Here is a 141,105-nt window from a genome sequence, read left to right on the forward strand (position 1 = left end):
GTTTCCAGCCGGGCGCAGCGCGTGGCCCTGGCGCAGCGCGTGGCCCTGGTGCAGCGCGTGGCCCGGGGAGCTGCGTTTCCCCCCGGGCGGAGGGGAAAGACGGTGGATGCACCTGCTTGGAGGAAACGGGCACTTTCCTAGGGTCCGCCGGCCGGTTTGGGGCAGACTCTTCCGCAGGAGCAGCGACATCGGAGGGGTGATTGGAGCAAGTGTTCGCCTGGGAGGTCATCCCCCCGGCACTCAGAGATCTGCTATTTGCATGCGTGGATCGTGGCATTTGAAAGTCATTCATCAGAGCTGACATTTTGCGGAGGATTCCAGACTCGCGGGGCCCCCGTGGCCCGATCTGCAGCCGGCTCTTTTTTCATGATGCAAAAATGGTGTTGATTTCGTTTCCCTCCGCCTGTCCCTTTGTGGGTTTTTTTTCCCTTTTCTTTTCTGAAGGACCTTTCTGGGTTTTGTTTCCAATTTTTCAGTTGGGACTTTCTGGCTTACTGTCTTCTGGTGGGAATTTCTGTTTTATACACACGTCAGGGCCCCTCGCAGGGCGGAGGCCTTGCCCATGCGCCCGGTGGAGTGAGCCCCCTGGGCACGAGCACTGGTCAGTGGAGGCAGGTGACCCGGCAGCTCGGACAGCGAGGGGGTGGGGTAGGGGGAGGAGACGTCCCGCCAGGTTCTGGTGTGCTGTCCACGGTGCTGGCCCTGCAGCTCCCTCCACACGCAGAGCACCCCTCTGCGGTCCCTCATGCCACCCCGGTCCCGGACGGGGTGGGTCAGATGTCTCCCTTCGTGTCCCATGCTGGGTCACCTGCCCATCCGTGGCCAAATCGCCAAGGTTTACTCTCAAGGGAGAGAGGAGAAATAGCTGTGTGTGTGGGGGGGGCAACGGACAAACGTCCTCATCCAAAGAGAGACTCTTGACAGCCCTGCGCTGGGTCTCTGCCCTGCCTTTGGAATCCGGAAGGGTCCATCTGCATCTGCGCGCTGCTTTTGGGGAGAAGTCCCGTTTCCTTTCATGATTTGTCTTGAGCTCAACCGTCTCTATTTCAGTATTTTATGTTCTGCTGAAAAAGCTGCCCGCCCTCCTCATTGACCTGTTTTCAATAAAGACGGTATGAGCTCAAAATGGAGCACGCGCTGACATCCCGTCGTCATGGCAACCCAGGTGGTAAACATCAGCTCAGCCCGGGTGGAGGGGGCGGCAGGAATGGGGAGCCGGGGGCTGAGCGGAGCTGGCGATGTGGTGCCCGAGCTCAGTTCTGCTGTAGCCTCTGGGCAGGGTCTGCCCAGGCCACGCTCTGTGTTCGGCAGGGTCTGCCCAGGCCACGCTTCGTGTTGGGCAGGGAGCGTGGCAGGGCGTGGGTGGCACCTGGCCGCAGAGAGTTCGGACCAGCGCCTGGGGGAGAGCCTCTGACTCCTGTCCTGATTCTCCCTTGAGCCACGCTTCTCGAAAATGGTGTCTGTCCTCAGTGTTTCTGTCCTCCGTGTCCTGCTCACCCTCACCACCATCGCGGTACTCTGGCCGACACTCTCCACAGACACCGTCCACGGAGGCCGTCGGGGCTGCTGTCCGAGCTGGGCTGTATCTCAGGGCGGGGCTCCTCCTCAGGGAGGGCTCCCTCCTTCTCCGAAGTCTCCCCAGCACTGCACTGTCTTCCCCTGTCCCTGGATGCCCTTGGACCTTCTCCGCGGGCTCCTTGTCATCTGCCAGCCCCCCACGCTTCTGTTTGAGCCACTTATTCCAGTGACTTCAGTCATCGCCTCCCTCTCGACAGAGCCTTCTCTCCTGAGCCTCAACTTCTCACCCATGAGCTCAGGGCACGTCCACCTGGGGGTCCCCACATGTCTCATAGTCAATGTGGCCCAGCAGGACTCACCCCAAAGGCTCCCTTCCCGCCTCGGTGACTGTCCCAGCCTTTGGCCCAAGCCCGCACCCAACAAAACTCTTCATTCTTTTCTCTCTCAACACCTTTCCCCTGCTGCCGTATCAGGTTAATTTCCAAGTCCCCTCGGCACCTCTTGGTGTCGTCTCTCCATCCCGGTGACCCTTTTCGTATACAGATGGTGGTGCGTTTGAGGATATCAGAGCGGATCAAACAAAAAGACATGGCCACCAGGTGGTGGTGACCATGGGCTTCATGTGGGCAGCACTTTGCTGTGTGTGTGGGAAGTCCCTCACAGTAGGGGACTGTCCAGAAACGGGCCCCACCCAGATGGGAAGAGAGGAAGAGAACCCCCAAGGGAGAGGGACAGGACAGGGGCTCACGTGCCCAGGGGACGGCGCTCAGGACATGAAGGGAGTCTGTAGGTCAGGGAGCGCCAAGGGCAGCAACGGCTCAGGGGCTTCTGCAGCTCAGGGTGTCTGACCCACGGTAGCAGATGCCGGGTGTGACTTCACGAGGTCTGCAAAGCGACGGGCTCTAAATGGCTAAAGATTGGCTTGCTTGGGCTGTTGGTCAAGCGGCTGGATGGGTGCAAAACGGACGTTGGTGCCGTGGCCTTTGAGCTAATGGTCCTAGACTGGTCCGGAGAGTAACACGAGGCCAGCAGCCAGGGGCTGTCACTGGCCTGCTTATATAACAGCCTCTGTCCCGGCCATATCTGCTTCCAGTCTGATCTCCACTGTCCAGCCAAGGTTGCCCGTGGGCCCAGGCTCCCCCGGCCGTCTTCGGGGACTTTGAGGATGCAGGGCGCCTGGGCAGGGCTGACGTGCCCCTTGGCTGGTTGGAAAGAGGTGATGGGCTGGTTGCTTCCATGGGGACGGTTTCTAAGAGACATCTCCGAGCTGGTGGCTCCCTCCCCAAGGCTCTTTATCACCACACAGGCCGGATTTGTGCCCATGAGAGCTGGCTTTTTCCGGCCCTCTGGCCCCCTGTCCCCTGTCTGAGGGGAAGAAGGGACAAGTTTCCGCCAGAGACGGGAGAGATTCTCCTACAGTGAGCGCCACTGAGAAAAGCCCTTTTGTACAGCCGCCAGAATTCCCCTGGGAGCAATGTGAGCGATTCAGGTGAACAACATCCCTCCTCGCCCTGGAGATGGCTCAGGGTTAGGGTTAGTGGGCCCAGGGAGGGGGGCGGGGGTTTCCGGCCTCTGAGGGTCGCGGGTGGGCAGCCTGGAGCTCCCCCTCGGGACTGGATGGGTACACCCTGCGGCCAGCCATTTCGTGGAAGCCCGGCTGTCTCTCTGCTGCCTGTGCTTCTCTGCCCCGGCTGCTCTGGGGGGAGGTGACACCCCTTCCCACTTAAGGCCACCCAGGTTGGGGTTTCTGTTACTTGCCAACAAAGAATCTGGTCATATGAAGTCCTTACGCCTGGTCTAATGGTCTTCTGTAGTTAAAATCCCCAAACCTCCATAAATTGCCCCGCAAAACAAACCACCCGCTTCTCATACAGTGATAATGACCTCAGCCACTAGGTGGCAGTGTTGCCGAGCCCGAGGCCACTGTTCACACAGAGGCAACAACAGGAGAGGGGGCCCAGGTCAGAGGGCAGCAGGGGTGAACCCAGTGTTTGAACCAGGTGTCCCAGGCTGGGTCCAGGCTCTCACACCGCAAGGTCCCCAGGGACCTGCCTCCACCTCCCAGAACGCTGTCCCCTGTGTCCCTTCGTCCCCAGGCTGACTCTACCCTACACAGAATAAGTTCTGAATTAACTGAGAAAAAAGGGGCAGATTTGCCCTCAGCTGCTGTTGAGAAGAGAGGTTACCTGTGATGGGTTCCTGGCATAGCCTGGGGCTAGCGTGTCGCTCCTCGTCTTCTTGATGGGTTTTATTCTGCCCACGTCTGGGTCAGAGGCTCAGCCCAGGGCGGGTCTGGGCTCCTTCTTTGCTTTGGGTGAGAGGAGGTGTCCGAGTCTGGGGGGCACCAGCCGGGGGACCAGACAGAGGACAATCAGCAGAAGTGTTACAGGTGTCAGGAGCCAGTGGAGAACGGAGGTCAGAGTTGGACTCCGGAGCCCCATCCTGCCTCCATCCCTGGTGTGCTGTGTGACCTTAGGTGTGTGTCTTGACATCTCTGTGCCTTTGACTTTTAATCTATAAAATGGATACTAATATTACGTATGTAATGGTAAACTATGTATGTAGTTATGTAATGATAGTAATAACGTGACTCCATGAGAATAGTATCCGGTCTCACGGGGTCGTGTCAGGAATGGATGTGTAAAGAGCTGATACCCCTGAAGCAATCAGAACAGTGATTGGCACCATAGCAGGCAGGGGACAATCGCTAGTCGTTACTCTTATTACCACCAATATTTCCCTCAGGATAAACTTGTGACAATTCCCAACCAACATTGATCTCTCCTTTCTCTGCAACTTGGCAACGTGTCACTCACAGCCGGCGAGTTGACCGTCTTATCTTCCTCGCTTTTACTCTGCTTGCCCTTTGCTTGTCTCTTTTGTCACTGCCCGGAACTTCCTGCACCCCTGGGCCGTCTTACTTACCTGATTGTCCCGAGAAATTAATTCAGACGGAAAGTATGCTCACATTTTTTTTCTTTTTCTTTTTTTTTTGGTACGTGCCTCTAGCGGGAACCGAACCCGAGATTCTCTGGTCCGCAGGCCGACGCTCTAACTGCTGAGCCAAAGTGCCAGGGCATCAGATTTTTTTAATTTTTATTTCTCTATTTGGCAATAGGCAAAAGGAGGTTTCTAAGCAATAAAAGAGCCGACAGGGTTGTGGAGGGATCTTTAAGGCATCTGAAATCGTGTTCTTTAAACTCCCAACCCTTCAGAAACATGATGCTTCCCTAGAACACTCACCCATCTGTTCTGCACCCCCAATCTGGGTGTCCTAGAATGTCATGGAACCATTCGAGATGCCTTCTTTCCTCCAGCAGGATGTAGTGAGATTGACCACGCGTTGTGTGTAGCCATCATTTATTGGGTGGATGTACTGCTGTGGGCTTGTCTGTTCACCAGCTGAAGGACATTCGTGCAGAGGCATGTGGATGGCGCTGTGGAAATGCTGGATCCAGCCGGACCTGAAGCTGGCCTGCGTCTAGGCTCTCCAGCTAGGACTGCCATTGAATTTCAACACTGTTTAGATGTGCATGGCGGGGTCTCCTGTGACTCGAAAGAATCAACTTTGATCTCACAAGGACCGAGGAAGGGAAGGCTCGTCTGAGTTAGTGGAGGACCAAGGGGAAGGCTTTCCACAGGGTATTGTGGGTTCCCTCGGGAAGGATGTGTCCCTGATGGGGGTCAGTGGCGACCCTGCTTGACACACACCCTGAGCCCATACGCGGAGCCGATGGCAGACTTGGGGTGCAGCCCGGGGGTCTTCTCAGCTGCCTTGCAATCAGACGGAGGCAAAGCCGTCAGGGTTACTTAGTGAATTTCCATCTCTGACTTAAACCACCTCTGAGGGGTCCAATTAGAGTGAATATACATGAAAATTAGAGCAAGGTCATCAAGGTTTCCTCCTGTTTAACAGCTGACGGTACCTATAGGGGTCAGTTTCACCGCCACAAGATCTATATAATCCATTTGACAAGGCCCGGAGGGGGCGTGTGGTGCTCCCACAGACGCTCGGCTGCCAGCAGCCCCTCCCTCTGTCTCCCCGAGTTTCTTTCTTTTTTTTTTTCAGGTAGAGTGGGAGGGAGAGAGAGGAACAGAGAGAGAGAGAGAGAAACATCGATGTGAAAGGGACACATCGAGTGGCTGCCACCCGCACAACCAACCAGGGCCGGGGACAAACTGCAACCGAGGTCCGTGCCCTTAGCGGGAACTGAACCCGGGTCTCTCAGGACCACAGGCCTATGCTCTAACCGCTGAGCCAAACCGGCCAGGGCTCTCCCCGAGTTTCTTAATCTCCACCTCGCTAGCGGGAGCCCCATTTTCGTCAAAGGGGGCAGTGCGGTTTGTTCAGACCTTTGTTTGGGGAGAATCCCGGCTGTCCCCGCAGTGCTGTGTTCCCTAGGTGACCCCAGCGGTGTCGTGAGTAACCCAGCGTGACTAAGGCTCCGATGGGGGACTTCTCGCTCACGTCCAGCGGGAGTCCTCATGTTTGGCAGGAACCTCTCCTCCACGTGGGCACTCAGGCTCAGGTTCCTTGCAGCGAAGGCTCTGCCATGTCCTGGGGGCCCTCAGAGTCCCCGGCTTCTCCCTGGTGGGAGGCAGAAGATATCGGTTCTGGCTTCCAAGTGACAGGTGACGCTTATGCCTAGAGAGCGTTGGCCAGACCTCATCCACGGCCACCCCTGGGGCAGGGGAGGCCGGGACAGTCCCACTAACCCTGAGCGGCAGTCCTGGGGCGGGGAGGTCTTTGCTGTAGCTCTTTGACCGGTAGCCATTGTTCCTGCAGACACGATGCCTTCTTGTCCAGATTAAGGCTGCTGTCCCCAACACTGGTCAGCGCTGTCCCCCTGGCTGGGCTAGTTTTGCCTTTGGGCAGAACAAGCGGGCTCCTCCTCACAGTCATGCACGCGTGTGGAGATGACACGGGACGCCACGGCGGTCACAGAAAGGCGATCACCTTCCGCCCCAGCGGCAGCCACGTCCAGCCGTGTCTTTTTCCTTTGTTTCAAAAAAATTCTTTTCTTTATTGATTTTAGAGAGAGAGGAAGGGAGAGGGACAGAGAGAGAGAAACATTGATGAGAGAGAACATTGACTGGCCGCCTCCTGCACGCCTCCCACTGGGGATCGGACCCACAACCTGGGCACGTGCCCTGACCAGGAATTGAACCGGTGACCTCCTGGTGCAGGGTCGATGCTCAACCACTGAGCCACACTGGCCGGGCTGCTTTTTTCTTTCTTTCTTTCTTTTTTTTTTTTACAAATCTTTTATGCTAGTTTATTCTTAGTGCTCAACGAATCAGTGTTTGTGGGCGCTGTGTCTGCTTTTGGTCCTGGTGCTTATTTCTGTGATTCTTATTCCTCGCCGTCTCCATCTGCAGCCGCAGAGTGAGCACATGTCGGCAGCAGCGCGGGGTCTGCGCGGGGAGGGCCGAGCTCGGGGGCCTCCGACGGCCCGTCTCGCCGGACAGTGCCGGCTGCAAGCGCCCGGAGGCAGCGCCGGGCCGCGGGGCTGAGGCACTGGCTTCCCGCGTGCCTCTCCCCGTGCGCGCCCTGGGTCCCGGATTCCACAGTGGCTGCTGCTCGTCTGTCCCCTCTCTCGGCGGTGACTACCCACAACCCACCTGCACATCTGGCCTTTCTCCCAAGGGTCAGTTCCAGTTTCTTAGAGAAGAGTTGAGTTTGGACGGGGCACAAATACCAAGACTTCTGCCTTTTACTCAGAGCGGGGACGTAGGGAGGAGGTCTGCCTGGAGGTGGTGTCCCACCTACAGAATTTATTCCCTCCTCTGGCTTCCGGCCCTACTTTCCACCCTGTCCTCACCACATGTGCCAACATTGAGCCGAGCCCGCCCGGGGTCCCCGTGGGCAGACCTCTCTGTCTGGCACGCAGAACGTTCTAGATCCAGGTTCCCTCTGCTGTCTCGCCACCTGTTTTCTCCCATAAACGTGTTGAGCTACGGTGTCCTCAGATGGCCGCCCTCCGTTCCCCTGGGTAATAGCCGTGTTCCCTTTGTACGCTCGGCTTTTATTGTGCGTTTCTGCGGGGATGCGAGGAAGTGAATGTACTCTGCCTGCCACTTAGATCGCGTTCTGCATCTTCCCACGGGGGACGTGTCACTTTCTCTCAGGTTGAATAAGCGAGACGTGTGTAGCCTGGGGAAGTTGAGGACACGGAGAAAAGGGGAGCAGACCGTTGGAGGCCCCCGTGAACCCCCACGTGCAGGCCGCGGTCTTCGGGGGGGCAGTCGGGTTCTGCAGGGTGGGCGAGCTCACGGCCGGTTCCGACGTCTGCGCAGGACGAGGAGGGCGGGACCAGACGCGTGGGGTTGTGATAGCGGGTGGTGACCCTTCCATGGCGGTTTGCTAGGGCTGCCCTGGCAGAAGCTCCGCAGGTGGGTGACTGAGCAGCAGGGTTTATTTCTCACAGTTCTGCAGGCTGGAAGTCCAAGGTCACGGTGTCATCGGGTCAGTGTCTCCTGAGGTCCCCTCCCTGGCTTCCTTCTGTAGCTTCATGCGGTCGCCCCTGTGCCCGAATCTCTCCTTACAAGGACACCAGTCACATTGGATTAGGGTCCGTCTCAACAACCTCCTTTTCACCTAATTACCTCTTCAAAGGCTCTGTCCCCAAATACAGTCCCTTTTTTTTTTTCCAACAAAAAATTCCCTAAACTGTGAAGTCGAATACTTTCCTTGGCTGACTCAGTGTACCACACCATACACCCCAAAGAAACGTCAGAGGGATTCAGAAATTAAGTGTAATGACTTGAAATTTGCTCAGAGGGTCTATCTTAAGTATTCTCAACATGGAAAAAAAAAATCAAGCTAACTTACATCGCGTCAGCTTGATTGTGGTGGTTATTTCACAACGTATATGCGTATCAATTCATCTACTTGCATACCTTAAATATATATCATCTCTAATTGTCCTAGGTACCTAAATAAAAAGAAAGAATGCATGTGTTTGATCCTGGGGGGTTGGCGGAGGACCTTCTCGGCGCAGAGCAGGGGTTTATGTCATAAAAGGAAAGACCGATACTCTTTGCCATGTTTTCGGTCTTGCGCCTTGGCCTTGACCGTCTGTGGAGAACACCGGACCCCTGGATCTTCCAGAGAATGTGATCTCAAGCGCTCTGCCACCCACCTCTTGCTAAGACCGCGGCTGGTCCAGTAAGACCTGGGTGTCCAGGGAGAGGGTGTGAGAGGTGGGTTCTTTGGGATCATCACTGGATTTTATTTTTCTACCAGCCCAGACCCTCTGGGAGCTGCCGGCCGTCTCGGCCTCCACTCTTCTGTCCTCAGCAGAATGGCCTGTGCTTATGTTTTGTTATGTCCCTCCTTGCCGGGGGGCGGGCATCATTGGAAGCACCCTATGAACGTACGCTGTACACCGGGAGGAGGCTGTTGTCCCCCCAGAGGCCCTTCAGGAGCACCCCCTGGGGGAATAGCTCTCACAGCCAGGAAGAGGTTTGGCTGCTTGCTTTCCTCTGTGGATGGTGTCCAGCGGGTGACCTCATCTTGTGCTTTGAGAGCGAGGCTGTCCAGAGGCACCTTTGCTGCCCCCTTTGGTCATTGCCCGAGCTCTGACCATGGAGACTTTGCTGGCTGAGTTTCCTCCGGCAGCAGATCATCGTGGCCTGGAGCTGAGCTGCTTGGCTTGGACTCCTCCCCGGCCACTTACAAGCTGTGGGATCTTGGACCATTACTAGACCTCCCTGTGCCTCAGTTTACCTATCGATGAGTGATGATAATAATCATACCCTCGTAATCAAGAATATTGTGAAGATCAAGAGAGCGAATACCTGTAAAATGCTTAAAATAGTGCTTGGTGTGTCATAGGATTATATAAATGATGATGATGATGATGGTGATGGAAAGGGTGATGGTGGTGGTGATGATGGTGATGATGGTGATGGAAATGGTTATGGTGATGATAGTGATGGTGGTGATGATCATGGTGGTGATGATGGTGGTAGTGATGGTGATGGTGATGGTGATGGTGGTGGTGATGGTGATGATGGTGGTGATGATCATGGTGGTGATGATAGTGATGGTGGTGATGATGGTGGTGATGATGGTGGTAGTGATGGTGATGGTGATAATGATGATGGTGGTGATGGTGATGGTGACAATGGTGATGGTGATGGTGATGATGGTGATGATGGTGGTGATGATCATGGTGGTGATGATAGTGATGGTGGTGATGATGATGGTGGTGATGATGGTGGTAGTGATGGTGATGGTGATACTGATGATGGTGATGATGGTGATGGTGACAATGGTGATGGTGGTGGTGGTGGTGGTAGTGATGGTGATGGTGATAATGATGATGGTGGTGGTGATGATACTGATGATAATGATGACAATGATTATCCTATTCTTTTCATTATTTATCATTACCTTAAAGGTAAGGATTGTAGCTGTTTTGGCAGAAGCTGGGTTGAGATGCCTTGAGTCAGCAGTACCTATGTTCTTGTTCTCCTTGGGAATCCAGGCTGTACCTGAGGAGGATGACGATGGAAACCTCACTAGGTACACAGGGACTGTGTCTGTGACCCTGGCCCTGTGAGCACGGAGCTAATTCCTTGGCCTCCGTGTAGAACCGCCAGGCCAGCTGGCCTTCAGGCCGTGCAGAGAAGGGGAAAGTCTCTACAATTGGACAGAGCTGGTTTGAATGCCAACTTCGACCATGTTCATATTGCTCAATTTCTCTGTGCCTCAGTTTCATTCTTTTTCCAAAGGGACTAAGATGAGCCATCTCACAACTGCTGTAATAATCCACCCATGTAGCAGGTAAATGTGCCAGGTGTGTTGACGTATAGCAGGTGCTCTGTAGGTGCTGTGTTTCCCCTTTAAGTGACATTTTCTCCCTTCATGTGAGAAATGCAGCTCTTGGCTTGGCAAACCCAGCAACCAGCTAGTGACCACAGCGATGAGATATTTGAGAAGAAGTGAATGGAGTGGTAAGATGATGGGCGAATGATTTGTTAATATTAATAGTATTTATTAACAACCCTGGGAAGAAGCCAACAAGACTGCGAAGGAACACAGAGAGAGAGACTTATTCTTTCAAGCATTAAACCCAGGCAATCTTTGTTTATTTAGTTTTTGTTAATCCTCACCCAAGGATACTTTTTCCATTGATTTTTATTAAAAATTTATTTTTCTTTATAGATTTTTAGAGAGAGAGGAAGGGAGAGGGACAGAGAGATAGAAACATTGATAAGGGAGAACATTGATTGGCTGCCTCCTGCATGCCCCCCACTGGGGATCGGGCCCACAACCTGGGCATGTGCCCTGACTGGGAATTGAACTGGTGACCTCTTGGTGCAGGGTCGATGCTCAACCACTGAGCCACACCGGCCAGGCTTTCCATTGTTTTTTAGAGAGAGTGGAAGGGAGGGTGGGTAGGATGAAGAGAGAGAGAGAGAGAAACATAGATGTGAGACACATCGATTGCTTGCCTCCTGCACACACCTGACCAGGGTCGGGGATGGAACCTATAGGCCAGGTACGTGCCCTTACCTGGGAATCGAATCTGTGACCCTTTGCTGTGCTGGCCAACACTCTGACCACGGAGCCACTCCAGCCAAGTCCCAACCAAGGTGATCTTAATGGATGGACATCCACCCAGCAAATATTTGTTTAGTTTCTTCTCCAGGGTACTGGAGACTCAGCACTAAACCGACATCAGACTCTCTGCTCTCAGGGATGTGAATGTCAGGAACGCAAGTGGATGGTCAATAAGTAAACAAGCAAACATACAAAGGCTCATTTCTATGGCGATGGTGGCTTTGAGGAAGTGTGACAGCGAGGAAGTGATTCGTGCCTGGATGGGTTATAGGCTTTAGCCGATAAAACAGAAGTCACTGTAGCTATTTCAGCCTAGGAGGTTTGATAAAGAAGAAAGTGACCGAGGGGATGGGAGACTGGGCATGGCGAAACGCCATCCAGGGACGGAAACGTGTTCCAGAAATTAATGAGAGCGGGAAGCTCTTCCCACTTGGGTCTGGGGGGACAAAGGAGGGAGGTTGGACTGTTAGGACCCAGAAGCTAGAACTACCTGCCTACAGGGAGCTGTGTCCCTGATGGGGGCCCAGTAGGAGGCTGGGATCACAGAAGAAGAGGCGTCTCTACCCTGGTTTCTCCCCTCTTCCTACCCTCCAGCTTCCACCAGAGCCTCCCATTGGCTGACCCCACCCAGAACTCGGGGAGCTTGGGAAATGTAGTTCCCTGTAATGCAGCGGTCAGGGAAGCCCCCCACCCCGAGACATCCTGATAAGAAGGAGAACTCTGCTCATGGGTGGGTGGTGAGCTTCCCCGGCGAGCGCAGAGTTCCAGGAGAAGGACCCGGTGATCGATGCACCGGGTAACGTTGTGGATAGATGGGAAAACTGGGTGCAGAGAGCATGAAGATCTCCTAGTCTGTTCCTCCGACGCAGACCACACCCGCTGCCCCGTCCCGAGCAGATCTGGAAGCCAACAAGGGCGCCTCCTGGCTCCTGGCCACCGTGACTATGACGTCAGCGGGGGTACCCAGACAGCCGTGAATGGTCAGCCGTGTGTCAGGGTCACACCTGGACAGGGTCAGCAAGGACTTTCAGAGCCCTGCCACCTGACCCAGAGGAAAGAGAGCCTCTACCCCCGCTGTCCAGGCCTCTTATCTTATGTGAATTCGGAAACAAGACTCACCAGCAGAAACATCACCAGCCTCCACCCTTGGCCACAAGACTGGGAGTGGGCTTCCGGGCAGGGCTGGTGGTATCACAGAAGAGGTTTCCGACCCGTAGATTGCAGTGAGTCCGTGTTGTACCGCCTTGGGTCCCGGGGCTGCAAGTCCCGCAGCCCTGACCCCCGCACATGCCCGGGAATGGTTTTCGTGTGCCAAGCACAGCAGTGACGTCCGTCCGTGCAGCTCGGCTCAGGGTTCCCGCTGGCATGCCAGCGCCCTCTGCGATGCTTCATCCTGGGGGGTGTCAGTTTCCACCTGACGCTCTCTCTGGGGGCTCCTGGGAGCCACCTGCTGCTGTTGGCGCTGTGAGTCCGAGCATCCTCCAGCCGGGACATCTGTCTGGCGCAGGGGGCTCCCAGTGAGCCTGAGCCTAGTTTCCTCCTGGCTCCCACGGGGGGCAGTGACGAGCTGGGTTTCGCTGAGTCTCATGATGACCTCATTTCCTGTCTCAGGACGCACCTCGTTCAGTCTGGGGGCGAAAAGCCCTTCAGGAAATCAGCAGACGAAGTAGGGTCTCATTTCACATTCAGAGCTCCGGGCACCTGGTCTACCTGCCTAGTCGGGGTGAGGACAGAGGAGGGTGCCCCCGTGTGAGCTTTGGGGATTAAAGGGAGGGGTGGGTACAGCTCTCAGGACACGGTCTCATGGCGTCGTAAAGTGCTCCTGGAGCGGATGCCATGGGCCTCGAGGACAGACGAGGCTGCCGAGACGAGACGAGCGGCTTCCCACATCCGCTTTCGGACAGAACTTGTGTCGCGTGCGCCTGGCGGTGCCGGGCCAGGGTCGCAAACCCGCCCTGTCGTTCTGCTCAAAGGGAGGCCCCGGTTACAATCAAGAGAGAAGGCGCAGCTTTAAACTTCTTGTACGTCAGTTTTCCAGAGGTATGAAACGCCAACACGAAAGATGAAGAAAAGAGAGAAGCCGATCCGCCGTGAAGACAGAGCACGCGTGACGTGTTTCAGTTAATTTCCTTCTCCACATCTGTAAATAACGCAGAATTCCACCGCGCCGTGGGCCTCCCGTGAGTGTTGTGAGAAGGTAAAATGTGAACGTCTCGCTTCCAGTGTGGCTGGCCGTGTGCCCACCTGGCCGGCCGTGTGCCCACCTGGCCGGCCGGAGGAGGTGCCCGCGCTGTTCACTGCCGCTGATTCCCACGTTGCCGCTTACTTCGTGGGCGCACACCTGCAGCTGAACATCCCGGCCGGGGGAAGGGGACATAAACCACCCAAAAAGCTAATTTAAACTTGCTCCGGAGCGGGGCTGCTGCGTGGCTTGACACGGTCAAAATACGGCCGGCCCCTGGGCGGCGGCCACGGCTTACCCTTTCCTTCGGCGGAGCTGACCCTTCGCGTCGTCCTCCCCCGCGGAGTCCATTCCCCCGACCCGTGGGGTCCAGGTGGAAGGAGCCAGGCTGTCTCAGCAGTGAGCATGTGGCTGGTATGTGTACGCACATGTGTGTCACGTGCACGCCCACGTGTCTTTTAAACAGACTCGCGGTCCCTTGAAGTTCTGCCGTCTGCTTTTCCAGGTAACGCGTGTTTCCTCACGACCCTGCCTATCAAAGTCATGGTTTCGATGACTAATATCTCACACACGGGGTAGATTGAATGATTTATTTCACGGTTTACGAAACCGTTTATTGATTTAATGACTTAGTTAATCATTCCCCTCCTGATGGGGTTTTAGCTTGCTCTCAGTGTGTCGCTGTCATCCGTCACGCCTGTGACGGGCGGACGTGCCCATCGGTCTCCTTCCCGGTCCCGCGGTGATTATTTCCTTAGCGGGCTTCCTGGGGGGGGGGCGTCCCCGGGCTGCACAGCCACCGGTGAGGGTCCGACCGCTCAGCCTCCTGAGCGCCCGGTGTCGATGGCCCCCTCCTCAGTGTGCGCCGCTCCGGGCGGGGCAGGAAGAGCACCTGTACTGTCCCCGGGATGCCGCACCTGCCGCAGGCTACAAGCTGATGCGTGAGCAGTCCGTCCAGTTGGATGAACAGTCAGAGGACTGGACAGGAATTACTCTCCCCTCCAGTGACGAACCCAACATGGGTCTGGCGATGCCGACGATGCCTTGGAACTTGCTTTCTTTTATTCTTCTACAGCTTTGAGGAGATGTTATGGACACAGCAGAAGTGCATATACTTCAGGTGTACAGTGGGATGTTTTGATATATACACATAAGGAAGTGATCGCCACAATCAAGCTAATGAACGTGTTTATCACCTCTGAATAGATACCATTGCGTGTGCGTGTGCGTGTGCGTGTGCATGTGTATGCATGTGTATGTGTGTGTGTGTGTGTGTGTGTGTGTGGTGAAGATTTAATTTAAAATCTATCTTCCTTGTCTGGCTGGTGTGGCTCAGTGGTTGAGTGTCGACCCTGCACCAAGAGGTCACCGGTTCGATTCCCGGTCAGGGCACATGCCCAGGTTGTGGGTCCGATCCCCAGTGGGGGGCATGCAGGAGGCGGCCAATCAGTGTTCTCTCTCATCGATGTTTCTCTCTGTCTCTCCCTCTCCCTTCCTTCCTCTCTAAAATCAATAAAGGAAAAACAATTAAAAAATTGATCTTTCTAGCAAACGACAGGACACAACACAGGATTGTTGGCTACGCCACGTCGCAGTATATTACAGCTCCAGAAGTTACGGGTCTTCCGTGAGCAAACCTTTGAGAGCTTGTTGAAGGTTCTAGCAGGGGCGCACAGCTACTCATATACCGTTGACCGAAGACCGGTCCTCTCCTCTGGGGGGAAGGTCGTCCTCTTTGACCGAGCGTGCAGCTTCGGGAGGGACGCACATGGATTGGTTGAGGGAGGAGGGGGACACCCGCCTAGCCAGCCAGATCAGCCAAATCAACCCTGGCGATCAATGGGGTGACAGATGTTGCACCCAGATTGCCCTCACATCCTCGTGACCAAAACTTTGTATCCTTTTTTTTTAATCCTCACCCGAGGACATTTCTGCATAGAGTGAGAGGAAGAGAGAGAAACATCAATGTGAGAGAGAAACATCAATGTGAGAGGGACACATTGAGTGGCTGCCACCCGCACGACCCCAACCGGGACCAGAGACAAACTGCAATCGAGGTACATGCCCTTAGCGGGAATCGAACCTGGGACTCTCTGGTCTGTGGGCCGACGCTCTAACCGCTGAGCCAAACTGGCTGAGGCAAAACTTTGTATCCTTTGACCAGCATCACCTCATCCTCCCTGCTCAGCCCCCAGCAGGCACCGCCGCACCCTCTGCTTCTGTGAATTTCGCATTTTCGATTCTGCTAGTAAGTGGGACCGTGCAGTCTTACCAGGGGAACCAACCTTCCGCACACCCTTGGGGAGAAAGGATCCATCCATCTCTGTGTGCTGTCTCTTCTTCACAATCTTCTGGTTACAATTGTGTCATCCTCTAGGGAAAGAAAATTCACCAAGGACAACGCTGAAAAGGCCCTAAATATTTAAATCCACAGAAAACGGTATTTTTGCAGAATTTGTAAGAGCCGCAGGAAATATGTTATTCTACCGACTAGCTCCTTAATCCGAACAAAACCCCAGCGAGGTGACTTGTTCAGAGTTACTCGGTTCTCTGGCCACAGCAAATCTACTTAAATTAAAAAAATTTTTTCAATTACAGTTGACATCTAATATTAGATTAGTTTCAGGTGCACAGCATCGTGGTTAGACATTTATGGAACTTACAAAGTGAGCCCCTGGCTTACACCCACCTGAGGCCATACACAGTCACTGCCATGTTGTTGGCTGTGTTTCCTAAGCTGACCTTTACATTCCCCCCGATCGTCCTGTAATGACCCGCCTGTGCCTTTGAATCCCTTCACCCCTCTCATCCTGCCCACCACCCACCTGGCAACCATCAGTTTGTTCGGTGTCCAGGAGTTTGCTCTGTTTTGTTTGCTCGTTTATTGTGTGTGTGTGTGTGTGTTTAGATTCCGCACATAAGCAAAAGCATATGGTATTTTTTTTCCAATCTTCTCCCGAGGACATTTCTGCATTTATCCTCACATAGCGCAGGAGGGAGAGAGGGAGGAAGAGAGAGAGAGAAACATTGACATGAGGGAGACACATTGAGGGGTTGCCGCCCACACAGTACCAATCAGGGCCGGGGACAAACTGCAACTGAGGTACATGCCCTTAGTGGGAATTCAACCTGGGACTCTGTGGTCCATGGGCCGATGCTCTAACCGCTGAGCCAATAACCAGGGCAGCATATGGTACTTGTCCTTCTGTCTTTTCACTTAGTATGATACCCTCTAGGGTCTAGGTTCATCCATGCTGTCGCAAACGGTAAAAGTTCATTCTTTTTCATGGCCGACTAATATTCCATTGTATATATATGCTTGCCCCTTCTTCATCCACTCGTCTTTTGATTGGAGGATTTAATCCATTTACAGGTAAAGTAATTACTGATAAGTACGTAGTTGTTGCCATTTTATTCACTGTTTGTTGCATTCTCTGTTCCTTTCGTCTTGTGTGTTGATGACTGTGTAGTGTTGTCGACTGTGTAGTGTTGTCTGGTTCCTTTCTCTTTATTTCTTGTATCTCTCTCGCAGATTGGTGGTTTGTGGCTCCTGTATGTTCCCTACACACCGAGCGAGGTCATAGTGTCTATCTGAAGTTGATAGTTGCTTACGTTCAAACACGTTCTAAAATCACGACCATTTTCACTCACCCCTCCGCGTCTATGGTCTTGTCGCTGGTCTTGACCTCTTTTTGGTGCAGTCGTCTGCTGTTAAGTTGGGTTGCATTAGAAACTGCGGCAGTGAACATCCTTGAAGATAAACCCTCGTGCATTTGCGCTCGTGTTTGGGAAGGAGGAATTTATGGACGTGGGACTGTGGAGAGGTCCCAGTGTCCAAGCAGACGTGACCTACAGGAGGGATGAAGTTCGGACATGACACGTACCGTGGGGCGATGCCTGGTCGTCTGGTGGGCGGGGTGGGGTGCCAGCTACTCTCTGGAGTGATCACTGTAGAGATGCCCATGATCCTCTGGGTCCTAGGCTTTGCAAGAACGGGAGGAGGTGATGTTGTCCTTCCAGGGGGCGCCACTGTTCCCCTGTGGTCCAGCCACAGGACCACTGGATCAGTGGTAAATGGGGCTCCTCCCGTTCTGCCCTGGGTGCTCTGGAAGATCCCCGAGACACCCTTCCTGTCCTTTGAGGACTTGTGCTGTGCTGGGACCTGGGGTGGTGGGGGATTCTTTCTTCCCCCACCGGGACACAGCTTTTATTCTCCCTCTCCTGTCCCTTGTCGCGCAGGGACGGCGAGTCGCGGAATCCCGGACAGCCTGCAGCGGTTTTCCTCGCTGCCCGCGTACCTCCCCGCCAGCTTCCACATCGCGGGTGCGGACCAGTCCTTCTTCCTGAAGGAGGCCAACCAGGACGTCACGAGGAACTCCAGCCTGCAGGCCCGCGTGGAGCCCTTCTTCGTGTACCGGGCCCGCTCGGCCCCGGCCGTCAACGCCAGCTACGGCCCGTTCTCGGCCGCGGAGACCGTCCCGCGGGAGCTGCTGCTGCCCTCGGCCGCCTTCGCCGGCGCGGGCGGGTTTCCCTTCAACTGGAAGCTGAAGTCCCACATCCTCAACAGCGCCATCTACTCCAACAGGCCCAAGGTGCAGACGCTGTTCTACGTCTCCGGCATGGACTGGCAGGACCGCGGCCCCGCCGAGGACCTGCCCTGCGTCAAGATGTTCGCCTTCCCGGAGGCCCGGGAGGTGGCGGCCAGCTGTCGCCTGCGAGGGGACCCGGGGCTGTGCGTGGCCGAGCTGGAGCTGCTGCCCGAGTGGTTCAGCTCGGGGCTGGACCTGGAGCCGGAGGAGGAGATCCCGGCCCTGCTGGGGGGCACCGCCATGGAGCTGTTCTTCACGCTGTACCCGGCGGGCCCGGCCGGCCAGTGTCCCCTGGAGGAGGACAGCAAGTGGGCCAACAACATCCACTCGGGCCCGGAGGGGCCCCTGCCGGCGGCCCCCGCCCGCGAGCGCATAGGCAGCGTGGTGGTCTACCCGACGCAGGACGACCTCCGGTGGTCCCTGCTGAGCCTGGACAAGAACGTCGTCATCTCCGTGCCGCTGAACCTCATCCGCGAAGGGCGCACGGCCACCTTCGTGGTGTCCCTGGCCAGCGGCTCCGTGGCCGACCACTTCGCCCTCAGGTGAGCGGCTTGCGGGCTGGGTGGGGCGCAGGCCACCTGGGCCGTCGCGGCCCGTTCGTCACTGAGCGGTGCCCGATCGTATGCTGAGTGCGCAGCACGGCGCGGACACGCAGACTCCGTGACATGCGCGTGGGGAGCCAGACGGCGCTGAGCAGCATGTTTGGGGATGGGCATCTGTGTTCTACATACATGAGCGAGCCTTGGCCAGTGTGGCTCAGCGGTTAGAGCGTCGGCCCGCGGGCCAGAGAGTCCCGGGCTCAGTTCCCGCTGAGGGCACGGACCTCGGTTGCAGTTTGTCCCCGGCCCTGGTTGGGGTCGTGTGTGTGGCAACCACTCGATGTGTCCCTTTCACGTCGATGTTTCTCTTTCTCTCTCCCTCCTGCTCTATCTGAAGATAAATGCAAAAATGTCCTCGGGTGAGGATAAATAATAAAGAAATGAATAAATACACGAGCGAGTGTTGGGGGCCGGGCCTCGGGCCTCTGGGTGTTCCCGGGAAGGAAAAGCCCAGGCTACAGCGGCCCAGCGGTCTCTCTGGTGAGTCTCAGCTGAGGGTTGCAGCGTGGGGAACCTCTCGGGTGGGGGACAGGCCTGTCCTGAGATCACAGAGCTTCCTCACGAGCAGGAGGAGGTGGCCATGGCTGCCCCACACCCCAGCTGTGTGCCCTGGGGCAAGTCGCCTAACCCCTCTGGGCCTCAGTCTCCTCGCCGGGGGGATGGGGATCACGTCGGGCTCTGTCTCCGGGGCCGCGTGAGGATTACAGGAACGGGTCAGGGGAGCGCTCACAAACGCTGGCCTCCGTGTTTCCCTGGCGCTCGGGCCAAGGTCAGCTGCTGTGCTGGGTGCAGGTGAGAAGTGGGAGCTGGTCGTGCGCCCGGGGTGGCCCCTCTGATTGTGACCGAGGCCGCTGTCCCAGGTCACCCTCGTTGGGAGGTCTGCGTCTTCAGAGCCCGCCAGCAGGATCCCACGCTCTGGCGGATCCCACGCTCTGGCGGATCCCACGCTCTGGCGGATCTCACGCGGGCTTTGAGGCCTGTAGCAAGTGGGTAGCTGGGGCTCTGTGTGATTGGGGACCTGGTGTGGTCCCAGCCTGCACTTGTCCCTCCAGGGTGGGGTGGGGTTGTTGAAAACCTTGCTCTACAGAGATGCCTTTTTTAAAAAAATGTTTTTTCCCTTTATTGATTTGAGAGAGAGAGGAAGGGAGAAGGAGAGAAAGAGAGAGAGAGAGAAACATCAATGAGAGAGAACATCGACCGGCCACCTCCTGCATGCCCCCCACTGGGGATCGGGCCCACAACCTGAGCATGTGCCCTCACCGGGAATTGAACCGGTGACCTCTTGGTGCAGGGTTGACTCTTAACCAGTGAACTACACTGGCCGGGCCAGACATGCCTTTAACACAAGGCGGTGGACGTATGGAAGGTCTCCCACGGGTGACACGAGGCGGTGGACGTGTGGAAGGTCTCCCACGGGTGACACGAGGCAGTGGACGCATGGAAGGTCTCCCACGGGTGTCTCTGGGGTCTCAGCCAAGGCTTTCTAATGCATCCTCCATTGCAGAGACCCCTGTGTCCCTCACTGCCCAGATTTCTCTTTCCTTCTGGTGGCCGTGGTCTCTCCTCTGGTGGCCAGGCCCTCCTGTGTGTCGGTCCGCCTGTCCATCGTGGTGTCTGCTGGCTAACTGCAGTCGTGCGCCGGCAGAGAAAATGGAGAGACGGAAGGGGCCATTGCGGTCCGAGTGAGATGTAAGAAGGAACGGCTATTTTCAACCCCGCGTGCGGAAAGAAACTCAATTTGGGGAGGTTCATGTTGCGGAAAAACGTCGAGAGTTAAATTTCATTCTGCAGCGGGGCCGGATGGCACAGCCACAGCCCATAGATCAGATGTAACGTTCCCGTCCCCGAGCAGGCTAACAAAGCCCCTAACAGGAGTCGCTGACCATCGGAACCGCAGACCCAGTGGCAGAAAGACTTTATTGATTCGCCATCTGTATGTAAATCCTGCTATTATGGAAATCGTGTCAGAGTGCGAGGCAGCTGGAGAACGCACAGCGCGCGGTAATAGTTGAGCCGGGTACCGGAGAAAAGCCACTTCTGTGGGCGTGTGCGCGTATAAATAATCCAGCTCATTGCAGCTCCCTGCAGGAACGGCATCTCAGCTCGGGATCGAACCTGCGGTCGCCGCGCACGGGCTCATTTCGATATGCAGCAGTCACTCAGAGACGGGCGCCCGCGCTGGGCTCTCCCGGGCAGAGGCGTGCCCATGGCCGCCTTGTCATTAGCTGAGTCCGGTGCCATTCCATCCTTTAGTGACTGCTCGGGTGGCCATCAAGGGACCGTTTCATGGCTAAAGGACGAACATTTTTGGAGTTAATTATAGCTCGTCACGGACGAGAGGAAGGCCTCTTGGTTCCTGGTCCTGAAAGAGACCCCCACGGATGCGGAGGATCTGAACGTGGACCTGGGGATGGGACGTGGCGATGAGCGCGTCCCGGGGCAGGGGAGCGGGCCTGGCGGGGGCCGGCCAGCGGCGAGGAGCAGCCTCCGCCTCATGCGCCCGTGGGGACGCGATGGGGCCAGAGATCCTGGGCGCTTCGGTGACACCTGGCGCACAGATGACATCACCTTCTCTGCCCCCGGGAGCTGGCTCTGGAGGGACTTTTGCCTTGAAACTCACCTTAGATGCCGCCTGAACTCAGCCTGCACCTTACGCTCTGGGAGCCGAGGGGCAGGGCGTGGATTTCTGCTACATTTACAGAGCTGGGCTCCTGCTACGTTCCCGGTCACGTCTGCCTGTGAGCCAGCCCCTTGGTTGGGTCACATGGTTCCTTTGGGGACAAGCGCCGCGTCCTCCTGGACATGCATACCAGTTCCTGAGGCCGAGGACGCAGGCAGCTCTGCGGAACCACCTGGCCGCGAGTGGGTGGCTCCCACGGAGGTCCGGGTGCGGAGTCCGCTGAGCCCCCGTGCTGAGCAGACCTCACTGGCCCTGCTGGCCGTCTGCGGGCGAGACGACAGGGTCCCAACCGTTGTTGGGCCCATGGTCACAGCAGCTTTCCTGCTCTCTCCGTCCATCCCCGAAGCATTTGGCACCAGAGGGTGGTTCTCGGCGTCACCAGCATGGCGAACACTGCACGGTGCTTACGGTGCGCCAGGCTCTGTGCCGGGCACTGTGCGGGCTGCCTCCGCCTGCTCCTGCCATGGCACGGGGAGGCAGGCCCCGTATCACAGCCCCGCCTCCAGGCAAAGGCGCAGAGAGGTTCAGCGACTTTCCAAGGTCGTATAGCTGGAGTCTGGCTTTTCAGCCAGAAATGTCGCTTCCAAGTCTGTGGTCATTTCACTCGTCTGTCTGTCTGTCTGTCTCCTAGGACCGCCCATTTCTCCTGCCTATAACGGGTGGTTCACACCTGACCTGTGACGACCGGTGAAGGGGCTGAAATCAGAGGAAGCCTCCTCAGTCACGTTTTGAATCCATAACATTATAGCATAAAGTTGACAGCCTGAAACATCACCCCGGTCGTTTCTCGCAGCTTCTCTGGGTCAGGGGTCCAGGCACCGCTCGCCGGGTCCTCTGCTCGGGGTCTCGCCGGCTGAGATCCAGGCGCCAGCGGGACTGTGCTCTCGTCCGAGACCCGGCTGGGGAAGGGTCTGGCTCCAAGCTCACGCGTGTGGTTGGCACCGCGCGTCCCCTCGGTGGTACAGGCTCAGGGCCCTGGGGTTTTCCTGGCTGCTGGTTGGAGGCTGCCCTGAGCTCCTGGAGGCCACCCTCGGCTCCCTGCCACACGGGTCTCCCCACATGGCCGTTGACCCCCTCGAAGATGCCAGGAGGGACACTCTCTAGAGGGCCTCTGCTCACCAGGTGGAGTCTTACCTGATGCCCTGGATCCCTGGAGTAACTTTCCATCACTGTTACCATTTCTGCTGCCAGACGCCAGTCACGGGTCTGCCCACGCTCCGTGGGAAGGGTCAGCAAAGCTGTGGGCGCCAGGAGTCGGGGGTCACAGTGGACCACCCTGGCGGACTGCCAAATAAGCGGCGATAGGACACGCTCTGGGCTTCCCCTCCGGTGCCGGCCGCTTCAGGGACACGGGCCTTGCCCCTCCCCTCTCGCCGTTGTTCTCCGTTTTTGTTTGATTTTTGTCTTTGTCCCCGTAGAAAAGGTGTCCTGTTCCCCTCCCCAGCTCACGTCCACCCGGAGCGTAGACTGTGGCCGCGTTTGGAAGGAGGATCATTGCAGGGCTGATTCGTTGTCATGAGGTCCCACTGGAGCAGGGCCGGCCCCAAACCCGGGGACCTGCGCCCTGGAGGGGAGAGGAGCCGCACAGGAGGACACGAGGCGAAGGCAGAGGCCGGTTACTGGGGCGCTGCGTCTGCACGCCGAGGGCTCCCACCAGAAGCGGGGAGCGAGGCATGGACAGACTGCCCCCCAAGCGTCCACAGCAGCCAGCGACACCCGGGCGGCAGACGCGGCCTCCAGAGCTGAGAGGGAACCAGTCCTGCTGTTGGCAGACTCCCGGTTTGGGGCAGCCTGTTCCAGCAGCCCCAGGGCACGAAGCCGACGTGGGGGAGCGGGCCCAACGGGTTTGGGGGGTACACTCTTGTAGAAGGCGTGGTGGTTGAAGCTGACCTGGTGCCCTCGAGCCCGGAGTCGGGAAGACATGGTTGCACGCGGGCGCCACCGTTTGGTTGGGGACTTCGTGATGACAATGTCCCCGGAAGCCTGGAGAGCAGGCTGAGGACCAGCCCGGCTTCACGGGCGGAATGAGCGTCCTGCGGAGGGGCCGCCGGCACGGCCGCGCAGAGCTGCCTTGGCCCGAGCGGGGGAGATTTCTAGGCTGCAGAAGCTGTCTCGCCGCTCATTCTCGTCCACGGTCCTCTCTGGCTCTGCGATCCACCCGGCTGACAGCTAGCGGTGTCCCCGGAGGTCCAGACAGACACCGAACGACCGACTCAAGACGCCTGGCGTGGAAACGGGAACAGTGGAGCCATTGTTTTGCCCGTGAAAACGGTACATTCCTGATTGGCCAGAGCCATCCACACGGTTTGCTGGTACCTGACTCCCGGAAGAGGAGATTGAACCCCGAGACGAGAGAGGGGGGTCTCCCCACGGCACTCCACACGCCTCGCTTCCAGAACGTTCTCCCTGTGCAGGGAAAGTCCTCCGGGCACGTCTCTGTCCTCGGAGCTGAAAGTCCAGCACGGGTGGTCTGTCCCGACGGCTCCTGCTCTTTCGGATTCAGAGACCAGAGTATCTGTCCTCCGTGTCCAGGTCGTCAGGGGCCCCGCCTGTGGCCATCTGCGCAGGCCCAGGGTGGTGGGCTCCTCCCCGGCTGCCCCCGGCCCCGGCCTCTCTTCCCGTTCACACCGTGGTCTGAAGGCAGCTCTCCGCAGAGCCGGGCCGCACCAGCCCCCAGGTGCCCCTGGAGGTGCCCACTCCGCTCCCCCTGGTGAACATGGCAGAGGTGGTTCTGCAGGAGAACGCGCCTTTGAAGGATCTGGACACGTCCCGGATCACACCCAGGGCTGGGCCTGTCTCAGGAAGTGTGTCCGACCCCAGGCGTCCCCTGGCACTGTGGTCCTTGACAGAAGGTGGTCATCTGACACAGGTCACCATCACTCATCGGAACGGCGGCTCGCTCGGAAAGTCTCGGCCCGACCGAGTGGCTCACAGCCTCCGAAGGCCGGTCCAGGTGGTGAGCCAGCCGCACAGGTGGTTCTCAGGCGTGTGTAAGAGGACCCGCTGGTCCACGGGCTCGAACCCTGCCACCTGCCGCTCTCGCGTCCCCCCGGGCGTCCCCCACCCTCGGGGTCAGACATCGAGGGAGCACTCAGAGCCCGCGTCCAACACCAGAGCCTCTCGTTCGCCAGAACCGCAGGTGAAGCGGGAAGCACACGAACCCCGCTTCCCCGGCGCTGAGCCCCGGCGGGGCAGCCGGGCAGGGAAGCCAGGTGTGCGGGTGCCAGTGCTCTGGCTCCGACCGGGTGGCCCTACCTGGAGGAGGGGAGGGAGGGGGCCCGTGGGTGTCGGGGCAGGGGGGGCCTTCCAGGCAGAGGGAACAGCGTGGCCAAAGGTTCAGGGGCAGGAATCCTGTGCTGTTTTCAGAACCGCGAGGAAGCCAGTCCCCACGACAGACAACCCTCGCGTGTTTTCACACACGTCGAATAAGCCTCTTCGTGAGCGCGGCCGCCGAAACCCCCGGAGGGCCGCGGGGAGCTGGTCTCTCACCTGAGGGCGTTGGAAGACGAGGGTGGCAGAGCTCATAGGCGGCAGGGCGCCCCGGGGAGCTTGGGGGGCCTTCTGCCTGGGACGCAAAGGCAGGTGGCGGCAGCTGTTTTGTTCTCCCGTTAGACGCGGCCTCGGCTGGGCGGAGCACGCGTCGCCCGTCGGCACACGGTGGTGGCCGCCGATTTTCTGCCACTGAGCAAATGTCGTGTTTTTCATTTCATGTCGACATTTCCAGCGGGAGCCCCCAAAGGACCAACTTAGCAGAAGGAGCGAGGGCCTCCCCAGTTCCCCAAGGGCCTCGCCAGCCATCGCTACTCAGGCCCTCCTTGGAGCACCTCCGTTCGCTTAGTAACTGGCGATAAGGAGCTCTTGGGGCGGCGGGGACCCCGCCGCGTCCTCCTCCTCAGCAGCTGCCGGCATCTGGCCTCCTCCAGAGCGCAAGACTCGGCTCTGTGAGGCGGCTCTGCGTTCACGGTGTCTCTGAGGCTCAGTCGGTGCCGCTGTCCCAGGGCCAAGTGTGGACGGGCACACATTTGTAACGGCCAAGTTCTTATCTGTCCAGGTTCTCTGCCAATGGACCCTGCTCTCTGAAACCCCGTGGCGAAGAATTCAGGTGACAAGTATTTGTGTGACCCAGACCCTGTGGGAATAGAACTGTAAGGCATGTGTGTATCAGAAAGTAGTTGTTACATGAGTGAGCCAATGAAGGTGCTTGGATGCGGGCCCCTGTGTTTGCATTTAATAAGATGGCCTTAGGACAGGCAGTGAAGTCAGGGCTTGGGGACAACCTGAGTCTGGGACTCAGAACTCTCTGTCCTGGGCCGGGAGGTGGTGTCTTTATAGGTCTCCTTCTTGGGTTTTTTTAATCCTCCCCTGAGGATAATTTTTTCCTATTTATCATCAGATAGAGTGGGAGGGAAGGAGAGGGACAGAGAGAGAGAGGTAGAGAGAGAACCATCGACGTGAGAGGGACACATCAACTGGTTGCCTCCCGCATGACCCCAACCAGGGCCGGGGACGAACCACAACTGAGGTACGTACCCTCGACTGGAAATGAACCCGTGACTCATTGGTCCCCAGGCCGATGCTCTAACCATTGAGCCAAACTGACCAGGGTCTTCTTTGGGTCTTAAAGATGTTTTTACTTTGGCCCACACCAGTTTGGCTCAGTTGTCAGAGCGTTGGCCCAAGGACGGAAGAATTGTGGGTTCAATTCCCAGTCGAGGGCACGTACCTCTGTTGCAGGTTCGGTCCCCGGCCCTGGTTGAGATCATGCAGGAGGCAACCAATCGATCTGTCTTTCTTACTGATGTTTCTCTCTGTCTTTCCCTTCCTCTCTCCCACTCTAAGAAGCAATGGAAAAAATATCCTTAGGTGAGGATTTAAAAATTTTTTAAAAACGTTTGAGAAATCCTTTTTTTTTTTTTTTAAAGTTTCAACCACTCCAGGGAAGGGCCACTCACCTGTCCCATTTCCAAGTGAATAACTCAGCGGCATTTAGCACATTCACGATGTTATGCAAACGCCACCAAAACATTCTTGTCACCCCAGGGGGAAAGCCCGTACCTGCTACTTGGGCCGTCTCTCTCTGTTCTCCTCCACCCTCACCTCCCAGCAGCACCAATGTGCTGTCTCCCTGGTTCACCTTCTGGATGTTTTATATCAAGCGATTCACACACTCTGTGGCCTCTGTGTCTGGCTTCCCTCACTCAGTATCGTGTTGTCGAGGTTCATCCACTTTGTAGCACGTGTTAGCTTCATCCCTGTTCATGGCTGAGTAATATTCCACTGGATGGACGGACCGTGTTTTCTTTATCCATTGATCAAATGCTGAGCACCTGGGTTGTTTCCCCCTTGTGGCTACTATAAACAGTGCTGCTATGAGCACGCTCAGATCTCTGAGTACCTGCTCTTCCTGCTTCAGGGTTTAAATCTCGAGAAGGAATTGCTGAGTCTTGGTACCTACGTTTCACATCTGAGTGACTGCCAGACTTTTCCCAGGCAGCTGCCCATGTTGCATTCCCACTAGCCCTGTACGGGGGTCCTTGCATTCTTCCTTGGGGAACCGAGCTCTGCAAACCGGGCACCAGGCAGTCCCTGGCCTCCTTGTTCTGCCGGAAGGCTGTGTTTCTTCTCCGGAGGCCTGTGTGTTCCTTCTCCTGGCACGGTCACTACAGCCTCCTCCTCGGTCCCCTGGGTGGGGCAGCCTGCTAGGCTTCCACGGCCCCCACGGAAGCCTGCCTGCCGGGGACCTTTCCCACCTCCAGGTGCAGAGCAGGCCCGCGGATGCTGCCCCTCCTGCCTGGTACACCTGTCACTCCCATCACAGGTGGTCCTGAAGCAGAAAGCGACCCACTTCCCAGTGCACCCGCCCACGAACAGAAGCGAGTGTGTGCGGGGACCCCGTGAAGATCACAGGACACTTAGCTGTCAGGGGGAAGACACTTACTGCCAGTGTTCCCTGTGTCTTCCAGAGGAGAGGGCGCCTCTGCCCCAGTGACCCACTTTTGCTACCTGTTTCCAACTAACGCGGACGTGTGTCTTTTCCCACCCGCAGAATCAAGGCAGCCGCCGGGGTGAAAATCGTGGCGGTGAGGGTCAGCAGCGGAGAGCAGTGGGCCGTGCAGGAGGACGTGGACAACGGCGGCGTGCAGACCACCGCCACCCTCACCTGTGTGGGCCGCCACCTGGACACGCAGGGCAGGTGAGCGCCGGGGCGGGCGGCCGCAGGGGGGCAGCGGTGCCTCCTTTGAGGACGGACGTCCCCCCTGAGCTCAGCAGCTCAGCCCCGGGGGCCCCGCCCGGGATCTGCGCCCGGTGAGGTTTGGTTCTTTACGCGTTTGACGCTCCAGCGACCCGACGCGCGGCAGACTCAGGAACGACCTGAGCTCCCACTTGTCACAGTGCCGGGCTGGATGACCACAGTTCGAGAAGTTGTTGTTGTTGTTGTTGGTGGCCGTGTGGAGTTGAAGAACGACGCGGGGGAAATAAACGCTTTGAGAGGCGAGGGGCGGGTCCCTTTATGAGCACGCTGGGGGGCGGGTCCCTTTTATGAGCACGCTGGGGGGCGGGTCCCTTTTATGAGCACGCTGGGGGCGGGTCTCTTTATGAGCACGCTGGGGGCGGGTCCCTTTATGAGCACGCTGGGGGGCGGGTCCCTTTTATGAGCACGCTGGGGGGCGGGTCCCTTTTATGAGCACGCTGGGGGGCGGGTCCCTTTAAGAGCACGCTGGGGGCGGGTCTCTTTTTATGAGCACGCTGGGGGCGGGTCCCTTTATGAGCACGCTGGGGGCGGGTCCCTTTTTATGAGCACGCTGGGGGCGGGTCCCTTTTTATGAGCACGCTGGGGCGGGTCCTTTTATGAGCACGCTGGGGGCGGGTCCCTTTCTGAGCACGCTGGGCGGGTCCCTTTCTGAGCACGCTGGGGGCGGGTCCCTTTCTGAGCACGCTGGGGGCGGGTCCTTTCTGGGCACGCTGGGGCGGGTCCCTTTCTGAGCACGCTGGGGGCGGGTCCCTTTCTGAGCACGCTGGGGGCGGGTCCCTTCTGAGCACGCTGGGGGCGGGTCCTTTCTGAGCACGCTGGGGCGGGTCCCTTTCTGAGCAGGCTGGGGGCGGGTCCCTTTATGAGCACGCTGGGGGCGGGTCCCTTTTATGAGCACGCTGGGGGCGGGTCCCTTTATGAGCACGCTGGGGGCGGGTCCCTTTTATGAGCACGCTGGGGGCGGGTCCTTTTATGAGCACGCTGGGGGCGGGTCCCTTTCTGAGCACGCTGGGGGCGGGTCCTTTCTGAGCACGCTGGGGGAGGGTCCTTTCTGAGCACGCTGGGGGCGGGTCCCCTTTCTGAGCACGCTGGGGGCGGGTCCCTTTCTGAGCACGCTGGGGGCGGGTCCCTTTCTGAGCACGCTGGGGGCGGGTCCTTTCTGAGCACGCTGGGGGCGGGTCCCTTTCTGAGCACGCTGGGGGCGGGTCCCTTTCTGAGCACGCTGGGGGCGGGTCCCTTTCTGAGCACGCTGGGGGCGGGTCCCTTTCTGAGCACGCTGGGGGTGGCTGCAGCTGCTGAGTCACAGCACTGGTGCTTCGATGCAGTGGTTTTACGCTGGGGACGGGTCCCTTTCTGAGCACGCTGGGGGCGGGTCCCTTTCTGAGCACGCTGGGGGCGGGTCCCTTTCTGAGCACGCTGGGGGCAGGTCCCTTTCTGAGCACGCTGGGGGTGGCTGCAGCTGCTGAGTCACAGCACTGGTGCTTCGATGCAGTGGTTTTGCTGACGGCACACCTGGGTGCTGGCACCTGGCTTCAGAGGGTTGCTGGGTGAACTCGCATGGGCAGCCTGCCCGTCTCTTCTCCAGGCTTGGGTTTTATGGGCTGAGCGGGCCTGGGGGAGGGGGCAGAGGGCGCATGTTGCTAGTCCCCGTGCACCAGGACACCCAGCAGGCAGAAACAGCTCTCACCCCCTCGCCCCAGAAATCTCTCTCACCCCTGCAGTCTTCTTGCCCCTTTTACTGCTCTGTTACCAACCACCTCTTGTCATAATCGGTCTTTTCTTCCTTCTCGAGTATTTACACCCTTTGAGGCCCACCTTTCAGGCACAGAGGGGGAATGAATGAACAGATGAATGCATGAGGGACAGGTGGAGGGGGGAGCATGAGAAAGGGGACCTTGGGTTGAGCTTTCCTTTACAGTGGAGTCGTGTGCTGGGTGCTGTCCCTGCCTGGGTGACCCCAGCCCACCTCACCGGGAACTCTGTGCCGCCCACTTTTGACCATCTCTTTCCAAGGGAGGGAAGTGACTCACTCAGGTTGGGTGGCCCAGAGCCTACGGTGGGGAATATCGATCAAGTGATGTGGGCGTCTTTCACTCCAAACCCAACATTCTGCTCAGCGTCCTTGATGTCCCTTGACACAGGTTTTTGTCTGCCCCATCATGTGACCGTGGTTGCCCTGGAAACCTGTATCTGCCTGCCGAGCGCTCACGCCCACACCCTGAGCTGTCCAGGATGCAGAGCGCCTGGTGTATTTGTATGTGCTCAGATGCTTTCAGCTGTGAGGGACAGAACACCGTCCAGGATCTGCAGCAACAGGGTTTTACGTCTCACCTGACAAGAAATTTAGAGGTGGATGGTTGTGGGGTTGGTTAATCGATTGTGTTGCCCAGGTGTGTTCTGTCTTTCTACTCTATTGTGCCCAGTTCACTGGCTGCCATCCTCCAGCTTTTTTTCCTCATGGTGGCGAGAGGGCTGCAGCTGCTCCGGCCATCACAGACTCATGCAGTTGTATACAAAGACCGAAAGGGGGGCTTCTCCTCAACGATCCCTTTTCACCAGGGAAGAAGACCTTTCCAACTGTGGCCCTGGGAGTCTCCCTTTCGATCTCCTCAGTAAGCAGGGAGTTCCAGGCCTTTGCCATCGAGGCCGGGCAGATGGGGACGGTGAACACCTGGCATTCCTGCCAGGCTTTGTGGTGGGAGACCGGCTGCTGTCAGGGAAGAAAGGGGGAGGACAGTGCGCTGCCGGCAGCGATGCCGCACTCCTCAGAGGTGGGATCTCACGGTGGAGGCTGGATCTCTGTTCTGCACAAGGACCTGGGTGTTAGTGTCTGCGCTGGAAGACTTTCCTGGGGCTGGGTGCTTACCAAGTGGGCTTTGTCCAGTTGGTGCCGTCGGGCCGCACTGATGAAGTCCAAGCACAAAGGGACGCGGTTGCCGTGGGGGAGTTCAGGGTGGACCGGGACCGGGTGTCTGGGTCCAGGTGCTCAAGGAGCGTCCTTAGCTCCTGTCTGTTGTCTTTCCTCTGGGCCTGCGTCGCCTCCTGCAGGCTCTTCCTCCTGGTGGCAGGTCAGCCTCCGGGGCCCCAGGGCCCCTACTTCAGGGAGAAAGCCGCTCCTCCCCACCAAGCACAAGGCCTGGGTGCTGTCCCTGGCTCTGTTTGGCGCAACTTGGACCACGGACCCACCAGAACCAATCTCTGTAGCCAGCCCTGGACGGGGGGCTGCAGGGTCCCATCTGTGTGACATGGGCTTAGAGTGTGGGAGAGGGTTCTCGGGGATGGGTGCTGGGAGGCAGGACGGGGTGGCTGGGCAGTGCCCCCAGCTTTCTGCTGTGCCACAGGATGCTCTGACTTATGCCCTCAGAAATCACGGTCAGGGTCCACAATGGTGGTACAGGAAAGGGATTTTGTTGAAAAAATTGGGCTGACCAAGTGGTAATATTTGAAATTCAAGGGAAAACACCAGCCATGGTTATCACTCCTGGTTTTGTGAGAGTCCGTCTGCATTCTCTTTAGAAGAGATGAGAAGGTTACAGGAGAAGGTTTGTGGTTACGCAAGCGGTTACATAAGTCCCAGCCAGCTCCAGCCGGGCTGTGTCTGCCCCGTCGCTGCCCCCCTCGGCTGTGAGGGGGCGCACGGCTTTGCGCGCAGCCTCTGCCCCAAGAAAACCCGCTTCCTGATTTAAATAAATACTGGCTTTTTATACTTCTTCGTTGAATTGTGATATCAAATGAGGTGTGAAATACAGGCTCATGGACCGTGTTTGCCGGCTCACAAAGTGAATATGTGAATATATCCCTAACAAAACGTCCCACGGAAGCTGTAATCTCCGGATTGTGACAACCTTGGGTGGAATAGGGTTTTTAATAGAATATAATGTACACACTGCCTGAAAGTCTGTGATAAGAATTAAAAACGTGTTGTACGGGAAGGCCCGACGCGCTCCGCCAGCGAGGCTGTGAAGGTCTTAATTTAAAATATTTTAATGAACACTCATTGTGAGGAATAGAGATGAAAACCACCAGATAAAGACTGATGTTGCCTAAAAAGGAGGGAAGAGATTAGAAAAATAAGCAGATGTGAGTAGTCCTGACAGATAACAGGGGACCACAGGGGATGGGAGCGAGGTGACGGGCTGTTGCACGGAGACCCCGTTGGCGGAGTGCGTGGGGCGAGGCTGTGCCCGGAGGGTTTCTGCCAGCTGGGAGCTTGCTCCACCTGGAACAGAGGTGGACGGATGCTCAGAGGTACTCAGGGAGGGAGGAGTTTGTGTTTCTCAGTCGATGGGAAGGCTAAACCCGAAAACAGATTTCTTTGCAGACACAGAACAGTTGGCATTCTTGCAACCCAACTCCAGGTGAAATCAAGGCGTCTCGGAGGAGGTGACATTGGGTCTGGTCCTGAATGGCTGAGTAGGTGTTCAAAAGTGCTTAAAAAAATAAACATCTCTGGGGACGGTGTATATAACCTACAATCAATATTTATGTGATATTGACTTGGAATTGCATTAGTCTTCCAGAATGCTCCTCAGTGCAAAAATTGGGCCGTGGTTGGAGAGTCTTAGCGTAGAAAGCACCAGCGGAGGGTAGACCTGGATGGGACCACCCAGAGTCTAGGAGAGGTGCCAGTGTGGGAGGGGTTGTTTTATTGGGAGCAGACCCTACTAAGTGCAACAATGACTGAGCACCTACCCTACTGTGTGCCGGGTCCTGTGCTCTATATTATCCTTCTTTACTTTAAAAACTGTTTTTTTCCTTTATTGATTTTTAGAGAGAGAGAAACATCGATGAGAGAGAACATCGACTGGCCGCCTCCTGCATGCCCCCCACTGGGGATCGGGCTCCCCAACCTGGGCATGTGACCTGGCCTGGAATCAAACCGGCGACCTCTTGGTGCAGGGTCGACACTCAACCACTGAGCCACACTGGCCGGGCTATATTATCCTTCTTAATCATGGCAGCATCCCTGTGAGGTGTTGCTCTGTTAGGCCCGCTTACCGATGGGGACAGTGAGGTCGCATAGTGGTGACTGGGGGCCCGGGAGCTGAGCCCAGACTCTCAGATTGGAGCGGTGCCTGGCACGTGGTCGGCCCTCTGCGAATACCTGCCAGCCCCCTAAGCCCGAGCCTCCTTCCTCGGCACCGGCGTTACCTGAAAGGAGAGGAGAACGTGCCTGAGAGAAGCTGCCCAAGGTCAGCACGTGGGCAGGACTCTGGTGGCCGTCCCAAGGCCTCATTGAAGTTTATTATCTTGCTCGGCTCCGGGAAGCCTCATCCTGCGGCCGGGCCCTTCGGAGACAGAGGGAGCATCAGGTTCCTCGCAGAAAGCCTGGCCGTGAGATCCCGACCTGCCGCCCTCACCGAGCGCGGTTTCGTGTCCGCCGCGGGGTTCACGTCTGTAGGTCCCCGAAGCGGGCAGAGGCGGACGCTGAGAAATCCGAGGCTTTCTCTCCCGGGGACTGTCGTGTCGGCGTGGCGACTTAAATCGGAGCCTGTATGGCGAATTTCTGGCGGGTGGCTGATGAAACCCACCGAGGGTCACGCGCAGAGTGGACGCCGATGGCGATGGCTCGATGTTTGGCTTTGGTGTCAGGATTTGTCTGTCAGTCCCCAGACGCTCCTATGGCCTTTTGTTTCCCTGCCATCATTTTGATGTGCTCATTTATTCCGGGGGACGTATATACTGTTACGACTTTATGTCATTGACCATGTTGGCATTGAAACCACAAACAGTTTCTCCCGTCGAGTTCCAGGTCAGCCGACCCTCCGGGGGGCCGCCTGCCTCCGGCCCCAGCTCCATGCCCCACAGCGTAGGAGGGATCTCTGGGTTCAAAGCCCTCACCCCCTGCACGCCCTCACTGGGGATTTGGCCCACAACCCGGGCATGTGCCCCGACCGGGAATCGAACCGGAACCTCTCAGTCCATGGGACACACTCAGTCCACTGAGCCGCACTGGCCAGGCTGTGTCTTCGGCTTTGTCACCATTGTCAAATGACTCTCCACGCTGCCTGCGCCAGTCGGGAGCCTGTGTTTGAGGGGAGGGTTGTAACCCTGCTGAGTTTTCTGGGAGCGAGCCCCTGTGTACCTGGTTTTGGGGTGATGCTGTGCTGGGCCGGTGTGGATGGCCTTCCCTCCTCCGGGTCGGGCGAGCCCTCCTGTCCAGCGCCCGCGGTTCACCTCTGCCGTCCCGAGGCGGACTGGCCCTTCTCCTCCTCACAGCCTCGGAGGGTGCGCTGGCCGGGGGCTGTCATCCGACACCAGCAGGTGGGCTGATGGATGTTGCTAGAAAAAAAGAGAAGGATATTTAGTCATTTTCAAAACATAAAAGCACCGGCGACGAACCGGAGGCACGCGACAGGCAGCGGTTCATCAGGCGCTCTGATCCCCGGCAGCGGGACCCTGCCTGCCCCTCTGCTGGGCCGGAGCGAAGGTTTCGTCTGCGGAGCCGTGGGGCTCGGGGCTGTGGGCGGCAGCATGGTGGCCACCTGGCGGCGGGGCAGGTGAGTCCCCCCATCCAGGGGCCGGCTGGCGGTCCAGGAGCCGGTTCGAATGGACGTGTCCAGTGTTCCCCCCCTTCAGTTTGGGCCGACATTGAACATCAGGAGATGTGACTTAAATGCACATTTCGGGCACCTCTGGAGGAGCTGGGAGGTCTGGTGATGTGGGATCGGGCTGCTCTGCGTGGCCACCGCTGGGCCGCCTGGGAGCTCATCTCGTTTACCGAAGTCCCCTCCGCTCCCCACGGGCCCCCAAAGCTGGGTAAACATTCCGACCCCGGTTCCAGTGTGTTCGTGCGTGGGTGTCCGCACCACCAACAAGCAAGGCTCTGACACCAGGGGGGCGTCCTCCAATTCCACTCAGTCCTGACACCGTCTGCCTGGAGAGGCGTCAGATCCCACATGAAGAAGAGCCGGGGGTCAGAGTTGCTCCCTGGTCTCCAGCTGCCAACCTTCAGACACTGGCTGACCCCTCTGAGGTGTGAGAAAGTGGACCAAGTGGTGGGTGTGGCTGTCCAGGTCTCCTTGTCCGCGGATACATCCAGGTGGTCGCGCATCAGTGCGGTTCTTGCCACGCGGGTCGGCGCCTCAGATCGCGGGGACCTTCTGTGCTGAGAGGTCGGGGTGAGGACCAGGAGTCTCTGAGCATCTTTTTCCTCCCGGGGCAAAGTGCGTTCTCCTTGAGCCTGTCCACAGCTGTGCTGTGGAGGATGGTGGTGTGTGGTTCAAGAGAAGCCACCCTTGTCCAGTGTGGGGGTTAGGGGGGCTGCTGAGAGATGTCTGTGAGGCTCCGTGGCTGAGCCGTTGTTTCATGCGGCGTGGGAGGGTCGGTGACCTCTTTCTCTGTGACCTTCGTGAGGATGGGGTAGGCTGATTGGATCTCCTCTGTGGTTGCCTGTAGGTCCCTAAAAGACTCTTAAGTTCTGGGACCCCTGCTGGGAAGAATGCAGTGGATCCCTGCTTTAAGGGAGTGGAGGACAGTCCTCTCTCTCGGGAGTGGGGGACAGTCCTTGATCTGGGGAGTGGGGACAGTCCTTTGGGGAGCGTGGGACAGTTCTTTCTCTGGGGAGTGGGGGACAGTCCTCTCTCTGGGCTACTGCTTCTTCCTTGAGATAGAAAGTGAATTTACCTTAAATCGTAAAGGAAACATGATAATTAAGCATTTTCTTTTTTTTTTTTATCCTCACCCAAGGACATTTTTCCATTTTTGTTCTGGTAGAGTGGGAGGGAGAGGAAGAGAGAGAGAGAGGGAAACATCGATGTGAAAGGGACACATCGAATGGCTGCCACCCACACAACCCCAACCAGGGCCGGGGACAAACTGCAACCGAGGTACGTGCCCTTAGCGGGAACCGAACCCGAGTCTCTCTGGACCGCAGGCCGACGCTCTAACTGCTGAACGGAACCGGCCAGGGCGATAATCAAGCATTTTCAACCAAAGCAGATGCCACTGAAGCTAAAGAACCCATTGAAACAGTAAGAAAAATGTTTCTTTCCTGTTTTGAAACATCTGTTCACCATCGTAGTCTTTATCCTGTCTGTCTTCTCTGGTGCGTCAGTGACAGTGAGCGCTGCTTTGGGGAGGGCCGGGCCGGAGGGGTCGCTCTGCCCCAGGGGTGACTCATTCAGGTGGTCTTCTCCAGGGTCCCCAAATGTCGCACCTGTTCCGGGCGCCTGCTCGGTCGAGGGGCGTGTGATTTTCCTATCCATCTCCTCCTTTCTCTTAAAGTTCAGAATAGGTCTTTGCCCTCCTTTGTGGAAAGACTTGGGGTCTGTCTTTCCTGGACAGAGCGCTCCCAGTTATCAGAATGACATCGCATTTTTATGCACGCTTCCTCGTTTGCAAGGGACATGTCCCTTCATCGCGCTCTGAGCTTTGAAAAGGAACGCAAGGTCATCGTTACAAACAAGGGCTATTCACCGTTGCCGGTCTCACTTTCGGTCCCTGTTCTCTGCCTTGAGCACATCCCCTGAGACAGTTCCTCTCCTGCTTCCTGGGGCCGCACCTTTCATCACAGGCGCTTACAGAGACCGTCGCTAACGGTCCGCGTGCCGCTCGTCAGCTCCTCACTGTGTCCTCAGGGCGACTTTACCTCCTTGACTTAACTGCCCTGATGGGGCCGGTTTCGTGGCTTATACATGTTTTGCTGTTCTAAGGATGCTTGAAGGTTCGTCGTGTAGGTTATTTTCTTAGGAACATTTCCAGAAGAGATGGTGCTGGTGATTGATATTCCTAAAGGCTTAGTGCAGGCTCGGGAAACTGCTTCTCCCAAGTATCAGCCGGGGCTCGCGGCGGTCACGGAGCGTGTTCACTTGGTGGGGCGCAGTCCTTGGTTGCTCAGTGTGCACTGTCTCGGGATTGCTGCGAGGGTTGCTGCAGACGTGATTACTATTCGGAACCAGTCGACGGTAAGGCAAGGGCATTCGCTTCGCTAACCTGGGGGGCCTGGCCTAATCAGTTGAAGGGCCTGAGGACTAGAACGAGAGTTTCCCGGGGAGGAAGACGTTCTGTCTGTGGACAGGAGCTTCGGCTCCTACCTGAGAGCTTCCGGCCTGCCTTCTGGAAGACCTGCCCTGTTGGTTTCGAACTCGTCTAGCCATGCCCTGCCGTGGCGTCAGCCAGTGTCTTGTAATAAACCTTTGACTCTACATCTCCTCTTTGGTGTGTGTGTACACTGGGCTCATTTTCCCAGGTCTCCTCGATTCTGGCCCAGTAATTCTTCACTTTGTTTTTTTTCCTTTCGAATACCTTCAGTAAATCATCCTTATATTTTGATCAGCTTTTCTTGGGACCTGGTTGAAATGGTCCAGACAACCATGCCAAAAAGCAAAGGTCTCTCAACTTGACTAAAAAGAACTAAGAGCCATTTGACCTATAACCATATATTAGTTTCAAGTAGACAACGAATGATTCAATATTTTTATCTGTTGTACAATGATCACCACCATAAGTCTCGTGAACATCAATCATCACACAAAAAGTTTCTTTTCTTGTAGTGAGAACTTGTGAGATCTACTTTTGTAGCAACTTTTAAACTTATTTTTTTTTCTTTATCGATTTTAGAGAGAGAGGAAGGGAAAGGGAGAGAGAGATAGAAACATCGATGAGAGAGAACATCAATTGGCTGCCTCCTGCATGCCCCCCACTGGGGATCGGGCCCACAACCTGGGCATGTGCCCTGACCGGGAATCGAACCAGTGACCTCTTGATGCATGGATCAACGCTCAACCACTGAGCCACACCGGCTGGGCAGCAACTTTTAGATATGCAACACACTATCAACTATAGCCACATGCTGTACCTTACATCCCCACGACTTACTTATTTTATAACTGGAAGTTTGTACCTTTTGATCTCCTTCACCCATTTTGCCAACCCCCCACCTTCTGCCTCTGGCACCCACCAATCTGTTCTCTGCTTCTATAAGATTGGCTTCTTTGTTTTTTCAGATGCCACATGTCAGTGAGATTATACTGCACTTATCTTTCTCTGTCCCACTTATTTTACTTAGCACAGTGCCCTCAAGGTCCATCCATGTTGTCACAAATAGCAAGATTTCCTTCCTTTTCACGACTGAATAAAATTCCACTGCGGTGGTTTATATGTACCACAGTGCATTCATCCATTCATCTGTTGATGGACACTTAGGTTGCTTCCATGTCTCAGCTATTGTAAATTAACACTGCAGTGAACATGGGGGAGCAGATATCTTGAGCTTGATTCTTTTAAGTGCTATAAAAGAGTCAGTAGTAGGGATATGTCATGGCTTATGTGACCATTTCTGCATTAGTGGTCATTTAGTTTGTTTACACATGTTTACTGTTTCCCATGTGGTGGGTTGATTCTGTTTACACACCTCCTTGTGAGCATGCATCTGGTTATTTTTTGTTATGTACTAGACGTGTTTTTTTTTTTTTTAACCCTCACCTGAGGACATTTTCCCATTTTTTTGTTCAGGTAGAGCGGGAGGGAGAGAGAGGAACAGAGAGAGAGAGAAACATCGACGTGAAAGGGACACATCGAGTGGCTGCCACCCGCACGACCAACCAGGGCCGGGGACAAACTGCAACTGAGGTACGTGCCCTTAGCAGGAACCGAACCCGGGTCTCTCAGGACCGCAGGTCGACGCTCTAACCGCTGAGCCAAACCGGCCAGGGCGTACTAGACGTGTTTTAAAAAATGTTGGCCCTGGCTGGTTTGGCTCAGCGGTTGGAGCGTCGGCCTGCGGTACAGAGAGACCTGGGTTCGGTTCCCGCTAAGGGCACGTACCTCGGTTGCAGTTTGTCCCCGGCCCTGGTTGGTCGTGCGGGTGGCAGCCACTCGATGTGTCCCTTCACGTCGATGTTTCTCTCTCTCTCTCTCCCTTCCTCTCTTTCCCTCCCACTCTATCTGTATAAAAAATGAAAAAATATCCTCGGGTGGGGATAAAAAAAAAAAAAAGAAGAAAAAAAAATGGTGTGGAATCGAGTTCTTCGATGATGTCACCTTTCTTCAAGAGGGTTTATATTGGCTTTGCAAGTGCTTTTCTAGAAAAGTTTCCAGGAGGTGGAAATGCTAGGTCCCAGGGCTTCATGCTTTGGACATTTTGAAGCAGACAGTTTTCCCAAGTGGCTTTGCTGATCGAACCCTCCCAGCTACGGACAAGAGTTCTCATTCCTCTGTGTCCTCCCCAGTGCTTGGTGTCGTCCGATGTTTTCAATGTAGTTCGTTTCATGAGTCACAATAATATCTCCTTACTGTTCCGATTTTCATTTCAGCGACTGTTAGCAACTTCGAACATCTGTTCCTACATTTATTGGCCACTTGTGTTTCCTTCTCTGTGAAAACCCTTTTCGTATCATCTGGCTACAAGTTGGTATCTCTTTAGAGATGCTCATTGTGTGTTTTGGCTATGAATATTTTCTCTCTGTATTAAGTATTCTTTAGTTGGTCGCTTTCCATGGAGTCTTTTGTCTTATGTGTGTTTAAAATTGTATGGTATTCCAGCCCTGGCCAGTTTGGCTCAGCGGTAGAGCGTCGGCCCGCGGACCAGAGAGACCCGGGTTCGGTTCCTGCTAAGGGCACGTACCTCAGTTGCAGTCTGTCCCCGGCCCTGGTTGGGGTTGTGTGGGTGGCAGCCAGTCGGTGTGTCTCTCTCACATCGATGTTTCTCTCTCTCTCTTCCCCCCTCTCTCCCTCCTGCTCTATCTGAAGATAAATACAAAAATGTCCTCAGGTGAGGATAAAACTGCATGGTACTCCAGTGATCAGTCGTAATCTCCGGCTCCGTGTTTTATCTTCTACACGAAAATCTTTCTTAGACCCCGTCTGCTCTCATTTTCCTAATAACCCTGTTTATTTTTTATTTTTTTGCATTTCAATGACTTGCATATGTAGACAATCCGACATTAGCGTTCTTTCGGGTTCACTCACATTTTGTGAGCACTTGCATTTTACTTTCAAATTTGGGGGGATGAATTTTAAATGAGCCTATTTGATGACCTTTCCGTGGCTGCAAAGGAGTCGCGACTCCCGCCGCGTCTCTCTTCCTTTCTGGCGTTGCCCCTCACGGCGACAGGAGGAAGCCACAGCGTGAAATGGTGACAGAACCCGGGGCCCCGCCTCGGGACGACGGTGGGCGCCCTGGCGGCCCCCCGCTCGCTGCGTGTCTCTCCGCACAAACCCTTATCTCCTCGGGGTACAATTTCCTCAGCCTGGAAACAAGAGCTTTCGTTTGCGGTCTCCACGTTTACCCCGAGCTCTCACATTTTTATAATACTATCATGATGAAATTTAATCTTCTCAAAGGTTCATATCCGTGTTGCTGAAGAACTTCGGCCTGAAAGTAAATTATACGTCCAAGACCAGGGGCAAAAACCATTATTGGAAACCTGCTCCAGTGTGGTTATTTCCCAGAGGTTTGTCAGCGGAGTCTGCTCGGAGACTTCCCACGCACCGGCACAAAGGCTAGGTGACCCAGAATGTTCGGGAAGGGCTAGATGTTGTGTCCTCTGTCCATAGTCTGCTCTTGGACGGTCCAAGTGCACATTTGCGTCTTAAACTCTGCCAGTCTGTGGGGCAGGTGACCGTCACCCAGCCCCGAGAGAGCAGCCAGCCGCACCTGTCTCTGTGCCACGGCCAGTCACACTGCCCTTGGGGGTGGCCCTGTCTTGTTAGTGACTGTTTGGGCAGCTTGTGCGGATCCCCTGCCCCAGGAACGGGGCCAGGCCCAGCAGAAGGCTGCTCTTGTCCTCACTGCGTTGACTGGGGGGGGCTCTGCACACGGCTCTGGAGCTGAATGGAGCTGTCAAGCAGGGCTCGTCTGAACACCGAGCTTGGGGCCCTGGCCCGACCCGCCTCTGCCGCCAGGCCCTGCTACGAATTTCCGTTTCCAGAGACAGGCAGCCAAGTGGTCATGATGCTGATGGCACAGCCAGAAAGCACTACAGCCAGCCGTGATCTGGCATCTGAAATGAAATAAGAAGTGTAACACGGGGCGCCAACGTGGGGTCCATGGCCTCTCGTCCTGGGCTCAGCGTGCCACCGCGTGTCTGTTCATGGCACAGTGCGCAGAAAGGTGGTGAGGGGACGCCTGCGTAAACCAGGTGTGAGATTGCATGCATGTGCAAATGTGCACACATGTGCATAGTGCACACACGTGCACATGTGAGCGTGCACGTGCACGTGTGACCTGTGTAAACCAGGTGTGAGATTGCATGCATGTGCAAATGCGCACACATGTGCATAGTGCACACATGTGCACATATGAGCGTGCACGTGCACGTGTGAGTGTGTGCACATGCGCACAAAAGTGTGCAGCGCATGCGTGTGCACATGTGAGTATGTGTACACACATGTGTGCACGCCTGTGACTGCACATATGCACCTGAGTGCATGCACACATGCAACTCTGTGCACGTGTGCACATGTGTGCACACATGTACTCATGTGCACACATGTCCATGTGAGTACTGTGCGTGTGCGTGTGCGTGTGCATGTGTGTGTGATGTTCTGGTCATTCCCAGCAGCCCACTGGATGGGAAGGTGACAGCGGAGCGCGTCTGGTTGAAACCGTGTGCCTGCAGCGGGCCCGGCCTCTCCAGGTGTCTCCTCAGGCATCTGCAAAGACAGAGCCCGGAGAGCCCCCTTCTTGCTCACAGCAGAACAGAAACATTCGGTCCTCCAGAAATCTGCTCATCGTGTCCCTTAGGGAAGCATTTATAAATAGAGCTTTAGGGAGGCAGAAAGCGTTGCATCCTGGGTGATCGTGTTTGCCTTCTCTGTTTGCCTTCGCGCCCCTTCCCGACTCCTCTGCCGGTTTCCTCTTTACCGAGCGGGCGTGGCGTCTCCTTGATGTTTTCTTCCGTTGCGACAGGAACCGAGAACTAGCTCGGGGTTAGGACGCGGCGTTTTAAACGCTGTGCACCGGTACGCTTCACCCTCTGCGAAGCAAGCGAGAGACTTCGCAGGGTGGAACTTAAAAGGAGTCCGCCGAACTGGGCTCATTACAAACTTGAAACACACCTCGCCGTCCCAGGCCCTGCGGCCGGACGAACAGAAGACGCTCTATGTCTTAAAGAAGAAATAAGCCGTTTGAGCGCCACAGACTGCAACAAACGGCCATTGATGGTCCAGGATTCTGGAGGGTTTCCTAATTGGGGTGGGGGATGCAGAGGCCACACACATTTCAGGAGTGGGAACCGGGGCACGGGGGCGGGGGGGACATGGAAGGGGTGGAGGGGGAGAGAATAAAGCCCGGGTGAGGGGGAGACACACAGGAGGGGAACAAAATTAAGAACCAGAAAACACAAGTGGCAAGTGCCCTCTTTGGAACCGGGCTCAGCTCAGAGCCGGGCGCAGCGTGCTGACGGGGTGGGGGTGGGGTGGAGGAGAGCTGTCCCCAAGGGATGTTTGTGGAGATCACAGCTTGTATGTGCCACTGAAATAAGTCAGGTTTGAAATAAGCCAGGATGGCACAGAGAACTCTCCTGAAGGGGCTGAGAGAAAGGTACAGGGGCGTGTCAGTGCCTGGAGGTGTGAGCGAGCAAACGTCCTAATCAAAGAAAGGAAGTGTGCGTGTGTGTGCATGCACGTGTGTGCACATGTGCATGCACACGTGCATGTGTGTGCACACATGCGTGTGTGCATGCACGTGTGCGTGCACACATATGTGTATGTGATTTTTTTGTTTTTGGAGGGGTGTCGTTATTCTTCCTGGACTATTTTCTGAGTTTCCTAAAAAGGCTCTTGGACCCCATTGCTTCCACATGTGGTTCCCCAGGGATGGGCTCTTTTCAAGGGTTTGTGGAATTCTTCTTTTTAATCCTCACCAGAGGATATTTTCCCATCGACTTTTAGATAGAGGGGGAGGGGGAGGGGGAGAGAGAAACATTGACGTGAGAGAGACATATCGATTGGTTGCCTCCTGCACGACCCCGACCATGCTGGGGATCGAACCTGCAACCGAGGTAGGTGCCCCTTGACCGGGAATCGAACCCAAGACTCTTCAGTCTGCAGGCCGACGCCCTAACCACTGAGCAACTCCGGCCAGGGCTCCTTTGGAAAGTTTGTAAAAAGCTTGTTAAAATCCTGCTCCTCTCGGGAGTTCTTTTTGTGTCGGTGTTTCCCCCATGTCTCCCGTGGATTTTCATCAGCGAGTCCACAGGAAGGGGCGTGGGTCTCTCTCCAGCGGAAAGGTCTGAATTACGAGACCGTTTATTGCAAAGGGCTTTCTTAATCATTTGCATACGAAGGTGAGGAGGAAGGTGACCTTCGTGGGAAATGACACCCACGCCAGGCCGGAACACAGCAGAGGAGGTGCTGGCATCACCCCAGAAGCGGGGGTCCTCGGACCTTCTTTCCCTGTGGGTCCTCTTCGAACGTGAAGGCGGACACGGGGCCCGTGGACCTGGCCGTCCTGGGAGCCCTCCTACGGGGCTCACCCCCCGCGCTCCTACGGCCCGGCTGACGGCATGGGGGACGGAGTGGGCCGTGGGGAGCGCTGGGCGGGGGGTCAGCGGGAGGGCGAGCCTGTGGCCGTCACCTCCTGTTGGCGTCGAGCGGACAGGTGTCTGGGTGTTCGGAGGCTGGTGCTTCCAGACGGCAGAGGGCAGCCCGGGTGCGTGTCAGCCTGAAACGCTGCCCTTTGACCTCGTCGTGCGTGGCCCTCCCAGTGGCGTTCGCCTTTCCGGAACCTCACGTCTCACCCTGACCCTCACACGCCGGGCATTTCCTTGTGGGCCGTGCGTGCCCGCCTCCCTCCACTTCTGTCCCCTCTGGTCTCCTCGCCCCCTGCCCGTCCGTGTGTCTGGACCCCACGGGTCTCTCTGCGCTGGCCACGGGCTCCGGCGGGCTCCCCGGTCCTCTGAACCTCCCCTGGCCTTCGACACCCAGCCCAGTCCCGCCCGCCTCCGCGGAGGACCCTCTTCGACGGGGTTCGAATTCATTCTGCTCTCCTCGCGGGAACCAGGTGGCTTGATGGAAGATGCGCTCGTCCCGTGGCCTCACTGCCCTGGGTGTCACCTCAGGCTGGGGACCCGGCGGTCATGGAGGGGTGCTGCCTAACGCCCCGAGACAGTGCCCAACCCTTCCAGGTTCAACTTTGTTGTTGTTGTTATGTTTTTATTGACTTTTTTAGAGAGAACGGAAGGGAGAGGGATAGAAACATTGATGGTAGAGAAACATCGATCGGCTGCCTCCTGCACGCCACCCCCTGGGGATCGAGCCCGCAACCCGGGCACATGCCCTGACCGGGAGTCAAACCGGGACTTCTCCGTCCATGGGACGATGCTCAGTCCACTGAGCCACACCGGCCGGCTCCACATTTGACTTGTGAAAATAATAGCAGACAAGTAATCCTCGGGCTCGGATGCCGGGGCAGGGCAGGTACTTCGGTTGCAGTTTGTCCCTGGCTCCAGTTGGGGTCGTGTGGGTGGCAGCCCCTCAATGTGTCTCTCTCACGTCGATGTTTCTCTCTCTCTTCCCCCCTCTCTCCCTCCTGCTCTATCTGAAGATAAATGCAAAAATGTCCTTGGGTGAGGATAAAAAAAAAATCTTACCAGAATTTTAAAAAATGTGTCGGAGAAAAGGGAGCCACGCAGACAGCCAAGCTCTGCGAGTCCCTGTGGCTTAGGGCCCAGTCGCGTCCCCTTCTGAGCCGGTTCTGGAGCGCCTTCCAGCGGAGGTGGCTCCCCCTCCGTCACCTGGGTTTTCTTTCCCAGGAAAGCCCCTTATTTTTCCCCAGGAACCTACATTTCCCAGCCCGAGGCAAAGTGGTTATGTTTTGGGCATTGCGACTCTGTTGTTCTGGCTTTAGTGAAAATGGATCGATGAGGGAGGTCTTAGGGGGTGAAATGGTAACATTTGTAGCCGGGCAGTTTTGATTTTTAATTGGCTTCCCAAAGTGTGAGTAAAAGCATCTTGGTCTTGCTAATTGGTTGAGTAGTGTTTTGTTTCTGTTTTTGCAAAGAGAAAACACGGTGTTTTGGAATCTGTCGTCTTGTGAGCTGAGGTCTGGGTGCGTTGTCTGCCTTGGACTAGGCAGGGGCTGTGGCTTCTTTGTGACCTCCGAGTGCTGGGACCGGGAACGAGTTCTCTTTTTCCCGGTTATGCCCACCCCAGCACTTGGCATTTAGTGGCGCCCACTAGATCTTTATCCACTCCGACGGTGTGACCCTTCTCCAGAAAGCGTCCCCGAGAGCCCCCTTGAGAGCTCTCTGACGTGACCGGAGTTGCACCTGCTGAGGGAGGTGAGAGCCCGGTCGCTTCTCTTCTCGGGGGCGGTTTTGCCGTCTGCGTTTTAGCGGTTTGGTGAGATGAGGGAGGTCGCGCTGGAGGTGAAGGCCCAGAGCTGCCCGGGGCCTCTGGACTCAGTTGCTGTCTTCACGGGGCAGGTCTCCCCGCTTCTGCTCCCCGTCGTCGATCTGGAGAGCCTTCTCCATGCGGATGTTGCTGTTTCCCTACCAGCTTTCAACGGGAGGGTCTGCAGGACCCTCGGGTGGGCGAGTATCTGTAAGAATATGAGAACTGCCTGGGACTAGGGAAACAATGTGTGTGTGCCCGTGTGCGTGTGTGTGCATGTGCGTGTGCGTGCATGTGTGTGCGTGTGCATGTGTGTGTGTGCGCGCACGGTTATGGCCAGAGTCGTGGTGGTCCAGGGAATTTTGAAATGACCACTGGAAAACTGTCATTTCTGGCTGGCTTATGCTTCATTTCTCTAAGTTGTGAGACCTGTCTAATTACAGAAATAAACATCTGAGCAAGAAGAAGCAGGTGAAGAGACACTAGAATGAGGCCTCTGTGCGGGGCCTGGCTATAAATTTAGGTGTGATACCTCTTGTTTTTTAAATTTAAAAATTGATTTTAGAGGAGAGGAAGGGGTGGGGGGGAGAGAGAGAGAAAGAGAGAGAGAGAGAGGTGAGAGGGATCTCAATCAGCTGCATCCCATACTCCCCTGACCAGGCATGTGTCCTGACTGGGAATCAAACCCACCACCTTCTGGTGTCAGGACAACATTCCAGCCAACCGAGCCACACCGGCCAGGGCTGGTTCCTCTGTTTTTATAGTGTATTATTACATTGTTGACAGCGAGTGTGCTGTAGCATCGCTGCGTTGTTACACAGTGTGACGGCCAGTGTGCCGTAGCATCGCTGTATTGTTACACAGTGTGACGGCCAGTGTGCCGTAGCATCGCTGCGTTGTTACACAGTGTGACGGCCAGTGTGCCGGAGCATCGCTGTATTGTTACACAGTGTGACGGCCAGTGTGCCGTAGCATCGCTGTATTGTTACACAGTGTGACGGCCAGTGTGCCGGAGCATCGCTGTATTGTTACACAGTGTGACGGCCAGTGTGCCGTAGCATCGCTGTATTATTACACAGTGTGACGGCCAGTGTGCCGTAGCATCGCTGCATCGTTACACAGTGTGACGGCCAGTGTGCCGTAGCATCGCTGCGTTGTTACACAGTGTGACGGCCAGTGTGCCGTAGCATCGCTGCATCATTACACAGTATGACGGCCAGTGTGCCGTAGCATCGCTGCATCGTTACACAGTGTGACGGCCAGTGTGCCGGAGCATCGCTGCGTCGTTACACAGTGTGACGGCCAGTGTGCCGTAGCATCGCTGTATTGTTACACAGTGTGACGGCCAGTGTGCCGTAGCATCGCTGCATCGTTACACAGTGTGACGGCCAGTGTGCCGTAGCATCGCTGCGTTGTTACACAGTGTGACGGCCAGTGTGCCGTAGCATCGCTGTATTGTTACACAGTGTGACGGCCAGTGTGCCGTAGCATCGCTGCATCGTTACACAGTGTGACGGCCAGTGTGCCGTAGCATCGCTGCGTTGTTACACAGTGTGACGGCCAGTGTGCCGTAGCATCGCTGCATTGTTACACAGTGTGACGGCCAGTGTGCCGTAGCATCGCTGCATCGTTACACAGTGTGACGGCCAGTGTGCCGTAGCATCGCTGCGTTGTTACACAGTGTGACGGCCAGTGTGCCGTAGCATCGCTGCATCGTTACACAGTGTGACGGCCAGTGTGCCGGAGCATCGCTGTATCGTTACACAGTGTGACGGCCAGTGTGCCGGAGCATCGCTGTATTGTTACACAGTGTGACGGCCAGTGTGCCGTAGCATCGCTGTATTGTTACACAGTGTGACGGCCAGTGTGCCGTAGCATCGCTGCGTTGTTACACAGTGTGACGGCCAGTGTGCCGTAGCATCGCTGTATCGTTACACAGTGTGACGGCCAGTGTGCCGTAGCATCGCTGCGTTGTTACACAGTGTGACGGCCAGTGTGCCGGAGCATCGCTGTATTGTTACACAGTGTGACGGCCAGTGTGCCGGAGCATCGCTGTATTGTTACACAGTGTGACGGCCAGTGTGCCGTAGCATCGCTGTATTGTTACACAGTGTGACGGCCAGTGTGCCGTAGCATCGCTGCGTTGTTACACAGTGTGACGGCCAGTGTGCCGGAGCATCGCTGTATTGTTACACAGTGTGACGGCCAGTGTGCCGGAGCACCGCTGCGTTGTTACACAGTGTGACGGCCAGTGTGCCGTAGCATCGCTGCATCGTTACACAGTGTGACGGCCAGTGTGCCGGAGCATCGCTGTATCGTTACACAGTGTGACGGCCAGTGTGCCGTAGCATCGCTGTATTGTTACACAGTGTGACGGCCAGTGTGCCGTAGCATCGCTGCGTTGTTACACAGTGTGACGGCCAGTGTGCCGTAGCATCGCTGCATCGTTACACAGTGTGACGGCCAGTGTGCCGGAGCATCGCTGTATCGTTACACAGTGTGACGGCCAGTGTGCCGTAGCATCGCTGTATTGTTACACAGTGTGACGGCCAGTGTGCCGTAGCATCGCTGCGTTGTTACACAGTGTGACGGCCAGTGTGCCGGAGCATCGCTGTATCGTTACACAGTGTGACGGCCAGTGTGCCGTAGCATCGCTGTATTGTTACACAGTGTGACGGCCAGTGTGCCGTAGCATCGCTGCGTTGTTACACAGTGTGACGGCCAGTGTGCCGTAGCATCGCTGCATCGTTACACAGTGTGACGGCCAGTGTGCCGGAGCATCGCTGTATCGTTACACAGTGTGACGGCCAGTGTGCCGTAGCATCGCTGTATTGTTACACAGTGTGACGGCCAGTGTGCCGGAGCACCGCTGCATCGTTACACAGTGTGACGGCCAGTGTGCCGTAGCATCGCTGTATTGTTACACAGTGTGACGGCCAGTGTGCCGGAGCACCGCTGCATCGTTACACAGTGTGACGGCCAGTGTGCCGGAGCATCGCTGTATTGTTACACAGTGTGACGGCCAGTGTGCCGGAGCATCGCTGTATTGTTACACAGTGTGACGGCCAGTGTGCCGTAGCATCGCTGTATTGTTACACAGTGTGACGGCCAGTGTGCCGGAGCACCGCTGCATCGTTACACAGTGTGACTGCCAGTGTGCCGGAGCATCGCTGTATTGTTACACAGTGTGACGGCCAGTGTGCCGTAGCATCGCTGTATTGTTACACAGTGTGACGGCCAGTGTGCCGGAGCACCGCTGCATCGTTACACAGTGTGACGGCCAGTGTGCCGGAGCATCGCTGTATTGTTACACAGTGTGACGGCCAGTGTGCCGGAGCATCGCTGTATTGTTACACAGTGTGACGGCCAGTGTGCCGTAGCATCGCTGTATTGTTACACAGTGTGACGGCCAGTGTGCCGGAGCACCGCTGCATCGTTACACAGTGTGACGGCCAGTGTGCCGGAGCATCGCTGTATTGTTACACAGTGTGACGGCCAGTGTGCCGTAGCATCGCTGTATTGTTACACAGTGTGACGGCCAGTGTGCCGGAGCACCGCTGCATCGTTACACAGTGTGACGGCCAGTGTGCCGTAGCATCGCTGTATGTTACACAGTGTGACGGCCAGTGTGCCGTAGCATCGCTGCATCGTTACACAGTGTGACGGCCAGTGTGCCGTAGCATCGCTGCATTGTTACACAGTGTGACGGCCAGTGTGCCGGAGCACCGCTGCATCGTTACACAGTGTGACGGCCAGTGTGCCGTAGCATCGCTGTATTGTTACACAGTGTGACGGCCAGTGTGCCGGAGCATCGCTGCATCGTTACACAGTGTGACGGCCAGTGTGCCGTAGCATCGCTGTATTGTTACACAGTGTGACGGCCAGTGTGCCGTAGCATCGCTGCATCGTTACACAGTGTGACGGCCAGTGTGCCGTAGCACCGCTGCATCGTTACACAGTGTGACGGCCAGTGTGCCGTAGCATCGCTGTATTGTTACACAGTGTGACGGCCAGTGTGCCGTAGCATCGCTGCATCGTTACACAGTGTGACGGCCAGTGTGCCGTAGCATCGCTGTATTGTTACACAGTGTGACGGCCAGTGTGCCGGAGCACCGCTGCATCGTTACACAGTGTGACGGCCAGTGTGCCGTAGCATCGCTGCGTTGTTACACAGTGTGACGGCCAGTGTGCCGTAGCATCGCTGCGTTGTTACACAGTGTGACGGCCAGTGTGCCGTAGCATCGCTGCGTTGTTACACAGTGTGACGGCCAGTGTGCCGTAGCACCGCTGCATCGTTACACAGTGTGACGGCCAGTGTGCCGTAGCATCGCTGTATTGTTACACAGTGTGACGGCCAGTGTGCCGTAGCATCGCTGTATTGTTACACAGTGTGACGGCCAGTGTGCCGTAGCATCGCTGTATTGTTACACAGTGTGACGGCCAGTGTGCCGTAGCATCGCTGCATCGTTACACAGTGTGACGGCCAGTGTGCCGTAGCATCGCTGCATTGTTACAGTGTGACAGGCTAATGTGTGGTCACATTGCTGTATTATAATGTTGTGTTACAGTGTGTTGGTTGCGAGAGGGAGTGGCTAGTGTCAAACTGCTCAGGATGGAACTTGACCCCGTTGTTTGCTGGCTGTGTTCCTTTGGGTAAGTCAGGAGGGTTTGGCCAAGATATGTATTTTGGAGGATTTGTGAGAACTGGGTCGTCCGTCTTTTATCCGTGTGCTGTGAAGAGGAACAGTGTGGGCCTGGACGCGCCTGGCCCTGAGCGTGCCGTTTCTTTCTATAGGCTTTGAGGATCGATTTCAGAGGCCTGGCAGCCGTCACCGTTACTCCTGCCGCCCGCACCTGCCGCCACGTGATTCTGCGGCGGAGTAGTCTTGTCTGCTGGTGCGAAGCTCGGGGCTGTAACCACCTTCCGAGGGAGCCACTGTTCGTTTCTGTTTCCTGGTGTCAAATGTGCGCCGTTGCTGACTGTGCTATCTATTGCGCCGACTTAATACCTTCATTGGAGTTGATGGCTGTCCGTCTGAGTGATGGGCTCAGTGTCGATGGATGATCCTTGGTCTGTTCTCCTGGATGAAGTTACGTGTTGAGTGGGACCTGAACAGCCTAAGACCCCCCAGGAAGGGGCGCGGCCCGGTGAGCCCTGTCCTCCTCCTCCTCCTCGCATCGTTGCTGCTGTTTCAGAATCTGTGTTGAACCCTAGGAAGCCTGAGTTCTGCTCCCCAGGCTGCCGACCTGCTCGGCCCGGGCACACAGAGCCTCTCCTTACCTTGGACTTTGAAATGCTACTTAGCCTGCGTTTGACCACCCGTCCTGCATCGGCCTTCACGGGAGTCGTTCAGACTGGCAGGTGCGCCGCTGTCCCCCGGGAGCGCCGTGGCCGACCCGGAAAGTCGGAGCCGCGGCGTGTGTGTCCGGCACAGAGGACGTCACTGTGACGCTCCAGTTGTTGGATCCTTTGAGCTCTGCCCATGACAACCCTTTGTATTAATTACCATCGTCCATGTCAGCCGCTGCGACAGGTCCCCTTACTCTGGGCGGCCTCGCACGGCCCAGCGAGGCCTGGACGGAGTCTGAGCAGTGGTCCAGGTCCAAGCAGTGATCAGGGACGCTGGCTGCTTTTGCCCTGCGCTCCTGCCATCTGGACGCTAGGCTTGTGGCCATGCCAGCTTCAAGTTGTCATGGAAACCCTGGGAGCTCTCAGAGGACGTTTTCAAAGCCAAGCCTGGGGGTGGTTCCATGGCCCCTCCCCACGCTTTATTGGCCCGGATGCGGAGACACGGCCCCAGGGGCTTGGCAGATGCGCCCTCCTGTGTGCCCAGGAGGGAGAACGGCGAGGTGTACACGCGGAGGTGTACACGCGGAGGTGTACACGCGGAGCTGCCTCAGTGTCCTCGCCATGTCCGCTTTCCGCCCTCGTGCGACGGCCTTGCTCTTGCGCCGCTCTCTCCGAAATGCTCCTCTCCCGTCCTCACGCTTTAAAAAGCCAAACTCATTCTCCTCTGAACTTCTCTTGAACTGGAGCCTGCCCGTCCTCTGGTGACCGCTGGCCCGTGTGCGGCCCTGTGTCATTCCCCGTGACTCTCTGTCTTCCACTGCCCGCTGGTCGGCACGTGCCCACGGTGGGCTCCCAGCGGGGACCCCCTGGCGCAGGAAGGGCCGCTCGGCGCGGCCCGGAGGAGCCGTCTCTGTCCTGGCAAAACGTCTTGGCGAAGGGGGAACGGAACTCTCCTGTGGGTACTCGACAGGAGAGCAGAGTTCGGGGAGAAGATGAGGCCGCACTTGAGCTCATTACTCGGACCTCGTGGTGAACGTCTCGCCAAGACCACGGCTGTGGGAAAGAAACAAGTATCGAGAGTGTATCGGTTGTGGGTCCAAAACAAGCGAGCTGGAAGGAAGCCCCCGGACGGCTCCATGTACCGAGCGTGCAGTTCTCCGCGTCCGCGCCGGCGCTGTCCCCGCGCCGTGGCCCGCTGCTGGGAGCCGGTGTTGGCCCCGCACGTGTGGGGTCTTGATTTCCCAGGGACACCTGTCTGCTGCGGCGAGGGGACGGAGAAACGTCTCACGACTTAGAGACGACAGTCTGGTGTTAGGAACGAGACGTAGGAAATGGGTCTGATCACACGTGTCTTTGGCCGGATGTTGGTCCCGAGAGCCTTTGTCCTGAATGACAGTTGCCCTTTGCAAGTGCTGCCACTATTGTCCTCGACTCTGGCTTTGTCGGCACGAACTGGCTCGTGACCCAGCCCCAGGCGGCACCCGCGGGAGTGTTCTGAGGACTCGGGGATGGTGTGAGCCGGGCAGAACCGAGGGGCAGGACCTCGTCCGCTCCCGCCTGCGGCGCCAGGCTGAGAACAGCGCTAGGCCCACAGTTTATCTTACTGGACGCGTGACGGACGAGCCGCAACCCGCAGCTCACGACCCAGCCCGGGAGCAGGGGTCTGCGAACCGGCAGAATAAGAGACTGGCCCGGGCAGCAGGTGCTCGGGACAGTCCTAACCTCCGGACCAGTTCCCATCAGGAGCTCACCCGTCTGCATCGACACGTCTCGTTCTGTGTCCACCAAGAGTGGTTCCTGCCCCAGCCTCTTCTGGGGGTGACCCGACCCCGTCAGAGAGAACAGACAAGTCACTCCCTAAGGCTTGTAGACTGACCGTGAAGGGGTTTCTCTTGGCTCGGGTGTCAGGCCCGAGACCAAAACCTGCCCACCCCTCCCCGCCCCCCAAGCTGTGCTGTGTCCCAGTGAGCTCATGCCCCTCCCCAGGGTGGGAGGTGTTCGGGGACATGGTCACGATAGCAAAGGGCAGCCGGCCGATCGCCCACCCCTCGGCCGCGGGGCTCCCCAGTGCTGCACCGGGCTCGGCTTCCGGCACGAACGTCCGTGGCCTTTCATTCGGGCCAATTCGTGGTCTTTTTCCTGAGGTCTGGCCTGGTGCCGACCCACGTCGGACCTCTTCATCATCCGTCATTTCCTTCCCGAGGACACGCACAGCTGGACCTGCTGGTGAGCCGAGCACTGGACATGATCACGGTGCTGGTGCACGGATCCCGTGGGAACTCTGCGTCCTTGTCCCTGGGACCCGTACACGGAGGAGAACACGGTGCCGGTGCACAGATCCCTGGGAACTCCACGTCCGTGTCCCTGGGACCTGTACACGGAGGAGAACACAGTGCTGGTGCACGGATCCCGTGGGAACTCCACATCCGTGTCCCTGGGACCCGTACACGGAGGAGAACACGGTGCTGGTGCACAGATCCCGTGGGAACTCCACATCCGTGTCCCTGGGACCCGTACACGGAGGAGAACACGGTGCTGGTGCACAGATCCTGTGGGATTTCCACGTCCGTGTCCCTGGGACCCGTACACGGAGGAGAACACGGTGCTGGTGCACGGATCCTGTGGGAACTCCACATCCGTGTCCCTGGGACCCGTACACGGAGGAGAACACGGTGCCGGTGCACGGATCCCGTGGGAACTCCACATCCGTGTCCCTGGGACCCATACACGGAGGAGATCACGGTGCTGGTGCACGGATCCTGTGGGATTTCCACGTCCATGGCCCTGGGACCTGTACATGAAGGAGATCACAGTGCCAGTGCATGGATCCCGTGGGAACTCCACGTCCGTGGCCCTGGGACCCGTACACGGAGGAGAACACGGTGCCGGTGCACGGATCCCGTGGGAACTCCACATCCGTGTCCCTGGGACCCATACACGGAGGAGATCACGGTGCTGGTGCACGGATCCTGTGGGATTTCCACGTCCATGGCCCTGGGACCTGTACATGAAGGAGATCACAGTGCCAGTGCATGGATCCCGTGGGAACTCCACGTCCGTGGCCCTGGGACCCGTACATGGAGGAGAACACGGTGCCAGTGCACTGATCCCGTGGGATTTCCACGTCCGTGTCCCTGGGACCCGTGCACGGAGGACCTGGGCCCTCTCGCTTCTGCATGCTGTATTCGGGTATGTGAGCAGCCCGTGAGACAAAATATCCGGGTTTCAACCACCGTTTCCTGTTATTTCACGCACAATTCTAGTTTGTACCTGCTGCCTGCACCAAAGTCGTCTCTTACTCAAGTACGGCTGGCCCTGGCCGGTGTGGCTCAGCGGTTAGAGCGTCGGTCCGCGGACCCGAGAGTCCCGGGTTCGGTTCCCGCTAAGGGCACGTGCCTCGGTTGCAGTTTGTCCTTGGCCCCGTCTCTCTCTTCTCCCCTTCTGCCTCCTGCTGTATCTGAAGATGAATGTAAAAATATCCTTGGGTGAGGATAAAAAAAAAAAAAAAGGCTCGACGCCATGTGAACTTTAGGAGCGAGATCCTGTTACAGCTGCTAAACAGACATCACTGACCGAGGAGAGCGAGGGCCACAGGCACAGCCTCTCGCTGTTGCGGTGCCCTTCAGACAAGTGCCGTGGCGTCGCTGGCCGAGGGGAGATCGCGAGGCTGTCACATGAGTGCGATGGCCCAGGACGGGGTGTGATGGAATCTGGGGTCCTGATTCACCGGCGAGAGGAGAGTTTCCTATTTTCTGAAGGGGGGGGCCTTGATCAGGGGGTTACGCATCCTGGGGTGACAGGGGCCTGCAAATCCTGTCCATTGTGTTTCTGCCCGGCTAACATTTGTCGACAAACCGCCGGGTAAATGGAAGGTTACAGGATTCGGAGCTGATTTTTGACCCAAGTGGCATTCGGAAGGTCAGTCTATTTGCGGGCTCATCTGAATTCCACTCAATTCCAAGGTTAATGAGGTCAGAGGCTCTGGCTGGGTAACCCAGAGTGTCTGCTCCTGTCTGGTTCTTTCATGTGCTCCTGCGGGATTGAAATGGTTGCTGTGATCTGGGGGCGCTTGGGAGGGGTCGGGTCAAGGTGGTGATTCGCCTTAGAGCAAGCTGATAGGCCCGCGTCCGTGCCTCGGAAAGGCGGTGTCGCCGAGCCCGGTGGAGCAGGGCCTGCCGTCCGAGTGGGCGCTGGCTGACCATGGGCGGGTGGGAGGGCTCTGTGGCCAACACGCTGCATTGTACACTTAACATTTGTGAAGAGGGTGGATCTCACGGTAAACGTTCCTACCACACTTTAACAGTTAGCGTTGGTGCCCTGGCCGGTTTGGCTCAGCGGTTAGAGCATCGGCCTGCAGTCCAGAGAGACCCGGGTTCGGTTCTCGCTAAGGGCATGTACCTCGGTTGCAGTTTGTCCCCGGCCCTGGTTGGGTCGTGTGGGTGGCAACCACTCGACGTGTCCCTTTCACGTCGGTGTTTCTCTCTCTCTCTCTCTCTCTCTCTCTCTCTCTCTCTCTCTCTCTCTCCCTCCCACTCTATCTGAACAAAAAATAGAAAAAATGTCCTCGGGTGAGGATAAAAAAAAAAAAAAAAGTTAGCGTTGGTGCCCAGCTGGTGTGGCTCAGTGGCTGAGCATCGGCCCTGCACTAAGAGATCACCAGGTTGATTCCCGGTCAGGGCACATGCCCAGGTTGTGGGCCCGGTCCCCAGTGGGGGGCATGCAGGAGGCGGCCAGTCGACGTTCCCTCTCATCGATGTTCCCTCTCATCGATGTTTCTCTCTCTCTCTCCCTCTCTCTCTAAAAATAATAATAAAAAAAGACCTTTAAAGAGAAAAGAGTGAGCATGAGTGACGGCCAGGCTGGCAGTGCTGAGGAGCTGGTGTCGCACAAATACCCTCGGGGCTGACGGCCATCTGCGCTGGGGGAAACCCCGGGACAGTGACCCGAGGACGTGGAGATGGCCGGAGGCCGCGGACTCGGGAGCAGGGCCAGCGTTGCGTGACTGTCCCGCCTTATGACTCGGGAGGGCCAGGCAGGGAGGCGAACCCCCGAGAGTCCAGTGTCCCCCCTTGCTGTTGGGGGTTCTGAACCTCTACGCGGGAGAGGGGATGGGGATGAGTACGTGTGGGTGGTCCTCGCCAGGGACGGACGGCGGCCTCAGACGCAGGGTCCGAGTGGCGCACTCTGAGCTGTGGCGTCCAGGGGGCCTCCGAGGCTCCCAGCTCGCCCACTCGTGACGTTTCTAGAGCGCCCCCTACGGGCCGGGCACCTTTCTAGGTGTGGAAAGTGTCACGGGGAACGTGAAGAGAAAGCAGGAGGTTCGAGGGGCTCAGAGCTGCTGAGACGAAGCGGGGGGCAGTGCGGGCGCGGCCAGCGTAGGGCACAGGTCTCGCCAGGGGCTTCCAGATGACCTCGCTCCGAAGGCAGCATCTTAGGTGAGTCCCGGAGGTGAGCTCTGGGCGGCTCGGGCATCGTGGGGAAGGTGGTCCAGGCGGAGGAGCAGCAGAGCGAGGACCCGAGGCCGAGGCGAGCTGGTCCTGGGGGGACAGTGAGGGGCCCGAGCAGAGTGACCGGGGACAGAGCCAGCCAAGGGAAGTAATGGGCACTAGGGTGAGGGGGCTGGTCGCGTGGGGCCTGACTGATCTTTGTAGGGACTGACTTTTCCGTGACTGAGACGAGAACGCTCAGGGTTCTGAGCAGGACAGTGGGGGTGTCTGACTTCTGGTCTGGGGGGAGAGGAGAGAACAGAGGGAGAGGACAGAGCAGGGAGCCGCGGGGAGGGAGGAGCCAGGTGAGGGAGGGAGGAGGAGCCGTGGGGAGGGAGGGAGGAGCCGGGGGAGGGAGGAGCCGCAGGGAGGGAGGGAGGAGCCAGGGGAGGGAGGAGCCGCAGGGAGGGAGGAGCCAGGGGAGGGAGGAGCCGCAGGGAGGGAGGGAGGGAGGAGCCAGGGGAGGGAGGAGCCAGGGGAGGGAGGAGCCGCGGGGAGGGAGGGAGGAGCTGCGGGGAGGGAGGGAGGAGCTGCGGGGAGGGAGGAGCCGCAGGGAGGGAGGAGCCGCGGGGAGGGGGGAGGAGCCGCGGGGAGGGAGGAGGAGCGATCACTTGGGAGGTGATCATAACAGCCCCAGCAAGACGGGGTGCCAAGACGGGGCGCCAGCAGACACGGGGCGGGTGGAGGCACTTGGAAAACGCGTATTTCCCAGCCAGAGCCAACGGGTTCTGGACAGTCGGGCAGGGCTGTTAAGGAAAGAGGGGTGTTCGTGATGATTGAGTGAGGATGGACCGAATGAGGATGGATGGAGTTGCCTCTGTGGTGAAGGGGAGGGGCGCATGTTGGGGGGTCGTGGGGAGCAGAAGTTCAGTGTCACGTTGGAGAGGCCGTTTGACCTCTACCCGGGCTGTTGGATGAGCAGGTGGACACGTCTGGAATTTGGGAGAAAATTCCAGGCTGTCGGTTGGTAGGTCATCAGTCTCCCCCGCTTCTGGCTCTGAGCTCCGCGTCCTCACCCTCGGCTCTGCGGGCTCTGCACACTCTGGGTGGGCCTGGCGTTCTGATCCGTGTTCTGCAGGCCGCTCGCTGGGGCCTGATCTCTGCTGGGTGGGCCCAGGCTCCGCGTCACGTGCCCCTTGGTGAGGACTGAGCTCCTGTGTCTCAGCATAGAAACCCTGGGAAGGACCCGGGACCGACGAGCTGAAGGCAGGCATCAGCTGGGCCCCGGTGACCAGGGCGGCTGCAGGGAGCTGGATGGCCCGTGCCCTCTGTGGCCACCTGGAGGGACCCAGCCGGCCAGCGTGCACAGGGCACGACCCCGGGACCCCGGGACCCCGGGACCCTGGCTTCATTAGCAGCTGCTCTCACTGTGGGGAGCCAAGCAGCCCGCCAGGCAGTGGCGGGGTCCCCACCTAATGAGGCCTTCGCGGCACTGGGGCGGGGAAACCCTGCACCACATGGCGGGAGGAGTTAGACGTAGACGCTGAGAAGTAGCTGGAGTTTGCTGTGCGGGACTCTGCCCTCTGTGTGTGTCCCTGGGCCCCTCAGAGCTGGGGACACAGCCCCTCTCAACACACGTGCGGCACGAATGAGTGAGTGTGACCTTCAGCCTCGCCAGCATCGCGGCCGCGTGGCCAGCCTCTGCCTGGGCTTTCTGTGCCCTGTGGTCCGTGGCTCACCTCCTCCCTGCTGGGCCCCGTGTCAGATGGGCCCTGTGGCCGGTCCTGTCCTCACTTCCCGGCCATCCTGTTGCAGGCCGGACGGTGAGCAGACCCGTCCCTCCCCTGTGGCTCAGACATCACACGTTCCGTGGGCAGAACAGAGTGTCCGAGGTGCACCGTGTGTGCAGAAACGAGGCGAAGCATCTCACGTGGTCCCACTCGAAGATGCGCACGCTCCGTGGAGGGGCCACGAGAAGACGAGGAGTCACGGGGTTGGCTGCGGGCAGGGGCGTCGGGGGCCTGGGGCCAGCGGGAGGGAGCCGGTCTGCCGTTTGTTTACCTTCTGTACTTCTTCAGTGTTGAATCCTGGGAACGTATGATGTATCCAGAAAGGAACATTATAATGTTAACATTGTAAATCAAAATACAGTCGCCCGGCTTCTGTCCCGGGTGCCCCCGTGGAGGTCACCGCGTGAACCCCGAGCAGAGCTCAGGGGACCCCGGCCCAGAGCCCGAGGTGGCCCTCCTGCCCGTCAGCGGGGATGTCTCTCCTCACTAGGGACACTGAGACAGCAGTGGATCCCACGGTCAGCTGTAGAATAAGAATCCTCAGGGTTGGCCGTCGGAAGAAACAGAGAGGGACCCCGGGAATTACACTGAAGTGGGGGTCCAGGAGGGTTCCTGGGCCGTCCCCTGGAAGGGTCTTCAGGATGTTGTCATAAAGACAGAGGCAGACGAGAGAACGTTAATTCTGGCAATTGTCCGGCTGTCTCCGGCCTGGTCACAGTGACCCTGAGGAGGGGGGAGAGCTGGAAGGGAGGGCGGCTGTCAGCGTGGGCGGGGTCCGGGTGGCACAGGCGTGGACGTGCCCGGGCGCTCGCTCGTTCCCCAGGAGTCTTGTTCGCGGCCCGTGGGAGATGTCGGTGAGCGAAAACAAGGCCAAACAAGGCCGCTCGCGCCGTCTGCGGTCCTGCGAAATGTCGAAAAGCGGAAGACGGTGACGACCGTGTCCTTGTCCTGCGGTGGGGACGCGGGGTGGGGGGTCGCCGCTCACGGTGCACCTGTCTCCGTCGGGTGGAGGGTCCTTGGAGTCTTTAGAGCAGAAAAGGGCACTTGAGATTCAAGCAGAAGGAGGGTAAACCGAACGAGAGAGAGTGGACACCAAAGGCTTTCTATTTACTTTCTCATCCTCACCTGAGGGTATGTTTTTATTGATCTTTAGAAAGAGAGAGGAAGAGAGAGGGACGATCAGCATAGTTGCTCACTCAGCGTGTGGAGCAGAAAAGCTTGGGACAACTGAGCAGGGTCCCGGATGGAGCTGGGGGTGGGGGGTGGGGGGTGCCGGGGGTGTCTGGGTGGGCGGCCGGGACGCTTCACGAGCGGGTGCCCCTGGACAAAGACTTGATGGATGGTCCTTTCTGTTTCGCACCCTGTGTTCCTGCTGATGGTCTGGGATACATTTTCCCATGATTTAAAAAAATTTAATCTTAAAATAGGTAGACTCATGCAGTCAGCAGACATTGCGAGGACCCGTTGGGCTTCTGCTCCTCCACCAGATCCGTGGGGACGGCCCGGATACCCTCCCCGCCGCTCCTGGTGGAATTTAGGTCCTATTTAAAAAATTATATATGGATTCTTTAATGTTAAAAAATGGAAAACTTTTTTTTTTTCCTAGCTTTTCTAAAAGAAATGTCATTCTTCTGTTTTTCTTGTAAGATAATGTTGATCGTGACCAGGATTATTTTATCTACTGATAAATGCTCAGTGCCCACAGGGTCTCTTTCAAAGCTCTTTCCTCACCGGCTGAGAATTGGGGGTCAGAGCTACAGACCTAACCGGACCCCAAAAGGCAGGGCAGAGGCTCCAGGCCCGTTTTGGTCCAGGCGGCCCCTCGGCAGGAAGGGCACAGGTTGGTTGGTGTGACTCAGGCCCCGGGGGGCCGCGACTTGGTCATTCTGCTGTCACGGTCCTTGAACCTGGGTAAAGGCAGATTCAGGGCGAGGGGAGCAGGGTGACTTCCCGAGGCTCACACTTGGGAGTCCAAGTCCTTGCTGGATGGCTGTTTGTCTGACCTGTCTGTCCTGGAACTTCTCCGGTCCCCGCAGTGGCCTGAGGTTTCCAAGTCTGTGTCAGTGATGACCGGCTTCTCTGTCAAAGCATTGAGACTGCCGGCCGGCGCGGCTCAGTGGACGGAGCCTTGTCCCAGGGGCTGAGGTCCCCGTTCGATTCCCCGTCAGGGCACAGGCCCAGGTTGTGAGCTCGATCCCCAGTAGGGGGCGTGCAGGAGGCGGCCGATTGATGTTTCTCTTACATGGATGTCTCTGTCTCTCTCTCCCCCTTCCTCTCTCTCTAAAAAATCAATAAAAACATATTTTAAAAAATTACTGAGCCCTGGTCAGTTTGACTCAGTGCTTAGAGCGTCGGCCTGTGGACCAATGACTCATGGGTTCCACTCCGGTCAAGGGCATGTACCTTGGTTGCGGTTCGTCCCCGGCCCTGGTCGGGGTCATGCGGGAGGCAACCAGTCGATGTGTCTCTCTCACGTCAAATGTTTCTCTCCCTCTTCCTCTCTCCCACTGTATCTGAAGGTAAGTAGAATAAATAGAAAAGATGTCCTCGGGTGAGGATTAAAAAACGACATTGAGCCCTGGCCGGTTTGGCTCAGCGGTTAGAGCATCGGCCTGCGGTCCGGAGAGACCCGGATTCGGTTCCCTCTAAGGGCACATACCTCGGTTGCAGTTTGTCCCTGGCCCTGGTTGGTCGTGTGGGTGGCAGCCACTCGATGTGTCCCTTCACGTCGATGTTTCTCTCCCTCTCCCTCTGTCCCACTGTATCTGAAGGTAAGTAGAATAAGTAGAAAAGATGTCCTCGGGTGAGGATTAAACACGACACTGAGACTAGCACTCGTCTTTCCCACCCGTGTGCCTCGCCCACCACATCCCTCCGGACACGTGGACACAGCCGTCGCTACCTGGATCAACACGGGGAGGTTTGCTCACATCACAGCTCGTCCCATTTCAGGCTGACGCAAGGGGGAGTCAACTGTCAACACTGGGTTGTGTCACTCACAGTGGAAGTCCTTTGCCATTCTTGTCTTGGGGTGCCCATGAGGTCACTGCTATTCTTCCCCAACCCTAAAGCTCAGCGTCTGAGCCACGCCATGGACACAGCCCAGGTGGAAGCAGAAATAGCGCCCGGGGTGTGGCTCGTGGTTGGAGTGATGGTGAAACCACATGGAGGCTTAGGGACACTTGTGAGTGATGCTTGGATGGTGGCGTGTCCTCGCGTGGGGCTGGGGACAGCTCGGCCCGGTGTATGACAGGAGAGGTGGGGTCCGACCTGGTTATCAGGGAAGACCTGCCGCTTCCTGCAGAGCCCTGGCGATGGGTTGTCACCTGTTCTGAGGGGCAGGCCGTCGATGGGCAGCCTGGGAAGGGGGCTCTGTCCACACTGCGCGGGACTCTTTGAGCTTGGCGGCCACTCTTCATGTTGATGAAGAGGACCGGGGCAGTTTATTGCATCCTTGACCTTCTGCTGAGTTTCAGGTTTCAAATGACCCTCTGACCTGTGTCTCTGTTTCCAGACTGAATGGCTCCTTCTCCGAGATCTTGCAAGTGGACTTCGGAGTGGACAACAGCAGCGACGTGGCCGGGGCCCAGCCAATCACGTGGCAAGTGGAGTACCCGGCGGAGGACTCCATGAGCGAGCTGGTGGTCTCCGAGATCTTCGTCAGCCAGACCAGCTTCGTGGGCATCGTGCCTCTGGCGATGGTGAGCGGTTCCGGCTTCAGGAGCAGTGTCTCGGAGAAGTTTTCTTTGAGTGCTTTTAATATTCCACACACGGGCAGCATTTTAGAATCTGTGGCTTCCCAGGCGCCTGGTGCGTGGTGTTTAAACAAGGGAGATACACTTAAACGGCCTTGGGTCACCTGCCTTCCGAGCGTCTCCTTGGAAACTGCTTTGGGTCCACTGTGCACCTCCCTGTTTCTTTGTGGCCGTGGCTGGACTGGTTCCGGGGAGGTCCTGTTCTGCTGTCTCACTCTGTGTCCCTCTCAGGGCTGAGCATGGCACTGAGTGAAGATGGTTTCACCGAAAGGCATCGGGGTAGGTGGTGGGGACAGAGCCTCTCTGCTGAGTGACTGGCCCTGGTCAACTAGCTGTGCCCTGAGGGTTCCCAGGTAGCTTGGGGATCGGCAAACTTTAAAGTGCAGATGGACCGAAAGAATCTTGTGGGGAACTGACCATCTGGACCCGGATGGGGTCCCAGAGTCCATAAAACCATCTTGTGTTTTTGTTCCGCTGGTCTGGAGGGGGCGAGATTTGTCGTCTGAGCGAGGGGCTGAAGCTCCGTTCGTGAGGAGGCTCAGGGGCCACATCTGAGAACAGGGTCGTGGCCAATATTCTGGAACTTAGAAGGGACGGTGCTCGTGGGTCCCAGGGGTGATACACCTGGGACTGGCATACTCCTAATACCCTCTTCCACACGGGAAATGTCCAAATACATGATTCTGCACTGTGCTGACTTTCCTGCCTGGGACCCACCCAGGTGCTCCAGGGCGACCTGTGGGTGCTTTGATCGTGCATACTCGAGCTGGATACCAGGGTTGCAGTACTGGCAAAAGAAACCCTCTGCTCTACAATTAATTGTGTGTCTGAGCGTCTGGCCTCTCTGGGAGGCAGTTAGGTGTGTTGTGCACACTGAACACCTCTGACTATTCCCCCTGGCTGGCTGGTCTTTATGCAGGGTGGGTTTCTGCATTTGGCTTTGATTCCCATTGGCTGGAAAAGTGCTGGGGTTGGGTGGTTGAGTAAGGTCATGTGCTACAATGTAACTCCTGGATCGGTTGAGTGAGGTCATGTGCTACAATGTAACTCCTGGATCGGTTGGGTGGAGTCATGTGCTACAATGTAACTCCTGGATCGGTTGAGTGGAGTCATGTGCTGCAATGTAACTCCTGGATCCGTTGAGTGGGGTCATGTGCTACAATGTAACTCCTGGATCACTGTGAAAAGTGGTTCTGAAATGGCTCCATGGGACCTGAGCTGTTAGTCAGGTTTTCAGTGGAACCAAAGTTGGTTGTGTGTCTTTAGTTGGCTGTTTTAACTGCCTTCCAAACCCGTCGCTGCTGAAGGGGAACTTTAGGGGGAATGTGCCTAGAGTGTAAGCGCCTGTTACAGTCCCCCCCCCTCCTTCTCCCTGCTCAGTGGCAACTAACCCCGGGCCACTTCTGCATGCGGTGAGGGTGCTGGTTCCCTTGTCTACAGAATGCACCAACACAAAAATGGGTCCTGTTATCTTGGGATTCATCCCAGGCCAGTTGTGTGACCCTGGGCTGGGTTGAATGCTGCTGATACCTCTTGGGTAGCAAACCAACCTCTACTTTGTGAAGGTCAACATGCAGCTTTGGTGGGATGCCTGGTAGGACTGGGAGGGACCCCAGGCATGGAAGCTGATGCCGTAGTCCAGTCGGGGGGACTTGCAAAGGGACGTGGCCATCCATCCATCCATGTGTCCATCCATCCGTGTGTCCATCTGTCCATCCATCCATCTCTCTATCCATCCATGTGTCCGTCCATTCGTCCATCCATCCATCCATCCATTCATGTGTCCATCCATCCGTGTGTCCATCTGTCCATCCATCCATCTCTCTATCCATCCATGTGTCCATCCATTCGTCCATCCACCCATCCATCCATCCATCCATCCATCCATCCATCCATCCATCCATCCATCCATTCATGTGTCCATCCATCCGTGTGTCAGTCTGTCCATCCATCCATCTCTCTATCCATCCATGTGTCCGTCCGTTCATCCATCCATCCATGTGTTCATCCATCTGTGTGTCCATCTGTCCATCCATCCATCCATCCATCCATCCATCCATCCGGTCAGTTGCCGCACAAAGACATTTATTTAGCACACATGCTGTGCTAGGTTCGTGATTGTCTGGTGATTAGAAAGGGAGGAAGTGGAATTGGTGGAAATTCTGGAGTTGACATCACCGGGCCTTGGGAGCCATTCGTCGTATGTCTCCTCTTCCGGCAGAGCAGCCCAGATGGTCAGAACTTCAAAACCCCCCTCTTAAAGAGGGCAGTCTGAGCAGAGGGTGTCACGCCCAGGGTAGGGGTGCTGCGTTCTGCATCGTCTTTAAAAGCTGCAGTTGAAACGGGGTCTCCGTGCTGCCCCACCTCCGCTGGGAACGCAGCCTGCGCCTGCTCTCCCTCCTCTCATCCCTCCTCTGATCCCCTCCTCTGCATGTCTTCTCTCCTTGCTTCTTCCTCCTGCTTTCCCGTGCGGTTTCCAAGCGCCAAGCCTAGCGATGCATTTCCGTGCGTGGCTTGTTTGGGGCTGCGGCCTCACCATTCAATGCAGTTCTGAAAACTAAAAAGCCCGTGCAAATTAAAAACACATTATCTTTCAACAAGGCAGGAACGAACAAATGGACCCACTTGGTGTGTTTCTAGGCAACTGGCCACACGGGCTCGGCTCGGGGAAAGGAAGAGATAATCAGGCTCCTTTGTGGCCGCACTAACCTGAAGCTGGACAGCAGGCCGGGCGCAGGGACGTCCTGAAACAGGATCCGTGGGCCTGCTCCGGGTTCCGGTGACTCAGAGCTTCAGCTGTCGCGGTGCTAACACTGTGGGAGAGGACAGTGCCGAGCCCTGGAGGCAGACCTGGTTGGTCACTTGAGACGGTGATGCGTCTGTGGAGAAACTGACACGGGGTCACACAGACAGGACGGGCGTGGGCAGTGTTAGGGGATCGGGAAGGCGTCTTTCCAAGGACCTGGCCTTTGTTCTGAGGAGCTGCCGTAGAAATGACCACAACCGGGCGGCTTAGAGCAACAGGAATCGACTCTCTCAGCCCTGGAGGCCCGAGTCCAAAATCGGAGTGTCAGCCGGGCCGAGCTCCCTCAGGGCTCTGGGGTTCCAGGTCGTTCCTGCCTCTTCCAGCTCCTGGTGGTGCCCGGCATTTCTTCGCTCGTGGGCACATCTGCCCTGCCTCTGACATCACAGGGTTGTGTGTGCCCGTCGCTGTGTCTTCTCTTTACGAGGACACCCGTCATTGTGCTTAGAACCCAGGTTCATCCAGTGTGACCTCACGTTAACTGACTTCCTGCTCAAAGACCCTGTTTCCAAATAAGGTCTCACTTGCAGGTTCCGGTGGGCGTGGATTGGGGTGGGGGCGCACCACTGAACCCCGGACAGATGCAGGAAGCAGGAGCTGGCTCCACAGAGCCCGTGCACTTGCCCGCTCTGACCCAGAGAAGGCCGGGCAGCCCAGCCCCTCACCCTCAACATCCCCAGTGAGACTGACATTCTGCACGAGGACCCCCAGGGCGACGAGCTCCTGCGTCAACAGCCACAAACACTCGCGTTCGCAGTGCTGACGGATGCTGCCCGGACACACGGGGGCCAGGCTCCCCGATGGTCCTGCGGTTGGAGTCTGACTGGGCAGGTGCGTCCAGGAGGCCCGGGGTCCTCTCCTTGCATCCAGACAGGTGTGTCAGCACGGTCACTGTTGGGGACCGCCGAGCACCTGGCAGCAGGTGTCCAGAGCCACCCTCGGGCGGTTCTGTCTTTTCGGTTCTTCAGGACGAGAAGGAGCGTGGTGGTCCGCACTCCGCTGTTTCCTTGGTTACACGCACGGTTCCCCTGAGTGATCTGACCCGCTGGCTCACCGCCGAAAGGAGCAATTTGAAGTTGTCAAGGAGAATGTGTGTCCAGCGGGTACACTTTACAAGTGGCCAGAAAGAGCCGTGTTTGTCGGAGGAGATGAAAGTCGCAGCCTGTGGCAGCCGCGGGGCGGAACTTCTAACGTGCGGCTGGGGTTGGCCAGCGTTGTCCCAGCACCTGGCTCCCGAGGGCACAGTCACTGCACCTGTCACCACCGTGGGCCCAGGACTGGACTTAGATCATTTCCCAACTAACATGGAAAAAGTAACGATATAAAAGGGTTGCTCTTGGACAGGGGACTGAGGCAGGTAAGTGGGAAGAGGGAGGGAGAAGCCCATGGAGATGTTTGGTTCCGCTGCGTCTCCTGGGGGACCTCCGCGGACGTATCACGTCCGACGATGGGAGGAAAGAACAGACCGGGCCGAGCACGTTCGGGAGAGACCCGGGCTGGCGGCGGAGGGCGGAGAGCCGGTCCCGGTGTTCCCAGGGTGCAGGAGGCGCAGGGCAGTGGGCCAGGCCCCGCAATACCATGACTATCTGCCCCGTCTCCGGAAAACATCACCGTGGGCCCGGCAGACTCCTGCCCAGAACCGTCTCTTCCTGGGGTGACCAGCCCGAGTGGCACAGTGGACAGCGACTGCGCGGAGCGGTCGCGGCCCGGGAGCCCGCGTCCTGAGAGACCACGATTCCTGCAGAAACAGTCTTCCCGCGACGGTGACGGGGCGCGGGGAGCGTGTCCGTGAGCGAGGACACTCCTGCGGGGAGCCCCAGCCGAGGCCCCAGTGTCCAGCTTTGCCCTCCGCCCGCCCGGTAGGGCGTAGCCCCGCCCACAGCTGGGCAGATGCGGGGGGGGGGGGGGAGCCAGGCGCGTAAGCCACGCCGAGCGGCCCCGCGCACAGCACAGGACCCGCGTGCGGCAGCCTCTGCCTGTTGTCGCCTTCGGGCTCGGCCTGCGGGCTGCGAGGGGCAGTGTGGTTCCCACGGCGACCTTGCCAGGGTCCCGGGCGGGGAGGAGCCCACGCGCGCTCCGAGCTGGTCACTTAGCACGAGTGTGACAGGTGTTGACGGCTCCTCTCCCGGGCCGGGCTTCCAAGGGGACCCCGAGGGCAGGGGTGAATCCCAGATGTTCCCCCACAGGGCCCCTGGCCGGTCCGAGCAGGTGCACTGGGGAAGCTTTGTGGGCCCCTCCCGGCCCGGGCACGCCGGCCCCGCGGGGACACGGGGGAAGGGTCGTGAGCACCTCCCCACGCAGAGCGCAGAGCAGAGCGCAGCGGCTCCGCCCACAGCTGGTTCCCAAAGGCCTGGGGTCTGGCCTGAGCCTCCTCCTGGGAGAGGGACTCGTGGGCGACTGTGCCCGGGGCGCCCACTAGATGGCGCCGAAGGACCAGCCTGTGGCCGTACTTGCCCTGGGCTCCCCTCCCCCAGAGGGCTCCCTGGACACCTGCCCCTGGCCAGTCCTGTCCCCAGGTCACAGGCTGCTCAGCAAACTGCGCCAAGCCCCTTATTCACCTGGGATTCCCGATTTCCGAGTGTGAGACATGGAGGCTCCCTCCTGCAGCCCCCCAGCGCCACAGGGCCCTGGCCCCCACTCCCAGGCCCCTGGCCCCTGGCCCCCTGCACCCAGCCCCCTGCACCCTCACCCGGCCCCCAGCAGTTTCAGTTTTGCCGGATGACTGGCGTCTAACAGACAGCGTGGTGTCTGCAGTGAGCAGTACCGTGTTATCTACTTGACAGTTGTGAACAGGCTAGACGGTCAGTGTTTTCACACCCACCCACACATGCAAATGCGGTAACCACGTGAGGTGATGGATTTGCTAACTTGCTAAACCGGGGTCATCATTTCACAGTGTGTGTGTCTATCAAAACATCACACCACGCGCCCGAAGTATAGACCATCTCTATTGTCCATTACACCCCAATAACGCTGAAAAGTATTTTAAAAAATTGTTGTTTATCTTCACCTGAGGGTATTTTTCCATTGATTTTTTAGAACGAGTGGAAGGGAGGGAGGGAGAGACAGAGAGAAATATCGACGTGAGAGAGACGCATTGATTGGTTGCCTCTCGAACACGCCCCGATGGGGGCCGGGGTTTGAAACGGCAACTGAGGTATGTGCCCTTGACTGGGACTTGAACCCGTGACTCCTTGGTCTGCAGGCCGACTGGCCTCACAGCTAGATGCTCTTTTACTCTGGCTGGTTGATCATGAAATGGCTGTTCTGCGTAACTTCACGCACAAGCCGGCAGCAGCCCCGTTTCTGCTCACCCTGCTGCCCTGTGGCTGGAGGGAATACCCCGCAGGCAGGCGAGGGGTGGGTGGGCACAGAACCCGCCGTCAGCGGCAGGTGGCATTTCCTTTGGTGCCACACCGCGGCTTTCCCGGCCTCGGAGGAGCCTGTCCCTTCTACCAGCTGGTAATGAGGAGATGGACCCAGGCAAACGTTTCATTCCCAGCCATCCGTTCTCCGTGCAGAACACCCGTTACACACAGACGCAGACGCAGACGCAAACAAAACAGTCCTTCCTTCAGGTCCTCTTCTCTGCATCCTGTGTTCACCCACGTGATGGTCACATTCTCCTTCTTCACATCTTCTTGTTTCGTTTCCTAGCGAATTGGTTTGCTCCTGCGGCGGAATTCAGCGTCCTCCAACAACAGTCATTTATCACTCCTGCGGTGGCGGGGCCGCCGGTCCGGGCTGTTCCTTGGGACCACCTGTGTCTCCTGCTTCTCCCGGGACCAGGAGTCCCGCCTGGCAGGTTCTTTCCGGGGCCACAGCGGAAGGAGGAGACCAGCAGAGATGCTGGAACAGCAACAATGTTTCTCCCTCCTACTTGCAGAAGCACGTGGTTTCTTTGGCTGTCCCCCCCCCCCCAGCCTCCTGCACGTAAAGAGGAAATAACCTCTAATTTCTCCCCAGTTCCTCTCAGCAATAGCTCCTGTCACTGTGCATTATGTATGAACACTCAGACTCATTGGAAACTCATCTGATAAAATAACCTGCATAATTCTGTCCGCAGACGACGACGCGAAACATGATGATTACATGATTAGATCATGGCACGAGAGTTGATACCAGCTATAAGCTCCTGATGAAAATGTGGCATGTTCACGGCCCACAGGGATGGAGGTGGGGGTGAGACCCTGCTCGGGCCGACACAGGCCCCCGGGTCCCTGCAGGCGGGGTGCTCTCCTGGGCGACTGGGTGGCTGGACGTGTTCTCAGCAGAGGCGGAGAGAGGGGACCTCAGGGCTGGGGTTGCCCGTGGCCCTGCCCCCTTTTAACTACTGTCTTAGAGCTGGGATCCAGACAAGACGTGTCACCGGGCCCGAGAGCCCTGGTGTGGTCACCCCACTGATGGAAAACCTGAGGCCACACATTCGACAAGTAGCCAGCTCATCTGTCCCTGGCCCGAGAGGCCCACCAGGTGGGACACCCCCCCCCCCCCTCAGCTCCCTTTTCTTCGAATGTCACTTTCATTTCTCCGCATGAGTCACCGTGTCTGCTTGGGAGATGGTGGTTTCACCTGGTGGCGTGAACAGACTTCTAGCCCAGTGGCCTCATTGCCTTGTTTTGTTTTATTTATTATATTAGCTTTAGTTTATTTAAAAACATCATTTGAAATCTCTTCCTGTGGACTCAGGGCCTCACACGCACCAGCAGGTGAAGCCACTCGGACGCTGTGTGGGGTGACAGCTCAGTCTTGCCGGCGAGGCCAGAAGAGGGCGTGTGGCCCGCCGGGCGCTGCAGCCCAGGGCTTGGTTCTGTCCCGCCAGGGAGCCACCCGCCGAGCTCGCCCGAGCACCCTCAGGGCGGGGACTGCACGCGGCCCGGCGATGCCGCTCACACTGCACACTGCAGGGCTGGGGACCGGGCAGGACACCTGTGCAGCAGATGGCGGGAAAGCACCTCTTCTCACGGAATTCGTTCGCTGTGACGACTCCTGAGCGATGGCAGAGGCCCCTTTTCGAATTTGCAAGGCTCTCTGTGGACCAGCGGTAGCTTTTCTGCATGAGTATTTTGGGGGGCACGGTTACTCCCTGCACTATTCCAGAGTAGCAACTCATTCGACAATATGCACAAATGTGTCGTGAGCACCAGTGGGGCGCCGGTCACGGCTCTGCCTGTGGGACACGGAAAAGGGTCAGGGAGCACGGTCCCTACCTTCTAACAGGGACCTCAGGTGTGGAACAGCAAGGACTGTGGTGACAGTTGTGGCAAGTGCCCTAACAGGCAAGTCTGGGTGTCATGAGAGCTGAGGAGGGGGACATGAGTGGGTCCGTGGGGGCCCACGGGAGCCTCTGGAGGGTGCGGTTGGGTGATGTGGGGAGCTGGTCTGTAGGAGGACCCCGTGAACGCTCAGGTGGTCCTGGGTGGAGGAGACGCATCCCAGTCGGTGTGACGAGTTTACCTAGCGTGGGAACACTGTTCCATAAAACTGAATTACGTAGAAAGAAAATGATTTCCTTTGATTTCCCTTTCAGTCTTTCTGATTAGGTCAAGAACGGAGTCTCACTTGGGTTCAGTCGTGTTTTTAACAACTCTCCAATATTTATCTGCCAGTCTCCATTGTTAACAGAGAAGAGGGCAGGCAGCAGGACCCCGATGCAACAGTAACACAGCCTCGTTTCCACCTCGGGCCGCCCTGGCGTTGCCTGGTGGCACGGGACCAACCCTGCACGTCGCGCCCGCGCTCGTCATGCGACGGGGAAAGCTGTGTGTGCACTGGTCTTGTCAGAACGTTAAAACGCTCTTCATGAATGTATAGGGAAATGAAAAAAACTAGTATCGGCTTCTTGGCGCGTTATCACTGGCAACACTAGCAACGTCGAGGAGGAAACTTTTGTTTCTTTGTATACAACTGCTCAAGTGGGCGGAACGCGTTTGGTCTCTAAGGTCTGATGCAAAGTGTCTTTTCTCTGCCGGCAGATGGCCATGCGTTTAAATGTTGAATCAACTTTAGGGCATTGTGTCCAAAGCCTTTTCAATGTTGCAGAATACCCGGGAGAGCTTCTTGACCTCTGAGTGTTTGCCTGGAGACCGGGGGTAGCTCTGACCCCCGACAAGAGGGCCGAGTCCACGTCCCGGCTGCACGGTGACGCCCGGGCTGGGGCCCCGTCCGTCTCCCGCAGCCGTTTCTTCCGCTGCCACGCGGTTGACCTTCCTTCTGAGCGTCAGCACTTTCCACTTCCGGGCGACTCTTGCGTCATCGCTGGCCAGGGCCATCTTTTGGCTGTCCGTTTTTGCCGGGTGTTTTTTTCTTTAAAGTGTTTAAACTTTTCTGATTACGGTTGACAGACAGCACATGGCTTCAGGTGTGCCACACGGTGATCGGCCGCTGGATGACTCAGTGTCCTGTTACCACGGCAGTCGGTCCCTGCCGCGGGGTGGGGGAGGCGAGGCACCCGGGAGCCAGGGTGGAGGTGTCGGGGTGCCAGGGGAGAACACTGACCTGTGCACCGGCTCCCTGTGCACCGGCTGTGGTCGCTCTGGGCTCTGCTGTCCACCGAGTGTCGGTTGGTCCCATTGAGACTGGCGTCCTAAATGACTCCATCTAAACCAGGCAGTAACTGGATTGGACCCGGTACTTATTAAATTGGGTTGTGTCTGCAAATCAGATAAGAGACGGCCGGGGTGTGCGGTTGGCTCCATTTGCCGGGAGCCCCCGAGATTGCCCCGCGGCTTCGAGCCCTACGCTCGGCTCCAGCCCGGCCAGCTCGCCCACCAGCGCCAGGGAGCCTCCGGCCAGAGGCAGGTGGCGAGGGGTCGGGTTGGCAAAGGGCATTGCCCTGTCCGCAAGTTCCGAGCCCACTCTGATCGGACCAGTCGGGGTCACGTGCCGGCCCCGAATCAGTCCTCAGGGCCACAGGACGGCTGATGCTGAGTGGCTTCGGGAAGGCCTGTGGCATCTGATTCAGCCCACGCTGGATGGGAGGGTTTTGTGCCCCCCCCCCCCCGCCACCGTGGGAAGAAACACTATTCACAGGTTACAGTTGTGGTTAAGAAGTGCTAATGGCTCAGCAGGGAAGGATGGCAGAGAACACACTTCGTGCTCGTGTTGGGGCGGAGGGGGGGGGTGCCCACGGGAGCCCCTGGGTTGGCAGGAGCAGAGGGGACAGGAAGGCCCAGGAACCAGGCCCGGCTTTCATGGGGGTGCTGTCTGTCTCCCGTCTCTGGGACCGTCTCTGAGCTTCCCAGTTCTTTGTCCCCCGCCTCACTGTCTATTTAGCTTTTTTTAAAATCCTCACCCAAGGCTATTTTTCCTTTGATTTTTAGAGAGTAGGAGGGAGGCCGGGGTGGGGGAGCGGAGGGAGAGAGAAGCATCAATGTGAAAGAGACACATTCATGGGTTGCCTCCCGCACGACCCCAACCGGGGCTGGAGATTGAACCTGAAACCCAGTACGTGCCCTCGACTGGGACTCAAACGTGCGACCCGTCATCGCGGGGCCGATGCTCTAACCTCCGAGCCAGCCTGGCCAGGGCTCTCTAGCTTTTCTGTTTCTTTGTCTTCTCTCCTTTCTTATCCTCACCCAAGGACACGTTTCTATTGATTTCAGAGAGAGAGGAAGGAGGGGGAGGGAGAGAGAAACATTGATGTGGCTTAAGGGCCACTGGATGAACACTGTCCTTGCGTGTGACCCCTCATCCTGCCCGTGGAGTACCGTGACCCTCCCGCCCTGTGCCGAGTGCAGGGCGCTTCCCCGCGGGCCACGACGGGCCACCAGGAGAGCCCGGACGGTGCTTTCCCACAGACACGGCTGTCTGCGCGCTCCTGTTTGGGGTAGTTTCGTCGGGGTCTTTCGGGGTTCATAAAAAGCTGCGTTTTGAAATCACCGCTCTGTGGACAGTAAATGGTCGGAATCTAAGAATAGCCACCCAGAGCCCGACGCAGAGTCCCACGTACACCACGGGCGTGGGAACCACCATCTCAGTTGGAGCTGGCATCCCTGCTGACCTCTGAGGGACCAGGACACCTGTCCTGCAGCACGGGGGGCGGGTCCAGGTGTCTCGGGCTGAGAGGGCTCAGAGTTAGATTCGGCTCAGAGGCTGACATCCCTGTGCTGGGGCCGGAGGACGGGGGTGCTGGGCCTCGGGCCGGGTCGGGGGGCCGGAGGACGGGGGTGCTGGGCCTCGGGCCGGGTCAGGGGGGCAGGAGGACGGGGGTGCTGGGCCTCGGGCCGGGTCGGGGGGCCAGAGGACAGGGGTGCTGGGCCTCGGGCCGGGTCGGGGGGCCGGAGGACGGGGGTGCTGGGTCTATGGCCGGGTCGGGGGGCCGGAGGACGGGGGTGCTGGGTCTATGGCCGGGTCGGGGGGCCGGAGGACGGGGGTGCTGGGCCTCGGGCCGGGTCAGGTGGCAGGAGGACGGGGGTGCTGGGCCTCGGGCCGGGTTGGGGGGCCAGAGGATGGGGGTGCTGGGCCTCAGGCCAGGACGGGGGGCAGGAGGACGGGGGTGCTGGGCCTCGGGCCGGGTCGGGGGGCTGGAATGGGACGGACCTGAAGCCCCCGTGGCCATGGCTGGGGCTTTGGGGCGACTTGGTCTCCAAGCTTAAAACGTAAACTTTCTGTTTGTAACACACCTGTGTCCAGGCTTTAAAGTCAAAGCCCCTGCAAATCTATCTTTCATCCTTAAAGCGTCTGAGCTGGGCAGAGAATGGATTGTCAGTCGCATTTTACAGATGAGTGGCCGAGGGGACGCCCGAGATCTCCGAGGCTCTGGGCTTTCAGTCACAGCCCGGGGGGTCGTCGGCCGAATGTGATCCGGGCCCAAGAGTGGAATCCTTGCAGCTCTGGAAATAGTCACCCTTCGATTCTGAGACATGAATAAGACGCGTCAACATTTACCGAGGGCCCACGGCGTCCCAGGCTCGGTTCTGTAATCTTTGTTACGAGGTGTCAGTACTCATTCTCCTGTCTGTCGTCACAAACACACATTTTTATTTTGCAGACGACACACGTAAACCGCCCAGCACGGTGCTGGCCCCCAACGTTTTACAAAAGCGGTCGTTACAAATGATGTCCGTTAGGTACTTACCACGTCCTGCATCTTTACGGACTTACTGATTTTATTCTATTTATGTTTGTTCTTTTGGTTCTTCATATTATTTTAAAATTTCCTATGAGTCTGAATCAGTCCATGACCCTACCTGCTACCTCAGAATTCCCCAAACGTCACCATTCTCTCTCCACAAACACCAGTCGTTCTTATTTTAATGAAACGTGCGTGTTTCCTCGAAACTCCTACGTAAGCAGAGTGAACTTGTCAGTCAGGAAGTGAGCGTCAGGACAGGAGAGTCGTACCCGGGTACACTGTTCAGATTCCACCTGTTGCCACCAGGGGCCGTCCGCTGACTCGCGCCCCTTGTCTCCTGCAGGACACGGAGGTCCTGAACACGGCCATTCTCACGGGGAAGGCCGTGTCGGTCCCCGTCAAGGTCGTGGCCATTCAAGAGGATGGTTCCGTGGTGGACGTGTCCGAGTCCGTGGAGTGCAGGTCTGCGGATGAAGACGTCATTAAGGTACGGCACGCTTTACCCCAGACTCCCAAGGGTTCGGTCCTTTGGGCCCCTTCTGCCCAGGGTCAGGCTCTCTGGAAAGCTGGAGCCGGGTGACCACGTGAAGGAGTGAGGACGGCACAGCCCCGCCTGCCGTGGGGAGGGCCACAGGGGCCAGGCCTCCTTCCCCTGCAGTGGGGACCCCGGGCTTCAGTCGAGAGCAGAAGCCATTTCCTGTCCCCCTTCGGCTCACAGGACAATACTGCCCTCATTTAGCCACGTACACGCCACCTCCTGAGTTACTGCTGTGCCAAATAATGTTATTTACCAATATGTTTTCTTTGAATGCCTCAATATTTCAAACTTCAGCCCCGTTCTAAGACAGAGCCATCCGTGAGCCTGCTGTGTTAATTTGCCGTTAATATCGATGACAGTGAATGACTGTTACACCGTGAAAGCCCCTCCCTGCCACCTGCCTTGGGTATCGCCCGCGGACACAGCCGTAGTCTGGGATCTGGACGGCGCGGCCTGCGGGCTCTGCATTCTGAGGGGCTGGACTCCCCGCCCAGTCCAGCCGGGAGCCAGCCTGTGGCTTTTCTTTATTTTTCTTCGTGTTCTTTGCAGGGGCCAGTGTGAATCCCACGCTCGTCCCCCAACACGAGGCACATTTGTTAGTCCCCCAGGAAGAGGCCCCCTTAGTCTGTGCGGTCCTCACTTGGTGCAGGAAGCACCATGGGGTCACTGGGGGCATATTGAAGGCTCCCCCAAAGATCTTCATGCTCTGGAAATTCTGTGCACTGGGGCTGTGACAGGTGAGGGAGGAAGGTGTACATTGTGGGGACGTACAAATTGGCTTTGACTTGGGATTGCATGGCTTTGGGGGTATGGATCTGAGGACACGGATGCTTCAATTAATCCTCACCTGAGGATATTTTTCTATTGATCTTCAGACAGAGTGGGGGGGAGGGAGGGAGAGAGAGGACGAGAGAGAGAAACATTGACGTGAGAGGGACACATTGACTGGTTGCCTCCCGCATGACCCTGACCAGGGCCGGGGACGAACCGCAACAAAGGTACATGCCCTTGACTGGAATTGAACCTGCGACTCATTGGTCCTCAGGCTGACGCTCTAACCATTGAGCAGACGGGCCAGGGCCAACACAGATGATTTTAAAAGGCGGGAACCCTGGCATCACCTGGCAGGATTGGGAGGGATGAATGTCAGGCTTGAAGCTGAATGACTTCTGCGCGTGCGCACGTGCATATGTGTAATTTGTTGCCGTCCTGTGCAGATTGGCAAATTCACATCGAAATCTGGATTTGTAACTTCTATGAAAACCACAGGGTCAGGTGACCCTGGGCCCACACTGCTTCCTGTGATCCTCACTTGGAGATGATGGGGGGTCCCCTGAGTGTAGACCCCGCTCCCCCTCCGTCTCCCCGCGGACTGAGGGTGCTTGCCACCTCTCATCGGGGGTGCCCCTGCATGTACACCCCACTCCCCTCTTCCCCCGGCTCCCCACAGACTGAGGGTGCTTGCCACCTCTCATCGGGGGTGCCCCTGCATGTAGACCCCACTCCCTCCTTCCCCCGGCTCCCCACAGACTGAGGGTGCTTGCCACCTCTCATCAGGGGTGCCCCTGCATGTAGACACCCTCCCCCCGGCTCCCCACAGACTGAGGGTGCTTGCCACCTCTCATCGGGGGTGCCCCTGCACGTAGACACCCTCCCCCCGGCTCCCCGCAGACTGAGGGTGCTTGCCACCTCTCATCGGGGGTGCTCCTGCACGTAGACACCCTCCCCCTGGCTCCCCGCGGACTGAGGGTGCTTGCCACCTCTCATCGGGGGTGCTCCTGCGTGTAGACACCCCCTGGCTCCCCGCGGACTGAGGGTGCTTGCTACCTCTCATCAGGGGTGCTCCTGCATGTAGACCCCGCTCCCCCTCCGGCTCCCCGCGGACTGAGGGTGCTTGCCACCTCTCATCGGGGGTGCCCCTGCGTGTAGACACCCCCCGGCTCCCCGCAGACTGAGGGTGCTTGCCACCTCTCATCGGGGGTGCCCCTGCGTGTAGACACTCCCCCCCCCCGGCTCCCCGCGGACTGAGGGTGCTTGCCACCTCTCATCAGGGGTGCTCCTGCATGTAGACCCCGCGTCCCCCTCTGGCTCCCCGCGGACTGAGGGTGCTTGCCACCTCTCATCGGGCGTGCACGGCTGGCCTCTCGGCGGCGGGTTTCAGAGGAACGCGAGCATTTCTTGTGTCCTGGTCTCTAAGAAAAGGGGCAGTCATGGTGGCCCTCGCTCCCCGCTCCGACCCGGAGCTCTGTGTCTGTCTGGCGTCAGAGGGACGCAGGAAACTGATAGTGTTCCGTCACGGAGCGGCCGGGGCTGAGGGCCCTTGACTGAAATCACAGGGGAAGGGACTGGAGGCAGCGTGAGCGTCTGTCCTGATGCTGAGAAGAGACGGCCCCGGGGGGGGTGGGGGTGGACAGCTCTCTGTCTTTGAAGGGCCCTGGAGAGGAGGACGGAGGATGGGTCGGTTTGTGCTCTTCAGATGCCGAGAGTGGGAGTTGAAGGGACCCCTCCAGGTCATTCCTCGGAAGGAGAGAACACAGAGGAGGTACTGCTTTGGTTAGACTTTCGGACGTGGGATGTGGGTTCCGATCCCAACTCCGCCTTCCGCGCTGTTGGATCTTGGACCCGTCAGTCCACCTCTCTGAGCCCAGAGTCCTTCTCTGTCGAGAGATGCTCGGGACACCGCGGAGAGGCGCCCTTCAGAGGGACGTGCTCTGAACTCAGCGCACAGGAGAAAGGTGTGCGAGGACGCCACCCAGAAAGGCAAAGGCCAAACCACGGAACGGGAGGAAATGCTGGTGACACGTGCGTCTGATGGGGCTGCTCTTCAGAACATGGGAAGATTCCCAAAGCTCAGCCACCGCAAAACCCACCACCAACTCAGTCCAAAAACGGGCCAAGGACTTGGGCAGACATGTCTCCCAAAGAAAGAAGAACAGCCAAAATGACCTCTGGAAGCTCTGAGGGAGCACCTGGGCTCCGACAGCCCCAAAGACAGTTGCTATTTTTAAAACAAGTCTGCCTGCGTTTGAGCAGAGGTCGGGTGTCCTGGGGCGCACAGGGCGGGGTTGGTTGGTAGGGAATGCGGGGCGTCTGGGTCAGTCAGATGTTGGGGGAGGTGAGATGAGATGCGTTTCCCTTTCTTGCTCTCTTCTGGTGTCTGTCTCCCGAGGGAGATGCTGTCAGAACGCACGGAACTGAGTCACTGTGTGTCACTCTGTGTGTCACCCAAGCCCCAACGTGGGGTTTCGGGGACTGTTAGCAGAGTGTCTGTCTGCAGGAGGCCTCACGGCGCCCGCTCTGCATGCGGGGTGTCGGCACCTGTCACACCTGTGCATGGTTGTGCGTTGCTGTCTGTGTTCACCTCTACTTGGTCGCGAGGCCTGTCTGCAGTGTCTGAGCTTGTGTTAGCTCCTCCGTCCCCCGACCGAAGCAGGGGTGGAGCCCAGTTGGGCTCAAGAAATATATATATGTATATTCTTTATTGATTTTAGAGAGAAAGGAAGGGAGAGGGAGAGGTAGAAACATCGATGAGAGAGAACATCAATTGGCCGCCTCCTGCATGCCCCACACTAGGGATCTGGCCCCCAACCTGGGCATGTGCCCTGACCGGGGAATCGAACTGGCGACCTCTTGGTGCAGGGTGACGCTCAACCACTGAGCCACACCGGCTGGGCCGAGAAATATATTTTTTAAAATTGATTTTTAGAGAGAGGAAGAGAGAGGGAGAGAGAAACATTGTTGTGAGAGAGAAACATCGATTGGCTGCCTCCTCACGCCCCCTACTGGGGAGCGAGCTCACAACCAGGTTATGTGCCCTGACGTGAACCCTTCAGTGCCCAGGACGACACCCAGCCAACTGAGCCACACGGGCTGGGGCTCAAGAACTACTTGTAGACTCCGTTCACCCCTGAATGGATGAGTGCGTGCCAGGGCTGCCCAGAGGTGACTAGACAAGACTAGTCTTATTGGAATGTCCCCGCCGGATTTTCTGTTCTCAGGCATGTTGACCGAGAGGTGGGGTGCTCTGTCGTCGGGGCACTTGGACCTGGTCCTGTGGTCCCAGCCTCCTGCTGCTCCCCGGGGAGGCTCCATTCCACAGACACTCGCTCGTCAGCTCTGTGTGGGGGGCAGTGGGCGAGGAGCGGTGGCCCCACAAAGGTGGGGTGCATTTGAATTTGCCCCCTGGGAGCTCACAGTCCAGTTCATGAGCGTTAATAGGTAACATTTATCGGACACGTATGTGGTAGCAGGTACTGTTATCATAAGGGTATTGGGACTGGGGACTCATTTCCTGTCCACGATAAGCCTTTCGGGTAGATCCAAGTTCTGCAGGAAGAAAGTGGGCTTGGGTGATGAAATGAGCCTCCCCAGCGTGGGGGCAGGTCCCTGGCCGGGCAGGCTGGCTCTGTGCGTGGTGCACTGTCAGCCCCTGAGGTCGGGGAGGGCCTGGGATGGGGCATCGGAGGAGCTAGTAGCGGAGTGTCTGTGGCTTTCCCGTCGGGGACCCAGGTGACACCGGACTTCTTCTGTATCTGCAGAAGCTTTGGCATCACCCTGGCCCCCTGGAAGGTGCGTGTCTGAGCTCCCTCTTGCCGCTCTGACAAACAGCCATGGACCCAGCTGAAAGCAACACACATTTGCCGCCCCCTGGTCCCAGAGGTCGGGCGCCAAACGGGTGGGCGGGGCTTCCTCTGGGTGGGCGGGGCTTCCCTGGGTGGGCGGGGCTTCCTCTGGAGGCTCCAGGAGAGAATCCGCCCTTTGCCTTTTCCAGACTCCGCCCTCCTGGCTGTGGCCCCTCCTCCACCGCAAGGTCAGCGTCGCACCAGCCCCCATCCTGCCCTCGCACATCACAGCTGTGTCTGACCCCGCCCCCTGCCTCTTTCTGGAAAGGACCTGTGACGACGCCAGGCCACCTGGGTCACCCAGCACATCTCGGGCCTTATCTCAGCGACGTCTGCTCGGGCACCGCCTCCTGAGATCGCCTCCGGGAGCTGGACATGGAGGTGTTGGCCGGCACCTCCCACCTCTGGTGCTCCGGGTGGCCCTGGGCTGCGGTCCCATCACCCCGACTCCTCACGTGGTGTCACCCGTGTGTCTGTGGCCTTCTTACAGGGGCACCTGTCATTAGATTCAGGGGCTGCCCTAATTCAGAACGATCTCTCCAGAGCCTTCGCTTGATGACACCCGGACGGACCGTTTCCAGATAACACCACCTTCTCTGCGCCGCCTCACCAGCATCTTTTGGTTTCTTCACCAAGTTTCTTTAAGGGCCTGCAGCAGGGGAGCAAACCTCTGACCGTCTCTTTCTCAGCGACGGGCCGCACCTGGGCGCGCGCCGGCGAGGCGTCTGCGGAGCACGGACGCCCGCTGTCCGTCCGCGGGGGAGGGACGTGTCCACGCTCCGGGAGAAATAAGTGCGCGCCCACGCTGACCTTGGCAATGGAGCCTCCCACGCTTGGCCGCGGGAATGAAGTTTCTGGCCGTCTGGAGTCAGCGGGACTTGCGATGATGAGATGCTGAAGGCCCGTGAAAGGCGTTAACATTCCGAAGTCCCCCGGGTCCCGGGAGGGACTGGTTCCCAGCGTGGGCCGTGAGGGCTCAGGGAAGGCCGGGGACGTGGTGCGAGAAGAACAGTTTCCCGCTGCTCTCCGAGCGCTGTGGGAGCCGGTCCAGGCAGGGGCCCTGCCTCCGGGGAAGGACGTTGGGCTCCACAGAGCGGCTGCCTCTCCGGGGTGATCGCGCCGCACCTGAAAAGCGGTGACCCCGTTTTTCTTGGGTGGTTGGACGTGTAGAGGAGGGGACGTGGGAGGCAGGTGAGTCCTGTCTGTGGTCCTTCGCGTGGCACACGTGAGCTGACGTCACCTGCAGGGGCAGGGATGGGGCGCGCGTGGTCGCTGGACCGGCAGGCCTGTAGGGAAACCCTGTGGTGGCGGGTTCGCTTCTTTTTTTTTTTTAATCCTCATCCGAGGACATATTTCCATTTTTTGTACAGACAGAGTGGGAGGGAGAGAGAGGAAGGGAGAGAGAGAGAAACATCGATGTGAAAGGGACACATCGAGTGGCTGCCACCCGCACGACCCAACCAGGGCCGGGGACAAACTGCAACCGAGGTACATGCCCTTAGCGGGAACCGAACCCGGGTCTCTCCGGACCGCAGGCCGACGCTCTAACCGCTGAGCCAAACTGGCCAGGGCGCTTCTCATTTTTTTTTTTTAGTTGCAAGTGACAGAAACCCAGATCCTGGGTCCTGAGGCCGTGGAAGGGACACACTCGGACTCACGTAACGGAGAGAGTGGTGGCGTCCGGGAAGCTGGATCCGGAGGGTTGTCTGGACCTGGTTTGTCTCCTTCCCACACGTGCCTTCCTCCTGGTGGCCTCTCACCTCCTTCTCCTGTGGTCCCGCTGTGTCCCCGCCTCCCACTCCCGCACCCCGAGAACCCCAGCCGACCTCTGGACGTGGCTCAGGCGCCCCCACATGCAGCTGCCTCCTTCCTGCCTCTGCACTGGGTCCTCACTGGGGTGCCCGGGGCCCCGCTCGCTGCGTGGCCTGTGCGTGTGGACATGCTGTCCCCGAGGGCAGGGTACGTCTTCCCTGCGTCCCTGTCCCCTGGGCACTGGCCTGAGCAGGCACAGTGGCCACAGCACAGGGACTGTGCCAAACTCTGCCCTCTGGTCTCAGGCCCCTGACAGTGGTCAGCCTGCCACACCCACGGGGCCGGTGCCCGAGTCACCCGGTGCACAGCCCAGGAAACTGAGGTACAGAGAGGCCCGAGTGGCTGTCCTCAGTGGGGTTTCGGTAGAGCCCAGTCCACTGGTCCCAGTCCATTGCACCAGGATGTGGACAAGCAGGTCCTTCCTGTCCCCTCCACGTCAGGACAGCTGCCTCTGCAAACCCAGGCTTTCATGGAAGAGCGTGCACTTCTAACCGTTGGCAGGTCCCTCACGGGAAAGAGCCGCAAACACGTTTAGCCCGGAGGCCGCCCTCTGACCTTCCCCGTGTGTGCCCGAGGAAGCCGGTGGAGGAGGGGGCACAGGTGGGGAGGGATGAGGTGTCATGAGGCCCCACAGGGTGGACGAAGAGGAGGACGGGGTTCAGAAAGGTCTCGTCCACTGTCGGCCACACTGGCTCCCAAAGAAATGCTCACACTGACCCCAGTTTTGCTTTAGAAGGAGATGCAGAGACACCCAGAGGAGTAAGGCTTGCTTTCTCCTTGAGCGATGCTTGGCAGACATCCCTGCCGAAAACACTGCTGTTCTATTTGCGGGCTGACTCCCCTTCCCTTCACCCATCCCCAGCAGCCAGGCAGCTAAGAATAAGCTGTCGGGCAGTTAGAATGTTGTTGCCTAATTTCATCCTTTATGCTGCTAATTTGGACTTTTCTCGTTCTGTTCTGATTGGAGCCCTGTCGTGCATGTCCTGTGGGCCAGAGGGCAGAGATGGCTGTGTCCTCCACCCTCCGCCGACCCTGTCAGCATGACGGTCATTTCTGTGTGAATTAGATCTTTTGTTCATTCCTGCTCTTGCCTCTCTCATTAAGAACAAACATTCTGGGATTGTTTCCATAATGTGGAGAAATCCTGGATGAGCAGAGTAAACCTGTGAGCCTCCCAGCTCCCCTCCCTCGGTCAGCATGGCCCCTGCTTCTTCCCTCCTCTCGGGCATCCCGTCTGCTCTTCCCCATCCAGGCCCCGCTCAGGTCCATGGTCGGGATTACTGGCTTAATAATTTTTTTTTCTTAGTAGATTCCCTAGTATTTGTCACATAAAAGATTATATTATCCACAAAGAGCCATTGTTCACTACTACTTTTCCAATCTTGATGTATCTTATTTCATTTTCTTGCCTTATTGCTTAGGCTAGACTCGCTAGTAACATGTTGAATAGAGTAAGTGAGAAGGGACATCTTTGTCTTGTCTCTGATCTTAGGGGGAACGCTTCCCCTTTTTTCTCTATTATTACGTATAATATTAATGGTGTTTTTTCTTCTTTTTGGACTTGCCTTTTATCACGTGGAGGACTTTCCCTTTTGTTCCCAGTTGAGTGTTTCACGTGAAGGGCTGCTGGGTTTTCCCACATGCTCTTTTGCGTGTCTACTGAGATGATCATGCGGATTTTGCCCCTTCTATTGATGTGGTGATAACGGCTATTTCTACAGGAGAAAAGCAGTTCTAAAATATTTTGAAACGCTCCATGTTTGATAGATGCGGAGGTCGCAGCATTCTGGCCACTTCTGATTTTTGTTTTTATGTTTGAATCTTGGTTTGTAGATTCATGCTGCTTGTTTCTGAACTTGGCGATGAGTGCCCCGCCCCCTGCCCTGCAACTCTGTGACTGTCTGTCAATTGAGTTACTTTAAGCATATCCAGAGATTAAGGGGATTATCTCCCAGTGACAATAGTGTGTCCCACATTTTAGATGTCTAGAGAACTTCACGTGTGTTAGGAGCTCGTGAACATAAAACCACAGTGAAGATGGGCCCCGGGGACAGAAGTCTGAGAGTCTCACACGTTTGCCCTCAAATACGCAGGGAATTGAGCATAGGTGAGTTAACAACACTTTGTCGATGTCTGTGATGTAGGCAGCTGCTGGAGGTATACACTCTGTCTCGGCTGAAACGTGGAAGACGGGCTCTTGGAGGGGGTGGCGAGGATTCCAGGCCTCCTATTAAACAAAGGGGCTCTGACCTCGCGTGGTCCAGTCTCGAGAGGGCGGGGCTCCCAGCCGTTAGCGGTCCTTTCTGTTCACTCTTCATTCGGAACTGATGACACCTCCTGCACTGGCTCTCGGATGAACTTGCCACGGACACATCTGCGGTCGAACTGGAAGTGCGGAAAGGAAATCTCAGATTTCAAAGCGCTTGGGACGCCGTCCCGCGCTGGGGGGGCCTTGGCACAGAGCCAGCACTGCAGACAGGCCTCAGGGGCGTCAGAAGCCCGGTCAACAAGCTCCTGGTAAACACCCAAGGCCTCAGCTCCAAGCTAGCGCTCCAAGAAAGTCACCTGGGGGTGCTCGGGACGGATGAGCTCCTTCCCGGGGTCTGTGCTCCAGAACAGGGCTGGGGCGTCGCCGGCCTCCTGGCGTCCTTGTGCAGAACACGTGGCCAGCGTTTGGCGCGCACTCTGGCTTCTCGTCATCCGAGCACAGCGGTGTCCCTGAGCGGGGGGGACTCCCTGTGCTGAGACTGGCTGGGCATCAGCAGGGCACTCCTGGGCGCCGGTCCCCGTGTCCCTTTGACAGCCTCCTCGAGGGACGGAGCCGTTCTGAGAAGCTTTCAGGGCCTGGCAGGTGTGGCCGCAGGGCTGGTGCCCCGCTTGGCATGGAAGGGGCTCGGCTCAGGCACGGTGGGCCGAGGACGTCGGGCTTCACCGGTGTGATGGACAGGAACATGTGGCCAGACACCACTGCCTGGCGTGTGCCCTGCAGACGTCGTCAGTCAGGCCCGGCGCCCAGATTCCTTCTCCGGGCAGAGCTCCGTGGAGCGCACCTGCGCTGGCAGGTGAGACGTGCCTGCTTGTTCCTGGCGGGGCCCGCGGACGCCCTTGGAAGCACTGCCGAGCAGGATGCTGCCGAGGCCACGCTGCGGACCTCCCAGGGAGACCCGCTGTAGGCAGAACGAAACCTGACCGCTCACCGGTGCCTACCACGTGTGTGAGGACATCTGAGGCAGGGGTCATCAGAGGACAGGCCTCAAGGCAAATGCACCCCGCGGCTCTCTGTTGGGCTAGATATGTGCTTTATGACGTTGTGGCAGAGTTCGGTCGGCGGGAAGAGACAGACCGCGTGCACTCGGAGGATTAGAAAAGGGCCGTTTGACGTGCACCGGTGCTGTCTCAGCGGAGTCACCTCCAAAGGCCGAGCCGAGCCCGGGCTCCAGCGTCTTTTATACACGATACGCCTTGGGGCACTTGGGGGCCTTCTAGTTCCACTGCAGTTGAGGCGGTTGGCGGATGGAAGGGAGTGACATAAAGCCGGAGGCGGGCTCTCTGCACCGCCTAAGGGCTGCGCCTGGCCGGCCTTCTCACCAACATTCAAAACTGAGTGGATCTCACCCAAACCCTGGATGCCCCGGGACTCCTGCACAGTCAGGAGAGCTCCGAACCCAGTCCCGGGTCCCTGCCGGCTGCGGGGCTCAGGTGGGTAGAGCCAGCCCCTTGGAGTGAGCTATGAGGTGGTTCCCTCAAGTTTGCCGCAGTCCCCAACTCTCCTGTGCTCCCCGGCAGACCCTCCTTCCTGGCTTGGTCCGCCTCCCTGGATCGGAAGGGGTTTGGCGGCTCAGTCACTGCCGCCAGTGCCCTCGAGGCTCCGCATCCAGCCCTCGAGCTGAAAACACCTGAGTGAATTATACGGGGAGCTGGCTTCTGGTACCCGGACATGGGATACGCCGGCTGTGTGCGGCCAGATGAGAACCATACGTCAGAGGTAGTGACTGAGGTTTGTTGCTGTTGGAGGCAGAGACGGTCACGGAGCAGACCCGCCTGGTGTGGGAACCGCTGTTCCCACCGGACTTTCTATCGGATTCCAACTGCCTGAGCGCAGGGCCAAGTCTCCGCCCATCGCGGGGCAGCTGGTGGCCACTGGGGCTTGGCTCGGCCTGGCCGGGTCCCATCTGCCGCTGTCTCTGAACATCTCCGCCGAGAGCAGTCCCTGCCGGGTCTCCTGCGCTCGGGCCTCTCAGCGTCCCTCCTGTCCCCTTCTGAGGTGGGGGCCGAGGGCGGCAGCCGGCCGCTGTGTTTCCCCAGGGACCGGAGCCCCCGAGGGCTCAGCTGCCGGTGGTGCCGGGCGCAGATGGCAGCCTTCTCTGCAGAAGCCTCTGGCCTCAGACGCGTTCTGAGTCTGGGCAAAGTGTTTGGAAACCCCGAACCCCGCCGATCTGCTTCCCCTGGGAACATGCCGGTCCTGCCCAGGCGCGTCTCTGGGAAGGGACTCGCTTCGATGTGAAGCGAACTCGGAGGCTCAGCGGGGCTGGCACGCAACCCGCTAACACGTGCGTGCGAATAGGGCCCCCAACACACGCTGCGCCCGGGCCGCGGCCGAGTGCATCTCCTTTCCCCCATCCTGCGGCTCGTATTTTATTTGTAAAAAATAATTAAAAATTAGAAGAAAGTTTTTTTCCTTTATTGATTTTAGAGAGGGAGGAAGGGAGTGGGGGAGAGAGAGAGAAACATGGATGAGAGAGAACGTCAATTGGCCGCCTCCTGCATGCCCCCCACTGGGGATCGGGCCCACAACCTGGGCATGTGCCCTGACCGGGAATCGAACCAGCGACCTTTTGGTGCAGGGTCGACACTCAACCACTGAGCCTCATTGGCCAGACCTGCAGCTTGTATTTTAACAGGGCAAACATAATTATATCCATATTTTCATGCATTTTGTGAGTGTTTTCCTACCAGGATTTTAGTCTAGGGCAAAGCTCTGTTGGTTTTTAAAGAAAGATCTTTCTTGTGCCACGAATACAGTGTTTTCTTCAGTGACGTGTGGCTGCCTTTTCTGCTCCCTCAAATGCGGTGCTGCATGACCGGTGGCAGTGTGCGTACCCAGGATAGCGAAGGGACAGGGAACACACACAGAGAGAGGCCACAGAGGTTACTTAACGCCACTGAAGTCCCTTGACGGTGTCCTAGGCGGCGGCCTTCCTGGGGTCTCTCTGTTGGCATTTGTCACCCAGTGGTGCCCACGAGTTACCATTTGTTCAAGTCGCTTGTGTGGTGGCCGGAAAGCCAGAGCCTCCCGGGTTCCCCGACGGTCCCTGGCAGCCTCCCTCTGCTGTTCCTGCTGACTCACCTCGAGATTGCAACCCCTCCCTCCCCAAAGGTTTCCAGCCGCTGCGACGCCATGTTTGTGAACGGCAAGGAGATGAGGGGCCGCGTGGGCACGGCCGTGAGCTTCACCCACCAGCACTTTGCAGCTCAGCTGGAGGTCACCGTCTGGGCGCCCCGGCTGCCCCTGCAGATCGAGATCTCGGACACGGAGCTGAGCCAGATCAAAGGATGGAGGATCCCCGTGGCCCCCAACAGAAGGTGAGGGGCCGGGCAGGGGTGGCTGTCAGGGAGGCCGAGGGCCTGTGGTCTGGAGCCGGCCCTGGCGGGAGGCAAGCGGACCGAACGGAGACTCCCTACGAGAGAATCAGGACTGAAAAATACAACGGGAATAATTTTTTGGCTTGTTACTTTATATATATATATATATATATATATATATATATATACACACACACATATATATTTTTAATCCTCACGCGAGAATATTTTTCTGTTTATCATCAGACAGAGAGGGGGGGGGAGAGAGAGAGATGTGAGAGGGACACAATGACTGGGTGCCTCCGACACGACCCCGACCAGGGCCAGGGACTGAACCACAACCAAGGCACATGCCCTTGACGAACTGAATCCGCGGATTATTGGTCCGCAGGCCATGTCTCTAACCGCTGAGCCAAACCGGCCAGGGCACACTTAGTATTTTTAATGCTCTGACCCTTTGTCCCCCAAAATTACACCATTGGCAAGGACAGTCCCCCCATTACGTTGGGAAACCCAGATTGCTGCGTTCCAGTGCTGCCCAGACCTCTCCTGTGGCTTCCTCCCTGGTTCTCAGACCTCCCTGGACGCCGGTCTGGAGACAGAGGGCTCTGGGGTCACATAGAGCTCTTTCCAAACCTGCGAGTTTCCTGCTGTCCAGGCGCTGAGCCCTGGCTCTTCGTGTGAAAACAGGAGCGTGTTTCTGGGTGGTTGTGATGCTGGAGTTAGTGCTAGACAGCAGGGAGGGCACAGGAGACAGCTAGACAGCAGGGAAGGCACACAGGGGACAGCTAGACAGCAGGGAGGGCACACAGGGGACAGCTAGACAGCAGGGAGGGCACAGGGGACAGCTAGACAGCAGGGAGGGCACAGGGGACAGCTAGACAGCAGGGAGGGCACAGGGGACAGCTGTGTGGCCCTGGCCTCTCTGCCTTGATTTCCACACTGGTGACATGGGGACAATAAAACGCCCACACCCCTTGGGGTTCCAGATGGACCAACGGAATGCGTGTGGCTGGCGTGTACTGCGTGGTCACCCCGTCCGCTCCTGTCGGTCCCTGAACACTTGGGGTGGGACCCACACACAATGGGTCTAACTCCGTGCCTGTGGGTGGCTGCCCTTCCCTCTGGACACAGATCCCCATCCACGGAGGGTCACAGGCTGGTCAGCAGCCACCAGACAAGGTCCTTTCGCGAAAGGACGAGGGACAGGTTGGCCTTGAGGGGAAGCCTCTGGAATAGCAAAGCAGAGAGGAAGGGCCAGCGCGTCTCCTCGCACCTGGAGGGAGCTGGGGCAGTTGCTCCTATTTCCACTCCCGGGGAGGTGATCGGGCCTGCGTGGGGCGAAATCTTCTCCAGAAGGCCACCAGGAGGAGACACTGGCCACAAGCCTCTCCCCACGCAGGGCCTGGGCTCCCTCCGCTGGACGGGGTGGGGTGGGGGTACCGGTGGCCTCAAGGGCTTTGAAATCACAGGTTTCTAGAAGCCGGGACAGAGAGGGCCCTTGGCGGGACAGGAACTGCGCTCACCTCTCGTGTTTCAAGCAGGCGGCAGCGTAGTGACCACCAGTGTCCGTGGCGTGAGTGGAGGGACGGCGGTGAGGGAGCGGACAGTGAGCTGGCGCAAACCCGCCTCACGCCCTGTGCAGCCGGGGAGCCTGGGGCGCGAGGCGCGTGACCCGTGGCGGCCGCGGTGACGCGTGTGGTCTGTTGGTGCGCAGGCCCACCCGGGAAAGCGACGACGAGGAGGACGAGGAGAAGAAGGGGCGGGGGTGCTCCCTGCAGTACCAGCACGCCACGGTGCGCGTCCTCACCCAGTTTGTGGCCGAGGCGCCCGACGCGGGGCAGCTGCGCTGCATGCTGGGTCCCGACTGGCAGTTCGACGTCACTCACCTCGTGGTGGGCTCCATGAAGGTGGAGGAGCCACGGATAGTGCAGCTCCAGGACGGCAGGACCCTGGTGGGCCGGGAGCCGGGCTTCACCACTGTGCAGGTACGGCGTCAGGGCGCGCGGAGGGGGTGCGCTCGGGGGGGCGCACTCGGGGTACGCGCGGAGGGGGTGCGCGGAGGGGCTGCGCTCGGGGGTGCACTCTCACGGTGCGCACGGAGGGGGGCGCGCGGAGAGGGTCACGCGGAGGGGTCTCGTGGAGGAGGGCGCATGGAGGGGGCGCGCTCGGGGTGCGCGCGGAGGAGGGCGCATGGAGGGGCACCGTGACCGGCGCGCTTGTGCGCCTACGCGCCACTTCTCATCGTGGAGAGGCACTTGCAGGTTGCATGTCAGAGAGGCCTAGGGAAATGCCCAAGTTCTTTGGTCCAAGCTAAATGCATCCCAGGGCGCAAGCTGTCTTCCCCCGGGTGACGGGCTCTCTGTGGTCGCAGGTAGACGTTGGCAGAGCCTGGGGGTTGTTTTCTGAACCCGGAGGGTTCCTCATGTCGCTGTGTTATACCTTGAATGGTAGACAAAAGAGTATTAAAAGAACATGGATTTGCATTAAAAAGAGAAGCCCGCAGTTAAGCTCTGCACTTTGCTCCAGTAACAGGAAAGCTGTTTGCTAGCCATGCGGATGGGTGATTCAGCAGAAATGGTGCAGAGTCCTTTCAGGAAACGTGTGAAATGTTGCTGCTAGCAATTTAGGTGTTGCCAAGGTTACACTGGGCAAAGCTGGGTTAAACATGTTACATTGTATATCACCTTCTATGACATGTAACAAGTCAGTAGAAATCTAGCAGCTTAAAGCACTGCTGACTCATCGGGAGTTCAGGGGGCTGGGCTCTGGTCCGGTCCTGGGTTCTGGTCCGGTCCTAGGTTCTGGTCCGGTCCTGGGTTCTGGTGCAGTCCTGGGTTCTGGTCCGGTTCTGGTCCAGTCCTGGGTTCTGGTGCGGTCCGGGGTTCTGGTGCAGTCATGGGTTCTGACCCGGTTCTGGGTTCAGGTCTGGTCGTGGGTTCTGGTGCAGTCGTGGGTTCTGGTCCGGTCCTGGGTTCTGGTCTGGTCGTGGGTTCTGGTCTGGTTCTGGGTTCTGGTCCGGTCCTGGGTTCTGGTGCAGTCCTGGGTTCTGGTCTGGTCGTGGGTTCTGGTGCAGTCCTAGGTTCTGGTCTGGTCGTGGGTTCTGGTCTGGTCGTGGGTTCTGGTCTGGTCCTGGGTTCTGGTGCGGTCCTGGGTTCTGGTCTGGTCCTGGGTTCTGGTGCAGTCCTGGGTTCTGATGCGGTCCTGGGTTCTGGTCTGGACCTGGGTTCTGGTGCAGTCCTGGGTTCTGGTCTGGTCGTGGGTTCTGGTGTGGTCCTGGGTTCTGGTGTGGTCCTGGGTTCTAGTGCGGTCCTGGGTTCTGGTCCGGACCTGGGTTCTGGTGCAGTCCTGGGTTCTGGTCTGGTCGTGGGTTCTGGTGCAATCCTGGGTTCTGGTCTGGTCCTGGGTTCTGGTGCAGTCCTGGGTTCTGGTCCGGTCCTGGGTTCTGTGCTCAGGGTGCCACGAGGCTCAGATCACAGTGGGGTCTGGCTGGGAACACGGGGTGGGGCTTCGGGGAAGGATTTCCTCCCCAGCTGGGGCTGTGGGCCGGGTGCAGTTCCTCAGGGTGTGGGACGAGGGGTCTGTGTCCCTGTGGACCATCAGCCCAGAGTCCCTGTGCTCCCAGAGGCCACTTGGGTGCGTTTTCCTGTGGCCGCTCCGTGGCCAGTGACGGCCACCGAGGCGTCTCGCAGGAGGAGCTGACCTCTGCCTTCAGCTGGGAGGGCTGCTGCCTCGCGGGCCCCGTGGCGACTCCGGCCCTGCCCGGAGAGTCCAGGGTAGTGTCCCGATTCTCAGGCCTCTGTCTGTGTGGATATAGCGGAATCACGGGAGGCGCCCTGAGTTCACGGGGGACAGTGGAACTCTGCCGCCGGACAGCCCTCTCGGTCCCCAAGCGAGGTGGTCGGTGCGGAGCAGAGGCCTCTCCCGACATCAGGTTGCCTGTCCCACGTCTATCCAGTGACGGCACAGCGGCCCATGCCGCGGTCATCGCTGCCCCTCCGTGCGTATCCGAGTGCCCACGGGAGGAATATGAGCAGGAGTCGGCTGTGCCGCGCTTCTGTCACCAGTTTCGTCCTGCTGTGTCCCCCCTAAATATTAGTTGCCGGGAGAACGTTCCCCTTGGGTGCCTGGCACACGGTGGGCGACGGGTAGTTGGCGCCTTGAAATTCAGCCAGGCTCCTCCTGGGGACCCTCTGCCGCCGTCACGGTCCACATCGCGGGAAGGGCCACAGGGACATGTGCCGCCCTTCACTCAGCGAGAGGACTGAGCAGTAGCTGCACTTGGCTGCATGTGTCCCCTAAAAGCTGTCACCTAGCGGAGAACTGGGGGGCGCTGGGGTCTAGTGTGCGGAGCGGAGACTGCAGCTCTCTCGCTTCCTTCGAAGGTCCTCTCGCCTCTGTCGGACTCCATCCTGGCTGAGAAGACGGTGACCGTCCTGGAGGACCGCGTCACCATCGCAGACCTGGGGGTGCAGCTGGTGGCGGGCTTGTCTCTCTCCCTGCAGCCGCACCGGGCGGACCGAAGGGCCATCGTGTCCACAGTGACTGCCCTGGACGTCCTCCAGGCCCCTCAGCAGGTGAGACCCCCGAGTCCTTTGGTCCATGATCCGCTGAGACGACTTCTCTGTGTCCACCGAGAGGTTGGCAGGGCTCCCCGTGCTGGGACTGGGGATTCTCAGCTTCTTCCTGCGTCCCCTCCGCTCCGTTCTGTCTCGGGACGCTCGGGGGCTCGGATACTCCCCTCGCATGTGTTTGTCTCCCCACCATGTCCCGCATGCCGTCTGCTCTCCCGGGCTGCTGGACCGACACCGAAGGGTCGCATCTCTCACTGTGGCCACAGCACATGGTTTTTCATACGTGGAAATTCCACTGTAGCCACGTGAATTAGCATGGCTGGTGGGCACCACACTGCTGCTGTTTAATACATGTTCATTTATTTATTTAATCCTCACCTGAGGATGGAGATATATATATATTGCATTTATCTTCAGGTAGAGCGGGAGGGAGAGAGGGAGGAAGAGAGAGAGAAACATCAATGTGAGAGATACATGGACTGGTCGCCACCCACACGACCCCAAACAGGGCCGGGGACAGACTGCAACCGAGGTACATGCCCTTAGCGGGAACCGAACCCAGGACTCTGGTCCGCAGGCCAACTCTCTAATCACTGAACAAAACCGGCCAGGGCCAATACACGTCTTTATCGTCACTGCTAAAACTCGCCTCCGTCCTCATGGGGACCCAGGGCGCTGAGCCCCATGCGGCGTCTTCCGGCTCCTCCGGCCAATGCCCGCCCTTTGCTTCACCGGCACCGGCCTCCTAAGAAGGTCGGTTCGACTGCAGCAGACGGCTGACTAGTGGCACCTGAAGTTGGTCCTGATAAATGACCTGACCTTTCAGAGTGCTTTCAGGAAGGTCCGAGGCCAGGTTCTGGCGTGCGGCATGCGGTGCATTAACACGCGTGCCTGGGAGTTACTGCGTCGTGTTTGCTCCCCGTCGGCGGGCGCAGTCTGCTGGGGAGGCCGGTTCCACGCCGACCAGGAGCTGCTCAAGGTGACAGAACGCAGGAGCTCGTCTGTCTAGGGACTGTCCCGTGGGAAACCGTACCCGCGCTTGCGGACTTGAAGGGACCGGGTCAGGACCTAACGCTGTGGTTTCGTTTCTCGCAGGAAGCGATCGTCAGCTCCTGGATCCTGTTCAGCGACGGCTCGGTGACGCCCTTGGACATTTACGACCCCAAGGATTTCTCCGTTTCGGTCTCCTCGCTGGACGAGATGGTGGCGTCCGTCCGGGCAAACCTGCAGCCCCAGTGGCCGGTGGTGGCCGCGGAGGGGACCGGGCAGGGGCCGCTGGTCAAGCTGGAGATGGTGATCAGTGAGCTCTGCCAGAAGACCAAGCGGAAGAGCGTTCTCGCCACGGGCAAGGGCACCGTCAAGGTCAGATTCGACCCGGACCTCGACAAGCAGCGAGGAGGCAGCAATGACATCGGGGCCGTGACCCGGGAGTACAAGGACCACCTGAGCAATTCCATCGAGCGGGAAGGCGCCCACGAGCGGGCGGTCCAGGGGTGGCCGCCGCACAGCACCCCCGTGGGCCAGGAGCACGGCCCCAACGGGAGCACCACCCCGCAGCCCCCCATGGGAAGGAAGGACCAGAAGCTCCTCAAGGGCCGCCGTCCGGACGCCGTCACGAGCGTCCCTGCTCCAGGGGAGTCACCGGGACCCCACCCTCCCAGTGACCTCACAGTCACCTCCCGGGGGCTCACCGACCTGGAGATCGGCATGTACGCCCTGCTGTGCGTCTTCTGCCTGGCCATCCTGGTCTTCCTGGTCAACTGCGTGGCCTTCGCGTGGAAATACAGGCACAAGCGGTTCGCCGTGAGCGAGCAGGGCAACATCCCGCACTCGCACGACTGGGTCTGGCTGGGCAACGAGGTGGAGCTGCTGGAGAGCCCCATGGACTTCGCGCTGCCGGCCGAGGGCTGCGCCGCGGCCGAGCGCGGCCTGTCGCTGGAGGAGCGGCACTACCTCCTCAACGGCGGCTCGCAGAAGGCCTTCCAGGGCCAGCTGCTCCGGCCGCCCGACTACGTCTACGAGAAGGAGCGGAAGCCCGAGCCCGGCACGCCCTCCGGCCCCAAGAGGAAGAGGGTCAAGTTCACGTCCTACACCACCATCCTGCCCGAGGACGGCGGCCCCTACACCAACTCCATCCTGTTCGACGGCGAGGACAGCATCGAGTGGGTCTGCCGGGACATGGGGCTGGGGGACCCCCAGGACTTCAGAGACTACGTGGGGCGGCTGCAGGACCAGATGTAACCCTTTCTGACGTTTGTATTCACCTTTTATGCCTTGATTTTCGAGGGCGGAGCCGTGAGGTCAACTCGCAGCAGGCACCACGGCCCCGAGCTTACCGGGTGGAGGGCGGTCGGCGGGATCCCACGCGGAGCCGGGTCCGAGGTCGGGAGAACCGGGCCGCCGGGGGCGAGCTGGGCGCGTCTCTGACAGCCCCGCGTGGGTCCCGGAGAAATTCCAAACGCGTTTCATCGGCTGCCTGGTCCCAGCTCAGAATAAAGCCGACCCCGCGGACCTCGTTAGTCATCTCGGGACATGCGGCCGTGTGGACTCGGAAGAGACTTGGTGTGGACTTCTGTTCCCAGACCTTCTAAAGCACAGTGGACGCTTCCTGCCCGTGGCCCGAGGCCGGCGCACGGGTGCTGAGCGCAGCCGCCGCGTGACGGGCCTGCTTACCCGTCTGCACACGTCGAGCTTCTCCCAGGACCCTGCCGTTCCTTTGGAACGTGAAGAAGAGAAACGTCCTTTCTTTCTTGTTTTTCCCTCTGAGATCTGTTCCATTTACATGCGTCTTGGTGTCGTCCTGTGCCCCCCGGGTGGGGTTCCGTGAGGTTGGCCACGTCGGCTCGTGTCCTGGTCTCTCCCGTTCCCCACGCTTCCCCGTCTTGGGGTCCCCGCCGCAGGGCTCCCCTCGCTCAGCCTCCCCTTCGTGTTGCCGATCTTCCTCGTCTCACCGGGGACGCGGGCCGCTTCCTTCCAGCTTCCGACGTGCCGCGGACAGACTCGGCCGAGACGTCGGGGCCACCGCCGTTTGTGGTGGTCTCTGCGTGTTGCAGATTCCCGGGGAGCTCCTGGGGTGCATGGCTGGGGCAAAAGGATCTCGAAGCAGCTGTATTTGTATGAGTTGCTCTGTGGCCAACCGGCTTACTAGCCACACTGAAATCCGGTTGCGAAGTTGTTACGCACAGAGAGGAGACTGCAGAGGAAATACCTTCAGGGAAATACTTCCCACTGGACCAGAACAAAAACAAAATTTAAAAGTAGGATGACGTTTTAACTTAGCAATATGTAGAAAGCCATCCATGCAGTGACCCCCCCCCCATGTCCCCAGTAATGACTCTTGCGCAGATAAAACCATTCGGGGGGTGCCCGGATGGAGAATAGCAATAGACCCCCCGAAAGTTCATACACCCCATGAACGACCCTTTCAGAGCTCAGGAGGCCGCGGCGAGGACACACCAGAGTCCTTGGAAAATCAAAGGCACCAGAGAGACGGAGAGAAAGAGAAAAGCATGCTCCCTGCGTCACTTTTAAACGAAAACGTTTTTCAAAGCGCAGCGTGAATTGTCGGAGGCAAACGAAGAATTTGCAGGTTAGGGAACCATGGCAACGGGTTAATTTATTGAGACGGGTTGCCCGGACTCTGGGCCGGGCCGCCGGGTCATGAGCTTTCCCGAGCCGAGCCATCCGCGTCGGGAGGAACGGGATTTCAAAGGTCAGGGAGCTCGCGCCCGCAGGGGGTCCTTGGAGGTGGTTCCCTAACACCCGGTGGCTGAGGACTGAGCTGTTCCAAAGAAGAGGTGATGGATTGTTCCCCTAGAGGCGGGGTGCCCAGCCGTGACGCAGAGTCCTGCCTGTGCTTCACCCACGGGACTTGGGCGGACATCACCAGGGACGTCAGCCCGAGTCCCCGAGGCCGGTGGTCCCGTGAGAAAGGGGTAGGAACTAAAGCTGTTGAGGGAGAAGGAGGCCCGGAGAGCCGGCACTGGGGGTTTGCGAGGAGACGGCTGACACCCTCCGGGACAGCGAGGCAGGTAGCAAAGGGGGGGGGGGCACCACCTTTCAGAGGGTTCGCTGGGCGGGGCCGGAGAGACGGCTCGTGCTCATGGAAACATCCAGCGTCCTGCTCCTTCTTAAGATATGTTCCATCTTCTCTCGGTTTGCATCTTCCCCTTGTTTGCCTGGAAACTCAGTACGAAATAAAGGTCGAAGGTGGGATGGTGGAGGAAGGTGCCCCTTCACCATACGACACACACACACACACACGCACAGAAATGTGTGGTTGTACATGTGTGCGTGTGCTCAGCAAACAGCCGGACGGCGTGGGAACAACTCCACGGGACCCCCGGCGTGGGCCCTGTTCCCTGGCACAGTTTCCCTGACCTTCGTTCTGCTCCGGACGCTTCCCATCGACGGGAAGCCACGGGCTGTGCCTGCGTGTGGTCCAGCCGCCCACCTCCAAGCGCGTGGCAAAGCAGCGCCCGGCACAGTAGACAGAGCGGGGGGACGGCAGGGACCGTTGAGCCTTCGAAGGCAGTGTGCCGGGGACCGTGCACTTGCCTGGGTTTCCCAGGGCTTTTTGGCCGAGGGACCCAAGTGATCGGAGTTGATAACCTGAAAAGAACAACGTCGGCGGAATCCCTGCCTCGCTGTGCGGTTGGGGATGCTGAGACCCCCTAGGTGGACGCCTGCCAGCCACGCGAGGGGCCAGCAGGCTGCGGACCCCGAGTCCCACGAGAGGGCGGGGCAGCTCAGGTTCTCCTCGAGGCCCCGGTGACCTCAACAGCAGAGATGTGACACCAGTCCCCAGGCCCAGAGGGGTCCCTTCCCAGGACAGCACCTGAGTGTGGCATCTGAGAGAGCGAGAAGAAGAGGCCGGAGGGCCATGCCCTAGACCCCTGGGAAAGCTCCGTGTGGCCCACGGGAAGGGCCCCTTTGCGTCCCAGCTTCTCACCTCACGGACTGGCCAGCAGGGTCCCCAGACTCCAGTAGCCCTGAAATCCGGGCAGGGTTTCTGTTTGCAAACACGAACGCGGGGAGAGATGGACTCGTGTCTGCCCGGCACGTCCGCAGACGAAGTGTTCCCGCCTCGCCAGGGTTTAGTCTCCGAGTCTGCCTCCGTGTGTCTCATCAGCAGCCCGTGCCGTTTGAGCACGGCGTCCTCGGTGTTGGGGCGCAGCGCCCACAGTCCGGGCTCCACGTGTCTGTCAGAGGGGGACGCTCAGTTCGTCGTCGTGGCCGCAGAGAGCAGTTTCGTCGGGGTCCTCCGTGTGATCGGCCCCGCTGGGTTTTCTCTGATCATCTCGGAAAGGTCTCCGTTCTCCATTCCAGTCTCTGTCCGTGCGTCAGGGACGGTTTCCAGACCCAGCAGCCGTCCTCGCCTTCGAGATCACGCACGTGTGATGTGACCCTGTCACCCTCATGGGAAGGGACTGTGGTGGCAGTCACGCTAACATGGGTAGCAGATATTTTTGTACGGAATAGAGGCGAGATCCTGGGACCCCGACAGGTGCGTCGGACCTGTGGCTTTGACATGTCCGGGCCTCCCGCTCAGTACCCGCCTGATGGTGGGGAGCTCGGGGCCTGACCGGTGACAGGCGCCACCTCCTGGGGCGGCCGGAGGGGCGGGGCTCGTGGAGGGTGAGGGTGGAGCCTTCCAGCGCATTTTAATCTTACTCATCATCACTTTTGGATATTTTTTCCTTTCCACTTTTTTTTTTTCTTCTGGAAATATTTCAGAACTAAAGTGACTTCCAGCATAAAGGTATATTCTAACCACAGGGTCGCACATCGTTTTTAACATGGAAATAAACATTTAAACCTTCTTTCCTTGTTCCGTGGCTTTGCCTGCGTGTGCCTGTCTGTCTCGGCATCTGTATGACTTGACTCCGTTTATCTATTTCTTTCCTTTTAGCCGGAGATTTTAATTCCTTTGGTACAGCAATAAACGGAAACCAGAGACAAGGTTCCTCAGAGTCGCAGACAAACTTTACCTTTGGCGGATGTCACGGGCCGTCTCCAACGCCCCACGCGCAGAAGGGGGGTGCCGTCCGCGCCCCGGCCCGCGGTCACGTGGGCGGCAGGCAGCGCTGGCAGGCGGCGCGTGCTGGGCCCTGACCTCTGACCCCTCCTTGTGTGTGTGTTTGGGGCAGGGGCGCGGACAGGGACAGGCCGCTCGGCCGGCGGGCTTCCGCGGGACCATGAGCGGCACCCTCTTTGGATTTTGGCAAAGGCCACCCTTGCTTTTGAGACAAAAAGGGCAAAACTTGACCTGCCACAGGGCGTGTCCCAGCCTGTTCTTCCCCCGGGTGCTGCCCCGTCAGTGGGGGGACTGGAGGGACACGGGGTCGGCCTTGAAATTGCGCGTGGGGAGCGCGGCTTCGAGCGAGCGTGGTCCTTGGCCTGCACGTCCATGGACGAGCGCGTCTTCTATTCCATTTGTTTCCCCCTTTTAGTGAGTGAGTGAGTTATTATTCTGTTACTTGCTTATTTTTGTCTCAAACCAATTAAAGCCCCAACGGACTGCACTTGGAGGACCGCAGGGTTGACTCTTCCGTGGCTCCTGCCGCTAGCGCGGGGTCACTTCTGTGGCTCCCGTTCCAAGTGCGGGGTCACTTCCGTGGCCCCTGTCGCGCGCGCGGGGTCGCTTCCGTGGATACTGTGGGAAGCGCACGGGGGACTCCTGCCGCACCGTCAGTGTTTCGGGAAATAAAGGTGCTGATAGGGTGGGGGGCTGGGGGCGTGGACGCCGTGTGGCCTCAGGGCAGCTGCTCCCTCTGCCCCCACTGTCCCCTGCTGCCCAGACCGCAGCTGTGGGCTCAGAAAAGCTCTGGGGTCTGAGCCGAACCCCAGGACCCATCTGGAAGTGAGCACGGCGGGGGCGGGGGCAGGGGCGGGGGGGCAATCAGTCAGACCCGTCAAAAGCCGAAGAATTAGGAATGGCGCACCCTCTGCTCAAAGGCAGTGTATTGCAGAAATCAGACGTGGCGGGAGGCTGGCGGGAGGCTGTGTGCTCCGAGCGAGGGCCCGGGGCCAGGGAAAACCAGGCGCACCGACACCCAGGAGCCGGCCGCCGTGCCTGGGCCGGAGCTTCCTCGTCACAAGGTGCTCGCGCCCCCTGCTCCACACGCAGAGCCCAGCAGACGCCCGGGAGTGAGCAGGGATGAAAACTCCGAATTTCAGTGACTCAATTTGCTTCCACTCCCTACTGCCCAGATTCAGTAGAAAACTATCATCTTTGATGAAAGTAATTTGCAGACATTATTTTATGCCTTTTCTTTTATATTGGATGCTGGTGTTGGGGCAGGAAAATGAGCATTTTAAGAGCAAGGAGGTCACCTGTGTTTATAGAGTGTCTGTATGCTCTGCGGCCCTTGCCCAGCGGGGCTCCTGAAACAGACGGACAGGCAGCGGCGGCGGACGGACAGGGCTGGGCCACTCCTTGGAGCTGTGTGGTCAGTGACTCATCCTTGTGGTCAAATGGGGGACACAAAATAGGCCAGAAACAGTAAGTGAAGAAACAACCCCCCCCCTCCCAAACCCTATTCGCTTTAACAAATGGACAATTCTGTTTTCCTTTGGAAAAAAAATAAATTACCCTGTAATTTTTGAAATAGGAAACACGGCAATTACCTGAAAATATCAGGGTACAAACATTGGTAGGGAATTTGCAGTCTCATTAATTCTATAGATGGCCCATTTGGCCTCAAAATGAAGTGAGTCTCAACGTGATTTTTATGGCCTCACTGCAGTATTAAATGTTGTATTGTGTCAGTAGTTGATTGTGTCATGTTTATATTGCACCTGAAATATATATTCTGCCTGCCTTGGGTGGCTCACTTTCTGTGGAGGGGGGTTCCACGCTGCAGTGGGTGCACCCTTGTTCTATAACACATGGTCTTCACTCTCAGCAGGCTCATCCACACACCTGCACACCCACACACACGTACATGAGGTCTGCTCTCTTTCCTGAACGTGCAAATCAGATTGTCGCTGGCTTCCGTTATGGTGCTTGTACTTTTCAGCTTGATGGAAGGGACTGTGATCTCCACACATTTGTACTGCCTCAGGGGTTCCCACAGTGCCTTTCCTGTGGGGGTCATGTGGAGAGGGTGACGGCGATACTGCACAGCGATGATGGTGAGGATGGGGATGATGGTGAGTATGGAGGTGGTGGTGGTGGTGGTGGTGGTGGTGATGATGGTGATGACAGTGATGGTGATGATGGTGGTGGTGATGGTGGTGGTGATGGTGGTGGTGATGGTGGTGATGGTGGTGGTGGTGATGGTGGTGGTGGTGGTGGTGATGGTGATGATGGTGGTGGTGATGGTGGTGATGGTGGTGGTGATGGTGATGATGGTGGTGGTGATGGTGATGATGGTGGTGGTGATGGTGATGATGGTGGTGGTGATGATGGTGATGATGATGGTGGTGGTGATGGTGGTGGTGATGATGGTGGTGGTGATGGTGATGATGGTGGTGGTGATGGTGGTGATGGTGGTGGTGATGGTGGTGGTGGTGGTGGTGATGATGGTGATGATGGTGGTGGTGATGGTGGTGGTGATGATGGTGGTGGTGATGGTGATGGTGGTGGTGATGGTGGTGATGATGGTGGTGGTGATGGTGGTGGTGGTGATGATGGTGGTGGTGATGGTGATGATGGTGGTGGTGATGGTGGTGATGGTGGTGGTGATGGTGGTGATGGTGGTGGTGATGGTGGTGGTGATGGTTTTGGTGGTGGTGGTGATGATGGTGATGATGGTGGTGGTGATGGTGGTGGTGATGATGGTGGTGGTGATGGTGATGGTGGTGGTGATGATGGTGGTGATGGTGGTGGTGATGGTGGTGGTGGTGGTGGTGATGATGGTGGTGGTGATGGTGATGATGGTGGTGGTGATGATGGTGATGATGGTGATGATGGTGGTGATGGTGGTGGTGATGGTGATGATGGTGGTGGTGATGATGGTGATGATGGTGGTGGTGGTGGTGGTGATAGTGGTGATGACGGTGATGATGGTGATGATGGTGGTGGTAGTGGTGATGGTGGTGATGATGATGATGGCAATGATTAATGATGATGGTGGTGAAGATGATGATTGGTGGTAACTGCTAAGGTGGGTTAGATTATTCCCTCCCTCCCATCAGGCTGTGTCTATGCACCACTCTATCGCCTTTCAGTTTGGTCATGTGACCTTCTTTAACCAGAAGAGTGAGCAGGGCAATGACAGGGCCAGTTCCAAGAGGGCTCATTCATCAGGCGGCACGGTGGGCTCCGATGTGCACACCCTTGAGCCCTGTGCCATGGAAACAGCAGCTGTCAGACTGGTCTCTCCTTCAGCCTGGGTCCTGGGATGAGAAGGTGTGTGGAGCTGAGCCGAGCACAGGAGAGGGCAGCCAACCTTCATGTGACCCACAGCCACACGAAACATGAAAGACATGTCGGCAGGGCTGCCAGGACCGAGCATTATGTGAGGCCGGAGTGGAAGCTGACCCACACAGCTGCCGGTGTTCACAGAGACCCGCGGTGGTCAGACCCGCTCCAAGCCCGAGGCTAGCGCTCTGCTGCTCAGTCCTTGTGACAGCTCCTCGGAGTAGAAGCTATTGTTGGAAACAACACACAGGTCGTGTGGTTGGTCCAAAGTCACCAGCTCGCATGGGAGAGCACCAGGCTTCGCGCCCAGGCAGCAGGAAGGGGATGGGAAGGGTTGCACATGGGCCTCCCATCAGTCTCGGGATTTTGGTGGGACCGACGTTCCCTTGATGTTGCTGAGGAGGCAACAGGTTCGGAGACTTGACATCATCGTCTGGCATCAGACAGTCAGTTAACGGCAGGTATCCCTACCTCCTTCTGTGCCTCTAGTCTGTCCTCAGCGGAGTCCCTCTGCCTGCAACGACCTCCCCTCAGGTGACGGCAGGTGCCCCTTCACCGCCTGGAGGTCACTGCTGTCATCCCTTGCACCCGCAGTCCCTGCCTCCCTCCCCTGGTCCACATCTCTCCAGAGCACTCCACGGCCCCTGCACACCATTCAGTTTACGGCTTTGCGTGTCCGTGTACAGTCTCCCCCTTCTCGAGTGCTGGCCTTGTAAGGGCTGGTCCCTGTCTCGGTCACTGTGTGTCCCCAGCACCTAGACAGTGCCTGGCACACAGAAGGAACTCGGTCATGTTTGTGGACTCGTGGATCGAGCTGCGAGTCAACGTGCCCAGACGCCTGGCCCAGTCCTCTCTCTGTTCTGAGTGCCAGGTAGACAGGCAGCGATACGAGCTACTGTGCACGAAAACACCTGTCGCCCCATGTGTGCTTAGGGTGCTAGGGTTGGTACCGAGAAACAAAAACAGTGACGACTGTTACCTACCCAACATCACCCCTGCCTGTCCTGTTGACAGACATGAGCAGTTTGGTTTTTTCCAGCAATCCTGACAGCCAACCACAAGGAGGTCGATGATGCTCCTTTGTGATGAAGACATGGAAGGTCACAGAGGTGACGTCCCTGGTGCACGGCCACACAGTGGTCAGCTGGCTTGGGCGAGGACCCTGCCTGCTGCTTTCTTTGTTGGCATCACCATGACAGGCTGCTTACAGGGAGCTTCTCTGCAAGGGTCCTGAGCTGGGACAGGGAAGGGGGAAGCTGGGACCAGGCTTTGCTGGCAATTAATTATTATATACTTTAGAAGGAATGGCTAAACTCGACAAATTAGGTTTTGCATGAAAAATAAATCGACCTTCCCAATAACAGTGCCCAATAAAAGTATTCGGAGATTGAACAACCATCCCAGCCTGCGGACTTCCCGGTCAGGTGACCATCTCCGGCTGTGATTGGTGCTGAGCTCGGGGGAATCTGAAGTGACCTTAATCTACTGAGTAACTGATCTGTAGAAAGGGTGAAGTCCAGCAACCAAACGGAGACCAGGCATTCCCAGTGCTGGCCGAGCCGGCCACCTGGTCTGGCTGCCCTTCTGTTCTCTGTGGTGCATTTCCCACCGCTGAGGGGGTCTGGTGCAGAAGCGTCACCCATCACACCGCCGCTGTCCGCAACTGGGTGCTCAGATTCGGAAGTCCAGACAATAGCCATTTCCGTCACAGAGAGACAATGATGATGGATAATTTACACATGCAAGTGTGTTCTGAGTGGAGGTTTAGATTTATAATTATAAGATGCTCAGAGAGAGTGAAATGACTATTGTAAATACCACGCCCCGCTGAGTGACTGTTGAGCTTTTGGGTGGGTCAGGAATCAGTACTGTGTCATTCTGTTGGGTCAGAACTCATCAGACAGTGATGCCACCACCACCACCTAGGGCCTGGGGCATGTTTAGATTTCTGTGGCCACCTGTGGCTTTAGCTGCTGGTGTGATTGAAGCCACCTGGGAGAACCCCTTCAGCACACCAGGTGTCCCGGTATCCCAGGTACGGTGTTGGAACAACTCTGCTTGGCCCAGCGTTGACATCCAATCTGGACCTGGAAGTTGGATTAAGGGCCAGACCTAATCACGAACCAACAATGAGGACCAGACTGATGAGCTGCTCGAAGCCGTTATTTGGTCCAAGGGAAAAGGCACGTTTCTCTCCAAGAGCAGAACCTGCTCCGAGTCGCGTGCGGGGTCTCACGTGTGCGTCCAGCGTGCACGTGGGCGCCAGGTGTTCTGTGGGCCGCCTGCAGGTGCAGGGTCCCACTGAATTCTGCCCCAACCCATGACCCAGTTACCTCCAGCGTCGGGGTGGAGGGAGCTGAGGCTGAGCCCTGAAGTCCTTGTCCAAGGTCACACAGTGAAGGGAAGAGCTGGGATTCTCGTTCGGAGAATGGTTTTGCAAAGATCTCTGTCTCAACAGCAAAACTCCCTCCCAAATTCCCAGTGCAGAAGGGGCCGCCGGACTTGAGAGGTGAGGTCTCTTTCCCAGGGGCACAGAGAAAACCCTCCTCCAACCCGACCCATCAGCCCCAGGGCGGCGGAGCCCCCTTCCAGCGCACTCTGCACGGCCCTGTGGGGCTCCGCCGTCCCTGCTACAGCGCCCCCTGCCGGCCCCTCGAAGGCCGGGGACCAGCGCCAGAGTCTGTGTGCGGGGCGGCCGTGCGCGCAGGCGCGCCCTCCAGCGTCGGCGAGCGGGAGTGCACCGCGCGGCTCAGGGTCCTGCAGATGCGACGCACCTGGGGCCGCAGCATCGGGACGCAGACAAACCCACACAGGTCTGCCCCGTTCCTTCCCTTTCTTTTCCTGTCCTCGCCTTCCCCGCCGCATCTGCTAATGTAATTAAACCAGTGGGCCCAAGCGCTGAAACCTGCACAGGTGCCCAGAATTCAGCTGTGATTGTCCAATTCCAGTAGATCACCGGCCCTCCTGGCAGGTGGTCCCCAAAGGGCCCGGGGGTCGCAGTGGGGCCTAATGGAAAGGGAGGCCCGCCCAGGCCGCTTCATTCCCCCCCCCGCCCCCATCCCCGGTTTCTTTAATATAAATAAAGCCGACATGGACATTCCAAATAGGCGGCATTTCTTCAGTGCTCACACTCGAATAAGCAGATACTTTGACATTGCAACAGGGGTCATGCATAATTCACGAGATGCTCCCGGGACTGGCAACGGCAGGCCCAGGACCCAGCAGGAAATGCGGGCGGGACATTTCGGCGGCGGCGAGGGTCCGTTTTAATCCCATCAGTGTGGCTCTGTCACCAGACAGTGTGGCTTTCTTCGGACAAAACATGATGCGGGCCAAGGTGGACGTGGGGCCTGAGCCCGCCCACGTGTGCTGCCCCTCCCCCCACGGAGAGGGCCTGATGGTCGCTTGACCTCCTGTCTCCTGTCCCAGCACCTCTCGAGTGTGTGGGTAGGATGAGCACGCCGTGTCCCCAGTGGGGGACATGGACTTCTAGCAGCAGCGGTGGCTGCTTTGTGAGCACCCCTGAGGTGTGGCTGGACCCGCCCCCACAGCAGCCCCTGCCCGAGGTGTGAGGGCTGACCCCCTTCCTGGGGGAGGGGCCGGAGGGTACAGGGACAAAGTTCCAGCGTCAGACTGCGGGCATGCCTGGGTCAGGAGGCAGCCCTGGGTCAGCCCCATTCTGCATGAGAGACACAGAAGAAAACTGGGAGTCAGGATGATGGACAAACTAGCCTGGGGGGAGGGGCAGCTAGAGGCCCGTCAGGGTGCAGACGCCTCACCCCTGGAGCCCAAATGCCTGACAGTTACTTTAAGACTCAAAGGTCCCCCCGGGTGGCTGAGCCAGGGGCTGGAAGAAGACTGGTCGGTGAGTCGGAGGATGTTTGAACTCTGTCACAGACCGGGTGCATGGCCTAACTGGAGAGTGGGTGTTCTGGTGTTCAACCCGGAGGAAACGTCATGGGACCCGCTGGACTTTTTAAACGGAGACAAGGAGAAAATGCCCAGTGGATGCATTTGAGGGGGGCAGCAGGCCAGGCATCCTCACCTTTGTTTCATGGGTGGGGACCCAGCACAGTGAGTGGCCGGGTTTCTGAGGCAGGACTCCACCCTCTGACCCCAGGGCCCGAGGCTCAGTCTGTCCCAAGGGGGTGACCCGCCACTGCCCTGGGTGCAGGAGGGCCGGGCCGGGTGCTGTGGGGCCAAGCGCAGCGGGGAACCGCCTGGGCTGGAGGCAGAGCGGCTGTTGTTGAGCATGCAGATCGCGGCAGCTCGGAAAGTGTGCAGGAGCATCCATCTCAGCCCAGCAGCGGGGCGGGGGGCGTCTGAGGGTGGGGCGCTTGCGATGTGGTGTCTGGTCCTGCAACCGGAGTCCAACCGCAGTCCCCGCTCCGAAATCCTCCCCCGGCAGCCACTTAGACGCGCCCCACTTAGCTGGCACCACCAACTGGGGGGGACGCGCCCACACAGGTCATTACCGGGAGCGGGCTGGCGAAGGTGGGGACACGTTCTGAATTCATTTCACTTTCATTTGAATAATGTGCGCAGGGACTGTCAAGCTTCTCCGAGACAAGCCGCGGGCTCCCTCCCCCGGAACGCCTGGTCACCGGGTGGAAGAGGCGAGTCACTGTTAGTCCGGGATGCAGGAGGCAATGTGCACATCTGTACACACCTGGAGCCGCGTCGGGGGCTCTGGCACGTTCAGCTGCGCAACGGCGTGGGTGGGGTCCGCCCGGCACCTTCTCCAGCTATGCGGGGGCTGCTCATGGCTGTGGAGCGCACAGGTGCTGAATCTGCCCCATCGCATCTCCCCAGATGATGTCCCCTCCGCAGGAGCGTGGGGCCCAGGCCCTCGGGTTCTGATGGGCGGGGCAGCCCCAGCGGGGGGCGGGGCCTGAACACCTGCTCTTCCCACGCTGACCCCACAGTCTGTCGCTCCATCGAACTGGACAGGGGAGGTCGTTAACTCCCTGCTCCAGGCTCCGCATCACGGTCGCACGATGATGTTTAGTTGTTGCTCGTTGCATCGGAGAAACTTCCCAGCCGGTATTATTTAAAGGCTTTTAATCCGTCAAAGCACCGCAGCTCCTTTGTGGCCGGTACAGGCGGCTTCCCCTAATGACCACCATTTGCTCTAAGAAAGACAGGATCGAAGCTGATGAGTGTGTGTGTGTGTGTGTGTGTGTGTGTGTGTTACACCTGTTTCTGCCCATCGCTCTGGGCGCTCATGGCCTGTTGTATTGCGACCCCCTCCTTTGAGAGCTGGAGGAAGGGATGTTCTGTTAGCTCCCAAGTCCCTCTGGCATCTGAATCGAATTCTTTTTTTTTTTTTTATCCTCACCCGAGGACATTTTTCCATTTTTTGTACAGATAGAGTGGGAGGGAGAGAGAGGAAGAGACAGAGAGAGAGAAACATTGACGTGAAAGGGACACATCAAGTGGCTGCCACCCGCACGACCAACCAGGGCCGAGGACAAACTGCAACCGAGGTACGTGCCCTTAGCGGGAACCGAACCCGGGTCTCTCCGGACCGCAGGCCGACGCTCTAATCGCTGAGCCAAACCGGCCAGGGCTGAATCGAATTCTTTTTCCTCCACAAACACTGGTGGTTCAGCCTAGTCCCGCGGGAAGCTGCAGGGCCTCGTGGGAGCGGGAAAGGCGGCTTGCAGCGCCTCTGGGTGTTCCGAGGGCGCGGCTCCCCGCGCAGCCCCTTCGCCCGCGGCACACCTCCCTACCCACTTGTCACGGAGAGATGCCACCCAGCCATTCTACTGCCGTTTTCCTTCCCGGAGGAACACTTCCTGCCACTCCTGGCTTGCTGGCTTTGCAGAAGGGGCTCACAGACAAGTTTTCTGAAGCAGAGAAACGATGACGACGAGGACGGCCACAGCAGGTGCTTCCCGTGCGTGTGACCTGTGCCGGAAGCGTGCCGACATGCTCAGGTCCCGACCTGCACACCAGTGGAAGCAGCTGGCCCTTAGAACCGCGGCGGCAGAGCCGAGGGCGGAGCCTGCGGCGTCCCCCTCCCTGGACCACCAGGGCCAAGGACTGGAGACAGACGGTGGTGGCGGCGGGCTGCTTGGTACCAAATGTTGCCCTTGGCTCGTCGACATCGAGCTCAATGGCGTTTTTCAGTGTCCTTAGACCCAGCTCTGATCAGTGGAATGGAATGTGCACATTCCAGCCCTGGTCTCTACACTCCCGCTTCCTGTGGGCAGATGACGCAGGTCCAGGTGTCGGCTGGGAGGCCCAGGGGCCTGGCCACACTGAGGCCTGCAGGAGCCTGGGGCCCCGAGAGACTGCGTGGAGCCTCCATGAGACCCAGTGTCTTGTCAGCCCAGGCTGCACCAGCCAAGTGCCACCACCAGGGGGCTTAGAGAGCAGACAAATAGCCTCACACCAGAGGCTCCGAGTCCAAGGTCAAGGGGCCAGCAGCCTTGGACCCTCTCCTTGGCTTGGCCACCTTCTCATGTCCTCACGGGGACTCTTCTCTGTGCATGCACATTCCTGGAGTCCCTTCCTCTTCTCATAAGGACACCGGTCATATTGCATTAGGCCCACACTGAGAACCTCCACCTGGGACATTGTTTTCCTTCATGCTGTGGGGAGGATGCTGAGAGGCCAATTTTGTCATTCTGTTCACTTCAGCGGAAAAGTAGTTCAGCGCTCATGTTCTCGATGTGATGATGGAAATGAGCCCCCCCCCCCATTTTCATCGCCAAGGGGAGGCTGCCCGCAACATCTCCCCCTCAATCCCTCTTTGGTGCAATGTAATTTCGCAACGTTAGAAATCTTTCAACACTATTAAGGCACCGAAGGCACTGAAAATTCCCCAAATGTTCCCCTGTGCCCCCCAAATCTTTGTCCTTTTGAATATGCAGAGTGAGCCCCCCGTAAGTACCTTTATTAAATGCCTCAGGGTACAGAGTTCACAGGAGTCTGCCTTTTGTCCTTTTCTATCTGAATTTCAGTCCTTGAGTCTGGAAATATCAAGCCCTGCACTGGCGTATCAGGGCTTCAAAACGCATTACCTCCTCCTAAGTCCCCGCCTTCACAGGTGGCCTTTGTTATAAGAAATGAAGCCCGTTTTGCACTGGGCGTGTGGAATGCGCATTAAGTCTATAGTTTGATTTTTTGTCCCCCTTCGGGACTGGAGGCACACGTAATAAATGTCCTAAGACATTCTTTGAAATCTTTCCGCCAGCATTTCATTCTTTTATCAGTTTGCGAAGTGGGAATACTTCTGCAGGTGCCAAACACGCACCCCGCGGAAGGAGGAGGAGGGAGGGGGTGTGAGGAGGCGGATCGGATTTACCAGATAAAAATGCAGGACCCCTGTGAGGCTTAGATGTCAGCTAAATAATCAGTGATCTTAAGTGTCAGGCTGATCATCAATAATTTTAATAAAAGTATACCCAAAGCAACACTTGAGACATACTTATACCGAAAATGCATAATTTATGTGAGATCCACATTTAGTCAGACGCCTTCTCTGTCACCCCTGGTTGTGAAGAGGCAAGAGTGAGAAAGCTGGAAGGGGAGAACAGGCTGACGATGTACTTCCCGTCGGCGGGGCCCACCGGCCAGTTCAGGGGCACAGACGGCGTTGTGCGAAACGAGAATAGGGGACGATTAAAAAAATTGGGATGGAGTAAGAGAAGAGAATTAATGTCACGGGTGATCGTTGCATTTCATCTCTGCCGAACACTGTTTCCCTGGGGCTGGTGTCAGCGACTGGGACACTGTGCACAAATGTGGGGTGTCCCTGGCCTGTGACGCATGCTGGAGGCGGAGGTGTGGATGGTAGAACCCAGACCCCCGGGCCGCCCTGACTCAGGGCTTCATCGGGTGGTCAGAGCCGGGCAGCGAGGATAGTTACCTTGTCCATGTCTTCTAGACTGTGTGGTCCAGAGGGTCACAGCTGGACCTGTCTTGTGCACGGCATCACCCATAGCTCCCAGCAAGTACCCAGTCAGATCAAAACAGCTTTGCTTGGGAGTGGACAAATACCAGCTTGTACACTGTTAAACCCTCCCAGTCATGTAGAACACAGAGATGCCTGGTGAGTGTGCATGCATGTTTGTGTGTGCATGTGTGAGTGTGAGTGTGTGCATGTGAGTGTGCTTGGTGTGCATGCGCAAGTGTGTGCAGACACCTGTGCACTTGTGAGTGTGTAAGTGTTCATGCACCTGTGTGCTTGTGCGTGTGCTTGGTGTGCATGTGCACATGTGTGCAGACATCTGTGCACGTGTCCACGCACGTATGTACACACATGTGTCATGCATGTACACATGTTGCATGTGTGTGTGTGTGTGCATCTCACTGTAGTGAGGGCGGCTGTGACAGCTGAGGGAGGGGTACCTGCTGCCAGGCTCTTGGAGGCTCTCCTGACTTCCCCAGATGTCAAGGCAGCAGAAAATATTGGGCCTTAATTTTAGGATTTGCTTCATAAGTGTTCAAGAGTAAAAAGGAATTCTGTTGAAAGAAACAGGGTGATGTAATGGAAGAGAAGCTGGACAGGGCCCCCAAAACCTCTCCAGGGAATGTCCGCCTCCCTCAGTAGTAGCTTTCTCCTCCTCCTCCTCCTCCTCCTCCTCCTCCTCCTCCTCCTCCCTCCGAGCCTCATTTGCATAGGACTGCAATCCGTCACCGTCTTGCACACACCACAGGGATTCTGACTCTGTTTTGCTACTTGATCATCACACTGGCATTACCTGTCTACACAGGAGCACACTCCTTCATCTTGATTTTGTTCCAAGCGTGGAAATTATTGATGTGCAATTAATTACCATTCACCATGGGGGGAGGCAGAAGCCCGCGTGATGGAGCCGACTGTGAGCCGAGTTGGACACTTCTCCTCCATTTAACGAAGATGGGAGGCCTCTGAGCCTGCTAAACGTCTCAACACCCAAGCCCAGCCTTTCATTTCCAACCTCGCAGCACTTTCCGCCTGAGTGTCCTCTGCTACAAACCAGAAGCTGGACACGGGGCGCGGCTGAGGACTCCGTCGACCGCAAATCCAGCCGCGGTTCCTTCTGCACGCCCACTGAGTGCTGGGGCTGGGACACAGACGCGTTTGCTCGGGAGGCTTGGTCATGAGGGATAAAGCCCGGGATGTGTCCGCTTCCCCTCCTCTGCCCTGGGTCACTCCGCGCTGGCGTTTTCCCTGGGCTTCGAAAAGCCACAAACACAGAACAAATTCCAACGTGCTCGTTTTCAAACGTGTCCCTAGACATCTCTCTCATGACAAGATCAACTCCCAGGTTATGTCAAAAGGTTTTCTCCCCCGTTTCTCCTGCACCCACTTCGTGGAGAGCCACACTGCACAGAGATGGAGAGTCATTATTAGAACCCCTGGGATGGTTCCCAACCTCCTGCGGATCTCAGAGGTTCAGAGAAATTCCTGTCCGGTTGTCCAGTCCTTGCTCACAGCACATTGGTCCCCAGAGATCTCCGAGATCAACGTAAATTGCCTGGTCTCCGGGAATAGGCACCTTTTGGGGTCCTTACTACTTGTGCTCGGAGACCACTGGTTCCCAGACCGCCTCTCGGTCACCGTGGGAACCCCATCCCAGACCACACGCTTCAGCTGGCCCGTGGCGAGACCCTTCGCTTGGGCGAGAGAAAGGAGACGAGGAGAGAAGCGTTATATTTGATAACAAAATCATAATGATTTTCTTATTCTGCAGTCAGCCGTAACACAGCATGAGTTCAGTTTGGGGTGGGAATATACTTACATTTTTGAACATATTTTGACTAGATAATTAGAAGATTTTTTTTTTTTTTGCCATGTAACTATTTTTGGAGACACAACTCGGAGAGTGACTGTTATCTTTTGCTCTCTGAAGGCAAGTCCCCAGTACTGACTCACCCCATCTGCACAGGCCGTGCTGAGCCAGGGCCAGCGACGCAAACAGAACCAGCCCTCACCCGAAGGAATTCACAGCCAAAGTGCAGAGAAAATGCTACTTCTAATAATAACGCTTACTGTTGGAAAAGTTCTAATCCTACCACGTTACAGGCATGAAAGCAGTTGTGAGAAGTATACTCACGAGCCAACCTGTATCTTCTGTGTCCTCCCAACAGTCCAACAGCCCAGGGCCTGTCATCTCCTCCAGGTCACTCCTGGGGAAACGGAGGTGTTAAGGAAAGATGGCTTTGACTTAGTGAGGATCAGAGGCAGGAATGAAAGTCAGCCATGCTGGTCATCCTGGCGACTAATCAATTCAAATGGTCTTTCCATGGCATGAGGGGGAGAGGGGGGGGTAGGCAGGACCATTGGTCTCTGCCCTGGTCCCTCAAGGGCCTCAGGTGAAGACCTTCAGCATCCTCGTCCAAATGAATAAGGGAGACCTCAACCCAGACTGGAGTCTGGGCGGCCTGTAGGGGGAGCTCTCACGCCCTTCTGAGTACTCATCCAGCCCAGACAGGAAGACTTTCTTCTCCCCTGGCAACGGCCCAGCCAATGAGAGACTGTTACAGCCCAGCCAATGAGAAGCCTCTGGACTATGAATTCCCGGCTTCTTTCAATGGTCTCTGTGTTTACACCAGCTCCCCCCAACTCCCCCCAACTCCCCCTTTCTTCTATTAAAGATCTTCCTTTGCTCTCTGGACCTGCACGGCCTTAGTTTGTGTGTTTCGGCTGCAATTCTTTGCTATTCCTGAATAAACCCGTTTTTACTGGTCCCATCACTCATTTTTTATTTTTCTATTTTTTTATCCTCACCTGAGGACATTTTTCCTTTTTTTTTTTTTTTGTTCAGATAGAGTGGGAGGGAGAGAGAGGAAGAGAGAGAGAGAAACATCGATGTGAAAGGGACACATTGAGTGGCTGCCTCCTGCACGACCCAACCAGGCCCAGGGACAAACTGCAACCGAGGTACATGCCCTTAGCGGGAACCGAACCCGGGTCTCTTGGGACTCAGGCCGACGCTCTAACCGCTGAGCCACACCGGCCAGAGCCCATCACTTATTTTTAAGGTCAAGGAAGCTGTGACCCCACAGAAGAGCCCTTCTGGAGGATGAGAAGGTGACAGATGGCCGTTAAGTGCCGTTAGCTGGCGCCTCTCATTGCCCCAATATAAATCTGCACTTGCTGTAAATTAACATTTTGATAAATGCCGTAATTATCTCGCGACTAGCACCCGTACATCACAGCGCTTTTGCATGTGTTGATAGTATTTATTTAGAAAATGTCAACATTTACAATCAATACTCCACAGTTTCTGCTCACTTGCACTGATATTTATCTTTCAAAAACAGAAAAGGAATGAACCGCCCCCCCCCCCCGCCTTTTCACCTCCTGATGGTCCGCGATGCTGTGAATGAGTTACCGCAGGTGTGAATGAATCCGTGTCTGCAAACACAAGGCTGTCAGCGAGAAAGGAAGGTCCCGTCGAGTGGAATGAATAGGGTCATGATCAGTGTCGATTCGTCCGCTTGTCCTTTTGTCTCGGGAATCGGACAGGCGCACTAGCCCAGGAGGGTTTGCGGAGAGACCCCTAGCACCCCAGAGCGCCTCATTTGCTCCCGAAGCGTCCCCTCCCATCCTGAGGCAGCACTGTCCTCGGGTGAGGAACCCCCCCGCCCCTGGGTCAGAGAGAAGGGGGAAGGAAGGAGTCACCCCCCCCCCCAGGTGAGCTGGCAGCGTGAGGATGGGCATGAACAAGCCAGGTGTGGCCAGGCCTCTATCTCCACGTCCTGCAGCGGCCGAGGATGCCGCGTGGCCGGGGCAGGTACAGCGTGCTCTGCCCTGGGGACCGCCCGAGACACTTGTCCCTGCGAGCGGCTCCCTCCGGCCACTGCCCTGGGGGCACTGCAGGCCCAGCCCTGGCTCACTCCGGGGCACCTCTCGCGCCTGTTACCGTGGACACGAGAACATGTGGTGAGCCCCACTCCGACAAGAAAGGGCGATGGCTGCCACCTCAGAACACAGAGACGTTTTCAGGAGCACAGAGTCAGCCAGGCTCGAGGCGTGTGCAGAAGAGTCTGCCTTTTCACGGCATGAGGACTTCTCTCCTGTGCAGGAAAGGTTTTGTCTCCCAGTTCTGAAGAGCGAGCTGTCTAACTATTCAGCAGCTTCCCGACATGGAAGACAAGGTAGAAACATAGCGCCGGGGGTTCGGATGCATTGAAATGAAACGTTTCCCACCCGGGACGAGGGAGCTAGATCTCCATCACTTAACAAGTGTGTGTCCGCGGACAGACGGACCCAGCAGCCCGACTCCTCCTCCTAAAGGGGAACTTCCGTGTTGGTGGCAAATGCTTGTTGCCGTCTCTGTGGTTTTGATGAGGGGAAATGCCATCCGTAGACTTTCACGGCAGACCACTGGCCTTCAAGGAAGTGCAGTGCCCCCTGGTGGCACCCCCGTGGGCATCGGTCACATGTGGGCTTGCCCCGCACCTGGGCACCTGCGCACCTGGGCACCTGCGCACCTGGGCACCTGGGCACCTGCGCACCTGCGCACCTGGCTGGAAGAAAGACTAACTCCTTCCCTCAGCGAAGGAATGCAAACCCAGTGCCCGGTTTCTTCCAAGGTCACACCCAGAAACACTGGTTCCCACAGCTTCTGGTACACCCGTCTGGAGACCCAACACACACTTAAATTCTTCACAAACACGTTTTGTGGTTGGTGTTAATCCTCACCCGAGGATATTTTCCCATTGATTTTCAGAGAGGCTGGGAGGAAGGGGGAGGGGGCGGAGGGGGAGACAGAGAGAAACATCGATGTGAGAGAGACTCATCGATGGGTTGCCTCCCACACGACCCTGACCAGGGCCAGGGATCGAACCTGCAACCCGGGTACACGCCCTTGTTGGACTCGAACCCTTCGGTCCCCCTGCTGATGCTCTAACCGCTGAGCCAAAGTGGCCGGGGCACGGACAAGCTTTGGTAGCTCGAGTCAGACTCTGCTGGAACAAAACACCGGCTCCCCTGTGACCCTCCGAGTCCCCGCACCCATTCCGGGCCTGTCCCTACCTCTGCCGGATCCCTAAGAGGGACACGAAGCCTTCTCCACGTTAACAGCGCTGCTGCCGACGCCGAGGCAATCCGCGGAACGGCACAGTGAAATTAGCTTAATCAACACTTATAATTAAAGGGGAATCGTTGTGATTCAAACAAACTTACACTTAACAGGGCTTAATACCTTGTTGTGGTTAAGCCGATGATAACCATGAATTATGGATCACTGGCAGGGAGCGAGGCAGAATTAGCTACTGGGCTTGATTCCAAAAGTTAGGATACATTTATGACAGATTTGATATTGACCAATAATATTTTAAAAACCTTTAGAAAAACCTTCAGCATTGCCGGTCAAATGCTGAGACAGGCAGAGAAGCAGGTGTTCTCTCTGGGAGGGGGCGCGGGCGGCGGTCCAGTCAGGCGTCCGTGGCTCGTCCTCCCCGTACCCCACTTCTTGGTGTAGGTGTTCCCGGCGCTCCGACATCTGAATGAAGAGAACCCTGTCCAGTTGTTCACAGACATGGGCAGCTGGATGCCAGGCAGAAGTCCGCCCGTGTCACGGTAGCTGGGTCACCGCAGAGTGGGCACGCATCTGCTCTCGCCCAAACCCAAACCGTGAACGGGTTTATTGGCATGAAATATGGATTGTCTCTGTCCAACCTGCTGTTTTCCTTTCTGTGTTGGGAACAGCGTGTTGAGAAATTATTCTTATTTCTCTTTGAGGCTGAGGGTCAAAGTTCACACATCCCGTGGTGGGCTCACCCCGTGCCCCATTCACGGTGTTCTGAATAATGTCCATTCTATTTGTTATTTTAGCCATGTCCTGCCTCTGCACACAGACATTCTTTTTTTTTAAATCCTCACCCAAGGACATTTTTCCATTTTTTGTTCAGATAGAGTGGGAAGGAGAGAGGGGAAGACAGAGAGAGAAACATCGACGTGAAGGGACACATCGAGTGGCTGCCACCCACACAACCCAACCAGGGCCGGGGACAAACTGCAACTGAGGTATGTGCCCTTAGCGGGAACCGAACCCGGGTCTCTCTGGTCCACAGGCCGACGCTCTAACCACTGAGCCAAACCGGCCAGGGTGATACATAGTGCTTTCATTGTTACCATCCATCCCTGCAGTACCTGATTTGTAAGCTAAATTATTAATAGTGTTCTCTCTATCGTTGGGAAAACGTTTTAGTTTTAAAGACACCAAAGCGCCATTTCGACGGGGGAGACACGCTACTGAATACGGACCCGCCTGGGACGAGGTGACTGAGTGCTTCTCGGCCGGAGACGTATATATCAGAAATAAGAAGACACATCAGAACCGCTAACTCGCCACCAGATGGGTGGTTCCGACAGGCTGCACGTCGGCTGATGGGAACACGGGAGATGAAGACCTCCCGGTGCAGGGAGGGAGGTGGATTCACTTTCCCCGTGTTGTTTGAAAACGTCCCTTCCCGGATGGTGCCGCGCAGTTGGGTCGTGGAGTTGCCTGTGGAGCTGCTGTGAGTTCCAGAACCACCCCCACGAGGATGGGGGGCCAGCAGCTCAGAGCAGTGGCTCCGGGACGGGCGACACCTTTCCCTGCTCCTCCCCGAAGGGGGTCGGAGCTGGGCAGGTCTGGGGACCTGTTCCAACTGAGCCGACGGGGGGGACATGGGTCCGGGGGCACTTGAAGACAGCCGTCTGGGCAGAGCGAGAAAACCGCACAGAGCGGCCGCCCCGTCGGCTGGGACGGAAGCTGAGGGCTGAGGGCCCAGACGTGCCCAGTGGGCAGCACGGGCCTGTGGGCGCCAGGGACATGGCCCCGGGGTAGGGACAGCAGAGGGTCTCTGGGGACCCGGTGGAGTGTCCATAAGAAGGAGAAGCCGCTTCTCACACCCGCCAGGTGTTGAATAATAAACCTGTTTATTATCTCAGCCACTGAAACGGCAGTGACCCCTACCCTGCCTCCCGGGGCAGCAGCTGGGATGTGTACTTTCTGCCGGGGGCTCCTTTCCTCGTAGGGTTCACCTGCCCCGGGAAGTCCCCTCCCCTCCCCGCTATCGCCCTCCCCAGCTCCGCAGTGCCTGGCGCTCCGGGGTGTGTCTGGAAGGTGCTCCCTTAGACGGCTCCTCGCCCTGCAGAGGGGGCGCTTTCTCTCTTATCAAGAGCTCATGCGCATGACACGCTCCGTGACTGGCAAGCACCCCGGTCGCTCTCACCGCCACATAGTGTGTTTCACAGAAACCACCCTGGTTTTCTCTGAAGTCCTGGGGTCCCGGAATAAATCACCTGTAGCGCGTACCTGCTCGACCTCGGAACAGGCTGTGCCCCAGCTCCCTTAGTGCTTTACGACGTCTGTCATTCTTTCTGTGGTTGTAGGGTGAATCCTCTCTCTGCGAAGCAGAGAAACACAAGCCCAGTCCAGAGGCCGGACCCACGCCGGCCGCCGTCCCCTGCGCCTCCAGACGCCCCCTCCGGCCACAGAACCAAACCCACAGCACACGCGCGTGGCCGCCGCGCGTGGCCTCCACCCGCCCAGGCTCCAGCCAGCTTCTAAGGGGAATATCATCATGCCGGTGTTATTCTTTATGGTATCATATAAAATGCATTTTACTGCCGCTATTAAGACAATCTGTGGAAACATAATTTTTATGGCTGGATGTTAATTTCGGTGTGTGGCTACGCCGTCGTGGGCTCTTCGATCTCTCTATTGTTGGATATTTAGGGTGTTTCTTGTTTTTTTTTTTTATTATTATGAGAAGGGTGATAATATTTCTCTCGGAGCATAAAAAAGACAGGCCTCCTCGAGGACACCCCGATGATGGCGGATAGAAGCCTAAACTCGGCCACAGCCGCCTGCGGCAGGAGGATTTGCCGCGGACCAGGTGGTGAGAAGGGCCTTTGTGGGGAGGGGCTTCACCAAGGCCCTGGGGACAGTGTCCCAAACCCCTGGGGTGTGGCCCACACTTGGGTCCTGGAAAAGGGGCTCTGGGCTGAGGGCAGGTCCTGGTGTGTCCACAGAGAGTATCGAGAAGATTATTACGTACCTATGTGCCAATATTTTTTTTTTCTTTATTGATTTTAGAGAGAGAGGGAGAGGGAGAGAGAGAGAGAATCATTGATGAGAGAGAACACTGATTGGCCGCCTCCTGCACACCCCCCACTGGGGATCGGGCCCACAGCCTGGGCATGTGCCCTGACCGGGAATCGAGCCAGCGACCTCTTGGTGCAGGGTCGACGCTCCACCACTGAGCCACGCCGGCCGGGCGTATGCCACTACTTTCTGAACAGTGGTCCTCAAAGTGTGGTTCCCAGACCCGCAGCATCAGCATCACCTGGGAACTTGCTAGAAACGCAGATTCTCAGGGGACCACCCCAGACCTCTGCGTCAGAAACTCCCAGAGCGGGACTCGCAGTCTCCGCCTTAATTTAATTCCAATTTATTTTAAAGCCAGGAGGTGGGGAGAGGAGGAGAGAGGAACACGGAGTTGTCGCTCCGCGGATCTGCGTTCACTGGTTGACTCTCACGTGTGCCCCGACCCGGATCGAAGCTGCGACCTTGGCAGGCTGAGCTGCCCGCCAGGACCCAGACCTGCCTGTTTGCAAAAGGAAAAGAAGCCCCTTCACTCAGATATCAGTTCGGCTCCCACAAGGGCCTGCGCGGGGTCTGACCAGCCCTCTGGCTCCCGGGACGCGGCACCAGGAAGTCCCGTGTGGCTGCTGCTCGTGCACATAATTCCGTGTCCCGGGGAGCAGGTCACACGGTCCAGGCCACCCTCGGGGGGGGGGCAGAGCCAGCGAGGGGAGCCTGGCATGACCCCAGCTTTCCACGTGCAGCGCCCTGGGCCCCATGCCAGGAGGCCCCCAGAAGGACACTCGAATAAAGTCTGCCTGTAAATATGGCAGTTGCTCCCAGAATGTATTGTTGACAGCTGGCGAGACACAGAATAAGCACAGGCCTGTTTCCAGTCAGCAGGAGCCCACAGACCAGGGCCAGAAATAACCTGTTTGCTTCAGAGAGCCGTGAGGGACGGGCCGAGGGAGGGACGGGACCAGGGAGGGACAGGACCAGGGAGGGACAGGACCAGGGAGGGGTGGGACCAGGGAGGGACAGGGCCAGGGAGGGATGGGACCAGGGAGGGACAGGCCCAGGGAGGGACGGGACCAGGGAGGGACAGGGCCCGTGAGGGACGGGCCGAGGGAGGGACGGGACCAGGGAGGGACGGGACCAGGGAGGGACAGGGCCCGTGAGGGACGGGCCGAGGGAGGGACGGGACCAGGGAGGGAGGGGCCAAGGGAGGGACGGGACCAGGGAGGGACAGGGCCCAGGGAGGGACAGGGCCCAGGGAGGGACGGGACCAGGGAGGGACAGGGCCAGGGAGGGACAGGGCCCGTGCGGGACGGGCCAAGGGAGGGACGGGACCAGGGAGGGACGGGACCAGGGAGGGACAGGACCAGGGAGGGGTGGGACCAGGGAGGGACAGGACCAGGGAGGGGTGGGACCAGGGAGGGGTGGGACCAGGGAGGGACAGGACCAGGGAGGGGTGGGACCAGGGAGGGACAGGGCCAGGGAGGGACAGGACCAGGGAGGGGTGGGACCAGGGAGGGGTGGGCCCAGGGAGGGACAGGGCCCGTGAGGGACGGGCCAAGGGAGGGACGGGCCCAGGGAGGGACAGGGCCCAGGGAGGGACAGGGCCCAGGGAGGGACGGGACCAGGGAGGGACAGGGCCCAGGGAGGGACAGGGCCCGTGAGGGACGGGCCAAGGGAGGGACGGGACCAGGGAGGGACGGGACCAGGGAGGGACGGGACCAGGGAGGGACAGGGCCCAGGGAGGGACGGGACCAGGGAGGGACAGGGCCCAGGGAGGGACGGGACCAGGGAGGGACGGGACCAGGGAGGGACGGGACCAGGGAGGGACAGGGCCCGTGAGGGACGGGCCAAGGGAGGGACGGGCCCAGGGAGGGACAGGACCAGGGAGGGACAGGACCAGGGAGGGGTGGGACCAGGGAGGGACAGGGCCAGGGAGGGACAGGACCAGGGAGGGGTGGGACCAGGGAGGGCCAGGGCCAGGGAGGGACAGGACCAGGGAGCGGTGGGACCAGGGAGGGGTGGGCCCAGGGAGGGACAGGACCAGGGAGGGACAGGGCCCGTGAGGGACGGGCCAAGGGAGGGACGGGCCCAGGGAGGGACAGGGCCCAGGGAGGGACAGGGCCAGGGAGGGACAGGGCCCGTGAGGGACGGGCCAAGGGAGGGACGGGACCAGGGAGGGACAGGGCCCAGGGAGGGACGGGCCCAGGGAGGGACGGGACCAGGGAGGGACAGGGCCCGTGAGGGACGGGCCAAGGGAGGGACAGGGCCCAGGGAGGGACGGGACCAGGGAGGGATGGGACCAGGGAGGGATGGGACCAGGGAGGGCCGGGACCAGGGAGGGATGGGACCAGGGAGGGCCGGGACCAGGGAGGGACGGGACCAGGGAGGGACGGGACCAGGGAGGGACGGGACCAGGGAGGGATGGGACCAGGGAGGGCCGGGACCAGGGAGGGACGGGACCAGGGAGGGACAGTGACCAGGGAGGGACGGGACCAGGGAGGGACGGGACCAGGGAGGGACAGGGCCCAGGGAGGGACCTGCTTGGAACCACGAGGCCCTGCACCTGCCAGGACCAGAGCGGGGCGGCCGCGGGCTCCGGGCCGAAGCATCCTCAGAGCTCATTTGTCTAATTAACATGAAAACTCGCCTCCTGGTGAAAACTCGGCACTACGGTCGTTACCATCAAGTGCCTTCGTAGGTAATAAAAACTCAGTGATCTGCTTCTCCCTCATCCGAACTGTCCCCAGTAGCTCCCCGGGCCCCTGTGGGGAGCGTTCCTGAATGCCGGCTCCCATCTGTCACCCCGAGCTCGATGGAAATGAGAGGCAATCGGAGGGAACCTTGGTTCAGGCTTTGCTCTGGGTGAAGGGGTGGCCTGCACAGCCATGTCCCCTGCTGAGGGAGGCTGACCGGAAGCCAGCGGCACCCCAGGACGGGTGCCCTCTCCCCAGCGGAGCTGGGACAGCTGGTAAGGCAGCGGCCCCTCTCTCTTCAAGGCTCTGGCTCCTACACATGAACCTCCTTTGGGCGGAGGGTTCAGAGCCTGTCGCTAAGTGGTCGCTGTGTTCAGACCAAACCTCTGCGGAGCAGACTTATTTTGTCACATCCATTTCGGAACAGGAGGTTCCGGAAAAGTCCTCGTCTCTCCCGACGTCTTTGCGATAAGACTGTGCTGTTCCCTGCGGCTCCGTGGGCTCCTCTCCCTGCGGGTCACCCGGAATCTTCTCGTGAATCCCCGAGGGCTGCCTGCAAAGGGCGTGCCCCTGCCTTGTGCCCCACCGCCGCACCTCGAGCCTGTCCCGGGACGGACGTCTCAGGGCCTTCCCCGGCGGTGATACAAATCGGGTCAATTTAAAAATAAGCACCAGCACGAGGCTCCTGTCCCGGGATGGACACAGCATGCCCAGGGGCGGCTCTGGAGTGAGGGGGACACGGTGACAAGTTGTACTTATTTCCACATTCCCTGCAGTTCTCCCATGCAAGGGATCGCACGTCCGATTCAAACTGGCGTCGCCTGTTACCGAGGGGGAGCCCCCGGCCCACCTGCCCCACGAGCGTGAGGCTGGCCTCCATCCGGAGGCTCAAGGGACCCAGACGGAACTCGGCCGCTTGCCTGTGCCCGGGCTCAGCTGGCGCAGCCTCATGAGGGGGAGAGAAGACAGCAAAGGGTGAAACAAAGCCGGCCAGTTCTTTCAGTCTTCAGAGGACACTGGGTGAACATCCTGGGGCAAGGACGTTCAGTCTTTCGTCCTCCAAAACAGCGCGTTTTAAGGCCATGGAGGTCAGAACTCAAATTTGGCCCCGGGGGTTCCCGCCCCGTGGGGTGTGCGCCCTAAGGTCCTCCACGTGAGTGTGGGCAGGGCCTGCCGGCAGGTTACATCACACGGTCAAGGGAGAGGAATTCGGCAGATGGGATTAAGGTCCCTCATCCGCTGACGCTGAGTTATTCCAAAGGGAGCGCGTCCGAGGTGGGCCTGGCCTAATCAGGTGAACCCTTCCTGCACACAGAGCCCGGAAGCAGCGGGGAGACTTCCTCCGGCTGGCCCTGAAGAAGCCAGTCCCCGTGAGTCCAAGAGGAATTCAGACAGCCACAGGAGACAGGGAGAGGACCCTGGCCGACACCCACCTTGACCCTGAGCAGGGGACCGGCCCGCCTGCACCTGGACTCCGGGAGATAGCAAATGTGCTGTTTGCCTCCAGGACGCTCGTGACAATCCCTCCCGCGGCAAGCACGTCCATCACAGGGACGTTCAAATGAAAGGGTCCTTTACGTGAAGACGGGGAATTTGTGTCACGTGGTGTAACGGGGGAGGCATGTCCCATTGCGTGGGGCCGTGTGGTCATTCTCTTCCAGCGTCGTCAATGTGAACAGCTCCAGGATCCGGCAGCACAGAGAAGTCACGAGGAGACCGCAAGGAGAGGCGTGGCCCGTCTCGGGGGTGGTTACCGCGCTGACACAGCCCCAAGGGTCCTTTTACACTTAATTATTTTATTTCATGCTGGGACACCGTATCCCAGCTCTTCTCCCCCCTTTGAAGAGAAGCCAGTGTTCGGACTTTATGTGGGGAATCATTTTTATAAGTATTGGCATCGAATTCAGTTTTCACTGAACACCCCCTGTGGGGGCACCAGCGTTCCGTGGTCCCTCCCAGGTGCCGAATTATTTTTCTCTCTCTTCCTCTCTCTCTGTCTGAAGAGAAATAGAAAAATAGTCTTGGGTGAGGATTAAAAAAAATTTGCAAAAAATGTTTATGTGGCCCAGCTGGTGTGGTTCAGTGGTTGAGCGTGGACCCTGCACCAAGAGGTCACCAGTTTGATTCCCCGTCAGGGCACATGCCCAGGTTGTGGGCCTGATCCCCAGTGGGGGGTGTGCAGGAGGCGGCCAGTCGATGTTCTCTCATCGATGTTTCTATCTCTCTCTCCTTCTCCCTTCCTCTCTCTAAAATCAGTAAAGAAGAATAAAGTTAAAGAAAAATCTTTATGTGGTCGAGGGCTTCTTAGGATACTTCAAAACCAACGGTGTTTACTAAAGAAATAGCATATTCTCTATCAGAGATATCATTGTTAAAGTGAATTAATCTTGGAAGTAAAAACAGTGAACAAAATCCGAATATCATTTACGTATGACTGAGATCACACGACTTCAGTCCTGGTCCCGGATTCAGGGGTTCAGATAACCCTCCCTTTTCAAAGAGCTTCGAAGATAAGCTAGAAAAAGCAGCAAGTGCAATAAAAGTCCCGAAATGCCGAAATGCCAAAGGCTGGGAGCGGATCACATCTGCTCGAGATGGATCTCGTCGGCGTGGGGTCCCGCACTTTCATCCCAGGCCCGGGGTGTGCGCCCAGCCACCCGGACGGGGAGTTGACGGGCAATTCCGCCGAAGTCGAACACGAGTCCCACGTTCTGAACACTCGCTCTCTGCCTCTGTCTCAGCTTCCTCTCTCCTCTCCTGCTTCCCGGGGACTGTTCACACAGGGGCTCCTGCCGCCCCAGCCAAGGTCTGGAACTGACGCCTTTCTCCGCCTGGGGAGGTGACTAGATGGGGGGCTCTGTTCTCTCCGCTGGAGTCTTCATGGGCTCGCTTGCATGTCGCCCTGATGTAGGGATTCCTTTTCTGGGGACGGGGACAGAAGCACGGGGTGCAGCTACAATGGCCATGGACAAGTGGACACTGACGCCCCTGTCCCTGTCCCGAGGTTCCAGGAAAGGTAGCTGACGGCCACCGACAGGTCCAGGAGCTGAGCCGAGATTCCCAGTCAGTGAGGAGGAAAGCCAGACAAACCGCCAGGGGGGGCCCTGTGACGGTCTCACCCATCATGAATGGATGAGGGGGGTGGAGGAGAGGCCGTTAGCAGAGCATCCCGCAGTCCAGGTTATTGGGGGGCTGTTCAGGAGGACCCCTGGTTTTTCATTTTGGCACAAGTTCAAGGAGCAAATAAAGAGCTGGGCCCAGAGATGTCACTGGACGGTCACTGTCTTCATAGACCCAACGTGTCAAAGCACAGACGATTCTGGGGGGGGGGTGTTCTGGGGACTCAGGGAGATCCGTTTGGGGTGGAGGAGTTGTTACCTTGATAGCAAGTATTTATGTTATTTCTCCTTTCCATAAATGTACCATTGGAGCAATCCTTTTTTAATTTTAATTTTTATTTTGCGGGGAGGGGGTGGTCATTGTCTATTTTCAAGTTTCCTTCTATTTAACATTCCTCTTACTTTTGATAAGCCACTTCTTTCTTGATATTGACTATTTATTCAGTTAAAACTGGGCATTCTCGGGGAGTATTATTAATTCTTTCAGAGGCTGGAAGAAAACTGAGTCATCATCCAGCTGGGTAGACCGAAGGGTTGAGTCTTCTTTAAAAATGCTACAAGCCCTGGCCGGTTTGGCTCAGCGGTTGGAGCATCAGCCTGCGGACCAGAGAGTCCCGGCTTCGGTTCCCGCTGGGGGCACATATCAAAAAAAAAAAAAGCTACAATATCTTTTTTCTTTTCTTTTCTTTTAAAGTAATGTAAATGTGCAATAATCCATGCATTTAATAAGACCCCGTCTCCAACAAAGTATTATGCAGTCACCAAACATAATTTCAATTCATCAATATACTCATTGGGTAACTATTTCTAGAAGAAGTACTATGTCTCTCCCCTTGGCTAGGCCCTGAGAGACAGGTGAGGAAGGTGAGTCTCCCAACCACGGTGGGGAGGGGAGGGGGGGTCATATAAGTCCCCTGCAGCCAGGATGCCACAAATCCTGCCTGGCACTGAAGCCCCATAGACACCCAAAAGGAGGGGCGGGGAGAGCTTCCTGGCTGGGAACCCACGGAGACAGAGAACGCTATGTCTGTTGCCACAGCAACGCGCCCTGCATGCCGCCTAGAGATTTAGGTCATTCAGTCGTCACGACAACCCATGAGAGGCTGTCCTGTGCACACCTCACACACGTATGTGCAGGTCCCTCCCGGAGCGCTCAGCGAAGGGAGCTGCTGTGGTTTGTAGGACGGCGACCGGGAGATGCGTCCGGCAGGCGCGTGCCTCTCGCTGTGGCAGGTGGTGTGCTGTCCACGGTTGCACGTGGCCTGGTGAAGGCCGGGGCAGGGCCACTGGCGTCCCTCCGGGGCTTGTGGAGAAGGCTCCCTTCCAGAGAAGTGACCGCAGGCCGGACTTCCGCTGCGGACGAGGGCGCTGTGAGTGTCCCGGGGGGTCCGAATGGACACAAAGGGGAGGCAGTCCTGTGGGCGTGGCCCTGTCCGGAGGCGTGGCTTTCCAAACCCGCCCTGCGTTGTCTTGTCCAGATGGTTCAATGTGTCCCCTGTCTTCCTTTTTATTTTTAAAATATGTTTCTATTGATTGTTTAGAGAGAGAGGAGGGGAGAGAAAGAGAGAAACAGCGATGCGAGAGAGAAACATCGATCGACTGCCTCCTGCACGCCCCCTACTGGGGATCAAGGCTGCAACACGGGCGTGTGCCCTGACCGGGAATCGAACCGGGACCTCTCAGCCTACGGGACGACGCTCGGTCCACTGAGCCGCACCGGCCGGGCCAGTGTGTCCCCTTTCTATCAGTAATGGTTGGATTCATGAGGTGCCCTGCACGGGGCGGGATGAACGGGGCGAGCCACCGCTTGCTATCAAGGTGACTGTGCCCCCCCCGGGAACCCTTGCATCACAGCGTGGTCTCTTCTTTAAGTTAAAATGCCAGGATTCACACCCTTCTTTGCCCCAGGACTATTCTTCAACAGCTTTCAAATCCTCACAGTAAGACAAGGTCTCGTGTGGACCCGAACACAGGACTCGTGAAGCAGACCAGCTCCCGGGAACAGAGTATTACACCAGATTGAATCGTACACGAGCAACGAGGGCCCGGGAGCCTCGCCTGCCCGCCCCTCCCAGGGCCCTTCCCGCCGCCTGCCCCTGGGAAGCCCCTGGCTTGCACCTGAGACAAGGTGAGCTGTGCCTGTCCCAGACCACTGGCCCCGGTGGCTGTCCTTTGCCATGTGGTTAGCAGAGACGATGTCATCATCACTCTGCAATTATCTGCTTTTCAAAGTCACTGCCTCCATCTGACATCAGCTGGAGAGTTGAATGAGAGAGACAGACGCTGTCGCCGGGGGGGCGGCCGGGAACAGACGGGCGTGTGACCTGCCAACGCTCACCCTCACGCTGGCCAGCACGAGCCTGGGTTGGTGCATCTGCCCCGTTTCCGAGGCGGAGGAGACGCTAGGTCTCCGTGCGGCGTTCTGCCATTTAAGACGCTGACGATTAATTAAAGGTGCACCCGCGGGCAGGCAGACGGAGGCTTGGCTCTGCGAGGTCGGTCGCGCTGTGGGAGACCGAGTCTGGCTCACCCCGTCTCCAGGCTGGATCTGGACCTGAGGGAGGTCACCTTCCTCGCCTCCAGGGCATCTCCAGACACCCCCTGCTGTCCGGCACGCAAAAGGGGCTCCAGGGGCCTTTATGAAACGAACTCGCTCAGCAAGTGGAAAACCACCACGCGCATAGCTGGCATCTGGGGACAAGGAAAGACGTCGCCCTTGGCCAGACACGGGAGAAAAGCCCTTCGCCTCTGGCCATGGCTGTCCTGCGGCTGTTACTAAGCTCCCGTGGGCTTGTCTTTGGCTCCTCGGTAGGAAGCAACACCGGGCACGGGTGTCGCTGTGGCCGAAGTACCGTTGCAGGGAGGAAAGCCCAAGGCACGACCACACTAGAGGAGCGGGCACCCGGCGGGTTCTTGTCAGGCTTCGCAACGTCATGGTTAGAGAGAAAGGGTCGCTGGTGGACTTTGGTGTCCGCGAATGAAGAGGTTTCCTGAGAAGCCTTCGGAAAGCCTTTAACGTGTGCCCCTTGGGGCCAGGGCGGCAGGAATGGAGGTCTGTGAACAGATGATGCTGAGCTAACGAGGGTCTGTGCACGTGCCACGCGCCACGCCCTGACCTTAGGGCTCCGCCTCATCTCAGGTCCCTCCCGAGACCGTGGGAGGCACATAGTAACATCTCCCCTTTCCCAGGGGAGCTCACAGAGGCGGAGGCGAGACGGGGTGCCCATGTCATTGGGTGTGAAAGCGTCAGAGCCCGGCCTGCAGACACAGCCCCGCGGCCGACATGGGCCAGTGCAGCGGCCCTGGGAGGCCTCGGACGGCCCGTGTGTGCTTCTCGGGGAGACGGCTGTGGAGATGTCGCTGGGTGAGTGACACGTGAGCCCGGAAGTCGGGCACAGGTACAACGTGGAGTGGGGTGTCAGGAATGAACACGCCAGGAGAGGAGGAGGTAGCCACATCGGAGACCCACATGAGGCCTGCCGCCTGGCCACCATCCGTGGAGATGTGCGCTCCTGTGTAAACAGGTGTTCTGATTTCTACCAAGGGGTCCCAGCAATCTAGAATTGGATTGAAGGTTCCCCTACTTGTACATGTGGGTGACTAACGAAAGTTAGCTTTAACACGGTGGGGTGTGCACGGGAGGAAGCCGGGGGTCCCTGAGGACCCAGGTGGTCACCAGCCCTCAGAGTCACACCCCCGGCACCGAGTCTGAGACTCGAGCCGCCCCGAACTGTTTCAGATGCGTGGTCTGTGCGACAAGCCCTCCCCTGTGGGCCCCTTGGTTCCAGGTGACGTTAGCCGTCCTCCCAACTTAAGGCCATGGCGGGGGCTGGGTCCCGCTACTTAGCACATGGACTTCACGTCTGAGCCCAGAGGCACAAAGAATAAACCTGTGCAATGGCTCAGCAGGCACGGAGCCCACAGCCTCCCACAGTGACCGCACGGTGACCCATCCTCGGGGGTGATGGCCTTCCTCGCTCCGCCCACTCTGGGCCTGTGAGAGATTCAAACCTCCGCTCTGAATTACAAATGCAGGAAGAGAACGGGTGACTGGAAAGTACTATAACCCTTTCTCCTGAGAAAGGCGGCAGGTGGGGCCCAGTGATGACCGTGGACAGCACACCTGATAAGCTAAGGAGAGTTCCTCCAACAGGCAAGGTGCTGGCCAGTGGGGTTGTGAGATCAGGGTCATTGTAACGTGTCATGGGATGTCTCGTCATTCTAAATAGACTCATGAAGTCTGCTTAGCAATATAATGGAAACCTCCTCCCGCCCCCCCAAAAAAAACCTGTCATATGACAGTTGCTCCTTGCAGGTGCCCACACGCCACAGTCTGCAGGGTGGCCCTGAGTGGCACCAGACCCAGGAGGCAGTCGCATCAGTCATGCCGGTGACACTGCTCGGGTGCTTGTTCATTGGCAGCCCTCCCCTCGCCACAGGTCCTCAAGCTCCGATCTGCCGCAGCAACGGCTGGATCTTATGATACTTTGTAGCATTAACTCTCAATGTATCTATTTATGATACTTTGTAACATTAACTCTCAATGTATCTATTTTTACAGTTACCTCCTGGTGGCGACAATAGCGAGTTTGTACTCATGGTGCTGCTCCTGTGTTTAAGAAAGAACCAGAACTTCTGTAGGAGCAGAAGTTTCTAGGCGTTTTCAATGCTGCCCCATCGCCCTGGGGCCTCGCCACGAGAACGTCTTCCACGCAGCGCCTTTGGCGTCCCTCGGGGCGCGTCTTCCTTTCTCAGCCCCCCTGCGGTGAAGGAGACACGTGCTTTCGTGCAGGAAAATGTAGAGAGCACCCCCCGTGAGTCCCAGTCTCAACCCCAAGGGACGTGCCGGCTTGTGAAGGTCAGCGCTGCTCACCTCCTCGTGTGACCTCAGTGACCTTGAAAACCGAAGAAGTTCCCCAGTGGGCGTCTGCACCTGCTCTCGGCCAGTGAGGGGAAAACGGCCGGGGCGTCTGTCACCGAGCAGCCAAGGACATGGAGGGCAGCTTCAGGAAGCGTTCGCTGGGACATTCGACCCTCGGACCGAACAGCGCCACCCGGAGCCGGGGAACCCTCCCGAGACCACAGTCCTGTGGATTTAAACTCCACCTGAAGTCAGGGCACGAGCCACGCCCGAGGCTGCAGGCTGACCACCGCCCGTCCTCAGGGAGGAATTTAGAATGCCCCTCCCCGTGCCACTTTATTATCATTATTTTTTAAACTTTACCTGAAGGCTATTTTCCCATTTATCTTCAGTTAGAGTGGGAGGAAGTGGGGGAGGGAGAGAGAGAAACATTGATGTGAGAGGGACACATCAACTGGTTGCCTCCCACATGACCTGACCAGGGCCAGGGACCGAACCACAGCTGCGGTACATGCCCTTGATCAGACTCGAACCCAGGACTCATTGGTCCTTGGGTTGATGCTCCAACCACTGAGCCCAACTGGCCAGGGCTCCGTGTACCACATTAAATCCTACAGGCAGTAGAGGTCAGGGGCAGTTGTTTGTGTTCAAAGCCCCGAAAGTTAGGTTTTCAGAATTTCCGGTGCTGCCCACCAGCAGGGCTCAGTCACACGTGGATTCCCTTTGGCGCCTGGAACCGCCCACCTGTGGTCTTTGTCCACTGCTCCCACAAATCAACGCGGTTTTAATGTCTCACCTGAGGATATGTTTCTATTGATTTTAGAGGGAGAGGAAGGGGAAGAGAGAGAGAGAGAGAAACATCAATGTGAGAGAGAAACATCAGCTGTTTCCTGTGTGCACCCCGACCCGGCATCAAACCCACAAACATTTTGGTGTTCAGGACGATGCTCCAACCCGCTGCAGGGCCACAAATAAATGTCCTCTTTGAAAAAAAACCAACACCCTAAAATATGTGTAACATTTACATCAGGTAACTTCAGGAAATTGTGTTAAACACAATTAAAAATAGTAAGATAAACATTTTTAGCTTTCTCAAATATTGCTATTTCTTCAGCTATGAGGTGGTACGATGGAAAACACATCTGTTCACGGATCTGATAGGCGAGTGTCGACCAGCCTCCGCCTTTCACACACGCACACACACATGTGCACACACACGCACACGCACACACAGTGCACACACACATGTGCACACACACGCGCGCACACACACACGACCTTTTTCCTGAACGTTTGTTAACGTGAGACCAGGACAGAGGCCAACAATTCTCCACTCGGGGCTGAGTCCTGCGCAAACACGTTGGCCGCTCATTCGCAGACGGGGGAAGTCACAGCTGGGTTCCCGAAGACAACCCTTCTCGCATCAGGGACACACAGTCAGGATTCTGATTCGACCTGGCGTGTACCACAGCGGCGCCCGGTGGCGGGGGACCCACAGAAGACGATGAGTGCGTGAAGTGGGCTGAGTGGAACAGGCTAAGGAACAGCGGGGTGAGCAGTGCACCCACATTTCGTGGAAACGAGCGGCGGGCTGAGCTGCCCTTCCCGGGCGGGCGCGGGGTGGATGGTGCGGGACCACCTTTCCCGGCGAGAAGACGCGTCCACGGACCATCCCCGCCCCGACTCACAGTCTCCGCCTTGACTAACCCGAGACCCCCGCGAAGAGGCCCACAGGATGTGAGCGGGACTGAAATCGTAGCGGAAAATACTTAGAACCCCATTTCCCAACTTATCTCCTTTTTCTGAGAATTCAATTTACCAGTGAAATGAGGGCCCGATGGACGCGTAAGAGAAGAGACAGGATGACGGATTCGATGTTATCTCTGCCCCTAGAAAACTTTCTACCGGCACAAAACGCAATTTTTTCTCATTTAGTGACCATCACTTTTTTTTTTACAGATCTGACTGGTAATTCTCCTCCCTTCTGTCGTCCCACAGACCAGAGGCCAGAAAACTGAGTTCAGCTTCTTGTGCCACCGCGGAGCAGCTATGGTGTCAGGAACCCCTTAGATTCCGTCCCACAGTCGAGGACACCGATGTGTATATGTGCGAATAGTTCCGCAGTAAGTAATGTCCCGGGGGCTGCCGGGAGGTGGAGGGCTGAGCATAAAGAAACAAAAAAGGAAAGAACTGGAGCCCTGGCTGGTTTGGCTCAGCGGTTAGAGCCTCGGCCTGCGGTCTGGAGAGACCCGGGTTCGGTTCCCGCTAAGGGCATGTACCTCGGTTGCAGTTTGTCCCCGGTCCTGGTTGGTCGTGCGGGTGGCAGCCACTCGATGTGTCCCTTTCACGTCGATGTTTCTCTCTCTCTCTCCCTTCCTCTCTCTCCCTTCCACTCTATCTGTACAAAAAATGAAAAAATGTCCTCGGGTGAGGATGAAAAAAAAAAAAGAAAGAAAGAAAGAACTGGACGTGAGCAACATTGCGGCGACTGTGGTGGGGGAGGGGTGGCGCTGGAAGAGGGTGTTGGGGGTAAATGGTGATTAAAAATATAAAGAAAAAAAAGTAATATTATCCCAACGCAAATCGTCTTAAACAAAAAGGAACTCTTCTCTGGTGCAACAGCAGGGGGCTCCAGTGTTCTGGGTGTGTCTCTGGGGACCTGCGTGTCATCCTTGGGACTCTGCCCGATTCCTGCCTAAGGAGCGAAGGACCACTTCCCCCACCACCCTGCGCACGGAGCCGAGAACGTCCTCCCTCGTCTGCGAGGACGGGGACCACGTCACCACCAGCTCCCGAGGGTCTCGTGGGCTGCAGATGGGTGATGGATGAGGGACTTCCCCGTGAGGACTGGGGACATGTGCTCAGGCAGGAGACTTTTCTTTTTTTTTTTTTTTTTTTTTTATCCTCACCCGAGGACATTTTTCCATTTTTTGTACAGACAGAGTGGGAGGGAGAGAGAGGAAGAGAGAGAGAGGGAAACATCGATGTGAAAGGGACACATCGAGTGGCTGCCACCCGCACGACCAACCAGGGCCGGGGACAAACTGCAACCAAGGTACATGCCCTTAGCGGGAACCGAACCCGGGTCTCTCCAGACCGCAGGCCGACGCTCTAACCGCTGAGCCAAACTGGCCAGGGCAGGAGACTTTTCTTGGGGAGCCTTTTGCACAACCTCGGGAAGAATCAAGTCAAAGAGATGGGGTCAGTTGTGAGCGATTTTCTTAACTCGAGGGAGATTGGATGTGGCGTTTGGTTCCCTCACTCTGTTGGCGTGTACACAGCGTGCACTCGGAGATGTCACCAATAAGCCGCTTGGCCCCAGCAGGGCTTCTCATGCACCGTAAGCGATGTTTGCACGACCTTCCTGCCTCTCCCCCTCCAAGGTCACGGGCGGAGCTGGCGCAGGCGGGGTTTGGGGCCTCCACCTCTGGCCAAAGGCCCGCAGAGATGCCACGTCACAGAGGGGTCTGCAGAGACCATGCTCCTTCCCCCGAGCGACGTCTGCACGTCTGGTGCTTTCTCTGGCTTTTCCACAGCCCGGACAGGAGAGGGGACGCCGGGACAAAAACCTGTGCGTTCTGTCTAGATGTGCCCCGGGGTTCACGTGTCCCGACCCCGTCCCCATCGCTCTGGGGACAAAGACCATTTCCAGCGACACTGGCTGATAATGGGTGGAGCGGTGATTGGACGCACCTGCACGGGCTCCGTGGCCCACGCTCCAGGCAGGGGCGAGCCCCGGGCAGAGCCGGCTCTCATGCCAGGCTCCGCGCGTCTGCGCCGAAGGGCCGTGCCCCGCCCCTCATGGTTCCGTGCGCGGCGTGGATCGACCGACAACGTGCTCCCGTCTTTGCGGACGACCGTCCCATGAATAAGAAGCGATAAATATAATTAGTATTTGGAAGGGCCAGGGCAGCCGAATGAAAACGTTCATCTTGTATTAATCGCATACATTTGTATAAGGAGATTATTTCCCCGGGTCTGGGCTAACGTCACAGGGTTAGTGGACAGAATGGTGGGGCCCGTTGGCCCGTGACCATTTAATGGTGTTTTGCAAAAATTCTCGTTTCGCAGGTTGTTTGTGTGAGCTGACCGACCCCCCCTTGTTCTCTTAACCGCGAGTAAGTTCTGGGGGCCACTGATAGCTGCCCTCATCCCCATGAAGCTCCGCCCCACTGGTAAGTGTTATTCGTTCCCAAATAATAACCGGTCCTGCCCAGTTCCCACTGAGATGCTGTGGGGGTGCACGAGGGCCCACGGCAGTGGGTGAAGGCAGTGGCTGATCCCTGGCATCTACCTCCCGAATTCTGCCCACCTCCCATCCGGGTCCCACCTCCTCAGTGGGAGCCGCCGTGCAAAGAGCCGAGCGGGGTGGCGCAGGTCACAGAAGGCGCCGCATCCCGGTTGTGGTGGCCGGACGTGGAGATCACGTTTCGGGCAGGGCTGGCTCCTCGCGGAGGCTCAGACAATCTGTCCCCGGCCCTCCCGGCTCCTGCTGGCCAGTGGTGACCTTCGTGGTCCTGATCTTGTAGAAGCATCGCCCCACCTGGACCTTCACACGGGTGTGTCTCTCCAAAGTGCCCCTTCCCAGAAGGGCACAAGTCCCATTGGCTGGGGGCCCACACTAATGACCTCACCCTAACGAGCGACATCGCAATGGCTTGACCCGGGGCTGTGCGTCCTGGGGCAGCTCCGTCTGCACCGGTGAATCCGCACTTGTCACCGGCAACACCACCATTTTCTCTGAGTGGGCCCGAGGGGAGAGACGCCTCAAATCCAACCTCAAGTGTCGGGGACCCCGGAGTCGGCACTGTCTCGTCTGCAGAATTGGTGTCGTTTCTCCAGGACCCCGTGACGGCGGGCGAGGGAGAAACTGGGACGTGTTAGCTAGAGCGCATGTGCAACGATGCCGATTTCTCCTTCGCTTCGTACTCCCGGACGGGGCTCAGGGCGGGACGGCGGGAACCTCGTGGGCCGGTGGCCGCTGCACTTCCCTGTCGACCCTGAATGATGCAGGGACACTGGCCACAATATGGATCGCACATGCTTTTAAGCACCAGGTGGGTCTCGTCTCTGGAGACCAGCGCCCTTGGTCTCTGTGACATCAACGAGAGCCTGGGGTCCCCCACAGGGGACGTCCCAGCTCCTGTCATTCGTTCAGTGTTGGTAAATAGATCCCATTATCCTGGACGGAAACCAGACAGCCTTCCCGGTCCTGTGTAGGAAAACATTAGCTTGCTTTTTTGAGGGGGTGTCAGCCATCTCTACAGAAGACTGATCTGCATTAGAGTTAAAGATTCATCGAGTAGGCTGAGAGTTCTCTGCAGAGACGGTCCCACCGCTGAGGAAGTACTTGCCCAGCAGATCGCTGCAGAGATTCGTACACAGCCGTCACAACCCACTTTGGCGCAGGGTGAAGGGGACGGATGCAAAGAGCTCCCCACTGTGAAGAAAGGTGATTTTCCTTTGCCCCGTGATGGCCATCACCGTGAGCGGGAGGCGCTGGCGGGGGACAAAGTGGCCCTGGGGACACCGCGGGCGGCGGCGGCGGTTGGCTTCCTCGGTCACCGCCTTCACGGCTGTGCTAAGGGCGCGGTGTTTTCTAATTGATTTCCGCGGCGAACAGGTGTCCTGTGCTGAACCGGCTCCCGAAGGCCCCGGGTCATCCTGCACGTGGGTTTCGTCCTCGGCTGTGCTTAGCCTGGATGCGGACGGAGGGTCCGGTTTGAGATAATGGGGATCCTGCCCGTCCTGACCCTGCAGACCCTGGTCCTGGTCACACCGCCATCCAGGCTACTCCACGTGGCTGAAAGGAGGGTGTAGAGCAGCCAAGAGAGAGACAGAGGAAGTGGGGGCTCCACCTGGGAGAGGGTGCAGAGACCCCAGAGGTGATGGTGGAGGGATACCCCGGGCAGCTGTGCCCAGGCAGAGAGGGCACCGGAGTGCAGGGGGAGGAGGCCGTGGTCAGCTTCCTGCTTAGTGCCCCCAGGGTGTGAGGGGGGAGCCTGTCACGGCCGTGGTTCACCATCCCCCACCCCGGAGAAAGAATTCCATGTCACAGGCAAAGGCAGGAAACAGGTCATCCCTGTCCCCCAGCAGCTCGAGTAACCGAGGACACCCTCTGTGAATCGCTGCGCTTTAGTAAAGACATTGCACACACGAGAAACGACACCTCACATCCATTTTCTTGCACCAGACGCGTTCAGTGGCTGGCCTTGGGCGTCCACGGGAACGTGCGTGGACGGCGTGGTGCCGGGGCATTGAAAGGCAGGTGGCGGCCCCGCTCTGTTTATCAAAAGACCCTGGCAGAAACATCAATTATCCCATTTCAAAAGAACCTCAGGAAACTCTCTCCTGGAGCTTCAGGTGATTTAAATGGGTCCCCCATCGCTTGGCCTACTTCTCGGGCTCAGCTACGGCGGAACCGGGGCTCTCCATTGTCAGGCGAGGCGCTTTGAGGGCCCGGGGTTCGACGGAGCCGCTGTTCCTGGGGTTTCCTCCTGGCGTGACCTTATCTTCCCTTTATAATCCCATTAGAGAGGAAAGAAAGGGCCCATGGCTTTGATTTACGCTCTTGTTTTGAGCTGTGAGCCTTGATTGTTCGAGCGATCAAACGGATACCTCCAGCAGACACACCTGCCCCGGCGGAGAGGCAAAGCCGCACACAGGTGTTCTGTGTGTCTAATTAGACCACACACGTGCTTGCGTGTGCGCATGCGCACACACGTGCATGCACACAATGCACTAGCACACACATGTGTGCACACATGCATGCACCAGTGCACACACATGCACATACGTGCATGCACACACGCAGTGTCACTGTGAGGCAGACACATTTTGGTGTTGGGAAGGGAGAAAGGACCATGAACACAATGCACTCGCACACACACACATGCGCGCACACATACGCATGCACACAATGCACTCGCACACACATATGCACACAATGCACTCGCACACACATACACATGCACACAATGCACTCACACACATGCACACACGCATGCACTGTGCACACACATGCACACAGTGCATGCACACACACATGCACACACGTGCATGCACGCACACAGTGTCACTTTGCGGCAGACACATTTGGTCGTTGGGAAGGGAGAAAGGACCGTGCACACCACCCCATGGTTCTCGCCGGGTGAGTGTGGTTCTTATTGCTGCCGGAATTCCCCTGAATACCTTCGGGTACGTCCTAGTCTGGGCAAGGGGGTCAGAGGCAATCTGACGTAGCTCTCCCCGGGTACCTCTTCTAGGAGATGGACACATGGTGTGGAAACAGCCTTCGTCCACGGCAGACACAGGTGAGCAGGATGAGGGGTGTGCGTCTGATGTCGCAGGTTCTCAGGGTGGGGGGTGGGGTTCTGCAGCACGTGGGAAACCCCAGGTGTTTGGGGCAGGGGACTGTGCGGTGGCCTTGAAGGGTGTTGGTGTCAGAGGGAAGGAAAGACATTCCCAGGGATAGACACACGGACAAAGCCACTGGCCTGGAGAGACGCCGCCTGTCCTTCCTGGATAATTCAGAATTGGGATGAGGGGGAGCATTTGAGGAAAAAGCACCCCTCGGAGCTGGGGAGATGGGAGCGTTCCTCTGAGCTGACCTGGAGGCCGAAGAAACCTGGATCCAGACGGGACTTGGAGGGCGGGCTCGGCCGTCTCGAGTTGCGTTCCAACCATCGTGCGCCTTCACCCGGGACTGGGTCATGCGCGGAGGTGGTCTTGCAGAGACTGTCCGGTTTGCATTTACGGCAGGTGAGTGGCCTGAAGGCTGGACACCGCGTGGAGAGTTCTCAGTGGCCTTGAGGGGACCACGTCAGGGACAGGCTGAGAGTGTGTGTTACCGAGGAAACTGGCGTGACCTCTTCCCCCCTGGGTGCTGGGGGTGGGGTCCTCATGAAATCGCGAGAAAGACTTCTTCTGAGGCTTGCGCAGGAGGGCGAGTGGTTTGTGTTCGGTGGAATTGCGTTCTGGTCTCCACAGTCCCAGGCCTGTCTTGGGGGAAGTCCGGGGACTCAGTCCAGCCAGAAGCAAAGCCAGTGGCCAGATTTCTGTTGCCAGTTGCAGCCGGGTCCAGCTCAGCACCCGGCTGGCTGCAGTCCATCGGCCCGCGTGCGTGGGGTCTGCGAGGCTGTGGGCCACGTGGGTGGGTGCCAGGAAGCTGGGGCGCAAGAGCCTCCTACAAGCCGAGAGTCAAGGGCAACACGCCGAGAGCGACCGAGAGAGCGACCGACCATTGTTCAGGGGATGAAACATCCCACATTTCGCTGTGACGCTCCTCCGGTCCTGGGACCGTTTCTCGGGGGTAATTGCCAGGGGCACATGCTGTCCCCTGGATGCCCACGCGTGTTCGTCCTTGCGTTCGTCCTTCTGGCCGAGAAGTCTGGACTAAGCCAACTCGCCCTCCCTTGGGCAGCAGCCTAACGGGACTGAGCTCATCACCCGTGGACCCTCGGGTGTCGCCTGACCAAGATTCGGGGGAGGAAGTGAAGCTTAGAAAGTCTGCCACGCCCTGGCCAGTTTGGCTCAGCGGTTAGAGTGTCGGCCTGCGGTCCGGAGAGACCCGGGTTCGGTTCCCGCTAAGGGCACGTACTTCGGTTGCAGTTTGTCCCCGGCCCTGGTTGGTCGTGCGGGTGGCAGCCACTCGATGTGTCCCTTCACGTCGATGTTTCTCACTCTCTCTCCCTTCCTCTCTCTCCCTCCCACTCTATCTGTACAAAAAAATGGAAAAATATCCTCGGGTGAGGATTAAAAAAAAAAAAAAAAAAAAAAAAGGAGAAAGTCTGCCAGTTGGCAGGGGCACGTCCCCGTGTCAGGAAAGGCCGGCCACTCGCCGCTGCCATACGGTCTGGAATGGGAGTCACCAGGACACCGTCACAGACACCTGCCTGGCCCGCGGGGACCAGTGCTGTGTCTGCAGAAGGCACGTTGGCACTGCCCGTTGCAGAGCGGGTCTGGGGCATCTGAGGGTCCTGTGGACCTTGCAAGTTCAGGTCTCCATTTAGTTACCCCCCCCAATGAATACAGGGGCACCCAAAGCCCCTGTCGGACTTTCCGGCACCCACGAGGAGACCGTTTCACCTGAATTCTGTCTGGGGGTGTCTTCCTTTCTTTCTCCCGCCCCCCCACCAGTGACGGGGAGGGTCAGCCCCGGGGAGCTAGCGGTGTGCCCGCCGGTCGGTGGACAGCACAGAGCGCAGGTGCGGAAATTCCCTTTGATGCACCTCGACGTGGGGCTTACGCTGAAATCATTAGGAGAAAGGAAGAAGCCGCTGTGACTCCCTCCTCCTCCGCGCGCAGCCCAAGCACCTGTCACATTAATCAGCCTCTGAGCGTCTCTGCCGAAGGACCTGGCGACCGGCCGCCTTCGTTGGCCTGTTCGTCTGAGCGCGTTCCTGTGGGTGGAAATGCCAGCCTGGTCCTCGGCCAACGCGCCTGTCGGAACCGCCCGTCCAGATGGCTCGCCCGCCTCCCTGCCGCGGGCGAGCTGGACGCGAACTCGGGCGCGGAGGCTGCGGGGAGCGCCCCAGCGCCCCAGGGGGACGAGGAACACGGCCGTCCTCCTGCAGCGACAGAGGCGATGTCTTCTTAAGACTGTTAATTCGGTTTGAAAGGGGAAGTAATGACCTCCGCTGGCCGTCACGTTGAATTGTCCTTGGAGAGTAGAGGGGGCGTCACCTGCCCGAGCTCCGTGGGTCGGAGCCCAGAGCTGCTTGGCCGAGGACACAGCTCCGCCACAGTGCGTCCCGCGGGCCACGCGGGCTGGAGTCGGAGGGCATGGGTCTGTTTTCTATGACGCTCGTGTGTGGCCACGTGAGCTGGGAAGCTGAGAGATAGCTTCCGAAATTACTTTCTGCGATCCCGTTGACTCCAGACTGCGACCGTGGCCGGGTTTCTTCTGTGTTGATCTCGGTGGCTATTGGCACCCCACTCCTCTGACACAGGACAGGTGCATGTTCGCGCTCTGCCCGGGCACTCGGACACCTTCTATGCGTCTGCGGCCACGGTCCTCTCCCCAAAAAGACGGAGCCCATTGGCCGAAGGCACAGGTAGAAAGTGCCTCCCACACAATGGGAAGTAGCCCAGCTACGGTCCATCTTCCCACAAGCACGGAAGGGCCACCCCAGGGACATCGTTTTATACTAGCTTCCGAGCTCGCCTTTCAAAGGATCCCGCATTCCGTAATTAGACAGTAATTCAAGTCAGGAGGGTAAGGGGCCGGGGTATTGCTTTATTTTCCCCAAGTGCTAGACGTCAAGCGTTCATTACTGAGGACACCTGTTGGGGGTTGGCCCAGTGGCTCAGGCGGAAGGCAGAGAGGAGGCTAAAGGGACCCCGTATTGGTGTCAAGGACGCGTCTCGCAGCGTCCGGAGCGCTCTGTTCATCCGTCTCGGATCTGAAAACGGTGACAGAGTTGCTGCTGCTGAAGACGCGCGGTGGGGCCTGGGGCCGCTGGGCCTTCGGGAAGGCCGGGGGGCGGTGTGTTCCCGGGGCGCCCCTCGCGCGGCACAGGCTTCGCGCTGTGTGCATGAATGTCGAGACGCACAGGGGACCCAGACGCCGTGATAGGAACACTGGGGTGCACATGAGATGGCAGTGCGGGGTCCCTGGGGCCAGGGGTTCTAACGCTGGCTCTGTAGCCCAGTCCTGACCGCAGAAACATCACCTAACTCATCTGCATTTCGGTTAAACCCTTATCAAGAGAGGGGCTCCGCTCTGGGGCTGGGAGGCCCTGGCTCCTGGAGCTGCCCGGGGGCCCTCGGAGAGGGAGCGGCATGGGGGTCTCCGTCTGCGGGCGGGGTTTGGAGCTAGGTTGTGGTCCAGGCCATCCTGTTCTGACCCTGTTCTCTTCCTGACCAGTGAACGGAGCACTGATGGTGGGCGACTGGCCAGAGGGAAGTTGGCTCCGGGTCCCAGGGTGATGATGGTGGAATTTTCTCATTGGGGGACACTCTGAGGTTTCATGAAGATCACAGACTCGTGTGCTCTTGGCTTTGTTTGTTTTGTTTTTTTGGGGGTACGTGCCCCTAGCAGGAACCGAACCTGGGACTCCGGTTCGCAGACCGACGCTCCAACTGCTGAACTAAACCGGCCAGGGCTGTTTTGTTTTTTATTAAAATTTTTCCCCCTTTATTGATTTTAGAGAGAGAGGAAGGGAGAGGGAGAGAGAGAAACATCGATGAGCGAGAACATCGATGGGCCGCCTCCTGCACGCCCCCCACTGGGCATGTGGCCCACAACCTGGGCATGTGCCCTGACCGGGAATCGAACCAGTGACCTCTTGGTGCAGGGTCAACGCTCAACCACTGAGCCACACCGGCCGAACTGTTTGTTTGTCTTGAAAGGGACATATATTGAGCATATACCCACGTGGAAGACCTGGAGGAGGAAGTCAGGGCCCCCAGCGGGTTCTCCCCGCACCCCTCACCCTGGCTCCAACCAGCCTCCAGGAGCAGCCAGGCCCTGTCAAGAATTTCCGGCTGAGGAATGACTGATTCAACACTCCACGTCTCTGAAGGCTGCTCTCATTAGTGACCACGTCCGAACAGACCCAGACAGGCACAATCTTGTTAATATTCTCGCTCACATACACGGCCCTTGAATAATAGATGCCTTGAACGTTTCCCGGGTCGTTTTATTTTGTATCATATATTTAATCCAAACTTCCTTGAATTATTTAGTTGGAATTAAAAAGGCAGCCACCCTGCCATTTACCTCTTCTGATTGCCCCACTCGGCCGGACCTCAGAGTACCCCAATATTCCGCACCAACAACAGACATAGAGAGTCACGGATGGAATTTCAGTCACGTCAAGGTTTTCTGACCCAATCAAAGTGTCAGGTGTCTATGAAATCCTTCCCGCCGAGTCTAAACATGTCAGAATCATGCGCAAGTGTGGCGTTTGAGGTGGAGCCCGGAGCCAGCCTGTGGAAGGCGCTGTCGGTTATTATATTTGTGATTAAATATGTGCTTAACTAGACACCCTCCCGTGTCCCCTCGAGAGCTGATATAACCAGAATCCAATTTTGAGAAACTTATTTTTAATCCTCACCTGAGGATATTTTCCCATTGATTTTGAGATAGAGTGGGAGGGAGGGAGAGAGAGAGACAGAGAGAGAGAGAAATATACAGCCACAAAGACTACGTAGAGAGCCCCCTGACCGGTTTGGCTCAGCGGTTAGAGCGTCAGCCCGCGGACCAATGAGTTGCGGGTTCGATTCCGGTCAAGGGCACGCACCTCGGTTGCAGTTTGTCCCTGGCCCTGGTCGGGTTGTGCGGGAGGCAACCAGTCCATGTGTCTCTCTTTCTCCCTCCCTCCCTCTCTATCTAATGATAAGTAGAAAAATATCCTCGGGCGAGGAATAAAAACATAAAGGATGTCCTTATCTTTTTTTAAAAAAAGAGGCTGCGTAGAGAAAGCAATGGGGGAGGGATAAGCCTCAACCACCCTAACCCTCCTCCCTGTTCCACGGTCCCGGACCAACCCGAAAGGACCTAGGTGCTTGTTCCTGCGTGACACCGGGCACCGACCAAACACCTTCCTTCCCAGCACGCAGCACCTCCCTCGGCCAAGCCCCCGACTCACGGGACACGACGAGCAAGCTTTCTCTGAGGGGCACGGCCAGGGCCGGCGGACACCAGCCGGGCAGGACCACAAAGGGCCCTTGTTTCTGCCCCGGCGTCAGGTGGGGCTGCTGCGTCCGAAGTTCTCAGCCGCGTGGCAGCAGGTGCGTGAGAGCCCCACCTGGGTGCCCGGGCCAACCCCCAGCTCCCTGCCCCGAGAGACCCGCCTCACCGTCGCCAACCCAGCTCAAACCCTGGGCGACTCCCCCTCTTAAACCCCGCCAGGACCATCCAGGTGATGTCCTGCTGACCACAGTCTCCCCACATACTTTGTGTTTGCACCACCCGTTTTTTTTTTTTTTTTTTCACCCAAGGACACTTTTCCATTTTTTGTTCAGGTAGAGTGGGAAGGGAAGAGAGGAAGAGAGAGAGAAACATCGACGTGAAAGGGACACATCGAGTGGCTGCCACCCGCACGACCAACCAGGGCCGGGGACAAACTGCAACCGAGGTACATGCCCTTAGCGGGAACCGAACCCGGGTCTCTCGGGACCGCAGGCCGACGCCCTAACCGCTGAGCCAAACCGGCCAGGGCCACCCGTTTTTTTTTATCTGTCCTTCAGGTGCACTGACAGGTGTCTCTGCAGCCAAGTCTTTAAATGCTGGCAGTGACGGAGATGCCAGCCGGCCGGGGGGTTTCAAAGGGCACGGACGACAGTGACCCTGGAGGAGGGAGGAGGGGTGTGTTGACATCAGTGGCCAGGAGCTTGGAGATCTAAGGCCGGTGAGACCAGCAAGACCAAGTGATGTCAAATGATCTTCAATGACGCTTCTCTTCACGGGGCTGGAGTTTGGGGGGGGGCGGGGAGTGGGGGAGAAGAGTCCCCTTGGGTTCAAGCGCATCATGCAGGTGCTTCTTGGAAGACCTCATCTCATCTTCCTTTCCAGAAAAGCTACAAAAATTAACGTCCTGTTTTTAGCTAATGTGACAAGGACATGCGTAAAGGCAAACTTCACGGGGGATTATGTGAGCACATAAAGTCCTTTTCCTCCGTGTAGCCAGGATCTGAGCTGTTCTCTATTTAAATGCAAATGTCAGATTCCTGAGCTCATTTTGTGTTTTACATGCGGAGCTGGCTTTATGTCCCAGCCCGGCGTCGTGCCGGGAGCGGAGCCTGCTGGCCGGCCGTGGGGATCTGAGGGTCAGAGGCCCAGTCCTGAAGCGGACCCTGGGCCAGCGCCAGCCCGGCTCGCGCTCCCTCCCAGATGCGGTGCATCCTTTGTCTCCTTCACACGTGCAACCGGTGTGCTGATTGTTAAGGCCGGCGCTGGGTTTGGAAAGGCGGGATCCCCCGCTCCGAGGCCAAGCCCGTGGGCAGAAACCCCAGCTTTCCTTCCGTGGTCTGCCGCCGACTTTCTGTGCGGCGGCGACTTTGGGTGAGAGCCCTTTCTGTGTGCCCGTCTCCCCGGAAACCCCTCTGCCCACAGGCCTGCGTTTGAGCTGTATTTTAGGTCCTGTCAGGGAGAGCGGGTGACAGCGAACATGATTGCTAATTGCGTGTTTTTAATTAGCCACCGCCTGCTGAGGAATCGCGGGGACTTGGTGCCCACAGGGAGGTGAGTGACGGAGGGGTCCCCGCTGTGTAGGGGGCGGGCACTTCGTCTTCTATTTCCTTCCGGCCGACGAGGCCCAGTGACTGGAGCCTGTGTAGACAGCCACCGAGCAGGACAGGAGAGAAAGGGGCTGAGACATTCCTGCTGTTTCTCATCAGCATTCGTGTTCGGGGAAGGCCCGAAGCATGGAAGAGGGTCTGGGCTTCTGCGTGGGGCCGACCCAAGTCGGCCTGGCCAGTGGATGGCAGACCAAGGCCCGGAGGAAAGATGCCCGTGGAGGGCAGTGACCGGACCCCGTCAGTGTTCAGGGCGGCTATGACATGCCACGCACTTGCATCGCTCCCCTCTTCTCCTTCCGCCAGCCCCGTCCCCGTGATCCGGGGCCTCCAGACAGCCCATGAGGACCCTTGTGAAATGGATGGTCCTCATCAAGACACGCGTGCTCGGTGAGTTGCCTGCAAACGCCCACGTATGAGTGAGGATTCACTGCAGCACCTGTTTAACAGTCCTGTCGTGCAAGGGGAAGGCTCTTTGAGCATTCATAGTCCTATTTTTTTTTCACATTGACATAAAATGTCACCTCTGTCTTCGAATCTCCTGTGCAAAGCTAACATTTTAGCCTTACATCTCCCGCGTTTGCCTCACCCAGCTTTGCAATGGAACCGGCTACAGGGTAAGAGTCGGCGCCGGGCTGGACGCTCACAGCTCACGATCCCTAAGCAAATAGGAGGGAACGTTAGGACCCGCAGAGCCGACGTTCAGAGCAAGGGAGGGGACCTCTCTGGGAAAGTGAACAGCCCTCCCCGTATTTATGAATTCTCCAAGTGCGAGCTTTGACTCTCCGGGGTGCTCCAGGTTGGACCCCGCTGGGGAGTGACTCACCTCATCCCCCACCCGCTCGCTCCGGCCGG

At 57.8% G+C, this 141,105-nt stretch overlaps 1 protein-coding gene across 1 annotated transcript; it reads left to right on the forward strand.

The window, feature by feature from the left end:
- Positions 1-17,144: 17,144 nt before the first annotated feature.
- Positions 17,145-92,176, forward strand: TMEM132B (transmembrane protein 132B). Its single transcript, XM_036277304.1, has 9 exons — positions 17,145-17,151; positions 17,511-18,402; positions 27,186-27,332; positions 60,687-60,873; positions 73,150-73,293; positions 85,156-85,361; positions 87,079-87,349; positions 89,747-89,938; positions 91,031-92,176. Exons 1-9 carry the CDS (start codon positions 17,145-17,147, stop codon positions 92,174-92,176), a joined length of 3,192 nt encoding a protein of 1,063 aa, XP_036133197.1.
- The last annotated feature ends 48,929 nt before the right edge of the window (positions 92,177-141,105 follow it).

Source organism: Molossus molossus, unplaced genomic scaffold (assembly GCF_014108415.1).
Source record: "Molossus molossus isolate mMolMol1 unplaced genomic scaffold, mMolMol1.p scaffold_m16_p_22, whole genome shotgun sequence".
In the NCBI taxonomy this organism is placed as follows: domain Eukaryota; kingdom Metazoa; phylum Chordata; class Mammalia; order Chiroptera; family Molossidae; genus Molossus; species Molossus molossus.

Coding starts and splice junctions, on each gene's coding strand:
- TMEM132B (XM_036277304.1), top strand. Junction 18,403..27,185: donor GCCGACCACTTCGCCCTCAG/GTGAGCGGCTTG, acceptor TCCCACCCGCAG/AATCAAGGCAGCCGCCGGGG. Junction 73,294..85,155: donor CGGATGAAGACGTCATTAAG/GTACGGCACGCT, acceptor CCCTCCCCAAAG/GTTTCCAGCCGCTGCGACGC.